Source organism: Notothenia rossii, assembly GCF_949606895.1.
Source record: "Notothenia rossii genome assembly, chromosome: 6".
In the NCBI taxonomy this organism is placed as follows: domain Eukaryota; kingdom Metazoa; phylum Chordata; class Actinopteri; order Perciformes; family Nototheniidae; genus Notothenia; species Notothenia rossii.
In genome coordinates this window covers 77,787,970-77,931,843 of record NC_136909.1, presented here as the reverse complement: position 1 = coordinate 77,931,843, position 143,874 = coordinate 77,787,970, and the positions used below count along the sequence as shown (strand labels likewise).

At 40.7% G+C, this 143,874-nt stretch overlaps 7 protein-coding genes across 12 annotated transcripts in view; 3 read left to right on the top strand and 4 right to left on the bottom strand.

Moving 5' to 3' along the window:
- rgs7a (regulator of G protein signaling 7a) overlaps nucleotides 1-21,218 on the bottom strand; it is a 45,387-nt gene extending 24,169 nt beyond the window's left edge. The window contains exons 1-2 of the mRNA XM_079688773.1: nucleotides 21,004-21,218; nucleotides 19,977-20,095 (exon numbers count right to left, since the gene is read on the bottom strand). Coding sequence (XP_079544899.1) covers nucleotides 19,977-20,054 — 78 coding nt within the window. The 5' untranslated portion in view covers nucleotides 20,055-20,095; nucleotides 21,004-21,218. The remainder of the gene's footprint in view (nucleotides 1-19,976; nucleotides 20,096-21,003) is intronic.
- Nucleotides 21,219-25,107: 3,889 nt separating this feature from the next.
- On the top strand, nucleotides 25,108-28,098 carry LOC307042462 (ubiquitin-conjugating enzyme E2 D4-like). The gene is made up of 7 exons (XM_079686338.1): nucleotides 25,108-25,272; nucleotides 26,077-26,140; nucleotides 26,254-26,285; nucleotides 26,611-26,688; nucleotides 26,818-26,923; nucleotides 27,509-27,602; nucleotides 27,696-28,098. The coding sequence occupies exons 1-7, from the start codon at nucleotides 25,249-25,251 to the stop codon at nucleotides 27,739-27,741; spliced, it is 444 nt and encodes a 147-aa protein (XP_079542464.1). The 5' UTR covers nucleotides 25,108-25,248; the 3' UTR covers nucleotides 27,742-28,098.
- A 1,394-nt stretch (nucleotides 28,099-29,492) lies between these two features.
- bicc1a (BicC family RNA binding protein 1a) lies at nucleotides 29,493-86,775 on the top strand. Of its 2 annotated transcripts, none has more exons than XM_079691079.1 (21): nucleotides 29,493-29,991; nucleotides 45,282-45,328; nucleotides 53,768-53,837; nucleotides 57,362-57,441; nucleotides 58,566-58,724; nucleotides 60,181-60,234; nucleotides 64,370-64,552; nucleotides 66,220-66,471; nucleotides 67,975-68,106; nucleotides 70,525-70,723; nucleotides 72,503-72,661; nucleotides 72,953-73,137; nucleotides 73,258-73,399; nucleotides 75,606-75,759; nucleotides 76,429-76,588; nucleotides 76,677-76,716; nucleotides 77,863-78,017; nucleotides 78,183-78,345; nucleotides 81,340-81,512; nucleotides 81,962-82,061; nucleotides 83,828-86,775. In XM_079691079.1, the coding sequence occupies exons 1-21, from the start codon at nucleotides 29,799-29,801 to the stop codon at nucleotides 83,953-83,955; spliced, it is 2,928 nt and encodes a 975-aa protein (XP_079547205.1). In that variant the 5' UTR covers nucleotides 29,493-29,798; the 3' UTR covers nucleotides 83,956-86,775. The 2 variants fall into 2 exon arrangements, with proteins under 2 accessions (XP_079547205.1, XP_079547206.1); XM_079691080.1 differs by lacking the exon at nucleotides 29,493-29,991 and adding an exon at nucleotides 30,338-30,358.
- Nucleotides 86,776-93,173: 6,398 nt separating this feature from the next.
- On the top strand, nucleotides 93,174-110,460 carry phyhiplb (phytanoyl-CoA 2-hydroxylase interacting protein-like b). Its single transcript, XM_079690375.1, has 5 exons — nucleotides 93,174-93,801; nucleotides 102,196-102,383; nucleotides 104,196-104,370; nucleotides 105,463-105,580; nucleotides 107,840-110,460. The coding sequence occupies exons 1-5, from the start codon at nucleotides 93,702-93,704 to the stop codon at nucleotides 108,375-108,377; spliced, it is 1,119 nt and encodes a 372-aa protein (XP_079546501.1). The 5' UTR covers nucleotides 93,174-93,701; the 3' UTR covers nucleotides 108,378-110,460.
- On the bottom strand, nucleotides 109,199-129,674 carry LOC307044923 (protein FAM13A-like). Of its 2 annotated transcripts, none has more exons than XM_079690369.1 (20): nucleotides 129,042-129,674; nucleotides 127,547-127,748; nucleotides 127,221-127,430; nucleotides 126,437-126,617; nucleotides 124,608-124,782; nucleotides 123,800-123,921; nucleotides 119,728-119,928; nucleotides 119,472-119,532; nucleotides 119,101-119,192; nucleotides 117,482-117,536; nucleotides 114,930-115,131; nucleotides 113,913-114,162; nucleotides 113,605-113,737; nucleotides 112,661-112,742; nucleotides 112,035-112,267; nucleotides 111,843-111,926; nucleotides 111,631-111,735; nucleotides 110,971-111,185; nucleotides 110,608-110,709; nucleotides 109,199-110,087 (listed from the first exon to the last, which is right to left on the bottom strand). In XM_079690369.1, exons 1-20 carry the CDS (start codon nucleotides 129,069-129,071, stop codon nucleotides 109,964-109,966), a joined length of 2,859 nt encoding a protein of 952 aa, XP_079546495.1. In that variant the 5' UTR covers nucleotides 129,072-129,674; the 3' UTR covers nucleotides 109,199-109,963. The 2 variants fall into 2 exon arrangements, with proteins under 2 accessions (XP_079546495.1, XP_079546496.1); XM_079690370.1 differs by having other exon boundaries at nucleotides 129,275-129,674.
- Nucleotides 129,675-129,813: 139 nt separating this feature from the next.
- On the bottom strand, nucleotides 129,814-138,882 carry LOC307044924 (monocarboxylate transporter 9-like). 4 transcript variants are annotated; one of them, XM_079690374.1, is made up of 6 exons: nucleotides 138,778-138,882; nucleotides 137,296-137,553; nucleotides 134,990-135,133; nucleotides 133,321-133,416; nucleotides 131,688-132,566; nucleotides 129,814-131,424 (listed from the first exon to the last, which is right to left on the bottom strand). In XM_079690374.1, the coding sequence occupies exons 2-6, from the start codon at nucleotides 137,492-137,494 to the stop codon at nucleotides 131,231-131,233; spliced, it is 1,512 nt and encodes a 503-aa protein (XP_079546500.1). In that variant the 5' UTR covers nucleotides 137,495-137,553; nucleotides 138,778-138,882; the 3' UTR covers nucleotides 129,814-131,230. The 4 variants fall into 4 exon arrangements, with proteins under 4 accessions (XP_079546500.1, XP_079546498.1, XP_079546499.1 ...); XM_079690372.1 differs by lacking the exon at nucleotides 138,778-138,882 and adding an exon at nucleotides 138,318-138,657; XM_079690373.1 differs by lacking the exon at nucleotides 138,778-138,882 and adding an exon at nucleotides 137,645-137,881.
- Nucleotides 138,883-142,347: 3,465 nt separating this feature from the next.
- The window catches only part of LOC307044485 (coiled-coil domain-containing protein 6-like), a 19,685-nt gene continuing 18,158 nt past the window's right edge, over nucleotides 142,348-143,874 (bottom strand). The window contains exon 9 of the mRNA XM_079689770.1: nucleotides 142,348-143,560. Coding sequence (XP_079545896.1) covers nucleotides 143,366-143,560 — 195 coding nt within the window. The 3' untranslated portion in view covers nucleotides 142,348-143,365. The remainder of the gene's footprint in view (nucleotides 143,561-143,874) is intronic.

The following is a 143,874-nucleotide window of genomic DNA, read 5'->3' as shown; positions in this document are numbered from 1 at the left end:
AGGATACATTTTTAATGAAGGAAAACATGACATGATGCCCACTAAGGAAATTAAACTCGGAAGCATGCACCTGTTTAGGTTACATGCTGTAAAGTCTGACATCTCTATTAGTTTTTATTTTTTATTTAATTGTTAACTCATATAGAGGTAATTTCAGTTGCTGCCTATGCAAATGTCAACTTCTCGAACTCAGCCGCTAAGAAAATTAAAAGCTGCTTCTTCTTCTTCCTCACTGCCTCCTGTCTGGGCTGTAATCCGTGAATGTTATGGGGGGTATTACCTTTAGAGTGTTATCTGAGGACAATCGTGTCTACTTGTTCGAAAAAATACATTCCTCCCAAATGTGCGTCACACAAATCAACACTCACAGAAGAGCACTTGCATCCAAATACACAGACATCATGACCAAATAGAACATAAAGGTATTATCAGTCACATTGCAAGCAGAGCACATATTCTGACAGAATTCAGAGATGCACGCACAAGGACGCATTATGAAAGCTTATGAACCCAGAAGTTGGGGATTATTATATTTTGAAAAGCGAAGCATCAAACTAGGTGAGCAACCCAGCTCGAGTCTGGCTGCCTTTAGGCTGTTTGAGAGCAGCTCCGATAGAACCTGTGGCTATATAGCATGACAGCTCGACTAGATAAAACAGGCTTTGCAGCAGATTCATCTCATTTTCCTCTGAACCGTAGTGCTTGGATGCGGAAGAAGCTGTGGTGGAGGCTGACCGATGGTATTCCATATTTAGCTTGCCTCAAAAACCAGCAGTGGTTTACCTAAAGGCACAACATGCAAACCTATTTCAAGGTCAATAACTCGATCAATGTTATGATAACAAAGCCAATTCGATTTTGCACATATACGAGTCAAACATGAGGCTGGTGCATTTGCAGATGGAGCAAATCTGTAAACTCCGGAATCAGGTTTATTGTAAGGTTTACACACAAGGAACAAGGAATTTACTTTGGCGTTTAATTGTGCAAAGATAACTAGAGTAATATAATTCCCTATATAAAAACTATTATCATTAATATATAAATGAATCTCTTAATTGAATTGAAAAGTGAAAGAGCTGTGTTGTTTAGAAGCGGTAGTATAGTGAAAAATGTGCAAAAAGCATTTTTATTTGCAAAATAATGTTTTATAAGGTTCACTTAATGTCTACCTCTTATCTATTTCATCTTAATTGACACACTTATTCAAGTGTTGCTGTTCCTCTCCAGTCGTGGGCTAAATTTAGCTAAGGAGGAGAAATCTCAAGACTTCTTAACACAATCTCAAACACCTTTTTCAAAAAGCCTTGATTAGATTACAGCTTCGTTAAAAACTCAAACTTGGCATTTCTACAGGTTAGAAAATATACAAAAGGAGACAAATAGGCAACCATTCTGAGAAACAGAATAATAATTGCATTATTAAGGATGTCATAGTAAAGAAAGGCTTTCAGCAGATGTCATTATATTAGTATCTCTGAAGAAGGAACAACGTTTATCCCTTGCTTTCCTTTTCTACTCATGGAGAGCTATTAAAAAAACAAAGCTGACCTCAGGAAAAAAAGTCATCAGCGTATTTACTAAACACGCAGGCAATATGCTGACCAAAGGTATTGGTACTGTAATGGCCTTTGTTAGACAAGAGCACTTTGCACGGGCATGTTAAAGCTTTTATACTCACTATAAACCTTTTTTTAAATCAATCACTTAAAGTACAGCAGTAACAAACATCTCCAGCGATGTGAGGCAGCCTTTGGATAACAAAACACAAAGTTAAAACACTCACATCTATTATTAAAGTGAAATATATCCATATCACTGTCGAGTCTGAGACAAATCAATCGGATATATTGCTGAAGTGTAACATTTTAATAACCGTAATTGTACATGAATGACTTTGTTTACTGAAGCTATTAAGCTCTGTACGATATTGAGAACAAAATAAATGATCAATAAAACAATATTACCACAGTGTATATATATATTTATAAAACGGACAAGTCAAATCAAGCAATCTGATTGATTCTTAGCCGTGATATACTAAGCGGGTAGAATTTACTTTTCACAACAAGTCAGTATCCCTCCGCGTCTGAAAAAAAACTGTATACAGTTGGACTGAAACATTTTTTTCGCGTCGGGCCGAACCACGCCCCTTAGCTGTGATATAATGAACATATACCACGGCCTGTCGTGGATTACAGTGTACTGCATGATATTTAGTCTTCACATAAATGACACAAAAATATATACAATGAGATATTAGCTATTTTTTGTGTCAGCATGTCAGCATACACACATGCACGCACGCGCACGCACGCACACACATACGTCACACGCTCACACAGAAAAACTGCAAGCTCTGTTAAAGAATCTATACAACACAAGACTACTGCAATTGTGTGTGTGACCAGGAAGTGTCAGATAATACCTTAAACATATGAGTTAATGTAACAAAAAAACAAAAAATCGTTAAATTGCTAGCTAAATAAAAACATAGTGAGTGGGACACTTCAAGCTGCACCTGCGTAGCACTGTACCACTCGGCCAGTCCAAATAAAATGACCCTGCAGAAAGGTGGGGGAAGTTATTGAGCTCATGCTGACAAGGTTGTTGAATAGATGCCATGAATCCTAAGTCTCCGAGTTACCACAGCAACACCGTCTGCGACCACTATCAGAAGGACATCTTTGGCAGCTCGCCACTGCTCATTCATAAGAGAGAAAGAAAGGAGGTGGTAGTGGGGGTCGCATGAGGGGGACAGAGGGTGTACAGGAGGGAGAGCAGGAGAAAGACAGATACTGTTTGTGGAGGACAAGAAAAAGAGGAATGGCTATTTCATTTCCTTTTCCTTTTGTTCCCTTACCATCATTTCATTTATATACTTTATGGCGATTTATGCTGTGTAACGAAACTGCATTCCCTTTTTGTGATACAGCACAGTCATATATTTGGTATCATAAACAATATAGCTCTAGCAGAGTTTATTTTGGTCTTTATTAATCCAGCTTTTTTTATTATTGCTTACAAAAATATTTATATTGTTGTAGATATTTATGTTGCTCGATTATGCCTCCTTTTTTGTCCTATTTTCTTATGGCAAATCCTACAATTACGCATAGGAATATGGTAGTTGTAAGGCTAAGGAAATATATAGCCAAAGTAAGGGCTTTCTAAAAGCAATGTACAGTAAAGAGGTGGAAATATTCTGCATTTAAAGTTATATAGATTTCTTAGACGGCAAAAAAGTGCTTTGATTCTGCCCCAGTCCACAGCAGCACATTACTTTGCTTCTTTGTCCATATTTGTGTCCGCTTATCCAAACTGGGCGCGTGCCAAACTATCCCTTTAAATATCAAATAGTCAGGGTTATACAGTGGACTCTGAGCAAGGTGCTAAAAAAAGACAAACTTCCCTGAGCCTTGGCAACAGATGGTCACGCTCTGTTTGCTCACCTTCAAATTAAATATCTTTGCTTATCATCCATCCTATTACGCCTCCTCTAGAAGTCCTCACTTTATACTTATAGCTGCCTGATTTTCATTTTCAAAGTCTCCTTTTTGCTCTTTTTTGTCCTTAATTATCCAACCTGTCTCTTCTCATAGGTGAGCTCAGGGATGGAGAACAAGAAGAGACAGTCACAGCAGACGGGGATCGCACGACATGAGGAGCAGATGCCCAGGGGACAACACTGTCCAGAGTGAAGGGAATTACTCTATCCAAACTGTTTGTCTCAATACGCTGTAAGGAAGACCTGCTAATTAGGGATTAGCCATTTAACAATATCTGCAGCTGAGTGCTTGATAAGCCTTGCTTTCGGCTGTATGTATCAATACACTTCTGTCTCTGTGTACACAATCAAGCTCCATTTATCCATCAGTCAAAAAGAGCATCTGTTTGTTGGGCTGTCATTTCACACTTCAGGATGTTTTTCTATTCGCGGCTTCGTATTTATTCTAAAACATTTGTTATTTGTAATACCATTGCATCCAAGGTACAAAGAAACCTGAAGATGTTTCCCTGCTATTTGCATCTCACAGCATTATCTCTCAAGCAAACAGCAAAGATCAATGCATTTTTCAGATGATAATCATTCCTCCACTATGCCTCTTCTCTCCTCTCCCACCTAATATCATTACTGCATTTTATAATTTAGCATTCGGTGGTGTACCGCTTTGTCCATTACTTCCATAATGGAGGACTGTAAAAAGAGAACCCGATGCCACTGTTAAACACTTGTGCTCGCATCAACAGCAGAAGTATTAACATGAACACGCTCAGATGGGCAGTGCAGGCCCAGATGGCTTTCTTACCGCAGACTTTGGTTTATTTGGATGATTACAAATGAATTTTGTCAACCACGATGCCTCAGCTTTGAAATGCTCCTTGAAGTGTGACTGAGAGCCTTTTTATGGCTTGATCTGATTTTGTCTGATTTGCTAATGGATGAAAGGGAGACTCTTGTTTGCAGGCAAGCAAGAAGATCTCAGATTCCCCATGTGGTGTTGTGACTTAAGGTTACCTGAGCGGCATGTTGAGTTGTTCCCTGTGTGCCTAGATATAGCAGCATCGTATTTAATCTAAGCTGAAAGGAATCAACTCTGAATAATACATTTAATTTGAAGTAATATAAGTCTACTTCAGTCAAACTAAAAACCATTTTTAAAGCCAAATTTGCCCTGTGTTACTCACTAAAACACGCTGTTTGTTCTTGTTGTCTAACACAGTGATTTATGACAGTAAAAGTGGGTTATGTGGCACCCTGCCAAAAGTCTGCCAGAAGCTTTTCAGATACATTAATTGAGATTCATTCATTGAAATCACCATGATGTTTATTTTTTTACATAAAGGCTTCATGGCTTCTCAAATATAGTTTTAGGTTTCAAACATAGTTCATAGATCTATGAAAATGTATTACTCACAATCTTTTTAATACAAAAAATACAAATATCCTTTTTCAAACACATTTCTCTTGTGTTGTTCTTTTACATAAGTAAGACTTTTGAAGTTCAATTAATAGTCTTCTTCATTAGTTTCAAGGACCAGTTATATTGTCTGCCTTGTAAAAATAATCATAGAACCCTCTGGTCTTACAAGTATGTTACATGATGTATCTTCCTCATAAATGGTTAGCAAGTAGATTTTTTAAAAGTACTTTGACCCAGCATTGTTTCCATCTATATTGACTTGCGTATGTGAAACCATTATTTGGACTGTGCGTCACGTTACTGAAACCAACGATCCCAAAAGCAGGCTGACTTCACGCAGTGATTTCCAGGTGTGAGGAGGTGAGAAAGTAGGCAGTTTTTTTCTTCATTGGTTTTTGACACCATTACTTTCGTCACCTTTTGGGAGTACAACCAAGCGCAAGATCATAAACGCGGTAAGAATGTCAGAAAGTGTGCATGGTTATCCCAATATGATTCATTGCATGTCACCCCTCCAGCTGACAGTCAGTGTTCCACCCGGCGGTTCCAAAAAGCTATTAACACTTTAGTCTTCAGACGTAGTTAGACGACACCTTTAGTCTCATAACTCATCCCTCCTGTCCTGCTGTTATCCTGCTGAAGCAATACAGACTCTTTTTTTAAGAGGAAACGGATAAATACAATATACTGTAACAGAAATGACATCCCTCTAAAGTCAGACTACAGACAGCATGTCTTGTGCTCAGTTTTTGCTACAAGATTTCAGCAAAGATAGATATTATCCAGAATTAACAGCCAACATTATAATATATATTTAAATGTGTTGCTAAATGCTTCAACTACACAATGTACTACTTTTTCATTTATTCAGAAACTATTTCAGTATAAGTCTGCATATTTTCACATTGTAAGTCAGAAGTAAAGAAGAATCACAGCCCTGTGAGTGCCGTCTTTGTCTCAGAAGGTTCATTTCTGAGTGAAAAATATCACCTTTTTGATGTCAAGCAAGCTAATTCACCGTCAGACCACATTAAGCAAAGTAAAAATTAGTATGACTATTGGCAGGCTGATAATTAGTAGCATTTGCATTTTTGATTCCACTCACTTTCAACATTATTTCTCCTGGAAGCTGAAGAAATGTTCTGTATAATAATCCATCTCCCTCTACACCTCTAACAGCATTTTAAAAAGCCTCTCATAATATACAACCTGCTTGCTAGCCCATAATCTTCTCCATCATTTCCTTGCTGAAAGTCTAATAATCAAAAGTCATTCCTGTGCACAACACCAGCAGCAGCAGCAGAAGCATCATGCCTCGTCGGGTTTGATGGACAGATGGTATTATTACTATTTCATTTAGAACGCTTTCCAGATGGCTGCCAACAGCTACTTGCATAAACAATTCCCTTCTTCACAGGATTTTCATCAACTCCTCCAGCTTTTTAGAACACATGGCCTTCTTCCTCCTCACGTCCCCCGAGGACCCTCCTCCCTGGCGTATGGCTGCAGAAGGATGTTCAATATTTCCCCTGACTCCTCACCCTCGCCCTCCCAGAGGGACAACCCCATACTAGAGAGAAAAAGACGAGCATTGAATCATGGATGAGAGGTAGTCAGCCATGCCGAACTCTGGCGAAAAGAAACCCTGGCATTTATCCTCATTTGACATCGCTGCGGTTAATGCACGTCTTGTTCCAAATTTGCCAGCCATGTGTTTCTGCCATCCCATGCTTTAAGCAACCAAAGCACATTTTACAGTATCATACAATTCCCAAAGGATATAGTCTTATGCTCCAATGCAAATTAAAGCTCTATGTGAGGACTTTCTCCCATCGTAAAATATTAACTTTTCATTTTTATAGTCATCAGAGTTCACTCAGGAACGTAACGGCAGACCCTTGAGAACACTGAATGGTACACTGGCACTATAATGCAGCTCTGAACAGGAAGTTCTGTTCCTTCTTTTATTCGTTTAACAAGTAGTAAAACAATGTTGGTGCTGTGAACTGCATGCAGCAGCCTTGAGTCAAACAGAAGAAACCAGACTGCAGTTTGAATCTCCAACTTTCTGTCCAGGGTGGTGCTATTGTGCCAATCATTTTAATGCAGATTTTATACTGAAAGCTTCATAATAAATCAAATATTTCTGACAAGTAAAGTAAATAAACATACATTTATAACCAGTAAATCAATATTAATCAGTGACTAGCTAGTGAGTATCGAGCAGCAGTAATACATGTCCTTAGTATAAATAAATGCTAACGTTGCTTCGTTATAGTGGTGGCCAAATAAACCTGCACAATACTGCTTTAAAGAAATACATCTGTCCTCCTTTGATATATTTATTTAATCTCTGTCTTGTGTGTGTGTGATTTTCTGACTACATGTACAGTAGTGGTTTGTATTCTGAAACCATTTATACAGGCAGTTGCAGTAACATAAGTCGTAGTATATCGACAGCAGCAGCAGCAGCAGGTCATGCAGCAGTAGGTTGTAATATTATAGCAAGTAGTTGTGCTTTTATTGGCAGGCAGCAGTAACAATGGGGACAGTAAGTGGTGACACTCTGATTATGTGTGGGAAAAGATCTGATCTAAATTGTTACTTTTACTGCTGAGTAATAAATGTAATAGTGGGCTTTCTCTGATGCAGGTGACCCCAGGCGCATTGTCCCACGCTCACACACACTACACTCACTTTGTACTGCACTACTGTTTTCAATGTGTTCTTTTTATTAGTACCGTCGTTATCACATATCACCTTCTGGTTAATGTTGGTTTATCGCTAGGTCTGTATCTTCTTCTCTCTTCTGTCTCTGCATTAGGCTGACTCTGTTTTCTAGACACTGATTTCTAAATCCACCAGGATCTGGTGTTCCTGGCTGCTGCTGGTGGGATAGTGTTCCTAGGGCAAGGCCTCGCTCTCTCTTTCTCTCACTCTCTCTCACTCTCATCTTCTTGGTGGGCGGGCAGTGGGCGAGATGACTAAGCCAAGGTTGGCCATGTGCTAGAACATAATCCACTGAAAGCCAATATCCCTTCTGCCCACCTACCGTGAATTCATCACTCAAACAGCATGCAATCATAAATTAGTTGATAAGGGAAGAAGTAAGCTGCGTGACTTTCAGATATATTTGCAACCAAAAAATAGTTTATCTAATTACTAATGGCTGCTAAAAGAGTATTTACACACGCATAACATAGCATGCTATCATCCATTGGTCAACCGTGCACAAACAATTACACATTTATAATTGAATAAAAGATCATACTGTTGTTTTAGCACTTAATCTTGATTTGATTGGAGACTTGTTCTTAGGAGCTTTTAATAATCATGCTTTTATTGTTTGAGCTTAAACAGTGCCGTCTGGCCATGGGAATACTGTAGCGCTAAATTAAATAACCCCCATAGTTAATCCTTCATCAAGGTGAGTCTGTTAGCACTGTCCAAACTGTCTGGCATCGCACTTGAGGACTCTTGAGGACTCTTGAGGACTCTTGAGGACACTCTCCGGTGTCCAGCAGTAGGCTGGACACCGGAGAGCACGACCAATCAGAGAGACAAGGAGGAAGAGGATGAGAGGAAGATCCAGAGAGGGATGCTGGTGTATGGAAACAAACGAACTGAGAATAGAAAAAAAAAGGGAGGATGCTGTCTATTTTTAGTTTCAGACAACATGAGAGGGAGGGGGCCTCTCGCCAACCCTTCATTTCCCACATTCCTCCTTGGCACGTGCAACAGACGCTCAGGACGGCGCCGTGTGCCCCGAATACCAATAAGAGCGAAGCAGCTGGATGCTGGCATGCTGACATTCTTCTGCCTTCTCCAGTCTGCAGAGCTGAGACGAAGAGTGGGTATCTGACAGCACACACACTCACACACTTCGGAGGAAGGACACAACACGCAGGATAGACAATAAACCGATAAGGGCAGACTGTTTGACGCAAATGACACTTGAAATACTCGGCGATGAAGATGATGGACGATAGGCTTTGTTGAACGACCGTCATTTGTCGAGTTATTCATACCGTCCTCAGGTAGAAAAATAATAAGACGGTTCTTTAGGTTCTTCATTAAAAAGGAGGTCAAATTAAATATTTATAGCTGCCATGGTTGGATGGTAAACTTTAGAGGATAGGGATGTTGCAAATGAGGCCACTGAAAAAAAAAAATTGACTCAATTTATAAATTCATGCAGTACAGCTTCATTACTAGCAAATCTTGTTAAATTCTGGTGATTCAAATCATGTGCATCCATCTTCTCCTGTCTCACTTCCAATACCGGCTCTTCCATTTACACAGGGCTCTGCTGACAGGCTATGGAGGCTAATATCAACAAATCAAATTCACTGTTGCAAGGAATAGAGTGAGCCTTCCCACCATATCCTAATGCATCGTTGTAAACGTGACCTTGTCTTTTTTACTCAGCTCAGATAACATATGTATCTTTTGTCCAGTACAGGCACCAAGAAAGAGGAGACAATGCTGCCAATGCACACGTCCAAGAGATCAGTGGCGCGGCATAGGGAGATGAGAAACACTGTTAACATTGTCCAGCCCCTGATTAACAGAAAGGCAGAGAGGAGATGGAGAACCTGATATTTCTAATTAAAATGTTTCTAAAGTGTCTTGTTTAAAAAGGAGTAGAAAGGGCTCATGTATTTATAAGTGGAGGATTTTGGTAAAATATGCACAAGCTTAGTCACTTCCCTGCAGGCAGTGATGGAAGAAAGAATCAATACTACAATGTCAAACATACAATGTAAAAAGAAAAATCCCTGCATTCAAATCCAAATTAAATAAAAATACAAAAGTCTTAGCATGGAAATATACTGCTGCCAGAAGGAATAACATCATGTGTCTTTCCAGAACAACTCTAACCTCAATGGAAAACATCATGAGGTCAAGGAAACACGTAGAGGTGAATTCATTACGTCACGGAAAAATACAACCTGGGTGCTAAGACTCATAATGAGACACCTGTTATGGCCATACCTGGTTTTAAATAAAGCTGCTTTGTACTTTTTTGAATGCCTAATGTGACGAAAAAAAGGATGCATTGAAGGACAGTTATGATTGCTGCCAATTAGATACTTCTGAGTTATCCCACTTAGGAACCTTTATAGAGGCTAAACAGCTCTGATGCATTCATGATTTCATCACTATAATATTGCAGTTGGTAAAGATGAGGCTGATTTTATTTTAGAATCATATTAGTTGATTTATATTTGTATCAATAATCTGCAAAGTAGCTACAGACTAAATGCACAACACAAATGTAGTGTTGTTTAAAGCACGCCATTTTATTTGAAGTACAGCTTAGCCAATATTGGAAACACTCGAGTAGAGAACAAGTATCTCAGGAACATACTTAAGTAGCCTGTAGTGTTTCTTTGTTACTTTACACCAATGGCTGCAGGTCTTCATGGACTGAGCAACACAGTTACAGTGTGTGAATGTTTGCAAAGAAAAACAGTAACACAAACTCATGTTCTGTCACTTCGATGGCTAAAAGTGTGCTGGACACATTGTTGAAGTGTTTGAGATAATAACATTTGACAGACTGCTGGTGTGGTTGTCATGGGGATTCCAACAGAGCAGCCACCACAGCAGAAACAAATCGCACGGCAGGAGAAAGCACAACCATTAGACAGATTTGTCCACAGGACCCTCTCGATTATCTGACGAGACACTGTAAACAGGAGAGTCTGGGGACCAAGATGAATAAGATACTACAAACAAAGATAAGAAACTCAAATAAAAGTAGTGGGAGAGTGGATTAGTTTGAGCCCAACATGCCTAAAAAGAGCATGCATTGCATTATCTAAAAAATAAAATGTAAAATGACAAGGGCTTTGTCCGATGTCACTCGCTGTTTTCTATGTTGTGTAATACAGTTACTGTTTGCAATTTAATTTGAGTGTCTACTATACATGTATATTGCCTTTGAAAGTACCAATATGTAACAAAGAGAATCCATGACATATAGCATGTATCGTTAACCATCATAGTTACGGAAGTTAGCATTCTATAATTTGGGTATGAGCATAACATACAAAGTTGATACAATGTCAATAGTTTTGCAGACATTAAAACTTAAAGCAAGTATTGACCTCATTCAAGTTGTTTACATGAGCTTAATTTTAAAGAGGGAAGTCAGGGAGATCATCACTGGGATTTTATTTCATCGTCTGTGGAACTTGACTGTCATGGAAATCCACTCGGTATTTTAGTCATGATTGACGGCTAAAAACAGCTCTTATCATAAATACATATTTTCAAAGACATTTTATAATATTATGGATTTAAATTGGCAACTGGCAATAGGCTATACCAGGATAGCTGTGATGAATCATCCTGTTAATATAGCTGCCTGTAAAAAGAAAGACAGAATTTGAATTAGTTTAATGAGGCCAATATTCCTCCACACAGATTCTAATTGACTTCCTCATGTTTTACAGCTGACATAATTCTTTCAAGTGCCCCTCTAAATATTGAAATATATGGTAATAATATAGGCTGCTTTGCATTTGCTTCAAAAAACATCACCAGCAAGCTGATTAAACCCCACATTTCTATCAAACATTATCCCTGTACGTCAATATCACATAACACGCTCAACCATTGGTATTCTTCACAGCATGCATGACTTCAAATACATTATGAGGGAAGTTTTCTGAACAAAGATATTTAAAGAATCTTACATATGAAGCCAAGTTTAAGAACTCACAGCCAAGCTGCATACATTTTTGTTTGACGGTGGAAATCATTATTTTCTCTCACATTCTTAGAGAAAAGACGAAAAAAAGGAGCCGCCAGTTTTGACAAGATGGCGCCGATGTTTATGGACTAGGCTCTGCTGAATATGGCTGTGCTTACTAAGCTGAACTAATGGTGTGAAGCTGTGAGCCTCAGTAGGCTGCAGGTGGAAGCTGCTCAACACGCTGCAACCTGCAAGTTAAGAGTGTGTGTGTGTGTGTGTGTGTGTGTGTGTGTGCGTGCGTGCGTGCGTGCGTGCGTGCGTGCGTGCGTGCGTGTGTGTGTTTGTCTGCCGATGATTCGGAGAAGTGCACAGTTTGAGACAAAGGTGTGTCTTTGTTTGTTTGGCATATAAAGATGAGTGTCTCCAACGTGTGAATATGTCCCCTTTGGAACAATTGAGGTTTTAGTTTCATAATTCCGCTAGTATTGGATTTGCGCGATGGCACTCCGTCATGGCAGGCTAATCACTGAGATATGATTGCTTTTTGGAGAATGACTCCTCATTGTTGAGAAAGGCACCGAGCTGCAGGGGGACAATCAAGCGAGCACTCTCGGTTACAGTTACAGTCAATTTGGATGAAAAATGCCACATCCAATGGTTGTTTGCTTAGAGAGAGTTCCCAATAAAGCTATGAGTCACAAGTGAATCATTTCACACAGGAGGAGAGATGACTGTGCTCCGGCAGGGTGTAAATACAGTCCTCCCTTTTTCTCTGAGTGAGGATGAAAGCTGACTGGAGTGGCATGGGCTCTGAATATGGCTCTGATGACTTCAAAGAGAGGCGAGAGAGGAGGAGACAGAGAGACAGAGGTGGATGGATGTTTCACTGGTAAGGCCCTACACATTAGAGGGGGGAGGGGGGGGGGGGTAGAAAAAGAGTTAGAGTGCACATGTGAGTCAGGATGAGAGAGACAAAGAGGCAAAGTTAGTGTGATATTGCTGCTATATGAAAGACATCAAAGACTTGAAACAGTACAAAAGAGGACATGAGCGTGGGTGGGGGTGAGTGAGGGTGGCGGGGGGGCTGGATTGTAGAAAAAAGAGATCGACATGGAAAGAGCAAAGGGCGAACACCCGGGCGAGACACAGACAGTGAGGGAACAAAGATGAGAAAGTATTGGGGCTGAGGGATGTTTTCACAGGTCTAGACCGAGAGACAGGGAGGGAGGGAGGGAGGGAAAAAGTCAAAAGGATGGTTTAAAGAAAGACTACATTCTGCCAAGCTGCCGAAATACACTGCAGAGAAGAGAGGTGTCGCATGAAATACTTTCTGTTTACTTTTTGAGGGCTCTTGACATGCAACTAGGATTTAAGATGTGGCAATGATAAACTGGCTGTTTTGGAAAACGGCATTCCTCCAGTATCAGTTTTTCTTTGGTTGAACGCTTCTGTAAATATAATTATAGGTTTGAGAAGCAATGAGATATTCAGGGGAAAAAACTGTTAATTCTCGCAATTAGGAGATGTCGACGTGGTGTTCATGCTTTACATAATGGATCTGATATCTGACCTGCGATGGAGTCACTTGTTATAGGCTGAATGTAAATGGCTGTAAACATATTGGTAAGGGACGCAAGTGCATAATGAGATGCAAAAAGGATATCAACTTTCTATAATAAACAGAGACACAATGTCAAGACATAGAGATGAGCAAGCGAGTGGAAATGCGTCCTAGACAGAGTGGAAGGAACAAAGCGTCACCGGAAACAACAAGGGAGTGCGTTAGAAGAAGAAACTGCATGGACACAGTTTAGATTCAGATGGTGTACGTAGAGATGGAGGGTCAGGAGACGGGGGACGGAGCAATAACAAGGAGAGAACAAGGACATATATATATGTACGCACAGACACACGCCCAGTGTGTGGTGAATACAGAGAAAACACAGCAAATAAACTATTACTCTGTCTCTCTCCTCTACATTTAATCCTACTCATTTTTTTCTTTTTGTCTTTATTCCTAATGGAGCATCTCTGTCCTCATTAAGCCCATCACACCAGAGATGAATTCATTCACAACCCTGGCCGGGGTTCTCCTCTAATCTACTGCTAAATACTGAGCTGGAATTAAATGACCAGACAGAGACGAGGCGAGGCCTGAGTCAGCCTTTATCTCAATGCCCAGGCTTCCTCAGACCCTTATATAACCCTAACAGACAGGCCTAAAGACTCCAGCTGTGGCACACATACAGAGGAGAGAGCTTAGAGCCAGACAGGCCTTGGTATCTTTTCCCTGTCTTCAAGGAACAGCGCGAGTGAAGTCCATTATTACATCTGGAAACTGCCACCATACTGAAAAGCCCAGTGGTACCATGTCAGAATTGTTGATTTGATGCACCACGTTTTGTTTGTTGCAATTCTCCTCATATGCATCCAACATGATTTATGCTCATTCACAGCATTTTGTGAAAATGCAGGAAGTAATGTGCCATTTTCACTTTTATGGTTAAATTGAATGTTTTTTTTTTAAACAAATGTTGAATTTCGTTTTGTTTTTGTCAATTCAGTGCAATTCTTGAAAATCATACGCACAAATGTGAATAAATAAACATATACACTTTCTTGCCAAGAGTTACACGAGAAGATTAATTCAACTCTCATCGCTCTCAGAGCATAAAAGCTGCTGTCATCTCTCTAAAGCTTCCTAATTAACACGTTTTATTTAATGTATTAATTCCGTACAAACACATATAAAGTGTTGATTAGCCAGTAATAGATGATGTTATGCTGAGCAGAAAGATGAGAGTCATCCTCTTTTCTTACTCTCTCAAAGAAACGGAATATACATAGTTCTAACCCTAACCCTAAAAGTTGAAGTGATTTAATTTCCTCCTAAAACTATATTGCTATTGCAATTATAAGATAGTTGCATATTTTATGATAGTGGCTCAGGCATCCAGCCCAAGTTAGCTTATTGATCCAACCAAACCATGCTAAATGTCAACAACCACTAGTACTGAATAATTACTAAGATATCAAAGTAATTATGATTACTCATAAAATTGAAGGTGCTGTGAGTGCCTGTTATGAATTTGCCACCTACGGTATCTTCACTGTGTGCGCCTTTCTTTCTTTTGTCATTTTATATTATCTCTTTCAAGACCAATTTGTGTGAAATGTATCAATTATGCGTACCAGGACTACACCACAATCGACTGTTGCATGTGTCACTAATAATGCAGGCTTCTCTAATTGCCGTTTGACGTCAGCAAATACACTCAAAATGGATTAGTTTGAAACACACAAAGCCGTAAATGCCAATTTCCCATCCGACGGCGTCTGCCAAACACCCTCACTTTCCCTCAAGAGTGTATGCAAAAAAGAACATGCGTGTTTTCACACACAGGAAGATAAACCGCCTGGCTGGCAAGCTGACATACAAAGAGCCCTACTTCACACACAAAGATCTGTCTGATCTGGCAATTATAGATCATCCCACCTCATCCCCTCCTCTCTCCCTCTTTCTCTCGGTCTTCCTGATCTTCTGATTGCAGATTGAGGGAGACAGGCAGTACAAGAACCCTTCAATCTGGCTCTCAACTGAGAAAAAGCTGGAAAAGTATTCAGTTCCCTCCGCTTTATGACTCACGAACAATGTAGGATGGTTGGGAAATCTATTGAAAACAGGGCATCGTTATATAGGGTTTGTTTAACAAATGCAGATTAGCCCTAGAAGGAGAAATGCTTTCTATAAGGAAATCTCTGCTGAATATTAAGTAGTAAAGTTAGATTCTGTGTATTAATATTGGCTGCAGTTCTGCATCATTTAACAAAACTACATTACCACCATATGGCACTGATGCAGTCTGAGTAGAGGGAAAGTCTTGTTCCTGCAAAATCGTCTCTTGTTCAGAACCACTTAATCAATTCACAAATCAATAGAACGCACTAATACCTTGGCCCTGTTTGTAATTTCTGTTTGTTAATTACTTCATTACTGAGTCGCACTAAGAGGATAAAGTTCAAAGGTCACCTTGCGGCATCAACACCCTTTTCAGAAGTGTGAAGGACAGACACTTAGATGTATTGTTTATGTGCTTGTCTGTCAAGTAAAAGACCAGTCCACACGGGCATTTAAAATACGATACAGGCTAAGTTTCATACTGACGTAAAATCAATTCACAGATTTGATAATGAAACCCTGAGGCAAGGATTGTCAGAGGAGAGATGTGATGCTTTTGGACCACTGACCGTATTCTCTTTGACCTAATCATTCATTTTAAGACAGAAATGCTTAGTGAGATGAATGGTAGTTGACATGCAGGACAAGACTATTCGGTTTAATTACATAAAATTAATTGCATGAGTATGTTGAATGAGGATTTGAAGAATATTCATGGATAGTTATTGTTTTACTAATGTATAAAAAGGGAACCACAGTGGGACGAAACACATCTGTATTCCATGTCAACACCACAATTATCTGACATTGTTTGGCCTTCATACTAGTTTTCGACATACTGTAAAGCGGTGAAATGTGCAACAACAATAAGCACTGCAGAGTTCTTTCTGCATCATTGTCATCCGCAGAGAAGACCCAGTTTCACCGGGGACCAATTACTTTGAGGATGCACAATATTGACATTTATGTAAGCTCCATAATTTAAAACAGTACTCTTCTTTAAGGACTGAAAATAACAATATGAACGTGAGGCAACAGTGCATGTGCTCATTAGGGAAAAAACTGAATAGAAAAAAATAAACACGTACATTTAAAATGAATGGCTTTACCTAGAGACCGAAGCCAAACTGGCTGCTGGAAGAACAATTATTGGATGCCTATTGGCAGCTCCGATGTAAATAAGAGTGGGCTGGTGCCTCAGCCTTCAGATACCACACCACAGAGAGAGAGAGCTCCAGGAGCTGCGGTGTACTGCTTCAAATGTTATCTCCATTAATTTGTTTTAGTCCTCAAATTCCTATTTTTCTATCAACTTCTGGGACATTAGGAATGCTGTGGCTGGATTGTTCAATTATTCAATTTCAAATCAAATAACTGGCAGAGATGTACGCCTTTGTTGCAGTGTTTGAAAAGCTCTGTCAACTGTATTGGGTGGGAGAAACATCAAAACATTTTCAATCAGGAAATAACTCACATTTTCTCTTGTGCAACAGAAATCTTGCAATGGAACAATCCAAAATATTGTGCCGTATTTGAGGGAAAATGTGTCAAGGATGTGAAAATACATGATATTGTAAAAGTGGATGTTAACTCTCTTCAGCCTCAAGATTTCCTCTAGGAAGATCAAGCAAATGCAGAAACACCATCAACATGTTACTATATTTATTTATACTCTATGCTAAATCTACTCATTTAAATATATAGATACTTGTATATCATTATATATTAATATCATTATCACACACGTATGCAGACCCACAGAGTGACTAACACACACGAAGCGCTGGCTGTTCTCTCCTCGCGCTGAGTGGCGATGAAGTTCACCAGAGCTGTCTTAGGATCGCATAAAAAATGCAGGACTCTCTCAGTAACATTCGCCCTACATACAGCGTACACACATGCTCACACATGCATCACAGCATTATTCATAGTGCACACATGTGAGCAGGCATGCAAAAAACACACACACACACGTACTGTACACGCTGGTGCTCTTAATGATATAAAGTGAGCCTGACGTGTTTAATGTGAGAGCAGCAAGACATCACAAAGGCTTTTATATGAAAAGTAATGATCTGGACCCTCAGACATGCTGTGCATAGCCCATGGAACACTCCATTAAACATCTTATTGACATTTACTGATAAACAGGAGTATTTCTGGCGTATTGGCCTACTTGTAGGATCACCTGTGACTGTTGTCGATAAATCACAAAGCAAGCTATTAGTGTATCTGTGTCTGTAAATAATATTTAAATAGTGTGTGCATCTTCATTTGTGATACAAAAAAAGAGCTAAGGCAAGGTGTTTTTGTATATGTGTCCTCAAAGAAAACAGACAGCTCTGCACACATCTCCACGGCATGCTGGTCAGCACCTCAGCTCGACCATCCATTTTCATTAAGACGGTAATGACAGGAGTGGAGGGGTGGACAGGCGAGAGAAGGAAAGATTGAGAGAGTTAGAGGATGTAGTTATGCTCCCATTGGATATAGTATCAAACCACTATCTGCTGTCCTCAGCAATAAACCTCCCTCCGCTCAAATTACATAATCCTTCCACTACTAAACACTAGCAAATTGACTATCCAGTAGTTGGCTTGATATTAACATTTTGTATAACGTGTCCACTGTGTATCCATCAAGTTCCTGCACAGGATGTCTGAGCAGCAGAACGGATTATAAAAGTGTTTTGCCCACTCGAGTTTTCAGTTCAATATGGGTTGAAACACCTTTGCCAAGTCAACTTTATGAAAAGGATTTGGGGCATCTGTTCACCCTGGCGGTATACGCACGTCTACAGAGAGTACTCTTGTGATGGTAGTTTTCAATTAAACCCACTCCGGAAACACAATTTCATCCTTGCTGCCTTCACCATGTTCTTTCATTCTGCAGTGTATCTGGGTCAGCCAGTGTGCGGAGCCAAGTTGTGGCCATGTGTGGTCAAGTGTTGAGAAGTGAAGAATTGGATGATGTAGGAAAGCTACACAACTAAGATATTACTTATCCAACCAAACATTTGAAACACACAGCTCCTAAAGTCTAAAGTTGCTTTCTAATGCCTCATGAAAAACTGTCAGAAATCAAATATATTTTCTGAAGGTAAAAGCTGCATAGAAAAACACTTGCATACTTGGTACTACAGATCCTTCATGGCACTATCGAAAAAAAAACGTTCAGATCAATAGCAGGAAAAGGGAAGAGACATCGCATGTAATTGAATAGCTAGGAATGCCCTCAAGTTAATATTTAATATACAAGTGGTTTTCATGCCTTAATTAATCACAGTTTAATATTAACATGAAATGTACTGTAATAGAAGTTCAGAAATGATTTAGCGACATATATCTAGCTCCATTATCTTTATTATTTAGCCTCGCTTTGGGAAGATACCAAAAATAGTTAGTTCAAAAATCAAAAGCAACCTTTCTGCTACTAGCATAGCGGCACATCCAGCAAATCTGGTCCCACACTGGCAGTAATATTGCTTAACACGCTGTGAGTGCTATAAAAGACTGTCGATCTATGATATCATGCTAAGCGTATCCTCTTCCTGTTGTGCAGATGCTGTCGCAGATGGGATGGGAGCATTCGCTAATGAGTGAAGAGAATGAAATGAAGAAATTCACGTAACGCTTGAGTCATCAAGGAATGAAATAAAAAGACAATGATCACTCCATTGGTGAATCTGAAGGTGAAGAAAAACGTTGCATTGCCCTATAGGAAATGTCCAGGTAAATACAGCTACACTTGAAGACAGCACCACCAGGGAGAAGATGACTGCAAAAGCAATTTTCAGAAGGTTTTATATTTAGGTTGATTTTTAATGTAGCTGTTTTTGTCAAGGGAGACAAAAAAATAAAAACGAAACAAGTTCACATATTGCACTGCAGGTGTTAAGGTTTCTAAAATAAATTATAATCGGACTTCAAGGCTCAAAGTAAACAAACGTTATCTTCCCTGCAGATTATTATATTAATAATTCGTTTGATGTTTGAAGCAGGATGCATTAAAGGTGTCTCAGCGGTCTGTACACTCCCCTCCCTTTCTCTACTGTAATTCTCTAATGTAGTAACAGATTTAAAAGTGAAGAAAAACACCAGTAGCAGTGTAATGACTTGTTTCCAAAGCCTGTGGCTACATTTTGGTTTTATTAATGAGAGTCGGTTAAAAACCCATCCTCCGACACGTTAGTAATAAAAGCTGATGGTACTGTGCAACTGGAAAATGTGTGCATGAGTGTCAGGGTCTCAAAGTGAGTTTGTGTGTGTGTGTGTGTGTGTGTGTGTGTGTGTGTGTGTGTGTGTGTGTGTGTGTGTGTGTGTGTGTGTGTGTGTGTGTGTGTGTGTGTGTGTGTGTGTGTGTGTGTGTGTGTGTGTGTGTGTGTGTGTGTGTGTGTGTGTGTGTGTGTGTGTGTGTATGTCTGTAGGCATAATTAGAATCTATTTACATGTTGTGAGAGAAAAATTGCATGTTCTCTCCATGCTTTCATCAAACTGATGTAGCATTACAACCCTAAATCAACCATGGCACAAGAACAGTGTCTTGCCATTAGTAATAGCAATTTCCATTGCACAGCTCATCGTCAAGTAAATTGATGCAAGAGAGCCACACTCACACTCGTTAACACACACACATATACACGTGCAGACTAAAAATAGCAGCTGCTTACCTTTCTGTACACTATCATGTTGGGGGACTCATCCGCTACCCCGTTGGTCCCCTGCCCACCGCTGTTGGTCTGTGCCATGATCCAGTAGGTAAATCTGCCACAGGAAACGTCAGGTGCTCCTGTTGGGAACCGAAAGGATATTTTGTTCCATCAGAAGAACAATGGAGCTTGAATGTGACTTGCCCTCACCTTGTCAAGAGGAAAACCATTTACATAACCTGTGGACTGCATCACCTTTTAACGTATTTGACATTTCCACATGGAACAGATGTGCACAGCTCCAATTCTGCTACACGTGTTCACATTTCACAAGGTCTTGACAAGGACATTCTTTTTATGATAGGCAGCTGATTTTGCACACCATTTGGTTTCTGCTGGTTCAATATGAATTCCAAGTGAATGAGGCAAAAGTTCAACTAGATAGGCAATTAATGGTACCATGAAGAACTACTTTTCCCATTGAGCACAAAATCCATTTATAATGTTGTACTGTTTGTTGGCATCGGATAATTCAGCAGCAAGCCTTAATTCCTACATGGCACCTTGTCTGCATCTTAGATTGTACTTGCAAGATAAGGTGAGGTGAAGACCCGTACCCTGACAACAGTAAATGCAGTAAAGAAGAAAAAAAAAAAAACTCCCAATGCAGCTTAGATACATCCACTCTGGTAGAGCATTCATAATCAAACGTGCAAGACTGTGTACATGTAACGGATATCGTTTGCAGGTTACAGCTCCATTATCCTTTCTTCCCCATACGACATCCACACGACATCTTTGGGAGGTTAAGTCTGCAACAATAAATAGCCTATAGCATGCAAACAGCGAAGTCATGAAACCTGTGCTTTACATGACGCCGTCAGAGATACTATTTTGTGTTTGTTAAACCCCTGCACGTATCAGCACCTTGGACAGCTGCTGCGAAACGCCCGAGCCCGTTAGCGTCCCCTTTTCTTAATCACGAATAGCTCGTAAATACAGCGACAACACAGCGACAACGGTGACCGGAGGAGAAGGGGGGGCTTACCTGAAAAAACGCGCAACCCGCTTTAGGAGTCCTGAATCCTTGCAGAGTTGGAAGCCTGGTCCTTCGCGTTCAGTATGTCAACTGGCAGACATAGGAATGCGAGGATTTTTCATTGGCAGCGTGAAGAAGCAGACATTCGGCGGACACTTGGTGTGGTTCAGCTCTGTGTCTCTCCTCTCCTCTTCTCCAAACGATGCTGCTCAGAAGCACGGGCGCGCCACCGCCGCGAACGCGCATCGATCCATGACCAATGGCGTGTAAGGAATAAATTACAACCAGTTTTGGAGACATACAGCTATTTCTCCAGCTCAAAATGTACTGCTATGCACTGCAGTGATATGCTAGTCCTTAAAGACAGGTCGGCACATGCTGTCTAATAATATTTTAGCAATTGCAGTTTTTATTTATGGTGAAATTGTGGAAAAATATAGCATACCATCCAGAGTAACTTTCACTTAATTTGAGTATTTCATGTTTTTACTAATAAATATCTTCACTCCAATGCATATTCGGAAGAAAAAAAACTACAACAAGCAAATGAAAAACATTGCACTTATGCAGTAAATGTAATCACCCCAAAGCGTAGACAGTTAGATTTAGCTCCACCGCTGCCTGTAAACATTAAAGTGCTGCTTAGGATAATGCATCAGTAAGCTCTTATCCAATCATATAATGCTAACAGAGCTCGTTTTCATGCATAGTGATACTTTAATGCGTATACTTTAAGTACATTTTTGCTGATAATACAAACATGTTTTAATGCAGGTTGAGCAGTTGATTGAGCATTCTTTAAACTGATTTTATTAAAGGTATGCACATTCTGATACAAGGAGGGGCTGTGTACATCATTTACTGCTGTCCCTATATAATTAATGTTATATATAATGTGAAAACTCAGTGATGTGATCATGTGCAAACCTCTGTAGACAAATTAGTAACGCCTTAGACATAATTACTTTCGCCTTTGTTGATTCAATAGAGCTTTGTGTTTTCACAGTAGACAAGGTATTTTTACTTAGACAACAATATTTCAGTTTTAGCTTAAAATATCAGAACTTAAAATTGAACACAGAAACTGAGCCACTGTTGTTGCGCCTTATTAAGTATATTTAACAATATTGTTGACCCTGGTAGAATGGGGTATTTTACTCCCTTTATTGTATATGTGAGGGTCTATGTATGTATGCTTACTGTGTTTGACAATGTCACAAATAAATAATATATACAAAAATTAAAAAGTATATTTAACAATGAATTGTCTTCATTAAAAGACAGTTCATGTGTTAAAAGACATACAAATCAAAGGTTAGTGCAGAGGAGTTGAACAATTTTAACTTTCACTTGTATTTCACACACATTGTAATGTACCTCCCAGGCAATAATCCAATGTTAAATATTAGCTATGAGTTTCTGTGATTCAATGCTGCAGATATGAATGGATAGATACATAAATAGAAAATCTCTTATTTTGCTGCAATCTGTGGCTTTGAGTATATGCAGCAGTCCAGGCGTGAAAGATGGCAGATGTGCCTCTCGCCCTTATGTCCTGTAATGTATGTATCTGTGTGTCTGTCTGTCTTTCCTTTTGCTCTCTCTCGAGACTCAAGCTCTCTGCAAGATGGAACTAAACATTGGGATGTACAACCACCATGGATGGGCTGATAACAGCTTTCAATGATTAAAGGTAACTTATTCAAACAGCATTGCAATACATCCTTGGGATATATATATGAAAAGTATATCGTATCGTATCGTATATACAAAGTCATCAGATGTTCATATTCCATTCCATCTTTGCATTATTTTTCTTTTTCATTTCCATCTGTTATTATAATCACCTTTTTCTGCATTAGCCATGTTTTGTAAGCAGGTGTGTTGAAACGGGGTCATTTATATCAGGCAAGTTTCCAAACTCATTTAATTCATCCTTAAAGACATGAAACCAAGAGGCGGTTTTCATAATAAATAGACCCATCTCAAATCTTGCACTAGTAGGAAATTATTTAGAAAGTTCCTTTTAGGCAAATTAACAACATCCTTAATGGAAATTGAGTTTTTGACCACTTTAATTCTGGCTTTACACGCTGAAGAGAGTACTGATTAGGTACTAAATCACTTTATTTTTATTCAGAATATAGAAAGCATCAAGGCTATGTTCAAGGAAATGAATGCACCTTTTGATAGACCGGAAGGCATGGGGCCATGTTGTTGACGTATGTTATCCTGAATCACAGCAGATCACGATGACATGCAGATTTTTCCAGAGCTCAGTTCATAGGCCTCTCCTTTAAACCCACTGTATGAAGACCATGGACTACTAGACCAAACCGCAGAGTTGGAAATGTTAGTGTTATAATGGAATAAGATTTGAGCTTCTTTGCAGCAACATCAGGGATATAATTTAATCAGTCCATAAAAGATTTAGTGAAACTTGTTCATGCCTTCATCTCAGCAGGGTAGACTCAAATAACAGACCCTTGTTTGGTTTCCTAACAGATCCCTGCAACCCCCTCCAGGATGCTGCTGCAACAACTTTTCTCACACCCTCACAATGGCCTCCTTACAGAACTGATTTTTCAGTGATGGTTTAGTTTATAAATCCTTTTACAGCTTAGGGCAAAATGGCATCACTGATATGCTTGTATAATATAAACCCACCATGCAGACCCCTTAGATCTTTCAGAAGTCAGCTTGATATGCCTCGAGTCAAAACCATAGACTGTATATATAAAGGTAAAAACCCAACAATATGTTGGATTTAGCCACTATGCTGCAGACCAAAGAAACCAGCTTCCTTATTACCCTCTATGCACCCCAATTTGAACCTCTTTCAAATCTAAATTACATTTTACGTTATTCTCCTTTGATTGATTATATTCTCTATTGCACTTATATTTTCATTATAACATTTGGGGACATTTATTACTGCTCTGAATTAGTACTGTACTTATTACTCATGATGGTTCGAATATCTGTTAAGCTCGAACCGTAAGTGAATCGCTGCAAAGTCTGCAGAAACCTCTAGTATCAGTTTGGAATATTTGACGCCCTGAACACCTTTTTAACGATTAAGACGGGTTGAGCGTAGTCGCCCTGCATTATTTTTGTTTTAATAATGAATTGTTTGTGTACTTTTTTGATTTAAATTCATACTATTTCAAAATATTTGCATTCATTTCAATGTAGTTATTATTTTTATTTATTTATGCTGACGATAATATCAGCCGTTCATCTTCCCCTCTCATTAGTGAAGCTTACATCATAGTCAGGTCTGGCATTTCACATACCGTATGTTCCTTAAAGGTCAGACATCACCAGTGATAACAGTGATGTTAGGGCACCTCATACAGAATGCCACTGTCTCTAATGCTATAAATGCAATGAATATATGGCAATAGACACATCCATGCAGGAACTACAGATGGAAATTAGAAAGAGTTTTTTATATTAATATATGTTTGTACATGGCCCCTGATATAAGAAATGTATTAATAAAAGAAAACAATCTAGCAGGGTTGTACACTATAGACGTGCAGTGAGTAGCCTAGACCCAAGCTTTGTTTTAAATAAAGGGTGTCTTTATTAACTAATGTCACTTTAATAGTCCAAATGTTTTTTCAAATGTCAATAAACTGTAATACAAATATTTTCCTCTGGATTCAGGATTCATAATCAACCTAGTTTTGTGTGGTATTTTAAGATGTTGTTCTTAACTTTACTGGGTTTACTATATATATTTATTTATACATGTATTTACATTTATATATATTCACACATATATATATATATTTATAAATGTAGATATGTATTTATTTAAATGTATATATAAATGCAGATAAATGTATTCATTTATATATATATATATATATATATATATATATATATATATATATATATATATATATATATATGTATATATACATACATTTATATAATACATGTATTTACATTTATATATGTATAAATATATATATGTTTATATATATATATAGAAAAGTAATTCATACATATAAATGTATATATATATATGTTTGAATTACTTTTCTGTGAACGCCTTAACTGAAAACTCAAATTCCCATAATGCACCGGTCCATTCTTGGTCGACGAACAAAAACGCGGAAACAAAAGAAATAATCAGTTTGTCAAAACAAATAACAACGAGTCGGCATAAAGTGAGCGTAGCGGTAGCTGTCAGCTCTTAAACTTAACACCACAGCTTCGTTTAACCGATCTGAAAGACTTCCCATGGCTCTGAAAAGAATACAGAAGGTAAGAATTCGTCCTCTTTTATTTAATTTACAGAAAAGGTTAGGGCGATGCGGAAACGTCGTTATAGCGTTAGCCAGTCATCCGTCTAGCTTGATAGCATCTGTTTGCTAACCTAAGGCGGTAGATTATTGTAACGTAACTACGGGTTTTTGCAAATTTTTAACGATAGATTTAGCTAATTAATTCACACGGCAGTTTTTTTACGACAGAGAATCTGATATTTATTCCATTGGTGATGTATTTAACGCTACACCGAACCCAGTTAGCGATAGCTTACGTTGAGCAGTTATACTAAAATGAGCTAACTTCAAGCTAAGTGGAAGCTAAATCTGGCCTAGCAAACGAACATGGTGAACGCCCTGTACGTTTGTGTTTCTGGCTACATTTTAATATGATTGAATTTCCTCAAGTTTTAGCTACTCGTCCGCTAACATTGGTGTACAGTTAAACATACTATATTCTCGCTTTTAGGCAGCACATTTAACGTTACAATGCGAGCATATATTTCAAACTCATAACATTTTTGTTTATTCCACTCAATTATTATACAAAAAAACATGTGCACTTTACGCAGTTTTCGTAGCCCGTGATGAGAAGAACATCGTATTTTACCTGCCCCTTATTCATAAAAATGAAACCGAAATCAAAAGTCAACCCAACAATCTACCATCAGCAAAACCGGTTAACTGACATCTTCATACTGCCTAATTATTCTTTCTTTATATGTTTTCTTAAACCTAAAGATGTTCATACAGCATACAAAATGTACCCAAAAATGATTACTTACTATTACTATTTGTATAGGAGTTGCAAGACTTGGGAAAGGACCCCCCTGCCTCATGTTCAGCTGGACCTGTAGGGGATGACTGTAAGTGTGAGAATACGTAACATTTTTTAATGTTTAATATACCAAGGTCATTCTTGTTATCGATATTGTAACAATGTTCTCACGGATTATGTTGTCCTCTTTGTTTCTTTTAGTGTTTCACTGGCAGGCTACCATCACAGGACCGGTGAGAGTTTTTCTGGATTAATTTCCTGGATTCTTTTTAAACCAAGTTTCTTCTGGATCTCTAGAGACAATAGTGTTTTATGTTGACTTTACAACCCTTTCTTTTCTGTATGGAGAGCACAGACTGGCACACTCTATCCCAGTGTTAGTCTCTAAAGCCAATGGCATTACTTAGACAATAGGAAGGGGAAATACCATAATGCCATTTATGTTGGCAAAGAAAAATCAAAAAAACTATGTTTTGAATCTCAATACATATAATACAGTATTTTATTGCATACATGACAAGGCATTATTTAACAATCCTTTTCCTCATTATTTTCTAGAATGACAGCCCTTATCATGGAGGAGTGTTCTTCCTTTCTGTCCATTTTCCCACTGACTACCCCTTTAAGCCACCAAAGGTAAGATTGTTTTCTTACAGATTAATTTTAGGTAAAAGACCTCATTTTTCACTGTTTTCTAGAACAAACAATTAGTCAATACAAGATTAAAAGGTTATGTGATCTAATAATGCTTTCTTGTTTTCATAGCTTGCCTTTACAACGAAGATCTACCACCCAAACATCAACAGCAATGGCAGCATCTGCCTTGACATCTTGCGGTCGCAGTGGTCCCCTGCGCTCACAGTATCAAAAGGTAACTACTCTCCATTTCAATTTCACCTGTACGTTAAAGTGTAATACATTTCTACAGCACTGTGAAGAAATCTGTTTTTTTATGTCAGCTTAACTTTGAAATCACAAAGGAATGTATTTTTTTTAATAATATGATTTCACACGCTTATGGGTAAATTAGGAGCTTGAGCTCAAACAGAACATGGAAAGGGAATGCCAAAGACGGTTAGGTGAATTGGAATAAATATAGCCAGGAAGGGAAGCCCTCACCATGCTCTCAACAAAATTGGATTCTTCCAAATGAAGGATTTTCCGTCTATGGACACGCCTAACAGGATTTTCAGGGTTGATTATCCAAGAATAAAACTAAAGCTGTGTGCTTTTGACATTTAGAAAATTGTGAAATTGCAGGCTTTGTACTGTATAATTGGAGAGGGCAAACGGGGGATGTTCAAAAGTTTTAGAACCTAAGCTTTTGGGATTTGGCTTTAAAGTGGCATTAAATGAAAGCTTGTTCATTTGTGTTTAAATTGGAGAACAAGTTAAAAAGTTGTTCAAATGAATTTATACCTATTTGCATAACATTTCTTTTATTTTTTCCTTCCAGTTTTATTATCTATTTGCTCCTTGCTATGTGACCCAAATCCCGATGATCCGTTAGTCCCAGACATTGCGCACATCTACAAATCAGACAGACAAAGGTGAGTACAAATGACCCAAAATGTGGAATGTGGACACACTTGAATCCATCATCTATTTTGGAAATACTCATCCTGGTTTTCATATCTCCTTAGGTACAACAAAGTAGCCAGGGAATGGACCCAGAGGTATGCAATGTGAGGGACCCAAGTTTCAGCAACAAAGATGCATCCCTGAACGGCTAAGAATATGACAGTACTGTTTCAACTGCTCATTCACACTGGTTCTAGTTGAGGTGTTTTATTCGCTTGAAGCACGTTCTCTACTTGGACTTTACTTGACTTTCCTGTTTTTACTGTTTTATTTTCCCCTTAAATTGGCGTCATTATTATTATTATTATTATTGGTTGTGGTGAGATGGCCTGATTTCTTTTAAGAGATATATATTGTACAAGACCATACTGAATTTATTTTTCATTATTTTTCATTAAAGACATTAACCAAGTGAATTGCAAATTGTTTCTTGGCAACATGCATAAAAACCGAAATTATGAACCATTTTGCATTAAGTGTTTCATTCTGTGAACAGTACATTTCTATTACCAGCAAATTAGTTGCCCTTACTTCTACTATCCACATGGCCACTAGATGGTAGCCTTTACTTTTTACAGCTCAAACCTGGGCAGTCAAATATTCTTGTTTGTCTTACTCACTTGCTCTTAAAGCCCATTTAATGAGTAGTTATTCATGTGGATAACTTTTATAATGTTGTGGTTTAGCAATTAAATTCAAATTAGAACAAATGTTCAGTCCATTGAAATGAGACCATTCATTATATTCACCTTTACTGGTTTTACACGCAGTAATTAAGCAGCTCATGTATTCTTGATGTGTCTACATTACAATGCAAATATGCTGATATTAATTTAATGACTGGCATGAACACATTTAATCTACATTGCTATGTTGATGTGACCTCACAAAACTACTGAGGGCATGTATTGTCCTGATAGTATAAGGTTGGCCCTCAAATGTTTAACTCTGATAACCTGCAAGAGGTTATCAAAGTTAAACCCTTGGAGATTTGACTTTTTCATACATTTTAAATAATAGATGACTCTTAACCATTTTGGGTTTAGATTAAGATATCAAATGCCAAATATATCCTACAATTAGAGAAACATGGAGAATGATTTTCACAAGACTAAAATCAAGTTGATGAAGTGTACCTTCAGAAAACCGGGTCCTGTAGCAACAAGGTGATTTTGCTTTAAAATTAAAGCACCAGTTTTCAAACTAAGGTTAATATCAGGCCATATATTGAAACTGTCAATCATTTCCTGAACACAGCCTGAGTATAATCCTGGAATTGTACAGGAACTTGGACATCTTTTATTGCATACATCACTGGCCTCTAGGTTTTGTATAACTTTATATGGCATTAGCACATAAACAATATCTTTGGATTGTATCCCAAATGCTGCTATGATGCTGTTTCACATAATGTATGATTGCTCCACATTTGTTTTTGTTTCTCTTTCCTGTATTGCTTCCCTTCACCCACTCAGGATGTGTAGTGTTTCCTCTAAAACCAATAAACTGGTTGCATGGGGTGTTATTACAAAGTGCTGGCTAAGTGGGGGGGGAAAGGCATAGAAATATTAATTTATACTCGGGCCATGCCTCTCTTTATGCTACATGGTTTATTTTCATATCTTGTGGTGTAAAATTAACTTGTAATATAATCACCATAGCTCATAATAACTGTGCTTTTGTTTGCTACAATTGGCTATAATAGCTGAACAGTTTCCCATAAATGAGATATAAAAGTTGTCTCCTAGACAGAAAAAAACAGTGACATTTGGAGACTAACCAGGAGAGGGAAGATGTTTTAAAAAAATATATTTTCTGGGAGGAGCCCCACTTTTCTTGCAGGGTGACACGTGAAACTTTCTCGAAGAGTTGGTTTCTATGTTTGCAGTGTGCATTAGGAAACTCTGTTAACTCCACACACGACCTATATCGAGAGGAAGAGTGTGCTGCTGCCTATTTTTTAGGAAAGTCTGCCTGTAATGGGGGAAGACGAAGGGGCTTAAAGAAAGTGCATAGGAAGGTCTCAATCGCGCTGCAATGAGCCCGCACAACACCGCGAAGTGACGGAATAAAAAAAGTGTACAGAAGTTTACCCGCTTTGCTTCAACTCGACTTAACTTTGTTTTAAAACGCAGTGGCCACTGGAGAAGTTGCTGAGCAGCGCAATGGCTGCCCAGTGCGACACTTTAAGCGGATACTTGCAGCAGTCGGACCAGGGCTCCAACAGCGAGCGCAGCGCCGACTCTCCCCTCCCGGGATCAGAGGAGGACATGAGCGGGCTCCATCCGCTGCCAGACCCGGAGTGGACCGAGGAGAGGTTCCGGGTGGACCGCAAGAAGTTGGAAGCCATGTTACTAGGTATAATAAACTTAGTAACTAAATAGAAACATATCTGTAGACTATACTGAAGTATTTTTCTTGAGTATTGCGTTTAATCTTTTTTTGCAACCCTCTGACGGCTCTTTGTTTATGTTATACTCGTAAAATGAAATGTACTATCCATAATTAGTACTTTTTGTGACCTAAACATAGCAGGGTTCCATTTTAGCATTTTCAGAAAAGTTGACCATGTAATGGTCGGGCGGCTGTGGCTCAGTGGATAGAGTGCTGGACTTCGAATCAGGGTACCAAGTTCGAGTCCCACTTCAGTCAGCAAGTCGTTGTGTCCCTGGGCAAGACACTTCACCCCAAATTGCTCCTGTGGGGATTGTCCACAGTACTGGATGTATGTAAGTCGCTTTGGATAATAGCGTATAACAAATTACATTTAATGGGTTTGACAAACCAATTAGCTCTTGGCTTTTCAATTAGTGATAACTTGTCAAAAGTAAGTTGTTTGTTTGTTTGTACTTAAGTTGCTTAATTTACAGTCATATTTGCGTACATTATTTTGAAAATAAAAGTTTTATGGAAGGTTAAAAGGGGCAAAGACAATAACCATAACTTCTCTGCTAATGGAAGTAGTAGCATGCCCCGACCACATGCTGTCGCTGCACAAACTGCATGGTGTGCATTTGTTTATAGAAACTGACCTAAACATGCAGTCTGCTTACTTTTCAGTAAACTTGGAAAGAGTCTGTAAACAAATATTTAACAAGGGACATTTTTAGGGTAGCCATTGATTCCGTCCGCGTCTAAACTAATCTCAGATTGCTTAAAAAAGGAAAATCTAATTGTTAAACATCATTGTTTTACTGTATTTTTTGTTTTTGTGATGCATTTGATTCCCAAAGACATTTATTCAAATGTGTACAAAAACTGATGACAGGCTCATTAAGACAGGTCAGTCTCTGTTGAGAGGCCCCTATACTCACAGATTGAGGTCATTTATCACATATTTCAACAGAAAAACGTGGAACATAAGAGCCTTTGGGTAAATGGGCTAGATTATTTGTCATTTCCACGAATGCAGAGAAGCAGCCAAAACATTCTTAGGAGGAACATCAGCCCTAATCATTCAGTAATTATAACAAGCCTGATTAATCGTGCTGATGAGTAAAGCTTTGAATTTCATTGGCGTAGTTTGTGGAAAAGCTGTTTTTTTGTTAGGTTAAAGTTGTGATTTAAATGAGTGACTATCATTTGGAGTAATCCTCAGCGAGCGTCAAGTCTTGAAGTTTATCCTTTATCCTATACACACAGAGACACACGTAGTTCCCCTTGAGAATGTCCTGGTTGCTGCTCCGCTGCTCTGTGCATTCCTCAAAGCTCCATGTCATCCCTAACTCTTCCAGGAAAACAACTTAACCAGAGGCCGGCCCTAAATCTTAGTGTCCCGGACAAACCGTGCGCTATGTCCTATAAGAGTCTATGTGCATCTGTATGTATAATCTATCCATTCTACCTGGTCTTTAATATTCTGTTAGTTTTGTATCGTATTGCTGCAAACATCTTGTTTTACAATTTTTGCATCATGACGTCATGGGTGACATTGCTCATGTTGACATTGCAGCTAGGTTTGTGGCTGCTGTCTCCTGGCCTTCTGGTCAGTCATTGGTTCAGGTCTAAATACCATGCTATCTCAACTGTGAAACGGCTTTGACCTTTGGCATCTGGCTGTCAGGAAGAATCCAGGATGTCTGGTCGCATTGTATGTAGCTACACAGTCACATATGTTGAGTTTTGCACATGATCCTCCGATGAGTTCCATAAACTACAGACATATTGTAGATTTGTTTCACTCACTAGATCAGGTACTGTACTAAAGGTGTAAATTAAAATCTGATGAATATCTCTTTTATACAGTTCCACTTGGGTCAGAGCTCTGTAACATCTGGCTCTGTTTTGATTGGATGATCTTGTGACTTTGACGGGTTACATCATGTTCTGAAGGCCACAATCTGGATTCTCGTGAAATAATTTAATAGGTACTCCAGTGTATTTTTGCTCAGTGTTTTATTGTCTGTGACTGTATCCCTGGCTTCTCTTTTCTGGAAAATTAAGAGCGCTTCACCCTCGGCAAAGAGCCACGGTTCAACTCATGTTGCGATCACTTCCCAAGCTTCAAAAGCTTAGCACCTTGACTCTTTACCGAGTTATGTTTGTGCGCTAGTATGTAAAGAAACGAGACCAGATTCAAATTAGCCTGCATCTAGTTATTAATTATTTCACATTCAATCTGCCAGTTGTTTGTTTGATTTATCAATTGAATAATTGACCACAAAGCTCATCAAGAATTCCCAAAACCAGAGTTGACGTCTCTAAATGTCTTGTTTTGTCTGACGAGCAGTCAAGAGCGCAAAAGATATTCAGTTCATAAATAAAATATTGGATAAACCAATGGAGATTTCGCATCTTTGCTGAGTATATGGCTTATAATTATTGACACTATTAAGTAGTTTATCATCATGTATAGTCTTTAATTAATATCCTGTTGATTGTCTTGTCATTTATGGAATGATTGTTGCAGCTGAAATAAAAAACAGTTGCTACAGCATTTATATTTTTGTTATTAAACACAATCTTGATGCATGGATTACATTTGATTGATGCAGTTCGATTTAATTTACTTCCAGTATATGATAATCCAGTTTATTGATCAAGTCCCTTAATGTGGTGTCCACTGTACCGAACTCCTGATTGGCTGATCAATGCATTAAATCAATTACCTTTGCTGTCTCAGTGTTGACATTGTTTAGATAAGAAGATGGCTAATTTCTATGATTAGGGTTTATTTTGTGACGCAAATAAATGGACAAATAAACCTGAAACGTGTTATTGCCAGATTATAGCTTTGCTCATGCACCTCTTGGCCGAGAGTTAGGCTAATTTTAAGTTTTACAATACATAACAAAGGCAACCTTTTAGTGAAGGGCAATCAAATTGCTCCACTGATGACGGACGCTCCCTGATTTTATGTGGTCTTTCATCTCATAGAAGATCTGTGATGTTGCTGTGAAATCTCTTTAATCCCATTTTATTTATGTCACCCTCAGCATTTTCATTATTTGGTTTATTTTGATATGGCCTGGGATATCTGATTCCCTCTAAGTGCCATAATGGCAATTATATTGGCTTTTAGTCTAATGATAAAGCTGGCTGTACTCAGAAAAGGGTCAGTGTGTTACATCACAGCGATAAAGAGCCGTATAGTCAGGGTACATTTTGGAGAATAAAAAACCCAGAAGCACTCTGTCTGTACGCATTCAAATATTTTAGCAACTCAACAGCATCTCTCCAAACTGAAGTAAAATCCCAGTGTACATACTAAAACTACTCTTTTAGTTTGGATCTGCCATGTTTCATGCCCCTGTTCTGGCTCTATTTTCATCAGGACAAAATGGTAATAGTTAACTTAGCAATTACAAATGTACGGTCTCTCTCATTGGCAGGGACGCAGGTTCCTGGGCTTAAATCAGCAAATAGAGTGTAAACTGACAACAAAATCTCACCCTGACAGCCATCTGAGTTTAACTGTTGTACTGTTGGCACCCGAGGATACAACTCTCACATTAATGGCTTGGATACCTCGACACAGGCATGAAAGCTTGAGCGATCGCTTTATGTGTTCTGGGAACCCTGTAAGAGAACTTTTGTGCCTTTCTTTCGCTTTCATTATGGAGATAATAGATCAGGAGCAAGTGTGGGAAAGAGGTAACATTTTCTACAACTACAGTGATAGTGTCTAAATGTGCATTGAGGTGTTTGTTTTAAGCATACAGGCCAAGTGTTTTCAACTGTAGGTCAGTTTGCTGAACCTGGCTGTGGGTTTCCTTGCAAAGACTAGCAATGATGAGTTGTGTGGTGTTTGTGAGGGTGTTTGGGCCTGCTGCAGGGCCAGTGTGTACACACATCGTAACAACATGTTTGCTGAGTAACTGCAACAGCAACCTACAATTAGGTTAAGTGAATCATTTTCTTCATTGAACTCATTTGTTTTCCCGCTCCTTAACCACAGACTATTATTAGGTAGCTGTGTCTCAGACTGGGAAATATTGTTACATAAGGTATTGAAAAAGTACAAGGTGTTCACAGGTATTCTCAGTTAGAAGTGATAATGTTGTGAGTGATGGAATATTATATCAAATGGGCCGCTTCTTCACCTCATGTAGTATGTGTAGGGGAATATGATCCTAGTTGTTTAGGATACACTTCACACACAACTTTATTTGCTAGAAACACAAATTACAAATGCATTTATCTGGAGGCCAGTGAAACTCTTCCTCCGGGAAGTAAAAATTGCCCTCTGGTAAAAAAGTAATTATAACTATTTTCCTCCTTTTTATTATTTAGAGGATTATTTTTCTGGCTACCATACCCACATAATGAGGGGAGTACGTGTGAGGGCCTCATCCTCCTCTTCCTCCCGGGTGCTGAGTAAGACTCACAGACAGGAAGTGAGTCTTGTGGGGAATGTGCTGCAGGCTTTCTCTTCTCTCTTTCGTTCTCCCCCTCTATTGCTCCCTCTCGAGCATTCAAACACTGCTCTGTTGTTCCAGCTTCCATCAGATCGTCTCTGGAGCTGTTGGACTTTCCCTGATCTTTATCCTGCCACTACAACACAATCCTCACCCCTTAACCTTAACAAACCCAGCCACAATCTGTATTGAATACACTGAGTTCTGTATCTCAACCAAATGCTTTTATATGAATCCAAAGGGAAATGAAAGATGGAGAAGAAGGGAACTTTGAGAGAAACCTTACACAAATCACCTTTTGGAAAAATGCTGTGAAAAGTGGAAAACAATAGACGGTGCCAGCACTTGAGAGGAAAATCCTGTCTGATGTGTAAATGGTACATTCCCTCAGATGAGGATGACATCTGTCATTTTGAGAAATTGTAATGTTTAAACCAGATCCTGATTTCTGGATTCTTTACAAAATGTATGTGTAGGTTGTTAATGTGCCAAAGCAGCAAATGTTCTTATTTCGTAGTTGTCGACCACAAGAAGAGGAGCAAGTACTTCCCATTCCTTTTTTCCAGTCACGTTAAATGGCTGAGTGGGACGGGTCCTGCATGGCGTACATTAAAAGGAATGCAAAACATATAAAGGAAAAATAAGCGTTGGATTGTAGAGGTATATCATTTTCTACTTCAGCAATACTAACGTTAGCTTGCTACCCTTGCTAGGGCCAGAAGTTCATGTTTAAATGTGTGTGTCATATTATTTAGAAAACTCTTTCCCTTTTTGTTTCTCACATTTTGAGAATGACTGCTGTAGCGGTCCAATGGAAACCATTGTTCTGCAAACGGTCAACTTGAACTTGAACAACTTGAAACTTGAACAACTCAAAACGTCACTTCTATGCCGGTGAATATATTACATGAATAAAAGATTGAATCTGCTTAAGGTTATGCAGAATTATATTCACCTGCACACTGCCGGCAATACAAATCTTTATGGATAGCAGGCGTATACCAGAACATTCAAAGAGTAAATGGTTGGTTGGTTGAACTTCATGTATTTGGCCAGCCACTGGGCTTTGCTCAGTACCCTCTGGCCACTTTCCCCCTCTCTCCCCTTTCCTCTTTCTTTCTTCAGACTTTACTGAAACATGCTGATACAATTATACAATTCTATCGGATTTTGCTTACACGTTGAATTCCTTCATCCTGGGCATGATGAAGCTTTCAGGAGCTGTAATATAATTGAGCTTCAGTCGGCGGAAAAACCTGTAATTCATTACTCAAGAAAATAAAACCAGGAGTCCTATTTCAGCCGTCCGAATGGAGCGGGAGTGCTGTGACCCATTTCTCTGCTCCTGTAACTGTGAAAGGGCTGAAATGAATACCTGTTTTTCTACGTCCCTCAAAGCTCTTTTTCTACAACCCTTTTCAAAGTGCAGATTTACATTCTGTCTGGTTTGCGGTTGCTATTTTAGAACCTTTTCTTGGGGAGGGCACCCTTGACTTATCCCGCACGCGTGCGCACTCACACACTCAATAAATGTAGAAAGACACACACATACATTACACACACACACTCACACACACACACCACCCAGCCCTTGACCACTCCCCCCAAGAGCTTTCAATGTTTATCTTTGGAGAACCTCGGGTTTTGGTTTGTTGTTCTCTCTCCTCATTCAACATCCAGTACAATCTGCCTTCTCTCCACTTGCCTTTATTGTAGAAAAAGCATTTTTATAAGAGTACCTTCTTGATCGAGCACCGGCTGTTGCCAGAATATTCTTTACTTGAACAAAAGAGAAAGGATGAAAAAAAGGAGTTTGTCCAAGGGCAGGGGTTCATAAAACACTATAACTGCATTATGTTCATTTCCCTGAAACTGTTCTGTTATGGATGATTCTATTGGACATATCAGGGGGAGATTACTCAGACGTAGTATTAAAAATGCGGTAATCAAGGAAAGAATTCCCAACACTAAAATCCTCCATAGATTCCTAATGTCTCTTCAAAGGAGATAAGTATGACTCCATGATTGAAATGAATGTGAAATGTCAATGATTTCCCAATAGCACAATGTAATGTTTACATTGCAACTCTCCCCTGTTAAGTGAGAGTGACTCCCTACGCTCCATGGGGGATCTTACACAGTAGATACCAGGCACCAGGAATGCACAGCGTTGTGTAATCACTTTCAGCGTTCTCACAAGGGAGATAAAGGAGGAGATGATAACCCAAACATATTACTAACAACAGCTTGATGTATTATTTCCTGGACTGAAAGATCCTGCTGTAAATATGCTCCTCTGTAAATAAAATGTGCTGTTGTTGTGAAGACATAATGAACTGTGTACGTCATAATGTAAAAACCATTAAGGATGTACAACTTAATAACTATTTCTAATCACGTTAGACCTTCTCATTCATGTAACCTGGGGTTGGTGAGTCTGGTTTCTCTAGCAGGCTGTCATCATCTGCCAGAAAGTAACATTTGGCACTAAGTGCATTTATTTGATGAAACAGTTGCTTGGCAACCCTTAAGGAGTTGAGAGAGGATAGAGAAGCTGTTTCGAGTACAGAGGGAGATCTCTGCGCAAAATGGAAATGTCGTTCTCTTCGGTTACCAAAACTAGAGATGTGAAGTGGTTTAAAAGCATTAAGTTTCAACGTGTGATTTAATACCTGGCGGGAAGCAACCTTTTTTTTTCAGATGCCTGCTAACCAGCTTTGTGAATTATTTTGTCAAAAACTGAACTGTAGGAACTGTAGACAGCCCTCAGTATCTCAGCTGACATTACCTATTTAATCATTCAAGACATTCATTTAATGGTGAAAAATCATTTGTTGATATTACTTGTTTAAAAAAAACATGAAATTGTTTTTTAAGAAATTATATTTATTGTTAATCTTTTATACACTGGGCATCAAAATATAATTTTTCAAGAAACCAGCTATGGTCCAAAGATAAAATATGTTTTACTGAGCCGCAGACCTATTTATTTCTCCCAGACTGCTTTACAAGTGTCCATAGTGAGTATGAAGTAAATCCTAAGAAGCAACTATTAGCTTAACAAGTGATCTCACAGGACAGATAAATGGCATACCAGTGTAATCTCAAACAATTTGTAGAAGAAGTTCTACTTGTCTGTCACAGAAATATTAAAAGCCTCCCATTTCTCCTTTAACATAGATAAAGAAGTGTTGAAAGTCCAAGAAGCTTCTCTGGCAGTGTTCACATGAGAGATCACGTTAAGAAAACAGCCGGTTCAGCTGTAACTGTAAACCTCACCAATCCTGACTTGTTGATTAGATCCCACTGTAGTCTTGGAGAAGCAGTTAAAGATGTTCTCAGGCATTGAAGGCTTTTGTTTAGGGGCCAACTTGTTTAGGTGCCAACTTGCGTAAAGTATGCCAAAGCAGTTCTCAGGGACACTTAAGTGTTGGCTTTTGTCTATTTTTATTTAGACGTGAGCCCTATTGCTCCCAACTGCGTGTCAGCTGCAAGGTGAAACATCCCGTCTTTGAAGTGAGGCGTTTAGGCTTGATTGATACAACAGTCCCCCCACGTCACTGCATGACAACCTGACTGAATGCTAATGAATGCACTGTTTCCTTTAAAGGGTAAATGCTTACCTTTCAAACCACCTTTTTCCTTTAAATGGCCGTGTGTCAATGTGTGTGTGAGCGCTATCGAAGTGGATAATATTAATATGAATACTGTGAGACATTATAAATTCATCAATCCTGAGCGACTTTGCTCGACTATTTTTACAGAAATAACAGTATTTCTGGTTCTATCAGACTTGTTGCAGTGAATTATCTTGTATGTATTGTATGTTTAGCCCTTGATAAGCAATTATAATTCACTCAGAACTTCCATGAAATATGCTATATCAATATCGCAATGTAAAAATACACACATTCAAGTTTCATCCAATTGACCAAGAGTGAATGAGTAATATTATTAATTGATACTGATTAAGCTGTTGATAATAAGTCAGTAGGTCTTTATTTATTTTACATTAAACAGTAATGACATTATGAAGGTTAAGTTTTGACTGCAACATCTGTTGTTAATCACTAATTGTTGTTGATTGCATATCGTTTATAGTATTCAGACATTTTGTCTAAAGATCTGGATTTAGGATAAAAAAAAGTCCTGTGTTAATCACGCCTGAAAACACCCTTTCTGCTAATAAAAATAGAAAAGTGAACATTAATGAGCACGGGTGCACTGCTTACCCAATGAGTTTCCTGCATTGCGTGCGTGTTCGTGTTTTGCTACGTCTCGGAGGCCCTCTTCCTAATATCATGTTGAAACAGCTGAGCGCTGCTGCGTGCAGGGAGGGAAGGGCATTGGAGAGCTAGTGTGAAAACATCATGTTCTCCGTCTCTATATGGTAAATGTAGTTCTTCCATGTTATGGTAAATGTAGTTCTTCCACACCAGCCGCTGTGATCACCGCCAAGAGGCTCTTAAGTCTTACAGCCATCTCACTTTAGTAAAGGCATGTGAGCATGAGGTGGACCGAGACGTCAAACCTTTCATGGATTAGAGTTGTCATATGTTATGAAATGATATCCTAGGGAAAAAGGAGTTGTATAACTTTTCTAATTGAAATGCCTGCGTGTACCTTTCTCTGAATGTCCTTAGTTTCACCTTAAGTCCTCTTGTGGTTATTGCCAGTGCAGAGCATTGTGTCTAAGCAGCTCTGTAAATGTAGAGATTTAGCCGGTGCCTTTGTGGGGGCTCTTTTAGCTTTTGGTACTCTAAAAAAGCTCCTGTCGTCATAGAAATCCTTTGACGTGCTTGATAATTATCGCAGAGCACAAATGTTGGGTTAACTAGGTGTATAAACTCCCCTTTATTATATGACGGTTATTGAATGAGTCACTGATAGAGCTTGTTGAAGATAAATGGATATTGGCTTACATCTGAGCTATGAGGTATTTGCCCTATTGTTATTGGAAAGTCTTCGTGGATTTGTCCACCGTTCCATTAAACCTGGATAATGTACTGAAGCTAATAGTGAAAATATTCATTTCAAGATGTCTCATTTGTTTTTTTACAATCTGTCTGTATTGTTTGCTTTAATGTTGCATGTGTGGATTAAAGCCATGACCGTAGGAAACAACGCTGTTTACATTCCTGCAGTGTCAAAACAGCGGAATCTCCCTAAAAGTAAATCTGTCCACAAAATAATGGACACCAGACCCTGCTCCATCTGCCATCATCGAGTCCTTTATGCTTTTACACCTACAACTTCTTAATTTAATCCTCACAGTGGCAGTAATTAGATACATTAAATAATTACATGGAAAGAATTAGAGGGTGTGAATCAGATTAACCGTAACCATCATGCTTTGTCGAAATTATTAGACAATTGAAATGACTGCCTCAAATTAGTGCCACATTATTTGCTCCATATCTTTGAAAGAAAAGCAGAGAGAGAATTGATTTCTGACATGTGATGTGTGCTCAGGGGTCTTGTGTCGTTTTTCAGCTGTGATGTCTTTACAGTCTGCTGTGCTGGAAGGGTGGAGTGCTGCATTGTCCTCGTATAACCTGGGCCATTCTAGCACTTCAGAAACAAATGAAACAAAGCATTTTTGATAAAAATCCAAGCTACTAAAGGCTGAAAAATATATGTTATAGTAGGGATATTTTTCTCAACACTAAGTCTTAAGGGAGGCTATCATTGAAATGTGGTTTCTCGGTTGACAGACAAAATAATAGGCTGTTTGGTTATCTAAGTAATGAGGCAAGAGCTATGCAATTTTGTGGTAAAATGTCTGTCAATTATTTGAGAAAATGAGCGAAACGAATTTAAAGAGTCTTAGAAGAATACAATGTGAATTTGAGAGCCACCATTTTTTTTGATGTTGTGGTTTCAGCATTGAAAAGGGTTGCAAGTCAGCAGCTGACATTCAAATGGGATATGTTGATCTTGAATGCAACAAAAAATCTGTCAGCATGGATCACACAATATTGGCAATGTCAGTGAACTCAAACATGCAAAACCATCATGGCAGTTTTTAAATGATATCAGATTTAACTGCAGTCATATATTCATGTACAAGTAACATGACACGTAACATGTAATGTAATGTAAACAGTTTTCTGGTTGGCAGGAGAATTGCTTTTTCTCTGTGATTCACAAAACCTGAAGTCTACATTACCCAGAATGCAGTTCAATCCCCAACAGTTCAGTCATAGATTTGTTTGTGTTGTGTGAGTTGTGGTCCTGAGCTGATGGCCTCAAGCAGAGACGAGGAGCAGGCTTCAGAGGAAGAGCTCAATAACCCAGATCTGTTTCATTTTCAAATTTTTCATTTCAATGTTTTTAAACTTTCATGTTAATCAAAGAATAGTCAAGAGTTTTGTTTTCTGTAACTCCTCTTACCTGTGTAGTTGGATGATCACATTTATTCTGCCACCATTTTTATGGTACTTTCAAAATATGATCACTTACCTGTTCTTAATCCCAACCAACAAAGCTCTCATTTGTTTAGTTTTCAAGCAGGGAAACATTAGATGTGTTGAACCAGGCTTGTGCTTGTGGTAATGAAGGAGACCTGTCTGCCCTCGAGATAGCTACAGTACAAGAGCTTCAAGTAGCTCTTGCCTCATAGCAAATTCAAATCTTAAATCAAAAATGTCGTCATTAATTTTAAGAAAGCTAAACTCCTCTGTACCTTTTGTAACCTGTGGTACAGTGCACATTTAGAACAATTGGTTCTTACGATGGGACTGTCAGTTCCCATATCGTTGAATATCCCAGATCTCAGAGCAGACACCCTGCTTTCTCTGCTCTCCCAAAGCCGGCTTACACACCACACATGTGCCAACAGGATGTTTTGCTCTCAGCACATGCTTCATGTTTTCACTCATGTTCCATATCGGATTCTTTTCGGCTTACTGAGCTCACATGCCAAACATTTTTTTGCAGTTGTGTGTGTGACTCTTTGGTTTACAACACATGGTATTACTCAATCGTGTCCTGAATCATGCAATTAAGCCTAATTTAACCTTATTATTTAACCTTAGCGTTATGACTTCTAATCTAATAGTACTTACATAGTAAAACAGCAAACACGTGTTATAGTCTGTGTGTTGTTTTAATAATCAGTTGGCTTCATAGTCTGATTGGAGGAGAAGATTAGATATTTGCTCGTGTTTATGACTGCATCTCCCAGTGGAGGCAAATTAAAAGGAGAAGTCCTCATGTACAGTAGTGCATGTATGCATGTTTAATGAGAAGAAGCGATTGCATGTCTACAATGTAGTGTATGTGGATAGATCCTGTCAAAGTATAATGGCATTAGGAACGCTTTGAATGCAGATGAAATAGACATTTGAATTCCCTCTGGCAGTGTTTTTGAACTACCGTAGTATTAAAATATAGTTATCGTGCCAATGCTACCTGCACCTGCCTGCCCTGTTGATGGTGTGTGATGTTCAGTTAGTGGCACTAATTGTTGTTCTGTGTTTGCTGAGCGTTATAGATGCAGGTTTGCTCAGTCACATCGTTCCCTCTGCCTGACTGCATCCTCAAAACGGGAGGCAAACAAACAGCAGAAGTTTTTTTTCTTAATCCTTTTCAGTAACTGTTTTCTCTGTGAATAATAACAGACCTCTGTTACATATCCAGTATTCAAATTAACGACAGTTCAAGTGGAGCGTATAATTCAATATACTGTAGAAAAAACAAAGTTTTAAATCATTACTTAGGAGGGCATTATGACCTGTTTGTTAGTGGCTTTTAACCTAGCACACCAGGTTTTATATGTCTTTTTAATTGGCGAATGAAAGAGGATTTACTTTAGGGATTTGCTTTGATACTTGATAAAAGAATAACACGGACGGAAAGGCCCAGTGAAATACTTACAGTCTGTTGGCTGTTGTTACATTTTCTTTGTTTGTCTTAATTCTCGCAGGAAACGCCAACTCTTTTATAAACTTGGATAACTTCAGGCCACCTAAGAACAGAGACGTTCAGTCAGAGCTGGTCTTAGTCATCCTACGTCAAAGCAGAAAGTCATAAAGTCCTAAATATTGGATGTAAACACTTACTACTACTTAGGATCATTAGATTAACAGAATATATTAGATTGTCCGCCCACATTGATTTACTATGAGCTAGTGCTGTCACTAAGAATAACTCCTAACTGTCGGTTACTTTTCAACCCTTTTTTATCCTTTAATTAAGTGTCTGTCTATTTCCCACAGCTTCATACTCTTAATATTTCAAATGAAATATGTTGATGGTTATCATATGAGAAAAATTTACTAACACAAACAATAAATTATCGTTGTAGTTTCATTTTATCTTTAACAACAAACAAAGAATCTTTTCACCTCTAGCCCTAACAATCTTTTTTTTTTTAATGTGTGATAAACTCAGTCCACATCAGTGTTTACGGCTCGCTGCATTCCTTTTCCATTTACTCCACCATCTCTGCACAGCATCTGGCCGTGAGCCGAGTGAATCACTGTGTGCATCGGCCACTCTGTAAAATGACTGTAATTGAAACAAAAATCGGAGGCCCTTGAAGCAGCTAAACAGGAATACAACATTGCTTTAGCAACTTTGTTATTTTCCCTTCTGTGACATTTTCCATCTGTTATTGTAACTCTTCCATGGAGTCCCAACAGTTGGCATTTTCTTTGGTCAAATGTGTTTCCAAAGCAAGCAATGCGTTTAAAAAAGATTGGTATAATTTGATGTGTCGTAGCTCAATGGGTTGGCAATATGTATCTTTACTTTGTGGGTAATGTTTTGAATGAGATATTGTCTTATTTAAAATGTAGGCTATGCTGGTAATTTATATAAAGTGCTAGTTGTTGGTGGGCGTATTCCTTACGTCTTTATAAATAGACACTGAAATGCTGTTAAAGGGTTTTTTCACCCTACATATCAGTTTCTAATATAGATTATTCATACATTTCCCTTCTGTTGATATTATTCTGTTGTTGAGCGATGAGCCAAAGAGTAGCCAGCATCTGTTGTCAGTGTGAAATTGACTTACCCTTTGAGCCGCGGCAGAACTGTATCTTTGTCTTCATTAACTGTGGCCTGCGCTTGTTTACTGGACCGTGTGCATAAGTACAAGCATGTGTTAAACGCTCCTGATGTATCGCCATAGGCCGTAATGTCGGGTCTGGTGGAAAATGAAACCGTGTTCAGTGAGGGTTTTCATTCTCTGTGTTGAGGCTGTTGAAATGTGAAATTGATAGGTAAAGTCATTCTGTAACAATGCCTCCACATCAAGGATTCACATCATAGAGTAGTGTGCACTGCGGTCATTATATTATTTGTAAGGAAAACAGATTGTAGGTATAAAGATTAGGTGAACTATGTATACAGTATATACATTTATCTACAGCTGAAATATGTGCTTTCTGTCTCTGTTCCAAAAGAAATCCCCTTTTCCCTGCCTAGCTAATGTTTGCCTATATATGTTCACCGTGCAAAAATATATACTTTTTAGTTTTATAATTCCCCCTGTGGTTGCAATTGTGATGTTTTGAAAATGATAGGGCTGCAAAACACAACTACCGGTACTCACTTCACAATTGATCAATTTGGTAACTAAAACAAAAAATGAGGACAAAGGGTCATCATCATTTCCAAAAGAACAAGGAGACCACTTCAAACAGCTTGTTTTTACCCACCAAAACTCCAAAACATTATTGAATTAAATATTGAGTTTCCTATCATATAAGACAAACAGAATCAGCCCATAGTTACAATTGTGAAGGGGTAAGTAGATACGCCTTAGCCTTTTTGCATGAGAAACAACTTAAACAGTTAATCCGTTGTAAAAATAGTTGCTGATTTATTTTCCGTCTCAATTCATTGGGTAATCTTGCTCGGCCAACGCTAATTTAAATGTATACAGTTCAACGGTTCATTGGATATAAAAGCATTGTCTTCATAGCATGACTTTTGTTTTTCTTATAATCATAACATCATTCTCGAGACAAGCCTTTATGCCTGAACTGTGCAACCCACAAGAGATATACTGCAGCTCCTGACCCAGATTCGCTCAGACAGCAACAGATCCACCTCGAGAACGCTGACTGCAACGCATCATTAAACCTCCCTGTTCTCCCGAAAGGCCGAGGAACATGAGAGTTCTCCTTGGAGAGCAGATATGTATTTTGCATCAACAGAGCGGCCACAGTTGAAAGGACTTGCAGATGTGTTGGAGCAACGACTACAGGCCTCATTGGTTTTGGTCGTTGGCGCTCTTGTTTCTATCCAGCTTACCGTATCAGCTGAATCTCTTGGCTATTTCACGTGAGAATGTACTTTTCCTAAGTGCTTATTTTGTTTACAGGTGCTTTTGAGCTTTTCAGATACTGTAACCCCCAATAGCCGAAGTGTACAGTATGCTGACAGATACATTACAAAAGTGTTAAAGCCTTTTAAAGAAGTGTGAAGGGAACACCAGTTGAGCTTAGTATGGTATGAAATACTTCATTATCTCTCTCCCTCCAAAGTATTTTCACTGTATCCATCAATTTGTTACACGGAAGCCGTTTCCCATCTCAAGGATTATAGAAAATGACTGTGTGCATTCCTACCTATGAGCAGTATCAGGATCCGTGCCAAACACAATATCCAAAGAAATGGAGATCCACCATAAACACTGCTCTGAGTGAGGATAGCGTAACATTGAGGTGACTGGATAATCGGTCTGTGATTTGGCTGTTAAGGTTAGACTGCGTATAAAAACTGAGTTGCCTCTGTGTGGTTTGAGGGATTTATTTGTTCTCTTTCTCTGTCTCATTCTAGCTGCCTCTGAGGGGAGAGTGAACGGCGGAGAGGATTTCTTTCAGGAGGTGAGTGTGTAGTCTGCACTTGGACGGTGTTTACTTTGTCTATGTGTTGCGTTCAAGCCTGCCGAGCATCACTTCTCTCTTGGTGAAGGGAGCAGATGTCAGGTGCTCCTCCAGTCACTCGCAATTACAAATCAAACCAAACAAAAACAACAGAACGATGCTGACGTTGAATCACTGCAGGGCTCTGATCCTATAACACAGCTGACACAACACAGTGAGCCTTTCCCCCTCAAATAATACACCATATTACGCCAGATCATTTCTTCAGTATTGCATGAGAGAGAAGTAGAACAAAGGCCTGCTCCGGCCAGCTCTGCCTTTTCTTTGTCACTGATTTAATTAGTTAATTCTCTAAAGCCTCATTACATCCAATAAAACTAGGATCTGCCTCGGTGAACTTGAATAGTCTTGAGATGGTTTCTCCCATCACAACTTGATCCCATTGTGTCATTGCTGCTCCATGATCACTCAAGTGTGTTTAAATATTCACTGTAGATGTTGTATAGTCACTTTTATGAATCAATTATCTTTTACAAAAGCTACAACTACAAGGATTCGTTTTTAGTACTTTCTATTAAAGCCTCAATTTCTCCAACAATTAACTTTGAAATGAATCTACATTGAATAAACTTTTCCCCAATTAAGAAATTATAAACGTATGCTGTCAATAAGATACATTGCTTGACAGCACACTAACAACCAATCACATAACAGCATTAATCTGTTTTCTAACAATTATATGGCAGACCTTTTCAAACATTTCACAAGAGAATATTTTTGGCTTATTTTATTAATAATGTATCTATTTAAATAGATTATGTCTAAGATGAAACAGTCCTTGTTTTTTTTACAGGTTATACATAAATTGAAGGGAAATTAAAAGATTCTTTAGAATAGTGAATGTAATTAGGATGAGAAACACTTTTGCCATATTGCTCAACCCTAACACTGACACAGTTCATTTGCAGTTATCATTAAGAACATCCCCTTTGGTTTCTTTCTTGTTTCAAATCCAGCTTCCTGTATACGTTAAATTCCCTCCATAGTATGTTAATGGCCTGTAATGAAATAAATGATGGACAGCGGTTTGTTTTAGCATTCCCCTTTTGTCTATTTTCCGTGTTTGGTTTTGGAGGTTAGAAAGCTGAGTTTAATGTCAAAGAAGGAGGCAATTTAGCTGTCTCTGAAGCAGTTTTCTAAAAACCAAGTAATGCAAACCAGGCGCCTCGAAATTCTCTTCCTTTTGGAACAAAGACTCAACAAAGACCCTTGATATACTGTAGCTCTGTCTCCACCTTTTTGGGTCTGGATATAACTGTAAGGTTTTAGATATCCAGTGTAGGTGTCTACCTCCTGACACAAAGATATTCTGACAAACTAAGGCTGTTCGTGTATTGACTTTCAAAGTCACATATTTTAAAGTCTCTGGCTCGAAAGACTCTCACAGCTTGTTCAAAGAAACTGAGGTTATTAGAGGATAAATTGTAAATTAGTGCGCAGCTGTTTGGGTTTGCATGCTGGCAGTGCTAAAGTCATGTTTTTATTGTAGAATTTCCATTTGGATAACTCTGTATAGTTTCCCTCTGATAGCGTGATCACTGTACATGCCCAATTAAAGTCAGGAAAATAAACACTCAGTGCGCCTGTGGAACGGTATTGTTGAAAGAAAATGGATGAGGTGTGTGAAATACCTTGGAGTTGCTGAAAATGGAAACTCTTAGTTTGGCTGCTTCCTTGCCCGTCCAACACACCCATGTACTTCACACACTCAGAGAGACTCATAAAGCACAGCCATAGCAACTCTCTCACTAGAGTAAGGTAATTTTTGACGCACAGGCTTTTAAATATTAGCTCTGGGAATGAGATTTAGAGTTCATTCTCCAATGAGCAACATAATGGTCCACCCCCACATTTTCTCTACAGGCGGTGGTTGATGAAACCCTCTTACTCACTGTCTGTTGGACTTCCTTTGAGTCCTGAGCAAAGCTTGTATAATGGAGCACAAACAGTCCTTCCTCTTCATGTTGTTGATGAGAACGTTGAGAGGAAAGCAGAAAGAGTGGGACCACAGGAGGGTGCCACAGCTGGGAAATAAGCATTGTGCAAGTCACTCCAGCTCACATGGGGAATCTGGCCAGCTTCATGTCGCTCTTTCTGTACACTCTTGTTTTTGTCTCCTAACTCTTCCTCCTGCTCTTCCCTAGATCCTCCTCCCCCTCCTGCTGTTATTTGATAATTGCATTTCATTAGACCGATGCCTGATGTGTCATTGTTATCAGTCTGGTATAACGAGGGGATTTCTCTGCAGATTAATTGCTTCAAGTGAGCAGCTCATCGCACAGTTGTGCTTTGCAATTTTTGGATGGAGGACTGTTGGAGTGTAAAATCATGGCATAGACCACTAAGCTGTTTGGAGAGCTGTGCAGAAGTTGAGCCGCGGGACAGCTGAGTGCCGAGAAGCTCGGCTGGTGAAGACGATAACTGAACCACAGAAGAGCTTGGAGTGGATTTGAGTTGTGAGATGCCTTTGAACCTCTTGCAACTTTGTCTCTGATCCCCCTTCCATCACTCTTTCCCAGGAGCTGTGGCTCTGTAAATAATGCCAGGCGGGATGTATAAGTGCCAGTTCACTCAGATCTCAGGCCAGGCATAATTCATTTGCTCTATAGCACTGAAGCTTCTTGTATTTTGCTCCTCTTGGAAAAATAGGAAAACAGTACCATCGAAACATAATGACAAATGTTTGTGTAGTTCATAGAGGTTCAATTAGTTTATATTGCTTTATAGTGTCGTTTTAGCTGTAGGTGTAGTGTTTCTCTTTCATAACGATGCATATGTTAGTAGTAGCCCGAGGTGTTAGGGGCTTTAGCTGCGAGTTAGCACTTAGGTTGTTAACATGAACTCAGTTATGGCTGTGGAGTCTCGTGGGGATGTTTCAGTGCATGCTGTTCCCTCAGTCGGTCTCCTAACTCTGCCCTCTTTACACCCCTCTGCAGACCTCTGTGTCCCCCTCCCACACACACACACACACACACACACACACACACACACACACACACACACACACACACACACACACACACACACACACACACACACACACACACACACACACACACACACACACACACACACACACACACACACACACACACACAATCCAGCTGAATCAACAGCTGCACCATTGCAATGCAGACCAGGAAACATGCCTCTGCCATGTTGATTGCTGCTGAGCTATAGTAGCACACACCTCCAGAGGTACACACACAGTCACGTGTGTTGAACACATGTGCTGTCTTTCAGGAGCTTGCCTGTTTGATTTCACGTGCAGCCCTGCACGGCTGCAGCTGGAAACCTATCATCGTGCCATGAAACTGATCAGAACCTTAGTCATTTATGTATTTATTCATCTCAGAAAGGGCGGGGTGGTTGAGAAGAAAGGGTGAAACCCTAAATATATAGGTAACTTAATTTGAGCAAATATCTTGACCCATTTGAGAGGTATTTGCAAGCCCCTCCATAAAAATAAACTCCACCCTTCCACCCTTTAAAATGGTGTGTGGTCTGTCAGAAATCAGTCCCATCTGCACGTTGCTGCCAAGAACAGCAATGCTGGACAGGAAACAGGTCTCTCTGAACAAAACTCTTTTAGAGAAAAAGTTGATGAGGCATAGCCACTAAAGATTGATCATTTCGGGAAAGTATAATTGGAGTTACTTCAGACGTGTTGCTTTTGTCATTTTTATCAGAAGCTTTTACTTTACTGGGTTTTCTAAACTGCGTAGCTGCTAAAAAGAGATTGAAAAGCACATTTCCATTGTAGCTTATCACTTTTTAATGACATGTGGAACTCTGCAACACTCGTCTGCCATTCGCCCCCACGTTGCCACTGTAATTCCAACAGCCTCTAAGGCGGTGTCGTTTCTCTAACGTGTGGATTCTTTCAAGGAGGCGTTCAATTTAAAACCAGAATCAAGTGTCATTGTCGCAGGAGAAGAAGTCAACAAGGGACATTTGGAGGCAAAAGAAAAGGAGTTACTTCTTATCACTGGGAACATAATGTCCTTTTAATGTTGTTATGATACATCCAGCTGTTGGTGTGAGCACGTGACTTCAGTTTATAGAGAAAAAAGTTAGCATTTAGCTACAGGGTTTTTTGGATTTATTATGCTTTTAGCAGATGACGGTGGGAGGGTGTCATGTTGTACATTAGAGTAGATTGTGCCTCAAGGTAGTAGGAAACCTAGTAACACAGAACTCATCAATTTTGGTTTCAGGCCTACATTTAAGTGCGTGTGAAACCAATCTGAGTGAATAGACTGATAATCTTATGTTGGCACTGTGACTATATTGCAGATAGGAGGGAAGGTTTCCAGTTGGAGCACATCAGTGGGGGTCATTAGCATGCTGGATGATAAAACTGTAACTCTTTTCAGCTTAGTCATATTAAATGATACCACAAAAGAATCCTTAACAAAAATAGTTGAGCGAGCTCATCTGAAAAGTATTCTCCTTTTATTTCATAATTGTACAAAATGATACTAAAATTCCTTTTGTTTTTGTGGTTCACTCAACAGAGACTGTGAGTAAATGCAGAGCCACAAGCAGGATAGAATGACTGATAGTGTGTTTCTCTGCTGCTAGAACATAATGATAATACTCAAAGATATCCAACTTGAGCTTAAGAGAGTGAATGAACAATGCAACAAAATATTAACTGTTGTCCAAATGTGTTTTGCAATGATTTTGTTGGCTTAAACAGATCTGTTTTATGAGCGTGGCAGAATCTTGTTTTTCTAAAGAGCAAAGAAACTGCCTTTTTGAAGGAAGAATTGTATGTCCTAAAAACAATGAACATCTTGCTTTAATGAATCAAATGGTGCTTATTAGAAGTTTAAACTAATTACGTTTAAGCTTGCTCTTCTAGTGGCAGGGTAATGGCCTTAGCAGCTCATTCTGTTGCTCGCCTAGGCTGTCCATTTGTGTATGTGATTATAGGACGTTTTAGGAAATCAGTGAGGCTTGAAAGGGCTTCCACTCAACCATCATGGACTCTGAGTATATAGCTGCAAAGTAAAGAAAGGCACGCATCAGAACTTTCCAAGCTGTCTCTCTGTTTTACAGGTACGTGAGACTGGCAGTGGGTAAACTGTCCGAATGTGTTGCAAAAGATGCCAAACAGACCAAGCTGCTTCCAGGAGAGCATATGGAGGAATTTAAGCACTTCCCTTTTGGATTTGTGCACCACATCCCATAGGAGTACAGGCTGTATTTTGTTATTATTTGGCAAGAAAAAGTAGCAGATATATTTGTAAAAAAAGATATATTGAAGGCTATTGATTGCTGTGCTATATAACGTCCTATCTTCTCCGGCAGTGCTGATGGCTGTTAATCCACTTTCTCTTTCATTCGGGGCTCATTGCTTAATGTACTGAGCCACCAAGGAAGATGGAGTGCCGCTCATCATGTAATGGGTGGAAGTCGTCCTCGGGTGAACGATCACATGGTCGAAGCTTAGAGAAATTCAAGAAATTCATATCTTCACCCTAAAAAACACAAACGCCTGGAAAGTATTAAAACAAACAAAAAGCCCGCAGGAACTTTTTGAAAAAACAAGACTTGTGGAAATCCAGAGCATAACGTTAGGAGAGATCATTTCAGGTCCTAATTTTTTGGAAGGTTTGACAGTTTTTCCTACTTATTCTTTTTTCCACTCGCATCAACCACTCGTGATGGCGGGCATTTCTCACGGGGCTTGTTTGTGGATCTGTAGCCAGGAAACCAAGCAAGGTGAGCTTCCTGGTGTTTATGAAGAGGAGCAGGAGGGTGGGGAATAGATTTCCTCTGATTGAAACGCTGACAGCGTCTTGACCAGCTCCTTGCTGTTTTTATTTTGTGCTGCCAGCAGTTTTCTTTTTTCTCATCCTTGCATGTGCTTGTGGTTACGATGACGAGACTTGTCAAAGAGCTCTTACATAGATTGTTGTTGGCATTTTGTACATGCACCAAAGCCAAGTGTAATGTTTTTTGTTTTTGTTTTTTTGGGTGGTGTAAGGGTGGGAGGATTTGGTAGTTGAGCAGAAACAAAGAAATGTCTAGAAACATCATATTGGCTTATATCATCAGACATCCACAGCTACTATTGACTTCTCTGGGTTTCATTGCTTTTACTTTGACCATTCTAACATGCTCCATTTTACACCATAATTCATTTTGACTTGTTTTATATGTTTATTGACAAAAGGGTAGTGTTGGTCTAATGCAGGCCTATTCAACTGGCGGCCCGCGGGCCGGATGCGGCCCAGAACCAACTCCCGAGTGGCCCAGCCTCCCGTAGCCAAATTCCTACACTAGTACAGACCATGAACGCAACACTCCGCGTTGCATAGAAACCACCAAACCACAACGCAGCACGTTTTTTGTAAGTGCATCTAGTGGTGCTAGTAACGGTGGTCCTATGATAGCAACTCTAAAACATGTCCCTCTCAACTCTGAAGCGTAAACAGAGACAAAACGGTAATTGATCTTGTGGAGCAGATCCAAGTCAAGCTGGACCTTTTCGCTACCGACTTGAGCACGGGTCGGATGCTGCATTTTCCGACGCTCCCCAAACACATCACATCTCCGGCACAAATCACGGATGTGATGACAGATTTCATTGCGAGGTTGAAAGAGAACTTTGCCGGTCGATTGGATGGACTTGCTCTGCCCACAGACGTGATGATGGGCTTTGCCAGAGACCCCTTCACTGTTGCAATAGAGGGGGACGTATCAACCAGAGCAAAGGAAGCGGTCCCCTGCATCGACAAGGGGAAATATACCCTGGAACTTATTGACATGCAGCGCACTAACGGGCCAGCGAAGTTTTGGAGTGATGTCAAAAAACAGCAGTTCCCTAACGTTCAGAAAGTAGCGATCTGTGTGCTCAGTATGGTTGGATCAACATACACATGTGAATCAAGCTTTTCACACATGAACTCAATCAAAAGTAGCACTCGCTGCTCCCTGACTGACAGCACTGTTCACCAATGTCTTAGGATTGCATTGACATCCTATGAGCCAAAAATCACTGCTCTTGTTCAAAACAAAAAATGTCCCTTCTCCCATTGAGAAAGTGAGCGATGACAAATCACAAATGAGGTGATAGTAAGGACCTAGTTTACTATAGAAGACGTGTTGTGTAGTATTCATTCATATAGTTACCCGTATCCCTTGTTATGGGTTTGTGCACTGAAGGGTTTGACAGTTCTTTCTGTATTCATTTAAGTGCACTTTGTAATGTGTCTGGGTCAAATGTGACCAAAACGTATGATTTTTTTTGTTATTACTTGAAAGGTGAAAAAATAGTATTGCTACAGTAGCTACCTCTTTGTGTTGCATTTGAGCTCTTTTAGCTGTTTTTTTTTGTATGTGAGCGCATTTATTAAGACTGCTATTATTGTATTCAGTAAATGCACTTTGTGATGTGCCTGGTTCAAAAAAAATAACCTGAATATTTGACTTCTAAAGCAAACAAATGTAATGCTACAACTGTACACTTTTTTTTCAGATTCTGTTAAATTAATGCTAATTTGTTGTGTTTTTATGCACTTTTTGACGTACCTTTGTTAGATGAACAATGAATAAAAATTGCATGTTTTTCATCGCAGTAATATGTGTTGGTTTAAAATGTGTCACTACCCGCTTTTTACAGACCGCTGAATGTCTGGCCCAGTAGTTATAAAATCTGGCCCAACTGAATGTGTAGTTGAATAGCCCTGGTCTAATGGATAGTGAGGTGGGCTGAAGATCGGAAGGTTGTGAGTTCAAATCCCGCCTGGAACACCACCACTAGTGTGCCCTTGAGTAAGGCACTTAGCCCTTAGTTACTCCAGGGAGAATGTCCCCTGGTCATTGTAAGTCGCTTTGGAGAAAGCGTCAGCTAAAATGAAATGTAAATGAATATTTTTCAGTTCAGGAGAAGCAGTAGTGAACAGTTGTCCACAATGTAAGCCAAGCCAAAGCCACATTATCAATCAATCAATCAATGTTTATTTATATAGCCCAATATCACAAATGTTTGTCTCAGTGGTCTTCACAGTTTGTACAGAATATCAGTATGACAATACAACACCCTCTTTCCTTAGACCCTCACATCGAAAAAATTCCAGAGAAAACCCCACAGTTTAAAGGGGAACATGGGAGAAACCTGAGGGAGAGCAACTGAGGAGGGTTCCCTCTCCCAGGACGGACAGACGTGCAATAAAAGATAATACATTTACAACATAGGTAGTCCAAATGTTTGGAAATACGACATAGACGTAGACACGTTAAGACAGAGTAAAGGACCTTGATTATCCTGACTAGAGCCTAATGAAATGTGTGTATTTGTCTGTCAACACACTGCCAGTATTGATGATTGTGATAAGCTAATGTCAGCCCTCCTTTCCTCTGTTCCAGATCATGGATGAGACCCAAACGCAGATAGCCTGGCCGTCCAAACTGAAAATCGGAGCCAAGTCCAAAAAAGGTGACTAGTTTTTCTTTATATCCCTTTGTAACCCTTTAAGATTATATTCCTACAGGATCCACGTACTCCTAAACACTGTTTCCCTCATTCAACCATACATAATGTGTGAATCGGTTTTAACCTGCCACAGGTCCACAAACTCAGGCAAACGTTTTTATGACTTCCTTTAACACATTCTTGAAATACTGTTGCCTACTGTGTATCCAACAGAAATGCAAAGTTCGCAAATCATTTTAAAGATGTGTAACTACAAAAGAGCCAAACTAAACCTGATGTGTGAGGTGACAACATAGCTGTGTTAACTCTCCACCAAACATAGGTTAATGACTATTTGTCAGTGTTGCTTTAACCAGAAATATGTTCTAAGGAAAGTAATTGGTCTCAGATGGACAATAAGGAAGTGTTTCAAGGTTGCACTGTCATTCATTATTAAAAAGTTGAATTGAGTCTGAAAACATGAAAGCCAGTAACTTTATCTGTGCTAAGGAATTTGTATGTTTTAGCTGTGGAGGAAGAGGAGGGTGGGAGCTGTATTGAAACCCGCTCGTTTATTGGCCGAGTTGTTCTTCTTGCACTCTGTTACCAATAAAACATTATCACGGTTATTTAAAGTTTTTCCGGGAGGGGGTGAGACGGAGTTTGAGGAGTAGGTGTAGCTGTGCCCATTTTGTTGTCCTCAGGAGAATTGCCGGTGTGCGTCTTCAAGCCAGATGTGGAATCCAATGACATTATGTAACTTCCTCACTCGCTCTGTATAGAAAATAGTTGACGGGGTTACATCAGAATCTGCAACATATTTTCCTCTAGATACTTAATCCACTGTAAACCCTGGCAAGCCACTCACACACAACCATCCATTCATCCGGTTCATTCATTCATTCATTCACAAAACCTGCCTCCAACACCACCTGGAAATGATGTTCTATCGACAATATTTAAAATTCTGAACCATGACTTGTAGCCTGATGGATTTCTCCCTGTGTTGCGTAAACTGAGAGCAGCAGAGGGGGAGAATGTTGGCTAATCACTTACAGTTATCTTACGAGCGAATGATTTTGTGGGAGAAGAGACATGTAGATCTGACCATCTGTTTTCACAACCTGGACTCCTGAGAGGGAAGGAGAGAGTGCGCGATGGCTAAAAAAAGAATATTTGACTCCTTACAGGGTCAAACCAACTTTCTCTGCCCCTAAAATAGCTGATGAAGTGCTATAGTTGGTTCAGATTACTTTGAGTTAGCCTAATCCAAAACTCATAGGGTGTTAGTTTTCCCCGTTTTCCTGGAATTCTGCATGAGTGCTGTATTTTATGTTACGTCTGGAATTGGTTACACCCTGCAGGATACCAGCAGATGTGGGGGATTTGTATGTTTGTGTCCTCTCCTCATGCAGGGCCAAAATCGACGACATGTATCACCTGCAGCTAGCTGTCCCTGCCACCTGTGAGTGTAAGTGTGATAAGGCTAGTTGTTAGCCTCTGGGTCGAGCCATCATCAGCACTCTGTTACTGATTCAACACAGAGAGGAGCTAAATCACTCACGCATGACAGGTCCATGTTGCTCTGAGTGACAGAATGGCCGATACTTTGAGTCGTGTTTTTAATGTATCAAGCATGTTTTTATCTCTGTTTTTTGTCTTTCTACTTCTTCTACTTGCCAGTTGTCCGATTCAAACTTCCCGCAGATGTTCTGAATGAGAAAGGCCAAGCCAAATGGACTTAATTCCCTTCATTTGTGTGGTATTTTCGAATGTAGTCCTCAGCTGGAAAAATGCTTTAGCTTTGCCAGCACGGAGCTCTGGGTCAAAAGGTTTCTTCTCCGTCAAGTGGAACTGAAATGTGTGTGACTGAAAACATTCAAGTTTTGCAGCTGCAAGTTTACTCTTGTTTTTGTTTGCTTTTCCAGCTGTTGTGTGCGCCAAATTAAGACTTAAGGTGTTCATTTTTTATTCCACAATCAATCATCGAAAAGGAGCATACACCACACTCCATTTGAAAAAATGCGGGGGTGTTTTACATCACGACTGCAACACTCGTTTAGGCTGGCTAATGTTTGCCAGATGTGCAGTGCAGGTCAGTCACTGGAAGGACCATACTCCCTCTAATGGTCACAGTGGGTGCCACAGGAGGAAGTAGAGACATTTCTATTGTTCACAGCAACAGCTGTATGATGGGAAATGTTCCTGGAACTAGCTCTGAGACTGCGATTGGTCTCTAACCACTTTTGCTCTTTTTTCTGTTTCCTTTGTTTTGTTTTTGTCTCAGACTGCAGCTTTAGTTCCTGCCCTTCAGGCCTTCAAAGAGCTGTTGTTCCTCTCCCATGAGATCCAGCATCTCTTGTAGTGCGCGCTGACATTTCCTGACCCCTGTGACACTGCTGGCCCTCTATGGTCCCCGTAGACTCCATTAAATATAGAGCTGAACCCCCTTCACATACCTCTAAAAACTGAATTTCATTTGATCCATCCCATGTTCTTTTACGTTCTACAGGAGACTGAGATCATGTGTTCTCATTGTATTTTGGGGCTCCATAGAGAGCTTCTTGGTTTGGCTTTTGTGAGATATTCATCATATAAAACATTCTGGTAATCAGAAACTTCCCATGTCATCACAAACATATGTCCTGGCCATTGTTTTTTAAGGGTTCTTATTTTTGTTCTGATCTTTGCTCTTTGAAACTCAGAACATGCTTCCATGGGGTTTGCAGAGTTCCCAACGGCTAAGAGTAAATCTGCCTCAGTGAGTCCTGACTGGAGACCATACTGTAAATCTCAGATGCTTTAAGTGTGTGTATGGGGAGGGCTATTCCTGGAAGGCGGCTTAGTTGACTTCCTGCTGCTCAGTACAGTTAACACAGAGGCGATGGACCATGAGTGTGTGGGTACATGCGTGTGCACAATTACATTTGTGTGCATTTCCACATTTGCGTTCTCCAGGGGTCCGGCATGCGCGGAGCCAGATGTTAGCTTACCCAACGCTACACAAGCATTAGCTCTGAATGCTTTTGGTATGCAGTGTTTGGTTATTTTATCTGAAGTATTAAGAGGCTGGCAAGGCTTCTGGGAGCACAGGTTACTCAAGCTATTGGGACCTTTACTTCTGTTGTGTGACCACTGAGAGCATTTCAACAAGAATTCTAGGAAGTTGACTTTTTTTCTGCAGCGGGGTGCTAAGAGGCGAGCACACAAAGTGTTCTGATAGATTTCCTGAATATACTTCCACAGAGCCCTCCTCCTCCTCCTCCCATGGTGTGGTTGCTCTTCGACTTAAATGAGACTCGGCAGATATCAAAGCAGCAATTACTGCTGCAGAGGTATTCTCTGACCCGCTCTAATTTGTTGACACATCCAGACTGCTTTGTCATGTTTGGTTAAATGGATTTAAATTGTGTCCCACACCCTCACGTTGTATCTCTTCCCTTTTTTATCAGCACGGACACTCTCACACATAAAAACATCCACAAGTTGAACATGCCTCTCTCTTTAATGTCTGCATGTCTCTTTTCTCCCACTGTTATCCCCTGCAGATCCACACATCAAGGTGTGCGGGAAGAGGGACAATGTGAGGGAAGCCAAAGACAGAATTATGTCTGTCCTCGACACAAAGGTACGGTACACATCTTTATCGAGGTAAAGATAAGACTGTGTGTCATTCCCCTTTTTCTCTTTTTCACTCTCTTTGATTCCCTTTTCTCGCTGGTGTTCAGTTCTCATTAATGTATTTCACCTCGGCTCTCCCACTGGTCAGTGACAGATTGCACACAGCAGTGTGGTTTAAACTTGGCACTTATCTGGCCAGATAGTCTCATCCCAAGCCTTGTCAGGGATTGTGGTGTGTGTGTGTGTGTGTGTGTGTGCAGGTTTCCGTTGCCATGGAAACACAAGAAAAATTGTACCTGGGCGATTGAGCTGTAGCACCCCCTGGGGGCTTGCAATCATCTGTGCACTTTGGCCAGCCCGACACAAAAGAGCGACACATTATTGGCTTAGTTTATACCGTCTTGTATGTCTTTGTCACGAAAAGGCCATTTATTTTAGTCTGGCAGACAAAGATATTTATTAATGCGACTCATTTATTTTAATGTACTGCATACTTTGTTGCTTTCAGTAAAGCAGCATTTATAATAAGAGGAAACCAATGAACATGCACCGAAAGCCTCTTTCTCTGCCAATTTCTTTTCTCTGACCTGCCAATCTGAAAAGGGTTTCTTTATTGAAAAATGGACTATGTGGTTTCAAGCCTCTCAAATATGAAGGTTTCTTGCTTTTCTCTCTTGTACTGTATATCATAATAATGTTCAGCTGACAATACACACATTTAAATACATCACCTTGGATTGTGAGGACGACAGTAGGATGTGCATTTCTCTAACTGTTCTGACATTGTATCGACCAAACAATTAATTATTAATTAAAAAAACAGCATCAGATTAATCGATAATGGAAAAAACGTCGGTTGCAGCCCAACTGGTGGCTGATCGAGCGGTGCATCTGTAGGGAGCGGAGAGCATAATTTATCCTGGTCCTTCTTTTGTGTATACTCTTTAAAATGTCACAGTGATGAAGGTTATGTATTGAGTTTAATACGCTTATGTTGCAACTTGAATGTATTGCATTACACTTTCTAACAAACATATACAAAGATGCATCTTTCTCTGAGTACCAAGCTGCTCACTCTGAGCATTATAAATCAAAGTTTCATCACACGGCCCTCTCTTCTCTGCTCATTAGAGTAACAGGGTAACTCTGAAGATGGACGTCTCCCACACAGAGCACTCCCACGTTATCGGCAAAGGTGGCAACAACATCAAGAGGGTGATGGAGGAGACGGGTTGCCACATCCATTTCCCAGACTCTAACAGGAACAACCAGGCAGAGAAAAGCAACCAGGTATGTGATCTACAACATGGATTTACTCAGAGGCGTCTCAATGAGGCATCAGAGGTAGATGGACGGAGCGCGTGAGCCGTTTTCTGCCAGCTGATCAAAGACTCCTCCTCATCGAATATGTCCTTTAATCTCTTGAACCACAATCTTACACGATTGATGTTTTGAGTGTAAGTGTTTTGAATTCTTCCACCTTAAGTGTTTACTACCATCAGCCCTTCACAATTCACTTTCTTCAGTCGTAGCTCAAGTTGTTCTAAAGAGTTGTTTTGATCTTTGCATGCAGCCCTCTAGCCAATTCATTACCTGTCGAAGCATCCCGGGCCGGACATTTCAGAGAGGGTTGGTCCAGCTGGCTGTTTTGATTGGCCAGCCCAGAGGAAGCCGGTGTGTTTTGGCTGGACCGGCTGTAGAGGAGCAGTCGGATCCTGCTGTAATTACCCTTGAAGTGTAGTATGAGGAGTTCAGCAGTGCACTCTACCAGGCACGGCATTAGATCTCTATCTTGGCCAGGTGCTCTGAAGTGCACACTGACAATCCATTCCGTTTTAAAGGTCACTGATTTCAACCCTATCACTGTGGATTTTGCATAATAAGATATGCCTGAAGTCAGTATTCTGTATCCCATACACTGTCCGACCCCTCCAGTCTTACTCTGATGATGCAAGTCCGGGCTGATAAGTAGCAAGAGACTCTTTCTTTAGGGCTAAGACCACTTAGGTTGTTCCAGAAGCTTTCTGACTGCAGCAGAGCCTGGGAGATACAGTGCAGATACAGAGCATATTAAAGTGCAGTGCTGTTATATAAGCATATATAGATGACCCTGAAAATCAATGAAGTGGCTACTTACCTTTCCTTTTTACTGCAGCTACTAGGATTCCGGTTATTCATTATTATTACAAGCACTCTTCATGTTTCCTAGAATGAAGCACAAAGGGTTTTCACTGTGTATACTGTATACTGTATGCATAGTATGTGTCTGGTTTATTCATTTGGCAGAAACGGGCCAGAGATTAACCAGACTGCCGATATTTATATTTGCTTGATCATTTCATTTGAATAAAAGCTCCCAAGAACAAGTTTTTCTTTGCTCCACTATTCATCACTTTTTAAAATGTCTTAGCAGTTAATCTGGCCTCCTCTCTTGGTGGTTGTGTTAAAAAAAATACTTCAATTGTCGAGGCCGTTTTTATACTGCTGTGTTAGTTTGTCGTTACTGTAATTGTGTGGTTCAAGAATATAAAACATTGCATTAACTGGAAATATGTCACAATGGGGATTAGGTTACAGTGCAAGAGGAAGCCCTTAAACCTCTCCAGCTTTCATTATATTTGTTCTAGAGTTTTTCTTTCGACTTTTAAATGAAGTGCAACTGTATGCAGCGATCCAAGCCACTATTTGTCTTGGATTGGTTTTGAACTGGCTAACTGATTTACATGTACCTTTTTATTGTGAACAGGTGTCCATCGCAGGGCAGCCAGGAGGGGTGGAGGCCGCTCGAGTCAAAATAAGGGTAGGTTGGAACCCAGCCGATATATTTTAAAGGGATACTGCACGCAACGTTTTACTGTAAGTGTGTTAAACGAATATTCCCTGCAGGCTTGTAAGTATTTCATTTTTGACCTTTTTGAGGCATGACAAGCGTGGTCCTCTATAATTTTTGACAATTGCAATTGATTGTATTATCGACCAATTTAATCATGTTTTTGCCAAATACATTGCTGCCTCACTTTGCACACGGCACTGTGCTGAAGATTGAAGCATGAAATCGCCAGGCTCCACTTTGCTGCTTCGTGAGAGGAGGCAGGATTGATCTATCAGGAAATATTGATTGTTTATACTTTTCTATTATAACTGCACAGCAAAAATAATACTAGCAGCAGAGAAAAAGGGATGCTGCTTGACTGCAGGGTGACAGAGATTGATCACAGGAAAATCAAATGAAAAAAGTCCTGCTGTTGTAGCTTTCTAACCTGCTAGCTCCTGAAGTTCATGTTTACAACTCCACCCACGCTATTTCCTGTTCCCCCCCTTTGGCAACACTCGCCTGGCCAATTGTGGACCGCAGCTAAACAGTGCTTGTCTCCTGCTCTTACAAAAAACAACTCACAATCCTTGCCTTCTCATTAGCGATCCTGACTAACCCTTTCCAACTCATTTGTAACCCTGAAAGGCTGTAGTAGTTTAGTCGTCCAAAGTGCATCACTCATTACAGTTACTTCATCCATAAACAAAAAATTGCATTTACAGTAAGACAACCTACTTCTCTTCCTAATCCAGCTGATGTGAGAGCTCCAGGGTTACAGTAGGTAATTGTGCGCTTCAGGCAAAGTTTCAGCGCTTCCTCTTAGCCGCAAGCACCATTCCTCCTAAGCTACTCCCAGACCACTTCTACCAAAACAATTGTAAAAGACAAGCTCGAGCCTCGGCCCCTTTGCCATCTCCAGCCAATTTCTAGCCTCTTGCCTGTCTTCAGTTTCAGTCTGACTGGAAGCCCAACCTCCAGCCTCAGCTCTGTTGGCAGACGACCCCTCTGCTCGTGTGAAGTGTTAAATCCCTGAACTTTTGCTGTATTTCAACACCGCAGCAGAATGCTACAGCGAACACGTTCCTCCACTGTGGACTGACCAAAACTAACAACGCTTGTGAGAATGACTGAGTGAGTGGAGTGTGTGTGATGGAGAGCGAGACAGAAGGTCATGCTGGATATTTTTGCAGTGTGATTTGGCAAATGTCTGCATGTACGCATACCCCCACCTCTCCGAGCTCATTGCTTATTTTCATAAGCAGCACGCCGCAACCCAGGCCATCAAATCTTTTAGCTATGGGTGAAGAAAAGGATAATCAAACCAAACTAGCAGTGTTGTACAAAGAGGTTTATAATATAAGCTGTAGAGAACCGCAAAGATTGTTCCGGCCTCCAAAAAACACACAGTCAGCGGATGACGAGGGCGGATCAAAGCACAGGTTTCCCTCTCTGTCAACTTGGCTCCTTCTGAAGCAGACCTTGATACTCACCTCATCCCATGATTCCCAAATACCTTGTGTGCTGGTCCATAAAACGCTCAAGTGTCACGACTAGACAGTCCTTCCACACATAGCCTTTATTATGTACGCGCTTCATCACTTCATTTGGAGCCAATTTCCCTTAACTGCGGTGAAGGAAAGTAGCCCATAGGAAATATATATTTTCTAATAATTATTGAACTTTTTACTTTATCAGCACCGGCAGCTCACTACTTACACACCATCAAATGTATTTTCACTCAAATAAAATATCCGGACAATAATTGGCAGTGATAAATCTGGCTAAGTAAATGTTATCAAGTACTGTACGTTTTGAAGTACTTGTGCTTTAGTTAAGTGTTTGCATTTTCTGCTACTTAATACTTTTACTCGACTATATTTAATTGACATAATTAAATTGTTTCTGCAGTTTCAGATTCAGTACAGAATATTAATCTAATATAATTATAAAACCAATAATATATGATGTTAATACTTGTGTATATTAGTTAAGCATGAACATTGATAATTGCAATGAAGGACCTTAACTTGAAAGAGTATTACTTTTACGTTAAATATACCTCTCCTCCTGGTGGAATACTTGCATACTACCTTATCCAGAGTGTCTTTAAATTTAAAGTTTCTTTGTAAATGTTAGCAGTCTGGCTGTTAGCGAGTTCTGCTATTATTTTTAAATTGGAAGTATTTTATTTTTGCACAAATTTGAAATAATTTAAATAAATAAAAAAACGTTTACTATTAAGTGTTGCTGAAAGTAAGATAAGATAGAGGCTAACGATATTGTCATCCAACTCTTACAAATAGATTTAAAATATTTCCCAAAATATCCAACCACTGCTATGAAATCAGTTTGGAAAAAGGAATGAGGGGATTTTTGGAGTTTGTATTGTTTCAAAATCAAAGCACCACATCATAAAAAGCAGAAAGAGTTCACTCCAGTTTGTTGACCCCCTACGGTTGAGGTCTCCAGTGAATAACAATATACAGTGTTAGTTTGGTTCTGGGTGGCCTTAAGACCACATCCTCCCCCATCTCTCCTGAACCCAGAAGTCAGGGCTGGTCTCCCTGAGGTGGATCAGCGATGAATGTAATGTCCCTTTAACATTCAGAAATACTACAGTGGCCTTGTAAGGTCTAATGTATTTCAGAGGCCCTCTTGGGTGGAGATGTGTTTGATTCTGAAACAAGTCGGTTGTTGAGGTGGTGGATTCTTGGGGGGGGGGGGGGGGGGGGGGGTTCTTTGAGCTTTCAGAGGTGGCGCTGACAGGCAGGCGATGAAAGGTCTGGCTGGTTGCTTTACCTCGAAATATATTTTTCTTCATCTCTCACCCTTATGCCGGGAGAACTGAGGCTTTCTAACAGCGCTTTCAGATTGAGTTCATGTGAAACTCATATGTGCCAGGTAGACTTTTTGAGAAGAAAAAAAGCTGAGGTCAGCTCCACCATATAAAAATCAGTCCATTCTTCATTCAGCACCCGACTCCTGCTGCTCTGCTTGTCTTCTCTTGCATTTCCATCAGTTCTGACCTACATTTCTCAAGCCCTGAGAGAGCGAGTTCTGAAACGTGATATAAATGTAAGGCCAGGCGCATATGGGACTGATCAGGGATGCATTTCTTTGGTCAGAGCAATTCATGCTGCTTGCCCTTCACTGGCAGCCAAAACCATAGTGGCACTCTGCCCAAGAGCCAGTGTTTGGATAACATTGTGTGCGTGTCTATTCATTCCCTTCTTTGTGTGTGTGTGTGTGTGTGTGTGTGTGTGTGTGTGTGTGTGTGTGTGTGTGTGTGTGTGTGTGTGTGTGTGTGTGTGTGTGTGTGTGTGTGTGTGTGTGTGTGTGTGTGTGTGTGTGTGTGTGTGTGTGTGTGTGTGTGTGTGTGTGTGTGTGTGTGTGTGTGTGTGTGTGTGTGTGTGTGTGTGTGTGTGTGTGTGTGTGTGTGTGTGTGTGTGTGTGTGTTTTCTCTTCCATGCATAAGTATGTACTGTATGCTCGAAGCGAGGACCTTTCTGTCTGCCTTTATTTTGTTTGAATGGCTGCTGTGATACAAATGACAAAGGCTGATGTATGAAGCTGCTCCTGTGGTTAAATTAAAAGACTTGAAATTAATGTATGCGTGTGCCAAAGAAGATGCTGATTTTTTTGCCAAACTTTTAAATACGTGTTTGAATAATGTTCAAATCTGTAGCAAACTCCATGTAACAAAGGATATCTGTAATGCTGACACTGCTGACCTCGTTTTAAATTAACTTCTCTCGATTTATTTGAGCGGACAGATTTGCATTCCAAGTTGTGCCACCTTCTGCTAAAGGAACTGTTGTTATGTCTGTATGTCAATTCACATCTGTCTCTACACTATGTAAAGAAATCACCCATTTTCTTTCGTGTTTTTACTTGGTGCCATATGGTCTTAATCATTCTGAGTGACAGCTCAATGTGATAAAACAGTGCCTGTTTGTGATTTTTGTTAAAGAAATCTAACATTAAATGTTTTACTTCCTGGCAGAGGACATGGCAGCATAAGCTATCATAACTGCAGTATTTCAGCATGGTTTACAGTTTTTTTCCCCCAAGTAATTTCACTTTCTTTTCCCTCCTCTCCTTAAATCCCTTCATGTTGTAGGAGCTGCTCCCTGTTGTACTGTCCTTCGAGCTTCCTGCCATCATGCAGTCGGACCCCAGCTCCCCCACCGTGCAGCACATCTCGCAGACATACAACCTCACCGTTTCCTTCAAGCCTTCGACCCGCCTCTACAGGGCTACCGGCGTGGTCCGCGGCTCGCAGAACAACACCAATGCTGTCAAGGTGAGGAGGGTCTCCAAAATGTGGTGTCATTACTGGATAGTTGAGTGAATAAGCAGTAGCCAAAACCCCAACATATTCAAATTTAAAAATCCATAAAAAAAGAAAAGCATCAAATATTGCTTGAATAACTAACTGAGCCCTGACCTGTCATTTCATCGTAACAATATTTGAATTAATACCCTCATTCTTCCCCAAACGTTTACATGGCGAGCCACAGACCAAAAAAAGGTTTCCAGAGCTGCCGCATGTCGAGGCCCACCAACACTGTCAGTGTTCCTCACTTTTCTTGCTTTAAGTGCCTCATTACTTTCAGCACCACAGGGGCAAAAGAGTGCTGAGAGATGTTTGGTCGCTTAAACTGGACAGCTGCTGGTTCAGCTCTTGAAACACCACCAAGTCCAGAAGTCTCTCCTGAATTATTATTTTTTAGATTGTGATATATCTTACTGTCTTTCCCATCTGCATATTGTTAATGCATAAACCTAATGTATTTTGTATGTATTGCATATACACACAGATGCGCTTCCTTAACATCTTAGTTGCGGCTAGTTAAAGCCTTCCAAAGATTATTTTAATAAAGTCGTGCCAAGTGTCCATTATAGAGCCTCTGTTAACAAAGTGGCATCCAGTTCTGTGCCAGCGAATGCATACATGCATCCCTGCATTTAACTATTCATGTACGCTACTGCAATTACATTTGGATTTGCACACTAGTGTACATTTAGGCACATTTTCTGTGTTCTGTGCACATGCATAAACTAAATAGCACGGCCCCTGAGTGTGTGGTAGGTCGGAGGGGTCAGTCGGGATCGGGAAGCATGCCAGATGAAGGCGTGTGTATTAGAGGAATATGTGCAATATGTCATGTGGTGGTGTGAGACCCTTGGATTGCCAAAACCGCTGTGGATTGTTGTGTTATGCTGGCCACAGTGTGGATTCCCTTTGCACTCTGGAAATGACTTGGTTTACTGGGCCAAGTGATGTCGTGCAGAGGCTTAGCAGAGACAGCGAGGAATGAGAGTGTTCAGCAGGCCAGCAGATGCAGTGGAAAATATAATAGTTTCCATGGGTTGTATAGAAAGCACTGATGTGATGGGCTATATGCCCTGCTGCTCATCACGGTAACTGAAAGTTTATGTGGTCTGGAAATTGCCCTAGATGTGATATTGTTCCAGCTTTTTAATGTGATTTCCTTTCTACTTTTATTGTCTTTTGACGAGTCAGTAAATTGACCACAATTTATTCTTTGTTTTATTGTTGGCAGTTTTAATTATAACGTCCGCTGGACGTTTCCCACTATACTGTAAGCATGCACCCAAAATGATATAGAAAACTCACTTTTATATTGTATACTCCTCATACTAGATGAAAAATTGTTATAATCTGAATACATGATGGCATGGATGTTATAGTTTTCATGTAAAGTAGGATTGAATACACATTTACTTCTAATCATATTATGATTTTGAAGCCAAAATGATGTTTGTTTTTATCCAGAGTTTTTGTGAAGACATTAATAGTCCTGAGACAATGTAAGATACTGATATAGGTGAGGTTAGCATCTGGCTCAAAGCACCCTGTACCTATGCGTAGTTTCACAGACTGCTAGAAGGAATGTATAATGTATTTTTCAACTGTTACATTGCCTTGTTCCCTTGCTTCCCCAGAGGGGCACGGCTCTGCTGCTGGAGCACTTGGCGGGCAGCCTGGCGAGCACCATCTCAGTCACCAGCCACCTGGACATCGCTCCCCAGCACCACCTCTTCATGAAGGGCCGCAATGGCAGCAACATCAAGCACATCACTCAGAGAACCGGAGCCCAGATCCACTTCCCCGACCCCAACTGCCCCCAGAAGAAATCCACAGTCTACATCCAGGGCACCATTGAATCAGTCTGCCTGGCACGGCAGTACCTCATGGTGTGTGTGCTTTCCTTCTTGACATCCACTGGTTGTAAATAATGACTTTAAATTGCTAAGCTTTGTTTTTTTCGGGGTTAAGGGATTGCATTGGTTTCTTTACATACACAGATTCCACATGTTGTGTGGTAGCTATAATGGTGGCATTGTCTCACTAACATCATCATGGTATGTGTGAATGATGCGTGGGTGTTGAGATGGCTTTTAGGAAGTAGACCATGATTGCCTTTGCGGCTTCTGTATAGCCTTGGCGAGATTTTCTTGGCTCTGCTCGTGCTGCTGAAAGGTCCAGTTGTACAACCATCTGTAGCTGGCACACTATGCATGATTCTTAGCCACATACCTGCATGTGAAATGGACACACACATTTGCGTCAGCTTGGTTTAGGTTCTTAATGTCTTTGCTGTGTACAGATTATCCTTCTCGGTGTTGATGGTAATGGTTTGGCTTGCATGTATAGTATATTTTGGGGGATTTAAATTACGCTGCCTGTAATTCAGAGGTTAGCACATTGGAGTTTTTTGGACCAGTAGAAAGCGTATCACAATTACATTTCTCTGTGTTAAAAATGCACTGTGGTCATTCTTGTCTTGTTGCCGGTAACCACTGAGGCTACCCTTATCTGAATTACCGATTATAATCGGATGTCTGTTTAAAAACTGTGCAACAGTGATGGCCGTTTAATCACCACTGGCTAAAAAACTTCTGCTGAGCTGTGGCATATAAGTGGTAAACAACTTTGTCTTTCTGTGTGGAGATCCATAATGTGGAGCGGTAATTCAGTAACAGAGGCCTTCTCTTTGTCTGCGGTCTCCCATTTGGCCCCAAGGACATTTTAGCAAATGCCAAAGTTGTTGTAGTGGCTAAACATGACTTTCTCTTGGTGTGGACACACAAGAGGGAGACTCTCACTCTCTGTCTGAGTGAGGCTGTACAAAAACTGATTTATTTGAGTAGAGTTAGAGGGGGGAGGAGAAGCATAGAAAGCAGGGGATGGGAGATGAAGTTGAGAAATGGAGGGGAAAAGCAGTAGGGGAGTAGCTGTGAATACACTAGAGAGGAGTCCTGCTCTCAGTTGTGTGATTTGGCCTCTTCCAGCCAGACTGTAGATTACAGCTTCAATCTCAGGCCCTGTCAGAGCCAGCCTGGCCTCTATACTCGGTTGCTAATTACACCCACTCACAATAGGAACGTCGGCCAGCACTCGGCCCAAAATATAGATGTCTGTGGTGCTTGTGGTGGTGATCATGCAAAACAGATTGCTCTTTGCGGAATTTCCCAAAAGCTGTGTGGGATGAACTCAGCAGTGGATCTTGTATTTATTGGTATGCCTAACATATAGGTCTACAAATGGTATAATATAATAAGGAAATGTACTGTACCACTGTTATGAGAAATAGCTTGCATTACAGGGTCAGGCCCGGAAAGATATAACTCTGCTGCTGACATGAGAAAATAATGGTTTTGTTGCTCATGTACTTTAATTTTGTGTTTCCTCCGCAGGGCTGCTTGCCTCTGGTGTTAATGTTTGACATTAAAGAGGACATTGAGGTGGAGCCCCAGTGTATCACAGCGCTAATGGAGCAGCTAGATGTTTTCATCAGTATCAAACCAAAGCCAAAACAGCCCAGCAAGGTATGACTCCAGGCCTATGCTCAAACTGCTCGGAGGGTTTAGGGGGATTTTCCACTAAGGGTTTATCTGTAGAGATGTTGATTTCAGTCAATCACTCAGAGTGAAATATCTGAACAACTATTAGATGGATTGCTTTGCACAGACATTAATCATGCCCTGAGGATGCGTTCTAATAACATTGGGGATTCTCTTTACATTCCATGTTGAGTCTTCCTCAGATGTAATTTTAAATGCGTCATATATACGTTTATTTTAAGTTTTTTCTATAGAAACAAGAATATAGCACCGACCTTGGCATATCGCTGCATTTAAAGCCTAAGCTAGTTTGCCATGCCACTGTTTAGATGGGTTTTTAATAACAACAACAAAAATTCAGCTAGCTAGCATGGCTGCAAACTCTTTTTTAAATTAAAATTGGCCTTAAATATACGTTTGTTTCTCTGTACAGTGTAATACTTACTAAGCATTTTCAGTTGGATTAAAAAGCATATTTGATGAGCGAGAAAAGTGTGATGAATTGCCAGTTTCCATTGTTGCGCTGAAATAAAACAGAGGTTAGTAGCTTATAATGGGGAAGATATTTGAAATGTTATAATCCTGTTGAAACTAACCTTACATTTTAGAAGTAAACATATCCTCGCTCTACACCCTGAGAAAAACCTAGCTGCTGTCTTGCTTGTCCAAAAGCTGGCAGAGAAAGAGGAAAAAAGTCTGCCAACGAACAACTAAGCATCTGTTCTAGTGGAGATTTACTCTACTGCAAATGTCACAGCATGACATTGAAATAAATTAAAGATCACCCTGTCATATTTCAACGCTATTTAATGAAATTTAAAAAGGAAAAAACTGAACCTTATACCAAAGGAAATCCTGCCATACCAACCCTGAGAAGAGTTTTGGCAAACCTACACTTGCCACAGTGGGAATCCCAGGCTGCGGTGCATGTTTCTGGGAACACTAAATCTTTCTGTTACACCTTGGATATTCCCACTGAAGAATAAGCGTCTTGTTTTGCATGTTTTCCTCTTAATTAAGTGGTGAATTGGCGGTACACGCATTCACATTGCATTAAATAAAACTGAATTAGTTCAATACTTTTATCATTTCCATATTGTAATAAAGCAGAAACTGTGGTGCACCTGTGTTCAATTTAAAGCCACCCTCTGATGGTCTAATGTTGTTCAATACATATTATACCTAATCATATTTCATAACTTGGTCTATAGTGTCTTTTTGAGGTGCCCACGTCCCATCCTGAGCCAGAGCCCAGTGCCCAAACCAGACAGGCCTGTAGGGACTGACGTGGAGGTGCCAGAGTAAACACCGACCCAGCCCAGATCCTCTTAAGAACCCTTCACTTAAACATTTTAACGAGGTGACAGCAGTAATCCAAAAGGCTGTCCAAATGCGAGCCAGAGTCTCCGTGCTCCCGGCACTTTGGCAGTCCTGTGTGTGTGTGTGTGTGTGTGTGTGTGTGTGTGTGTGTGTGTGTGTGTGTGTGTGTGTGTGTGTGTGTGTGTGTGTGTGTGTGTGTGTGTGTGTGTGTGTGTGTGTGTGTGTGTGTGTGTGTGTGTGTGTGTGTGTGTGTGTGTGTGTGTGTGTGTGTGTGTGTGTGTGTGTGTGTGTGTGTGTGTGTGTGTGTGTGTGTGTGTGTGTGTGTGTGTGTGTGTCAAAACAAAAACAGGGCATGATTTGTGCTCACCTTTATTCGTATTTTATGTTTATTAAGGGTGGGGTTTCTACTCCTGTGGAAAATGTAGAAGTCATTTATTTTAAACTTTCTTTTTCGTATTTTATTCAGTTTTTTCGAATGGTTTACAGATCATACTGCCGCACACTGACAAAACAAAAATGCTCAATAAATTAAGCGATAACAACTTAAACAGAAATCTAACAATAAAGCTTAAACCGCTTAAATAAAAACAATAAATTAAAGAGATTAAAATAGTCGTTTTAACCACAACACACTCTGTGGTGAGAATTGAGAAACCATGCATACAATGATTCAGTAATTTCTCTCACTGATTCAAAATCCTTCCTGTTTATAATTATTCAATACTGATTAAATGCCGCCTTGTATAATAGTCATTGATTATCTCTCATATTCTCTTCACTGGTATCAATTAGCGGAATATAATTTGTTATGCTATTAATTAAGGAACACTTTAGCTCCCATGTCTCCTTCTCTCCCACACTGCCTCGATGTTTATCCTTTCAATCTACCCTAATTCCCTCTTCCTTCCTCCCCTTAATGTTTGACTCCCCAACAACCTCCGTTTTTCTCCCTATCTCTTTTGCCAACATTCCCCGCCATATCAATCTCTGCCTCCTCGCTCCATCCTATTCTCCTCTTTACTTCCTTGTCCACTCCACCTGTCTTTTATTCTTTATTCATCATCTCTTTCTTCTCCCTCTCAGTCGGTGATAGTCAAGAGCGTGGAGAGGAATGCGGTGAACATGTACGAAGCCCGAAAATTCCTCCTGGGTCTGGAGAACAACGGGGTGATGTCCTCCTCTCCCTCTGTGGCGTTGAATCCCGCCACCAACCTCCCGTCCCTCATCTGTCCCGTCGGCCTGGACATCCTGGCCTCAGCTGGCCTGGGGCTGAGCAATCTGGGTAATGACACTTCCTAACTTGTTAATAAATTGCTACTTGAGTTTCTCCTACTTTTTCCACGATGGACGGAAAAGATAAACTAGCGAGGAAAGATAAGAAGTGGCCCCATTTTGTTGTCCTTGCAAGTAATGCATTAAAGATGAACTGCCTTTGTATGGGAAGTACTGTCCTCATACATCATTGTCGTTCGCAGGTGTACCAGCAACACACACACACATCCATTTTAGAAATCTGTGAGACAGATTTCCTCAAAGCCTGTTATCGCCTGGTTAACACAAGTCATTTTTAAAATGGAAGATTAAAAGATCCTCTCAACATGTACATAAATCACAACCGATGGGGTTTAGCATTATCATCTGTATGTGCTTTACAGTAGGAGATGTATGCAGGACTGAGCTCACTATGATGGTATGAATTTTATTCCAAGAAATGAGTACCACCACGTGTGCAAATCTTTGATCAGCCAACCATCTCAAAATAACCTTGATACAAATGTAGTTGCATCCGCTGTGAATGAATGGCAAAGCCATGAATCATAGGATGACGAACGGTTATAATTCACGTAGGAGTTTGTTTGTCTGCAGCGCTGACCTCAACATGAAGACGCAGAGTTCAGCTGGGAACTGCATTTTTTTGTAATTTCATTTCAGTATAAGTAGTAATGTATAAGTTATCTGCTTTCAGTTTTCATATGATGCGTGTTTAGTTGGCCAGACTTTCAAAACATGGAAATGAGGACTTGATGAATTATGCATCAAAGAGGAGGAATAAGCTGACAGGAAGTAGCTCATGGCACATGCCAGCAATAAATCCATCACTTTTTATCTGTTTTGAAGATAAATTGTTTGTTTTGTATATCTTTACCATCAAATGCTAGCCAGAGCAGCTCTACATTATGTGACTTAGGAATTTCCTTTCGATGTTTGAGAGAATATGATATATATATATGTTTAATATTGTCAATATTATCTTTGTTTCTTTTTATTAATGTAATGTCTGCAGCCATGAGTTTATACGTATGTAGGGCATATGAGGTGAGTCGGCACTGATATTAGATCTCTAATCGTGTTGAGGGTTTTCTTGAAATCAACAATTTTTTACAGCAGTTTGGCACGTTTTGTCAGATTTTATGACCTTGCGTGCTGGTATTTTATGATATTGTTCAAATAACCTTTATTTTATGTCCTTCAAATCCCCATTTACTGTGGTAGGAAAATTAAATAGATATACAATTGGCAACAAAAACAACAATGTGCCATGAATTCCCAGTACATTAGGTTTCTCGCCATCTCGTTTAAACCCAGGGGCCCGGGGAGAAGCTGTGGACGACCACATCCTTGCCTTTAGTAATTGCTACATGCTTCTTTTCCTCAGATTACAGGCGAGAAAGCCAGAAGAAGCCCTGGCCTTATTCCTGGAGCCAAACTAGCCCTTTGTTAAAGCCACAGACCTGCTTCTTTCTGTTTTCTTACACTGTGTTTGGGTCGAGACACCGAGTACCACATTGTTGGTGCTCTCAATAACATGGGTTTTTTGGGCACGAGGACACGCAAGATATATACTTTCGCATCCTTGTAGAAATCTAAGAAATTCCTTCCCTCGTTTGCTGTCTGCTTGATGACAGTTTGATGGAATTGCTGTTAAATAGCTGGGAAACCGCGATTATTTTTTCGAAGGACGTATTGTAACATGTGATTAGCTTGAAAAATGGCTCTGCGCTTTGACAGGACCCACCACTGATTTATTCATCTCCCCTTTCTTGCTTTCTGTTCTCCTCAGGTTTCCTTGGTGCGGCGGCCCACTCCCTGGCCAACTCCGGTGCACCAAACGCCCTCCTCAACAGCCTGAACTCCTCCATGAGCCCCCTGCAGCCCCCGAGCCCCAGCACCCCCACACACTCCCCCTCTCTCTGGCCCAGCTCGCTCACCAGCACCCAAGGTTTGTATAAGATTTGTATAAATCTACATGGATTTTTCCCATTTGCCCAACTGTTCACTGTGAGTCAGTCTTTGTCCATTTGTTTGAATTACTCTTATATTAAGGTGGAAATATTCAAATCACAAATATAACTTCAATAATTTATATTGTTTTATTTTATTTCATATTGTTTGATAGATAGTCAATAGGCAATCATGTACAGGTATCAATGATTATCACACACATATCCCTTGTACACATCTTAACGTTTTAATGGTTAATGTAACATTCTGCACCGCTTATGTTTGTCAGGCTTCTCCTCTCAGCTGATGCTGCACCCTGCGGCCCAGGCCACGCTGAACAGCATCCTGCTGTCAGGCGTTCAGGGTTACACACAGAATACACCTTCCCCCCCGCCTGGCCTCGCCCCCATAGACAAACAGTCCAACGGGGTCCCTGACTGCAAGGGCTCCTGCACGCTTAATGGACATGTCAAGGTTGGCTCCTTTGTTCCCTGTATGCGGCAATATTATTTTTCACTTTTTGTTTATAAATCTCATTTATGGTGTATGTATTTTGCTCTGTATGTTTATGTCCATGTGTGCATTCGTGTATAGCATGCTAGCTCAGTCTATGGGAGGATAGCAACCGCGTCAATTGCAGAAACCGTTTTGAGTCCGGCGCCATGTGACTCCGTCCAGGAGGCCAGCGGACACAATCCCTCAGAACCGCGGTCCAGCAAGTCCAGCCCAGATGAAGGTATTCCTCTTAAGCAACTCTGAACCAACCTGCAACTAATAATATAAGATGAGATGTGCTGAATTTTTTTATTGCAATTTCCCAAATAATAATATGTGGTTGTTGCATTTTTTTACGGCCCAACTAAAGTATTTGCTCTTATTTTATATAAAAAATGATATTCTTTTATATCAGAATATTTTCAGAAAACTAAAGTAGGTGTGATATTGTTTGTGCTAAAATAACTAAAGGTTTTGAGTCACCCGCCCCTGTTGCCAAAGCCCCCGTGCAGCCCTGTGCACGCTGTTCAAACCACAAAACATGTGTAAAACATTTGAGTGCATGGACACACATTAGTCTGCGTCCGTTGTGAGTATATTTAAAGATTAAATTTAGACCTTAAGAATGCAGAAGTTAGTGAAAGCACATGTAGTTCCTATCTTATCTGATAATCACCTCTATCCAAAATATGAAACCTTTCCTGTTCTTATGCAGGCAGAGTAACCACATGCCTATCACCTGTAAATGTCTTAATAACTAAGTGACCGCCAGTACATTTAAACACTTCAAATATATTTTAATATAAGATTAATTGGATTTTAACTATTTTCTGTGGCAATTATTTTCTGAGGTTCTAACTTTCAACTCTCTTAAGAAGTTATTTGTAAAATTCTACTTATAGAAGGAGTCTTGCCCACTGCTTGGTCAGTTAGGTTAAAGATAAATTTAAAATCTTGTGATTTATGTGTGAGTTTAACCTTGGGCTGACAACATTTTTGAGCTGTCAACATTTTATACTCTGCTCGATCGTGCAGACTTTACATAAATGTCCAATCTACGCTTTTCCACTTGAGATTTATGTAACCCTTAAACCCACTAAGAAAGAAATTCCTTGAGTTAACTTATTTCAATTTCTCTGTGCCGTTCTCCTAACCTCATTCTCCCTCCGACTACATTCATTGAGTTGGAACGGAGACGGATGAGCTGCTGGTCTCCTAGTGGTTCAGAAAAGTCCTCATTTCCTCCGTGTCTTACACTCGTGGTTTTCCCCTCAAACTTTCCCTCTCACGCGTCTCGTTTTTCCACGCTGTTTTCTGAGCTGGTCCTCCCCCAATGCGGTGTGTCCCGGTAAGGTTTCCTCCCCCTCCCTTTCCTCCCCCTGTGTCCCAGAATGTGTTTGGACTGGCTCGCCCAGTCCGACTCCACTCCGCTCTGTGGAATGAGGGAGTGCAGGGGAACCGTTAAAACATTAAACCCCAGAGAGCCTTGTTGGATTGACTGACATCATATTATTTTACGCTGTACAGCACATCATGCACATTCAGCATACACTCACATCCTGTTACACAGAGTCAATTGGTGGGGGAGGGGTTTGGGACCACTGTAATTACAGCTGCTGTGTTTTTAATTAATCCAGGATCCAACTGGGACCTGTGACACTTAAACACATGAAGACGTACATATGCCCACCAAGCTACACACACACCTTTGAATCACTCACCACTCAGAACAGACTCACACTGTATCGAATGATGTTTTTCTTATTTTACATTAGAAGTTTCACATTATGACTTCCCTTATAAGAATAAATACTCAATTGGAATACAGTATTTCATCGGATTCAATTAGTATTTTTTTATTAAATCAACTATTACAAATATTTTTACAAATATCTTGCCTCGCTTCTGTGGGGGAGCAAACATTAATTTGATAGTAGTGAAAACCTTTTTAGATAAAACCTTGTGAGCTTTGGAAATAATTACATCTTGGTTTTTTCAGTACATTTGAATTTTAGACACTGCAACACCCTGGAGTTATTGGAAACAATCACACAATGTTCAAGCATACTATCCGGTCACTACTGGAATGTAATTCATTTAATACAGTACTAATGATTTTATTAAAGCCTGATTGTAACACTAGCACTGAGTTAAGTAATGAACACAGAAATATTTAAATCAATCAGTTCCACTCAGACTTCTCTACTGTAAGTAACCGTGGGCTACATGATCTTTAGATGCAACTGTGTAGAAATACTGGGTTTAAATAGAAGGAAAAATGCTGCGCAGCATTTAAATGTTGATTTAGGATTTTTTTGTCAACGGTGGCAAAAGCGCTTGGCAAACTTTTTTTTTAAATAGATGAAAAAAGTATTAAGCTATAGTTGCCATAGGACTTTGTATTTTAAATTCATTCTTTAAATTAAAGTATGTTTTGTTTCCTTCAGGCTCTGACACATTTGTGGAAGTGGGCATGCCCAGAAGCCCCTCCCACTCAGCCAATGGGAATGAACTGAAACAGATGCTGGCTTCCTGTAAGACGTCATCGGGGAAGAGACAGGCGGTGGAGCTACTGCAGGGCACCAAGAACTCCCATCTACAGTATGTCTGAATATAGAGAGCATTTACAGATTGGAGTGTTGCTTTTCAGCCTCTTCTCTAGGAAATTGCACTTATTAGAAATCAAAACAAGCATACATACTTTGTATTTTAGTCTCACAAAACCAGGACCACATGCACCCTGAAATGAATCAACTTGCAGACTGCTCCAACCCGGAAACATGTGTAAAACATTTCAGTGAATTGAGACTTCAAATGTAGCATAGACACACATTAGTCTGCATCTGTTGTGAGTATGTTCAAAGATTATATTCAGCCCCTAAGAATGCAGAAGCTAGTGAAAGCAAATGTAGCTCCTAGCTTATCTGCTGATCACCTCCTATCCAAAAATATCAAGGCTATCATGTTCTTATGAAAGTGGAACACCCACATGCCTATCATAAAAAACTAGAAGATGAGACAAAGTGACAGAAGAGATTATTTATTTCTTCTTTATAGAGATTTTGAAGTGTGGGCTGTTATATTGGTTACACACACTCACCCCGGATAGGATAGGATAATCAACTGTATCCCAATAATGAAAACTAGTACGCTCTAAAACCTGATGACCCGGGAGCTTTAATAGCCTTAGTGGTAATGTGAGGAGATGATGACATGAAGGACTAGATTTTCCTCATTCTCTGATGCAATAATCCTGTGCAATCCCCCCAGCTCTGACTGTCTGCTCTCGGACGCTGAGTCCAGCTCGTCGGACAGCCCTGTGGCCGATAAGAGAGCGCCGGGCAGCGAGCGGGCGGCCGAGAGGGCGGCGCAGCAGAACGAGAGAGAGAGAATCAGACTGGGACCACAGACATCCTTCCCCAACATGCAGGTATACACACATCAAACACACACAGCAGAAATAAAGAGTAATGGGGTAAAAAGTAATCAAGGAATAAAACGTTCTGCTCTCTTTTCAGGAATTTGACTATGAACAGAAAAAGCTCTTGGCAACTAAAGGTAAGTTGACATTTGTGTCAAATACTACAGTGTGATTAGTAATGACTGGATGGGCCTTGTGTGAAGACAGACTGACAAAATCCAAATCGTCACAACTGCCATCAATAGTAATAAGTTCCTAGAAAGTACCTTTGAAAGAGGACTACATTTTCCCGTTTGCAGACGTTTAGCCGTATGTGGTTTAGTATTATTATAATATGTAATTGTTTACTCTTCAGATTCAGAATCAGAATACCTTTATTAGTCCCACAGAGGGTACATTTACATTGTTACAGCAGAAAAGAGCCAAAGACAGCTTTATGTTACCTACAGTAAAGCATGCATACAAAAGTTTTAAAGATAAAAAAGAAGTTACACATTTTACAAAATGCACACCCTGTAACAGTTCTGAGGATTTAGCTGCCAGGTATATATTGCACAGTTTTGAACGGGATATATTGCACATATTGCACATAGTTTGTATTTAACAACAAGAGGTGTTATAGCTAAGTAAATGGTAGTGGTTCTATTATTTAAACACACAAAACCAAAATAAGTTATCATTCCTAGGCTTCCAAAGATGCTCTGTGAATTATGTATAAGTTTGTAAAAAACAGTTTCCTGGAAAAGACACAAACGGCTGAAACCTGTAGCTTTCCCCCTGCAGCTCTCCCCTGTCTCTTAACTTCTTTGAGATGCTTTGCAGTGTAGGCAGTTGTTGCTAATGCTGGAAAATAAACTTTTTTCTGCAGTTTTTTCTGGCATTTCCCATCTGGGACTTGCTTGTGCATTTGTTGCCAATAGGAACACCCTCTCTCTGTAATGACCAAATGTCAGAGTCATGGGCTACATTCATTTTCTTAAGACAAAAAACAGAGCTCATCGGAGGTGCAGAAGTTTAGTTTTTCTCAGACCACTTTAATTACAGTATGCTGAAAGGGTATTATGGAATGTTTTGTCCAATGACGCCAGAAAGACTTCCTACCTAGTATTTGTATTGATAAAAAAAGTGTAAGCAAGATATACAACTGTAAAACTGTGCAACATGGACAACATTGAAATGCTTAAAAGCATACAGTGAATTCAGGATAGATTTACAAAAGATATTATTTTGTGTTGTATCTTTTTATTGTATGTGTTCATCACAATATGTCTGTTTTCACACAGCTATGTTAAAGAAGCCCGTGGTGACCGAGGTGCGGACCCCCACCAACACCTGGAGTGGTCTGGGCTTCTCAAAGTCCATGCCAGCCGAGACCATCAAGGAGCTCCGGAGAGCCAATCACGTTTCTTACAAGCCCAGCATGAGCACCACCTTTGAGGTGAGACTCACAGACAGGCAGTGTTTACTATTCTCTTCATCTCGTAGATTTTATTTGCCTTACCTTATACAATTTAGGTATATGTTGTTGTGCCCCTTAATGAGATGCATTGTAGTCACTCGGAGCTCTTGGTTTGAATTGTCTTGCTTTTATTCTCTCTCTTAGGATTCCCCGCTGTCCTTGTCTCGATCCAACAGCCGGGAAGGCCTCGGGAACGGCAGCGACTCTGAGAACTGGCGAGACAGGATTGGGGGCTTGAGCGGCCTGCCGGGTCACCCCGAGTTCCCCCTCGCTGTCAGCAGCCCCAAGAGGAAGCAGAACAAATCTGGTCAGTACTTTTTGTGTTCATGCTAATATGCCAAACGTACACATCAGGCATTGCAAACCGTAAGCATCCTCTGCTTAGAGCAGACATGTCAAAGTCAAAGCCCACGGGCCACTTCCGGCCCGCGGTACAATTATATCCGGCCCGCGAGATAATATATCTAATGTCATAATCATCATATAACAACTGGCCCACCGGCGCGCAAACCGCTGATACTGACGTCACAGGCGCGGGAGATTCACCTTCTCTTTCTATTGTACTCATCACAGGTCAGAAGTAATCTACGCTCGTCACTTCTAGTTACATTTGTATTAGCCTGTCAAATGAAATGGCCAAACGAAAAGTGGACTCTGAAAACAGGGGCTTTCAAGACAGGTGGGAGTCAGAGTATATGTTTACCAGTATAAGCGGTAAACCAGTTTGTCTGGTTTGTGGATCTGGCGTGGCCGTTATTAAAGAATACAACATCAGACGAAACACCAGGACAAGTACAGGCGAGTGGACAAACAGCAGAAGGTGGAGGAGTTCAAAAAGACTCTGGCATCACAGCAGACTTTGTTCAAAAAAGCCAAATCAAAAAGTGAGGCTGCCGTGAAAGCAAGTTTCATTGTGGCCGAAGAAATAGCTAAATCAGCCCGGCCGTTTACAGAGGGAGAGTTTGTAAAGCTGTGCATGTTAAAAGCGTGCGGAGTCATGTGTCCAGACAAAAAGCAAGCATTTTTAAGTGTAAGCTTGAGCAGAAATACTGTTGCTGATCGTGTGTGTGAGCTGACCAACCATTTAAAAACACAGTTAACGAACAAGGGGAAAGACTTTGTTGCCTATTCCCTTGCCGTGGATGAGAGCGCTGATGTGACAGATACTGCGCAGCTGTCAATCTTCATCCGTGGGGTAGACTCCAGTTTAGGTGTTACAGAGGAACTTTTGGGGATCAAATCTATGCATGGCACAACCAGGGGGGAAAGACATCTTTGAGGAAGTTTCCAAATGTGTCAATGAACTGAAACTGCCCTGGGACAAACTGACGGGACTGATGACAGATGGAGCGCCTGCGATGCGCGGTGAAAGGAACGGATTGGTGGGGAGGCTGCGAGAGAAGATGCCGGTGATCTGACAGTGTATCATTGCATAATACACCAGAAAGCGCTGTGTGGTAAAGCTCTTGATATGGATCATGTCATAAGCACCGTAACACAGAGTGTAAACTTGATCAGAGCCAGAGGCTTCAATCACCGATAGTTTCAGTCTTTCCTAGAGGAAATGCATTGCGAACATGGCGGCATTCCGTATCACACAGAGGTGCGATGGCTAAGTCGAGGAATAGTTCTGAATAGATTTTTCGAGCTACGTGAGGAAATCTGCACATTTCTTGAAAGCAAAGAGAAAGACACCACAGATCTCCGGGGCGAAAAGTGGCGATATGAGCTGTCTTTTCTGTGTGACACAACAAAGCATCTCAATGCGCTAAACCTCCAGCTTCAGGGCCGTGTCATTACGGACATGTATGACGCAGTGAGAGCATTCCAAACAAAGCTGCGCCTATGGGAGACTCAGATGCAGCAAGGAAACTTTGGACACTTTCCGTGTTGCCAAGCACTGTCGTCCATCGCTGTTCTCCCGACTGCGCACTTTGCTGCTAAACTGAGCGCACTTGGCGCGGAGTTCAAACAGAGATTTGCTGACTTTGCAGCTCAGAGATGTAAATTTGAACTGCTCAGCAACCTGTTTGCAGTTGACGTGGACAGTGCACCTGTGAACATCCAAATGGAGCTGATTGACCACCAGTGTTATGACACACTCAAGGCAAAGTATCACTCTGTGGGCGCTGCACAGTTTCCAAGCTTCCTCCCTGAAACCTCAACTCCGCCTTCATGCCGCTCAAATGCTCTGCGTGTTTGGAAGCACATACTGTACCTGTGTGAGCAGCTTTTCTCTGTAATGAAGATGAACAAAAGCCCCCACAGGAGTCGTCTCTCAGATGCATACCTTCACTCCATCCTGAGGGTTTCCACAGCACAGACCCTAGCCCCAGACATTAACGAACTGGCAGCCAAGAAAAGATTCCAAATATCTGGCTCATGTGCATAAACTTTGGCATTTACATGTACCACCTGCTTTTGTATAGTGCACCTTTACTCTAATCTACAACTGTTACTGGTAAAACGAATACAGCACTGTGCTGTCCTCTTCTTATTATTCTTTGTTCTATCTTGAGAAAAAACAGCAACCTACTATATTTTATGCCTTTTGAGAATTTCCTTTATGTTCAATCTGAAAATAAAAAGTGTTTTTGTATAGTAGCTTGCTGTTTAGTTTGTTTAGTCATGAAAATGTACAGTTTTCAGTAATTAATTTAGGTTCAATCTATTTGTACAGTCATTTTTTACAGTGTACCTTAATATGTATTTGATAAATATGCACTTTATCCAATACCCTTTTCAATAAATGTTCACCCTGTTTGGCCCTCGACGTACTCCCAGTTTTTAATGTTGGCCCTCTCTGTGATTGAGTTTGACACCCCTGGCTTAGAGCAACAGAATATGTTATTGCAGTTTTGGCATTGATGGGAAAAATTGTTTCACAGAGAGACTCCAAAGATTCAGATGAAAAGGTCAGGTTTTTCCTTTTATTTTGAGTTTGATAACTGAACTATTCAGTTTGAGCACCCTCATGGTTTGACTGATTCCTGTACCTCTGCAGTCACTCCTTTGTTGTACTATTTGTTAAGTTTAGGTTTTGCTAATCTTCCTTAAATCTTACGTTTTACCAACCTAGGATAACAGGAGATGTATTAGTCTCATCAATCTAAAGTTGCAGCATATTAAATATTGTTTGTAGACTTATACATAGGTCTACGTTTTTGCTAAGCTTTCTTCGTTTCATTGTGTGACTCAAAATGCGATTGCTGAGCTGTTCATAAATCATTTCTTCTTCTCTGCTAACTTCAATATTATCGTTGGGTTTTTCTCATGTTTCCCTGAATCCCCTGATGGACAGCTGCAGAGCATTACCTCAGCAGCAGCAGCAGCAGCAGCTACATGGACTGCATCTCCTCTGTGACCGGCAGCAACGGCTGCAGCCTGAACTCCTCTGTGAAGGGCTCCGACCTGCCGGAGCTGTTCAGCAAACTGGGCCTGGGGAAGTACACGGACATCTTCCAGCAACAGGAGGTACTGTAGAACGAACACCCCCTTTTTACAGTGATTTTAACCAATGCCATCTTCCCAAGAAGCAAAGATATTATATATAGCCACTCTAGCAGCTAGGGGTCTCAGTCCACAATTAGATAGAGTGCTATGAAATTTGCTACAGCAGAATTTCCCATTACATTTGCACATTTTATTGGAAAGGTTACCCTTCCTCCTGCTTCTAGAGTGTATTGCCCTCTTGAACTCTTAATCTCACTCAGTGCAGAAAGTTGCATTATACTGTAATGTTTAAATATCATACTGTAAATCTTATAGAAATGAATGATTAGAAAGAAATGTGATAGAATGGGTTTGCCATAATTGATGCTGTAATAAAATGAGTCATCATGGTATTTTTAGGGTTGCAAAACAACATGAATTTGCCGAATTTGGGAAATAGTCGTTTTAAATGCACTTATTGCTGCTTCCAGATCGACCTCCAGACGTTCCTGACTCTAACGGACCAGGACCTGAAGGAACTGGGCATCACCACCTTCGGAGCCCGCAGGAAAATGCTGCTCGCCATCTCAGGTACCCACAATCGCACAAAATACACTAAGTGTAAACACATGTACAAAACACAATCGTGTATACAATATGACTAAAAGGGCACATGCAGAACCGGCATGCTTATATATGACTATCCTAACATTCTTATTAATTTAAGCTAGCCAGAACATTGTTATTTTAGAAAATTCTAAATAATATTAATAATCAATTGTTTTGAGTGCCACAAAATAGCTTCATAATCCCTTTTTATTCAAACCAAAAGCAAATTACACAGCGTTTAGATTATGTTAACATTATTTTAGCCTATTCTATGGTTGAAAATACACACATCTATACAGTCTTGCAGTGACTTTGTTTTAGGTCTGACAATTATTCGCCTTTTTTTAATATACTGAACTTATTTATTTTATAGTCAAAGATGTAAAAATAGTGTGTGTTCTTATCCTGCATATCGCCCCTTTTGCCTGTTTTTCTCTGTTATCAACTGTCTGGCACAACCAAAATTGAAAGGAAAATACAGTGCAGAGAGGCCTGCATGAGACCAGCTCTGTGGGGAAAACGTTTCCCTTTTTGGTTGCTGATAAGCACTGATAGCAGCTGGAGTCACATCCTACCGGCTCCTGCTGGAGGCACTTCACACAAATTGGCTTATGTGTTTCATTAATGGTCCTATTTTGTCTGTCGCTGCAACGAGCGGGAGTGGAGCCCAGCTGTGAGGAAGGCTCCAACTGACAGAGGTCATCAATACTGCCAAGCACTAGATCTGAAAGCTAGAGGTGGCCTTTGTTATTGGCAGACTAGTAGAGAAATACAATGTGGTAATGTTGTAGCTCATTTATCTGTGACGATACAAGAGAACCAATGCAGTCATTTACACCGGCAGGAATAAATGGGATTAGGGCTCATTCTTCTCAGATGAGTGTGTTGGTGTTCCTCCAGTTGCTCCAGCTGCCTCCCTGATGTAGACTCTGTCCTGTTGTTCCGGATCTAATGGGAATGTTGTGGGTGTCACACGTCATTACTGATGTCATTTGGACTTTGTAATAGCTGACGTTGTTAAGCTGTGTAAGTTAATCATACTCATCTTGGGATCATGAGCTTCCTGTCGTGGATATTCAGTAAAAGTTCAGAAACTCCAGACCAGAGCCAGAGTTGACAGTAAGGGCAACAGGGGGAAACAACGAGGCCGGTCCTGTAATTATTAACAATGCGTACGAGCCAAGGCCAGAGTTGGTTTTGCTGCCTGACGCCTCGGCCAAGTGCAGCTCAACTTTCATCTCACTGACGGACTCTGGGGCTCCAAACCAGGAACATGCATGCCTCGGTCTGTCTCCCATACTGTGTTGCCTCTTATTATAAAGAGATAAAATACCAGTCAATTCAATCCAGGTTTTAACTTCCTGCGGGCCTGCCAGTAAAAAGAGCTGCTGGGGCGAGCTGCCTGTCTCCAGCAATCAGACTGAAGGTTTATGCTGGCAGCAACAGAGCGCAGGTATCATGTGAATAACTCAGAGATTCCATGACGAGACATTTTTATGAAAGCATTTTGTCTGCTGAGTAAAACCCAGATTTACTTTTGTTTATCTGAGCAGTCCTGTAGTGATTTGAATCCAATTTTCTTGTCATTGTTGATTAATGGAAATGTTAACATACTCTTTCATTGTGTTCAATATTTCTTTACTTTGATTTGCTACAGCTCCCTGCAACAGTAGGAGAGGTTGGTAAAACTTGTTTGTATAACGTTTGCTACTGCTGATGATTTCTGGTGCTCTTTTCTTATCACACAGAACTAAATAAAAACGGGAGGAAGCTATTTGAGCCACCCATCAGGTCCTCCTTCCTGGAAGGGGGAGCGAGCGGCCGCCTCTCCCGCCAGTTTCACGCAGACATGGCCAGCATCAGCGGGCGATGGTAGAGCCTCCAGGCCGTCCCAGAACCGTCCATCATGGAGACCGACCTCCAGTGATTTCTGTGCCTCAGAGCCCAGGTTCCAGTGGCTGTCTTCCCTCCTTCAGCTTCAGCTGAAATAAGACTGTTCAAAATGTTATCGTTGCCATATAGTTATATATTAAAAAAAAGCCATAGTTTTACCTTAAGTGCCAACAAAAAGGGATTTCTCAGATACATGAGGTCCAGTGTTCACTCCCTATAGAGCCATTGAGTCTGTTTGGAGCATTTTTATATGAAGGTTTGTTGATGAAGGGTACTGTCCAGTATTTCTGTCTACTTGTGGTTTAAGGGAACAGGCAGAATGATTAGTACAATCATTTTACACATTGATACTACCTGCATTTGTATTATGCTGTAGTATCAGTGACATGCACTTTAATAATACTAGAATTTTGCCTGTGAGAGCCTGATTCCTTAGATTGAAATAATAAGTATGCATTTTTTATTGACTAAAAGCACAGTTGCATTTTGTACCAAAACCAAATGTCAGCACTTACCAGTGAGTTTAGGGCACCACAAAAATAAAAGTGCAAAGTATGTCAGCATGCCAAAGTGTTGAAAAAAATCTACTTCGACAAAATATACCAAAGGAAAGTATAATTGTGGCCTTTGACCTTAGGCTGCCTTAAATGTTGTGATTGGTGGACATTCCTCCGAGGTCAGTGTTAGTGTCCCACCGCTGTCTGTTTATGTATTTTTAGACAAAAAAATCTAATATTTTTTACTCATTATACACTATGATTTTATTTGTTTTGTATTATCATGTTTAAGTTTAATCAGTTTACATTTGTATTTTATATACTTTCATGAATGGGTTTTTATGATTTTGCTATTAGATTGTTTGTTACTTTTAGTTTTCCCCCTGCCTTTTAGTCTTTGGAGCCGTAGTGTGGCTGTGCCATTACACAGCAGCAGAGGCATGAGGCAGTTTGGCTCAGCTTTGAAGGCCTCTCTCTGATTGTGTCAACAGGCATCGTTCTGTGGTCTCCTCCTCTGTTTGTTTATAGTACATGTTCTTTTGTCTCATCCGTTATTTGTCAGTTGGCCTCCCTGTGGCCCCTTCTGTGGACCGATAATCTCACAAAGCATCCTCCATGTATCCGGGACATGAGATGCTAAGCTAATACTCTGTGTCTTTCTCTTCACTCACTGTTTAATTCAGAACCAGAAAATACCTTACAGATCAAGCCTTTTGTAGCGGAAAGTGCCAATATACATAACACGTTTTTACAGCGGGAGATATTTTGTTAAGAACACTAATATTTTGGTCTGTCTGTGCTCTCCGAGAGGAGGTGCGTCGCACAAAAGAATCTGTATATTCACAGCCAAATTGTTCTCACATGAGGGACACAAACAACGAACCAAAGTCGTCAGAAGGACTGTGAGATTTAAGATGAAAATAAATAAATCTGGAATTGTTCTAGTATCAGACTGCAATCTAATATCCAGGAAACCTGGGTAAGCAGTGTTTAATGAAGGGACAGGATTAAACATGCAGCATCAATGTTTATCACCAAAGCCTTTGTTTGTTCTGGGCTCCTGTATTATGTTCGCTCAAAGGAAAACATCCTTTTCAAACCGTTCCTTAACTTTGGATGACTCAAGTGTTATTCTGTGATGTTCTTAAGATTGATCTAAGGGTTTAGCCAACAACCCCATCCATCTTGCAAGGTCTTGAGCACTTAGTTGGGAAAATGTTTTCATATTTGCAGTATAAAACTAAGAATGAAGAATGTCTTATTTTGGTTTAAATGACAGTACAGTGTATTACACTTATTTGGTATGTAAAGGACACCTCTGAGATATTATGACTTCACATCCTGAACATTTACTTTTACAGAAAGTAATACAAAGTCCTACGTAAAGAGGTCGACCTTTTTTCACCCATCTTCGATTCACAATGATTCCCTTTTAGGGTGATTTGTTGTTTATCATTTCCACTTTAACCACTTTCCACACTCCCTCAAATCTGATTTGAGCCATTCTTAATGTGGTTGTCAAGTAAATAACACTAGAAAAATAATGACAAGGTTGCCAATGCCACCCAGGTAATTGCCTTTGCTTCCCTTGATCTTGAGAAAAGAGATGAAGAGGGAGGAAGCTGTTTTAGAAAGAGATTCTTTATTCTCAGAGGAAACCTGGGGTCTTTTCGCCCCCACTCATCATGGTACTATGTTGAAGCTGTTGAGCACTGATTCTCCCAGTGCTGTGACTCGTGTTCCTGCCTAGCAGACATTTGTTTTCATCCTCCACTTGTTTCGAATGTGTATGCTCGGAGGGCAGTTGAGGTTCTTGTTTTATCAAGTGAATGTTGTTAACATTTGGAAAAGTGAAGGGACTCAAGTCAAAAGTTTACCGCCAGTTTGTCTAGTCTTTACCCTCGACAGACCAGTTTTCTATTATGTCTTTGATTTGTTTTATTAGTCATATTGTTGTTCCCAAAGGGATCTTTTGAAGGAGTCTTTGTACTGCAAGCAAATGGTACATTTATAATAAATGTAAACCACTAAGGAAATGATGTAATACATAACTTTTGTACAACTTTTTTCATTTTATGCAGCCATTGTTTTTGTGTCAGACGTACACAAAGTTCCAGAAAATAATTTGTGTATAAACATTGCCATGTGGCCAAAGCTCTGTTCACTTTGGCATCTGTTGATGCTATTGTTATCCTAACTGTATTGTAGTACATACACAGAAACAGGACCTTTTGAGAATCTGTCAAGCAGGCAAAAAAATGTTTGTTCAAACATTCAAATATTATGAAGGTAATAAATGTATGCAAGAAAAACCCTTTTGTTTTTGGTGTCTGTATTTCACACTTACAAAACATCAGTCCATTACTGTCTTCTTTGTAAGCTCAGAATGAAAGGAAATGAATAAAAGCTCTAAGCTATCAGGAAACCGACTTCCAGTGAGTGTTAGATGAAGTAACCTTTCCCTGAATGATCACAACCAGCAGATCAGCAGCACACAGAATCGGTTACTGCAAACTGGCAAAAAGATATTATAAAAGAACTACTGCAACAGCCACTTGTTTTAATGTCATTTAATTAATCATCCTATTCTTAAAGGCTGCATAAACACACTGACAAAGTAGCCATAAAGAATGAGGATTATAAATATTAAGCCACACACTTTAACTCTTTATCTCCTGTTGAAATCCTCACAGCTAGTCATAATGAGAAACGGTTACATACTCGACACCCAGTTTCCTGCCGTGCTTACCATGCCGTTCATCCCGGCATGAGTTCTAATCCGTATCGTCTGGATCTGCTTAATCCAACTGAATGAATCTGCTGCACCGGATGAGGATTCTTGCAGGGAAAATATATACTGTGATGCAGTGAACAAATTCATTTTAAACTCAGTCTCGAGTCTGGGGCGCTGAAATGATGGCCCATCTGTCCAGGCTACAGGACCATCAAAGAAATTGAATTGATATTGTAAAGGGGTTTTCTCTTTTTTCCATTTATTTTCAGGCATCATCTGGGTCATTTAATCTAGTTCCTCTGAGATAAATAGTTTAGATTTGAAAATTATCTGATTGAATGATGTCACAATGTCACACTGTGTCACTTGGCTTATTTACATTTACAGTAAGCCATGGCAATGTACCTTATTTAATATGACCAGCTCAGTCAAATGAGAGAATAAGACCATATGTAAAGAATACACAGCCACTTGGCCTAATGCATTGTGTTCCTGCTAAATCCTGTGCTCAGGCAGTATTATTGAAAACCTCAAGAGGGCAGTGTTGCCACTTTAAATGAATCACCTCTCTCTAGAAAACCATGGACAATGGTTACTCAGCAACAGATTAATTCTATAAAATTACAAAAATACTGGTTGTTCATTTATGGGATTTAACATCCATGCTTAAGAAAAAATGCAATGTAAATGCCATTTACTTTTGAGACAACAGTATTTGTGTCATCTTTATTTGTTTTAACATCAGAAATCAGTTTTGGGCATGTAGAGACATGTATTTAAGGGTGTGTCTGTATGTGTGCGTGTGTGTCTGTAACTGCATGATTTTTAACAATATACAAAGCTCTTTCCATGCAGTTTTTTTACCTGAGGTAAGACAGTTGATTATTTTTTCGATTTCATTTGTAATATGATTTACTCTAAATCTAATACACAGACCTCTTGGTTCGAGGCAGAAAATGGCAGAAGGGAGAGCCTCTCATCCAATGTAAATGAGTCAAACTGAAAAAGGTGTTGCCTGAAGTTCAACGTGACTCATTCACTCATCCTCTGTCATTATTTTCCACAAGGAAAACAGAACGCCTTCATGTTAACATCACAACACTGAATAGGATGTAAATACTGGTGTGTTGAGATGCATGGGGGGTGATGTGTAGGAAGGATGTTAAGAAAACATTCATTATAGGACCTGCTGCCAATTTCTTAAATGATAGATATCAGAGCTGAAATGAAATATATTTTCCTTTTTCCTTATGTTTGATCTTTAAGAATATCTAGCTTCCACGGGAAAATATAGTCTTACATTCTCACAATCTCACGTGTTTCAAACATAATTGCTCTGGAGAAAAGCTATTAAATCACAAATCAAAGTCTCTCGTCGCCTCAGTCAGGGCGATTATGTGTACGGCACAGCTGGCAATCATGCCCAGCAGGACTAATTTGAATTTCATGTTCTATTGTGAGAGACGGACAGAGTGATCGACGGCTAAATTGCAGAGAAACAAAGTGACAGGCTTTTTATGACTAACCAACCATGCTTAGATTCTGCATCCTGGCAGCCTTTTTTCACTTGGAGACCAGCAGAGTCCACAGCATCACATATTGTTCCCATGAGCAGCTTGCCTTTGCAGGAAAGGTGTAAATGAGAGGAGCTGTGAATCTACCTCACCATACCTGGCTCTTATCCAATGAACAATATGCTCACAGTTTCTGATAAGTCTGGGTCATTACGTCTGTAGACCAGTTTTTCTTTCCTTTGTCATACACAAATCTGATGCATTTATGTAGCTCTTCATGCATTCATTTGCATGATTTCAGTGAAAGCATGTGCCCGTACCATGCAGTAGTGTATGCTCGCCTATATTTTATTTTTGATAGCCCACACAATTTTATTTTTATTTCAGCCTTTTTCCAAATAGAGGTCAATCAGGAATCATACTTTTCGTTATAATGGGCCTAATCAAATGTGCTTTCATTTTTTCTCCGTTTCCAACTCAATCAACTGGCTGAGGGTATCCTACTTAAACCAGATTTAACCTATCCCATAATACTCTGGACTAATAAAACGTCTGTGTTGTTGATATATTATTAATCATTATTATAGCATTATTGTTTGGGTAAGAATATCAGCCTCAGCATAGGGATTCAGGCTTCGCCGTTGTAGAGTAAAAAAAAACGAACTGGATGTGGGGAAGGTGCTGTTTCGGTTGTCATCGCTAGTTAAACTCCTGGTCAAGCCAAGCAAGTTGCGTGCCTTTTTGTTTTAATTCAAGAAAGAGACAGTCCTCACAGTCCTTCCCTTTGAATACAACTGACGAGCATTTGAGATGAAGGTGGGTTTTATCCATAGGAAGAGACAGGAAGTGGAACTTTTAGTGAGTAAAGGCAATAGGCCTCAACGTACAGTTTGCAATTTATACCCAAACGTGGAATAATGCTAATAGCAACGTTAATGCTAGCAGAATAAACAGGCTAACGTTTTTAACATTTTTTTTTTTACAAAGACCCAGGGACTCTAAATCAATACCAGATAGGCCTACTTTGATTAACTATCATTTGTATTGGGTTTTTGTGCTTTTTTTTTTAAGTGTCTTTCATTTTCAATAGCTTCCATGTCATGTGACCCAGTTACTCAAAAATCATTGCGATATGTACCACTGGACGAAAGGTCAAAACAATTTCCATCTCATATTAATCCTCCTTTTTCACATGAATATTTTTGATGCAAATTCAGCATTATTCTTTTAAAAATACATGATTTTTTCTCAGTATCCTCCATGTTATGTGGCCTTGTGACTCAAAATCAATGCAGCATTGTTTTAATACATTTAATATGTTGGAAATGTATTTTTTACTGGATATTAGTCACCTTTTTAATATGAATAAATCATTAAATCAGCAGTTTTTCAAATGTAAACTCTTGGATTTTTTTCAAATGCTTTTTTTTCCTAGTTTGGCATCTGTCAAATGCAGTTGTTGCAACACCATTTTTTCACCCAAATATCCCTTCTGCTAGTGTTCCTATACCAATTTGATTGTGTCTTTACGGTAACCAATTGAGTTGATGCTGTCAGAATATGAAACCTAACCTCTTTGGCCTTCTGTCAGCTGTCATTTCAGTATTTGACAGATGTGACCAACCTCCACCTCCGGTTTTCATTTGAGCCAGCCCCAGAGAGTGTCGCAGCTTTGAGTCCATCTATAAGACCCCTCATTCATCCAGATCTGTCAAGACTCCATCCGAAGGTATTATACACCGTGTGACAACAAATAACAATATCATGATGAGGAATAGTGGAATAGTTCAACATTTAGGAAATGGTCTTATTCACCTTGTTGCCACGAGATGGATGTGAAGATTGATACCCCTTTTATGTCTGTATTCTTAATATGAAAGAGACCCAGAAGTGCAATTTAATAATTTCAGAAAATGCCACGCTAAGGTTAAGCTTTTCCTTTTTTATTTACTCTCCTCCTAGTATCTCTAAATTAATAACATCCCTGCTTTTAATCAGTCTCTTCTAATTACAATTGTGGGATTTTTTTGTTGCATGTAGGCTAACATTGAATTTCATTATTCATCATATTTAATTGTAACAACCAGCATGAAGGGGGATTATGCTTAATTCTTAAAAAGCTCATATAAACTGGGAATTCATTTGGAGACCTGAGAAACTCATGGCTGTTATCAATGAACCTGCAGCTATGAGCTACAGCCAGCACTCACACTGTAAATCAATGACACGCTTCGTTTGCTTTCCTCAGACAAATGTGTTTGTGGTGAGCTGTGGCACATCCACACATATTGAGCCCTGGAGACTTGGTATTGCTTTCTGCTAATGTAAAATGTGTTGCTGCATATACTGCCTCACCACTGACCTCTTGGATGAGAAGTGATTTGTTGTGACCGCAGGGTGTGTGAGATAGAGCAAGATGTCATTAGTATACTAGAGCAAATACAGTAAGAGTGATATTGTACTTTTTCTATATCCTTCACATTTTCAAACCCATAACGCCTGTTTTCTAAGTCCCTCACTACACCTCTCTTCCTGCTATTACCCCATCTGTCAGTGTGTGTCCACGTGGCTTCTAAGCACAGCGGAGTGAACAAATCTGAGTGGACTGCCAATACGGGGCACACCATGACATCCAGTGTACACAAGCACAAATGCACCCTGAGTAATATGCACCTCATGGATTTAACAGCAGAGAGAATGTAGGAAAAGTGACGGAACGGAAAGGGGATAAGGGGCGAGATTGTGAAGTGTAAAAGAGGTAATAGCATTGGAAAGGAAGGATGGAGGTGAAGATGAAGAAGGGGGAGGGGATGTACTGGGTGTGTGTTACGTGGGACACAGTCACTCTCCCTCGTCCTCCTGCAGCTCTGGAAACACTAACGCATGATGACTGCTGGAGGGGATACGGGTGGGTGGAGGGAGGGATGGCAAAGAGGAGGATGGATAGTAAGAACGCTCCAGAATCGGTCGGCCTCATCCTCCTCATCCTCATCCTCCTCCTCCTCCTCCTAGCCAGTACCAGATACGCGCAGCAGGCAGAGCGGGGAAATGAGGAAAGGGAGGGAAGACGGGGCGAAAAAAGAGACGGATGATGCTGTACATAATGATGAGCTTTTTTTAAAATAATTTGGAGTACCATTTGCTGAGCTCTAGTTATTTTTGTTTATGTTTTTTAAGAGTGCCCGTGGACCTTTAATGAGCTTACTCACTGGTTAATGCAATTACATAGTGGATCCAGTCATTTAAACAGATGCTGTGTTCATCTGTGGATATCACTGCAAAGCTCTTTAGTAATCAAGCCATCTTAGACAGCAGGGGGGCAGTTGGACAGATGCATTTATCAACTTGTAAAAGCAAAATGCTATATATAACTTTCCTACACAAATAACTGGTTTCAAACTGCTGATACTGTATCGAGCAGCATCTTCTCCTCAGACACAGATGCTTCTGTGTTTTTAGGGATTGATCTGCATGCTGACCTTGGCTTTTAATGAGGTGTATTTCTCAGGCAGGGAATTTGATGCAGCGTTGCCCTCACGAAATCTGAACTGGAATAAATGCATGCAATTCATTGGTGCGTCCTTTACTGTATGTTTCCAGCTGAGTCTGAATGCCACAGCGATTATGAGCTTACTAGGATTTTAATTCCCATGCCTGCTTTTAAATCCTCATGAAGAAACTCGGCAACCAGTTTTCTGTCTCTAAAAATGAATATTAAAATGCTCACATTGCTCTTTGCTATTGTGTAATCCTCTGTCTCTCTCTGTGTAACTTCAGAGGTGATGATAATGCTGTGTCAGTGTGCCTCACAGGGCGCTGAGTTAGGGTGACTTCCCTCCTATGATTGCAGTTTAGCCTACAGTGCAGCAGTTTCAAACAGCATGACTCAGGGGTCCCATGGGCGCAGCTACAGAATTCGTGGTCTGCTAAATAGATAAAGACTCAAGTCTCTTTGGGGCATCTTGCGTAACACTGAGACTGACAAACAGAAAGTGACGTTGGCTCCTTTTGATGCTCCCCTTTGGAGAAACAACACCGCTGTAGAAAGTGTAAGAAACATGAATCTATGATTATCAGAAATTACTTTGTCATTCATTGCCCAATGGCGTCTGCAGTGTGTTTTAGCCACAGTGTGCACTTGACCTTTTATGCCTTGGCAATCCTGTTCCTGTGAGCCGCTGATAAAAAGGGTGTAGTAGGGGAGATAATTATAAACAAACACACCCCACACAGCCAATTAAGCATGGTTTCTGGCTATGAACTCACGGGGTCCTGCATTTTATGATGCTGATTAAATTGAAGAGGGGTCGTTTATTTGATGGAAAGCCATTGTTGAGGCGGCTCGTTCATTCATTATGTCGCGCAATATGTCTGAGTCCCCCAGCTCATTATGGTGTGGACCATTTGCACCTGCGCTCATGCGATAGGGCTACACTTCACCAAATAAGGACACGTGAGAGACCCTTGTTGGGATGACGTGAAATAGGAAGGAACGGGAAGGTTTTAGATCAAACTGGAGGGGGAACACTGAGTTAATCTGGTTACATAAGAAGCTGTTGAATGTGCGGAAGGTCTCTGCGCTAATCCTGTGAAGTATTCATGTTTAACTGTCCCGCGGCGGAGTGACACGCAGGGCACACTTGTGGCTCCCAGGGCACAGATTCCCTGCATACATGCTGTGGGTTTTAAACAAGATAAATGCACAGGCTGATATCTTAGTGCTTCGTACATTTAAACGCATCTCTGAAGGAGCTTCTATGCCAACGTTGCAAACCCGAACTGGAAGCTTGTGCTGATCGCGCCCGTGACGATTCCGCTGACGCGCCACTAGCCGCACCACCCAGGAGACGAGAGGAGAGCAGAGAGCGACGAGAACCGGTCTCTCTTTCTTTTCTCCTTCCTCGACGAGCGTTGACTGCAGCTGTGCAAGTCCCGTGGACGATATTAAACCAGCGTTAATCCCAGCATCACCCAGGCTGCAGAGATGGAGGTACCAGGTTTGGCGCACAACATCACCAGTCCATTAAGTCCCTGCGCGGGGGTGATCAAGGATATGAGCGCATTACAGTTATGCGAGAGAGATGGTAAGGAGAGGGCTTTTCACTTGGGTGTTTGCAAATAATATCAGTGCATTAGCCTATATTTTACATTTGCAGACGTTGCATGCATGCAGTCTGCTTGCTCATTGGTTTTAGCTGCATGTTGCCTTATTGTGTGTTTAAAGGGAGCATGGGGCCGGTCGCTCCGCTGGTTCTGCTTGGAGCGATGGTGCGTGTGTGGAATAGCTGAGTGTCTTTACAGTGGCAACCAGGTTTGTTCGGTTGACCGGGGAGTTCGCTCAAAACTAAACATGCAATATTATTTCAGCACCACTGGCATGGACAGAGATCGGCAGCCACCCCGCCTATAACGGCTGCTTCTTGTCTTTATCTCAGGGAGTTGCCATAATCAATGATCTGCACATGACATCCTGCTTATTTTATGATTGAAAATACGTTTTTGGTCTTATATTTCATCCCCAATTTACGAGAAACTGTCTCTGCGTTTATGCATTTATCATTTATCATCCAGCTGCATCCATGCTGGATAGTCTGTGGTTGACTTCATGAATTTGAAAGTTTTTGGGATAAAAAGCATCAAACAAAGAGTTGATTAAAATTTTTCACTGATTTGAAGGAAAATATAAGCTATTTTTATAATGTTATAACAGATGAGCAGTTTGAGCAGGCTGAATCCTGGTGGAAGTTAATGGTGGGGAGGGAAAAAAGCAAGTCATCATCAGGAGAGAATGAGAGCTGAACATGGCTGCACCCACGTGTGCACAGGCGGTGCAGATCCACACACCCATCAGTGCAATTACACACAACTGATTCCCCATCTGATCCATCGTCAGAGACCCCTCTTTAATTAAGATTGTAGATTAAGTCAAATTTAATGAGATCACACCTTGTCACAGCTGAATGGAGTTGATTGGGATTTTTTTTTGCTTCCCTATTTGGTTCTTATCTGTTGATGGATTGGCCAGTTGTGCACTGGTGGAATCAATGGGGTGTCTTCATTAAGCTGGCAAAAGACCCCCAGCATCCAACCACAGTGCAGTCATTGGATCACACCGCCTCATTTTCTCATCTGCCAGGGCTGCACCTCATAATGTAATACAGCAGCACACCGTTTATATCCTCTTAGTGCTTTGCTGGCTTAATTCTGAAGCTGTAATTTTAATAATGGTATGGGGCTGGACTTTTCTAAGGGATATTCCGACAGGGTTGTGCTGCAGGTTGTCTGGTTTTTGCTCTGCCACTTTCCTATTTATCAAATGGTTACCCAGTGTAAATAGTGTCTCTGTGTCCTTGAGACACCCACATGCTCTGTTGATGGAGCAACACAGCCACATTGTCCACCTTCTGTGCAGATTCTGCAGGACAATTGGTGTTTGTGGTATAACAGAGTACTTTCTAGAATTGTTGGTTCAGATCATTCATGTACCGTAGATGGTGTGCTTGAAACATATTATCATTTGTGCAGTTTTAGTAGGCATAATGTCATTACAAAATTCAATGCTAGAGCCATTATAATTTTCCCACTCATAACTGTGGACAACATACTTGAGCTTTATGACGAGGCAAGATAAATTATTTTTGAAGGATACGCACCTTGCAATGCACTAGATCCCCTTTATTCAGTAAGTGAAGTGCTGTGTAGTGATATTAAGAGTAGTGTTCCTTTCATTTTGACAAACCACTCAATGTTGATGTGGCCGTTTCTGACATTAAACGACTTCCAGTAATAGCAGTTAACAATTCCCTACCACACCCTATATTGATAACTGCATATTCCACTTTTAGCTTTCTTGGAACCACTTGGTCAATACCTAAGTTTCCCAAGGACAGTATTCATTTCGGATCCACATCTTTCTAAATTTAGCTCCGAAATCCATTAATATTTAATTGAGGCTTTGCTTTGCTGACCTAGCAAATGGGATGCAAAGAGCTTCAGAAGAACTACTATCTCTGTGGGAAAAAGCTCTCTCACACACACAAAGGCACACACACAAACACATACACACTGAGGACTGTGTGAGCGTTTCAATGGTCCAAAGAAATAGAGGGATACAAGTTGTTCCTCTGTGTGCCCTGCGTTAGAGGGGGTGTTACAGCCTTAATGCTAGTGCCGGGGGTGTGACATGAATAAGTGTAGGGTAGGGAATGTTTTGCTTAGAGTGATGAGTAGTGGGACATTTACAGACACTGTTGCTGGTGGGCCGACGCCTGGGGACACACAGAAGTGCCTCCATGATGTTTTACTGGTTTAAATATTGCCACCAACCTTTGCAAGGCTGACTCATACCTCCATTTTGATTTGATATCCACTGTAAATGCGTAGTTACAGGGGGTAATGAAATACTCACTACATGGCTTGCATGGCCTTTGTGCCGCGGACGATGACATAATTAAGTTGTCATGACGGATGGCTACCATTTGTGCAACCAAGTACTGTGTCTGCACTGTCGGAACTCTCTCTGCCTGAGACACTGCTGCTGTTGCTGCGACCCCCCCCCCCTCAGTCTGGCAGTGTGTTCCCATGTTAGCCAGACAGACACATGGACAGATAGATGGTAAACAATCAATGTTACCTCAGCTCAACCAGTGACTGTCAAGTTGAAGAAAAGCCCCCTCAGTGCTGTCGATTACTACTTGACAGTGGCATTGTTTCTTCGAATGCAGTGCCGCATCACTTGAACAAAGACATTTACTTTTCAGCCCTGTGACAAGAGATTTTGCAAGATTACACAGGCAGTGGGCTAAACTATTGTCGGGAAGTGTGCTGCGTCTCTGATATCAGCCATGCGGATCTGTGGATGGCATTTTTTGTCTGTTGGTCAGTCTACTACTGAAATGTCTCAGACTGAAATACCACAGGCATTAAGTGGATTGCTTTGAGATTTTTTATAGAAATACATAGACTCAAAGGATAAAGGCTACTGATGTTGGTAATCTCCTGTCGTTTCCTCAGCACCACCAAGAGGTAGACATTGTTGCAGAGAGGTTTATGAAATATCCTAGCTGTATTAGGATGGGTCGCTTTTACCTTTTGTACATACATCCATGTTCAACTTTGTGGATCCATTTACTTTTCATCTATTTCTATTACCTAATGATGTTACCATTAGCTTTGCTTTGCTACCAGTTATCATACACTATTATGCTCTCATGCAAAACTAAGAAGTGAAATACCATGTTAGCATGCTGATGTTAGCTTAAAGTATCACTATGTCTGAGCACGGTCTCACAGAGCTGCATGGCTGTAGACCCGAGTATTGTACAGAATGGTTCACTTCTGCAGCGCTTAACCAATATGGTGCATCATGATACAACAGCAGGCCTGACTAACGATGTTCTGCATCGTATGAGTATTTCAGCTTGGCGAGTATTCAGTAGGAGCTGTTGTGTACCATGACTGTTCTGGCAAGAGTTACAGGTACATAATTCATGCAGCCACCCTTTGGCAGCGTAACATATTTTCTTGCAATTGACTTTGCTTCATTTCGTACTTCTGAACATTCTTAAGAGGGATTGCAGAGAAGTCTGAGCATCAAAATCTGCAGTCGAAGGATTAAACATGCAAATGAGAAGTGATGATTCTGGTCATGGACGAGTTTCGAAAAACTGATCGGTACTTCCTGAAGGTCACCTGTGTTGATTAATTTGTATGAATATTGATGGGTCGATTGTTTAACTAAAAGTTCATTTGATCTGTATAGGTTGTGTTATTTAAGTGTCTTAAATAGGTTGTATTGGTGTGTGCAAGGCTTAAGTCTGATAAACAGAGCATTGTGTCATCTGCCAACAATACTCTGCAGATTCATTTTTCAACATTAACCTTGACTGAAATGAAGAAGTGTCGACCTTCAGACGGCGCACCATAGACTCACTCAGTGGTCACCTTCCATCATCAGCCACCACAGTCAGAGTACATGATGCAGGCGGCCTGAAGTGAAATCAATTCCCTCTCCTCTCACTGGTAAACAGAGTAATCAAGTCGGGTTTGACTGGAAAAAATCCTACCACAAAGAGCCATTAGGATCGCCCTACGTATGCATGTTAACAGGATTTGTATCGATTCTCTTGCATCTATTGCTATTCCACACTGGCATTTCACTGCATGCAGAACAACAGGCCATTACCCTATAAGGTTCATTTGATAGATCTTAGCAGAGCGTCTTTCCATCCATTCTTTATGATGAGATAGTTTTGCGATCGGGAAGATATTTCTATGTCCTTCGTATTGGTGCTCAAGCATGCATGACGCTGCTCTGTCATCATCTTGAACCCCCTGTCCATGTTTGCACAGCATGAGTAATCTGCACTTCTAAGTAAGGCCTCACAAAACTCACACTCATTTTGCTCTATGATGACGATGAGGCAAAATCCCCCACCGCCTCTGTCTCATGCACAGCATTTTAATACTGTGCTGTAAATAATACGACACATTAATTACGGTGTAATGGCTTTCGAGATAGACTCATGACTCAGCAAAATTAATATCAGCTAAAGTTGCACCCCTAGTTCAAGCTGAGGTGCATAATGAGGGTTTAGACCTCCCGTGTGAGATTGTAAAAGGTTTGCCTGGCTCCCTTACCGCCTGACCTTCATCTTGCTTTTCTCTTACTCCTCCATCTTTCATCCTGAGCTCTCAGAGTCCCTGAGAAGTCGGAGCGCATGCAAAGGCCCTTTATTTACCTGCAGGCAACGCACAGTAACTCATGAGTCTATTCAGATTCACCAAAAGAGCCAGCCAGTTGTAAAATGTTAGTTTGTATTCTCTGTTCATGCCACTTGTGTTTTATATTGGATTGTTAACAGTTAATAGTTGCATGTTTCCCTCTACCTCGTGCATTTTTTAGATTTGTGCTCAGTGAACTTGTTTTCCCCGATAACATCACTTTTAGCTTGACCGCGTAGCCGTTAGAGTATTATGTAAGCAACATATCTGGCTGCATGTGTAATGCTCCACTGTGTCTGGGTGATGCCTCCATTTGCAGGTTGATTAGGAGAGTGAACAGGCGCTAAATCAGCCCAGTGCTGTCACAGGGAGCTGGGAGGACAAAGACCTGCATGGGGTCTCCTTTCAGGGTTTTCATGGGACACATCAGTGTTGACATTAACATTTAACAACAAGGAAGTTACTATGCTTCATTTGCAACACAGCAACAGAGATAACAGGTTTTTCCTCTATGGTGTTTATGTTTTTAAACCTAGGATGTTTTATCTAATGATGGATGCTTGGGATGAATAGACACAAAAGGTTATCTTATTCTCCAGCATAAAAACATTAATGTGACATCTTGGGATAAAACGTCCCATAAGAATTGCGGTAATGTCCACATTTGTAATACACTTGTCTATTACTCTTTTTTTTCTTTTTTAATAATAATAATAATAACTTATATTTATATAGCGTGTTCAAGGGACCCAAGATCGCTGTACATGGTGGACAAACAAAACAAACAGACAATCAAAGGGCAAACAAAAAATAAAGGAAGCCGGGGGAGCAAGAAAAGGGCCCGCGGAGACTGCATATGCTTGTCATAACACATTTTTAAATGAAAACTTCACTTCAAGAAATCCAAGGCTATAGTTTACTTCTTAAGAGTATGTTTCCTCTTCTCTTCAAGCAGGTGTCGGAGAATGAAGGCAAGCCAAGTCTGTTTCTTGTTTTTGTGATAGGTCAGCAACAGAAAGTCTCAGGTGGGCTGTTACAGTGCTGACATCACTATCTGCTCCGTGCCGAAGCATTTTCTGAGCGAGGTCTGCTCCGTCGGGGCTGCATTGAACCTTTCAGTCTGAGCCACACTTATCAGCTCAGTGGGCTTTAAGTATAATGAGATGGGCTTTAAATGCGGACCGGCAGGATTTGATCTGTTCGAAACGCAAAGCATAGAGGTGTAGGAGGGCCTGCATTAAGTCTGTAAGACAATCATGGTGCAGTTAGGCTTAGGATGTAATTGCTGGCCTTTTTAAGTATTCCACATATTTAGGAAACCCCTAAATGCCACTAAAATGTCATTTACACTATATGCACGAAGTCCAGATAATACATTCCGAGATAGGGTGAGATAGGGTATAAAGATATAATCAAAAAACAATCCCAAATATTTGTCATCACTGAAAAGTCACCTTTACGATCTAGATGTAAAAGTGCACAATAAATATACATGGTATGTGTTAGGGAATAATTCTCCTAGATACCACCTTTAGCCCTTTGACGTTTATGACCAACCCTCACGTCTGTTATCTCCCTTAAGGAAATGGGCTGCTTCAGCTATATGTTGTTGTTACCAGTTTATGACCGGGCAACTCTCGGTCACAAATGGTTTATTGTTGTGGGAACGCTGGAACGCTTCCTTCTTGGTGCTTGTGGACTCCAAGGTGTGAAATCTTCGAGGCCATAAGTGTCAGACGCAAGTAATTCAGTGTTCCCAGCTGAACACATCTCCTCAAATATGTTGATTACGGTACTCTCTGTGAACCATGCAGTTAAAAGGTCAAGCGACAGAGAGGCTCTTCAGAATTGACGTGGCAACTCTACCGTGCAGTCAGAACCTCTGACTCCAGATTTGTTTTGTGAAGTCTCCGGCCGAAGCTCCTAAATAAACCATCAGTGTTTGACATTAAAGCTCCAGCTCTCCCCGTGTCTCCTTCCTGAGTCGGTGACTCCCACTGAATTGCTACACAGAAGTTTCTCCCACTGTATGATTTAAGCACTTAACAATAGGAGGTCTTTCTTTCTAGGTTAAAGATGATTATCTTTGGTAATCAGCTAGTATGATAGGACCTAGGGATTAAAGTAAGCGGGGGGTCCGGTCTGGTGGTGAAGAGCATGCATTGGTCTTTTATGGATGTGATTTTAAGAGAGTCATAAGTGATGTCTTGTAAGAAAGCTAGGATAAAAAAGCGAGGTTTGGCGTTACATTGGGCGTAGGAGTTAACTTCTAGTTTCCTAAAATGAATCAACCTACAAACGGTTCACTGTTGGAGTGTTGTGTGGAGGCGAGACAGGAGAGTCCTCACAGTCCAATTATGGGATAACTCTTTTATACCGCCCTCTCGCAGCTGATGAGCGGAGATGGATGTTCCATGCTCCGCTGCTTCTTCTGCCATTGTTTCTCTCTGAAGAGTCCAGTCGTTTGTATGCGTTACTCCCAAATTCTTGTATTTTACTCACTCTCGTGTTTGGACCCCAGAGGGTGCACAGAAAATGCATTGTTGCTCTGCCAAGTGGGCGTACCAGCGTGTGATGCAAAGCCTATATTCATCCTAATTCTACAAAGCTCTCATTCAACCCTGTTTTGACATTTCCATTGGCCTCAGTGTGCACTTTGGGTTGTAAGCCTCTTCTACGAGTTAAGATACTTGTACAGGAATGAGATTAATGAAACTCAATTGAACTTAAGATTTATCAATATTATTTATGGGAAACAATGGCCTTTCTATTTAGGCCAACTAGGCCAGATACAAAAGGAAGGGCTGAAGTGATACGACATTCAGGAGCATTATATTGTTATTCCAGAATCACCTGCATTGTGCTAGAGGAGGACTTGTACTGCTGATTATAAATGGATCCATCTCTTCGGAGAGTAAGGAGATTAAATAAGCAGCTTTTGAAATATGTAATGCTACGTATGTTCTGTGGAGCAGATGTGTGTGTGTGTGTGTGTGTGTGTGTGTGTGTGTGTGTGTGTGTGTGTGTGTGTGTGTGTGTGTGTGTGTGTGTGTGTGTGTGTGTGTTCAGGGGCTGATGTGTTTCCATGGCAACATATAAGGCAGTAAGCGATGCAGGCAGTGCTGAGGAAGGCTGTAGTATGTGGGGTTTATGGACCATAAGACAGAGAAGAGAAACAAACCATATTTATACGGTCTGAATAAAAGCTGTGCAGAGATGCAGCATTTCCAGCTGTATAATGATTTAATGCGTTTCTCAGATAATAAAAAATCTGATTTATGATCACTCGTAGATATCTCATAAAACTGAAGTTATTACAATCCCGGAATCAAAACGGATTTGTAAAATGACAGACCAGAAAATGACGTTTGAGTTTTTTTTACAATAATCCTACTGTAAATATGAAACATATAGTTTGTAGTAATAGTGACGCTGCTTGACTTTGGATAGATTGTGTGACTGTGATAGCAACCGTTTAAGATGCAGATATTAAACTCCACACGTGTAGTTAGTTGTCAAGTGTTATTATGGGCGTGGTCCCAAAAAAAGGTATTTTTGTGTCTGTGGAGAGATTTTATTACCAGCCATGCAAGATGCAGTCATGAGGCCGGCTACCCACTTAACCTTTGTGTCTAATTGGTTGTTTGTGGTTTGTGTCATCCCATCGCAAAGTGCTTTAGTAGTTTGGCATATATTGTTATACTTTTTGACATTGATCATACCAAACTTACTCAATGTTTTTTCCGATTACACAGGAAGTCAATCCCAGGATGGCAACATGGAGGCGCTCCCTGTTCCTCAGAACATCAAGATCAGCAACATCACCTGCGACTCCTTCAAGATCTGCTGGGACATGGAGCCGAGCAGCAAGGAGCACATCACACACTACTTCATCGACCTGAACAAGAAGGAGAACAAAAACTCTAACAAGTTCAAACACAAGGTAACGCTTGAATCAGCACTAATAAACTGAATTTAGAAGATAGCGAGAGAAGGCTAAACAAAAGGCCTGTTGTCTCAATGAATACATTTTCTATGTGTCATCAAAAGGAAAAAAACATTTCAAGGTTTTGTGTTTATGTGATTCAATGTGTGAGAAACTCATGCTCAGCCTTGAGAGCACAAACTAGGCGACGTGCCAAAAGAATTCAAGAAAATAATTATATTTATTTGGGAAAGCTTTTTTTTCTCTCCTTTATTGAACAAAGTAAAAGTCTCCTTGGAAATTAAAATCTCTTTTTCAGCAGGTACCTGGCCTCTTAAGCAAAACCTATTTCTAGAACATTGAATAAAACCTGCTGCAAAGTAAAGACCAACTAGAAACCAAACGCAAAATCTTTCTTAAAACTGTCAGCTGTGTAAAATTGTAAGTATGAACCCATTTGATTCTCATGTGATCATTTTACAAATATATGAACAGAACAACAGACCATACAGTACAGTTTTAAAGAAAATAGAGTAATGTACATTTATAAATTATGCAATTCTAAAGATAATTCTGTTTTAGCGTTCAATCTGATATTCCCCATGTCTCCACTTTGTTGGCACCGTACATCGCTGTGTCTGGGCGGACTTACAGTGCATGATATTTGTCCCCTCCATACTTGAACTCTCCAGCATTATCATAACGTGATTGCTAAAACATCTGGAAGAATGATGAACCCTGATGATCGAAACCTAAGCGATGGATTTGACGCTGAAGTGTGAGACACATGTTCTCCATGTTTTAACCAAAGATAACCTTTAGTTTCCTGCTTGAGGCAAAAAGACTCCCTTGAAGGTGGATCTGTTCAAAGACTCTGAGCTTTAATAGGCTAATATCACTAACGCTGACCTTTCGGTCGGAGAGTAATTCCTCCAGCAGGGCGACGGCAGCTCCTTCAGTGCTCCGTCAGTCATCACTTGTTTCCTCCTTCCTCTCCTCCTGCAGCCACTTCCTGTGTGTCTCCTCTCCCTAGTAGCGAGCAACCCCATGTTAGTATTTTGATTTTGGTGAGCAGCAGCAGTGTTGGTCGATATGCTGAATCTGTTGCTAGGCAGGGGCTACCGGTCCAATCAATAGGCTGCTAAGGCCCATCGATGCTTAAGGGGGGTGAGGAGGAGAGCACAGAACAGTGTGCATACATAAAGAAAACAGTCCAGGTATAAAGTGCAGTCTGCCTCTTACATAACATGTTCAAAGGCATGTAATCCTTGCTTGTGGCTTTAAATGTGTCCTATTATGCAAAATGCACTTTTTCATGTCTTTTATACAGAAATATGTGTTCCCTCTGTGGAAAGAGATTCTGAAAGTTTCAGGAAAAAAGATTCTCTCTCTTTTTGTCATGATCCATTTCTATAAAAACCTGTCTGAAAATGAGCTGATCAGATTTTGGCCACTTTATGATGTCATAAGGATTTGTTGTCTTGTGTAACCATTAGCCAATCACCAACCAAGGTACCCCCTATATCACCTGAATCTCCTCCTAGAGCACCATTGTGTTCTTTTTAACCAAATATCTCTCAGAGGGGCGTGGGGAGGGGCTCCTTATTTTCATCTGAAGTAACAGACACAGAATCAGCACTTTTGAAACAGGCCTGAAACAGAGGGGATTGTGGGATGCTACAATGATCTGTTTGATATTTGGAGCCAAACACTTCAGAGAGATGTGTTGTATATAACTGAGACCTATATATTAATGAAAAACAGTATGATAGGGGACCTTTAAGGAAACCATAACTGGAGTTTCCTCCTGTTTTCCATTCCTCCCTCCAGGATGTTCCCACCAAGCTGGTAGCCAAAGCCGTCCCCCTGCCCATGACGGTGCGGGGCCACTGGTTCCTGAGCCCCCGCACAGAATACACCGTGGCCGTCCAGACCGCGTCCAAACAGACCGACGGGGACTACGCCATCTCCGATTGGAGCGAGATCGTGGAGTTCTGCACCGGCGGTGAGTAACGCGCAGCTTACTGTACCACGAATACTCGCTTCTCAACATGTGTGACATCTGAGCAGCCTTTGATGTTGTTTGAGCTGAAGTACAGAGCAGAATAGGATAGGGCACAATATGAGGGAGAATATTAAATGGAGGCTAATCTTTACTGAGTGGGGGGGAAGATGGATGGAGGGGTGGAGGAAGGGAAGGGGAGGGCGAGTGGAAAAGAAGGATTAAAGGATGGAGGGGAGCTGTGCTGTATATCTTCTGATGCAGAGGTCAACAAGTTCAACATCGCTGGCTGCCGGCTTTGGGTGGGGGAGGGGAGAAGGGGGAGGAGATGATGGTATGGGGGGCGGGGTAGCTGCGAAAGGGATGAGGAGCATTCAGGACCGTCCCTCCCTCCAGGCCAATCATGCAGACTGCGTGGGGCCTCACTTTGGAGGGGGCCTCACCTTGGAGGGGGCCTCAACCGTGCACGGTTGCTCCACTAGCCCCCCCCCCGTCGACGCTCGCGGAACAGAGGGCCTCATCATATAACTTTGCGTGGGGCCTCATGTTGGCCAGGGACGGCCCTGGGAGCATTAGAAGCTTGGGTAGTAGGGATAGTGATGCGAGGCTTGACTAAAGAAAAAGGGAGGTCTAAAAATATGTCTGAATACTTTTCAGCGATCTGCTCTTTGTAATCCTCTGAAGAGCCTTCTATCATTTTGTTCAAGGTTCTGTAGCGTTTCATGAAAGTGGGGAATTTGATCGTTTTCTTGTTGGTGTGTTTAAGTGCTTGTTGGAAAATCAGAACAGGGGAAAAAATCTTTATTACAATGAAACTTATTATATACTTTGGAATAAATCCACACCCATTTGGCAATCCTTCTTTCATGCTGGAGCGTATAAGGACACCACAGGACTAACATGCTGAGTCATTCCGAGCTATAAAGATGAAGAAGCGCAGTTCATGTTCCATCCTATCCGGTGCACACAGTCACTCTTGTTCCTTATAATTAAATAATTACATTTCAACTCATTTCCGACTAGCACTGGTTTTCCAATCCTCCTGATGACAGCTTATTCAGTTTAACTCTGATCTGTGATGCGTCTGTTTTCCAGATTATTCCACAGTGCACCTGAACCAGCTGCTGGTGAAAGCAGAGGTCATCGCCGGCCGGATGCTGCCTCTGTCTGTCTTCTACAGGAACCAGAATAAAGAGTACTTCGAACATGCCAAGTAAGCCGCTGTATTTGCATTTTCATAAATAATGTTGTAGTTCCAATATAGTTTAGAGTCTGTTATTAAAGAAATCCTGAAAACGGTGTTAACACATTGTATGTGCGGCTAGCCCTCCTTCCTTTCCTTCCTCTTTTAGTTTGTTGCATTATGGTAATTTACACTATTATACAACACTTAGCCTTTCAACTTATTCTTGCTATTTTTATGCTATTTTTGACGATAGATACTGTATATCCTATTCTGATATGCTTCCAGTAACTTGAACATCTTGAACATCACATGAAATTCACAGCTTTAGCATCTGGTGGCTTTATAGACCTATAGAGACTTGAGATGTTATGTGATGCTAAAATGACCTTTAAGCTAAGGCTGCAGGGCATCTAGTGTGAACATACTGTGTGATAAGACTTGTGTGATGGTAATAAAAGAAGATTGATGATGAGAACATTATAATGCATCCATCCTAGCACTCAGTACTACAGCTTAGATCACCTGTATCTCTGCACACAGCAGATCCCCACACTATTTTAGGCTAATGTGTAAAGACAATGTGACAATTAAGGCCATTGAAAAGTACAGGTTTGTGGTTTAACTTTAACAAGGTGTAACTTTCTTTGTATATAATATGTGATACAAACTATAATTTGATGACTTTTTTTGTAACATTGTATTTTCATTTTCTTTTTAAGGCATACTATACTATTAGTTTTGTTATCATATACTATACATTTCAATGTTATGAGATACTATACTATTACTATTTTAAAATACTATATGTCAATACTTGTTTTTCTTATGCTATTTACACAATGACATACTATCCTATGATATTCTTTGTGACATGCTGCACTGAGACCTGTGTATGACGTGTTTGCTGGGGCTTTACAACATGACGTCATCTGGAAAGCCCTCTCTTTTGTTGCCTCTGATCAGTGCACTTAACATGCGTCTGGTAAACTGCGCCACCATGTGGGCGGCAGCAGTACTGTCGCTACCCCTTGATTAGGCTTCTGCTCCAGTGACCCGGGGTGGGAGATGACTAATTCCATAATACCCTGAACAAAGCATTAATTATGGATGTAATTGCAGCCTCTGAAGTGATAGCACTGTAATTACAATTCATAATAGGCGCACAGATTTACTCGAAGACATGCAGCTACAACACAAGCCCTCATCAATCTTGAATGTTTATTTGTTGTTTGTTTCTGAAAGATGCTTTTGTTTCCTGGCAGTTTTTGAGTTGAGCATACTTTTCAAATTCATAGGTTTTATTGTCCTATGCACATAAGCTACAGTGTAGAAATGGCAATGAAATTCTTATGATCCGAGCTCCTCCAACAATGCAACATATGTATTAAAATAAAAAAACACACCGAAGTGTAAGCAAACACTGAAATATAACGAAGAAAATGCAAAGTTGGAAAGGAGCTAGAGACACGGCAGCCATCTTTCTTCTGGTCACTTTGTTTCTATCTGACAGACTGGGCTAAGATCATTACAGATCCAGAGATATTAAAACTACAGATCCTCCGGCTGCATCTGACACATTTAATCAGCTCAGATCAAAACAATGTGCTGCTCTTTACTAGGGATGTCCCGATCACCTTTTTTTGCTCCCGATCCGATTCCGATCATTTGATTTTGACAATTTGCCGATACCGATTTTTCCCGATCCGATCTTTATGCAATGCATTAAGAGAAAAAAAAGAAAAAAAGCATTCAAGTTGTCCCTTAAGGTTATTTGTTTTATTTAAATTGGATATTCTATCCAACATGGATATAGCTTCTTTTTTTCACAGCAGCATTGGATCAGTTCAGTTGTGCAGCATTGGATCAAATCAAAATAAAGCTTATCAGTACTCGTTAGCTTACTGCTACAATTAGACACTGCGCCCTGCCCACTCTGTTGCCAGATTGGAGAGAAATAAGCAACCAGGTCTATGAAAACAAGCCCCAAAGAAGCAACACATACATGATGTTGTGTCATTTGAAACCAAAACTAAGGCCTCAGGATGACTTTAAGACTTGAACATGGTCATTTTTGTTTTGTAACATTGAATACAAGATTTAAAAAAAAGTATTTAAAAAAAAAAGAAAAAAAATCCCGATCCCCAATTTTTTTCTCCTGAATCCGATCTTTTGAAAATCACGTGATCGGCTCCGATCCCCGATCACGTGATCGGATCGGGACATCTCTACTCTTTACCATTCACATGTTTTTGTTCACAACCAATTTCCTTTTTCTCTACCCTCCAGGGAGGATCAGGGGAACATGATGCTGCAGGCGGTGAAAGACAACAGCGGCAGCCACGGCTCCCCCATCAGCGGCAAACTGGAGGGGGTTTTCTTCAGCTGCAACACAGAGTTCAACACGGGCAAGCCCCCGCAGGACTCCCCCTATGGCCGCCAGCGCTTCGAGGTGAAGGCCGACTCGCTCTTCAACCTCGACACCAACCTGTACTTTGGAGACTTCTACTGCATGTACACGGCGTACCACTTCGTCATCCTGGTCCTGGCGCCAAAGGGCTCCGCGGGGGACGACTTCTGTAAGGGGAGGCTTCCTGCGCTGGACCTCTCCAATAACAGTTTCCTCACCTGCAAGCAGGAAGAAGACGGGAGTCTGGTGTTCCATCACGCCCAGGACGTGATCCTGGAGGTGATCTACACGGAGCCCGTCGACCTGGCGATAGGCTCGGTGGCGGAGATCAACGGGCACCAGCTGATGAGCATGTCCACGGTGAACGCCAAGAAGGACCCCAGCTGCAAGACCTGCAACATCAGTGTGGGACGCTAAGGATGTAGAGGAGGAAGGACTGACCTGGAAACACACAGGAAGACCACATGTACTGACCAAGCAGACCAACACATGCATGAAGCAGCAGATTTAGTAGGCTCCCAGACATGCAGCATATCTGACACCGCTCTGTACTCTGAAAAGAACATCATCCCAAAGAGTGGACGATACAAAAAAAGAGGAAGGTACACACTGACACCTACACTGCCGTCTCCTCATCTGAAAAGGGTTACCCTAAATGTTGAAAACCTAAGCTAAGATACCACGCATACCTGAGTCATAGAAACCTGGGACACCAACACAGCTCATCCATCCTGCAAGTCAACACTGAAACCCTTTAACTGTACTAACAACGGTCTGCTCCTATTCCATTTGCTGTGTTTACTTTATAATCTTATTTTGTTAATGCCTTGTTGTATTGTTATCCTGAGGGTCCACTGTCTGTGTGGACGAGCATTTAGTCGTTTCCTTTGACTGTTCTTTGATTCAGAAATGTTTTCTTCTCATTCTTCAGTAGAGCATTTCAGACTATTCTTTTTTACCTTCTACTAGTGGCAAAGACTGGAACCACAATTTTCTAGGGCTGCAGCATCGATAGTCATCTTTCTTTATACCAAAGGTATTAAAACCCAGACGTGAAACTGCTGTGGAATTTTAACGGAACTAATGCAACAGCCTCTAAAATGAGAAAAAAGCATGATGCAGCTCTCTGCAGCATGTCAGTACCTCTACCATAGCAACCAGCTCTGCTACAGCCGCTTTGATTTAAATGTAGTCTGTGAAAAGAAAGAAAGTAGAACCATAAACTGTGTTGAGCAGAATAAATGTGAAAAAATATTTATTTTTATTGATACATTCATATATAGAAAATTATATAAACCAGAAGTGCACAATGTCGAAGGCTCTGATCATTGTCAACAACTGCATTTAGAGGGAACTTCATACAAGCAAAGTGGGGGGGGGGGGGTAAACACCAATCTGACAGCAGAGAGAAGTTGCACTACAATGCCAAGCTTCACCAACGTTCACATGTTTTCCAAAGTGAACATCAATTCAATGGTCACAATTATAAAAATATCAATGCATATCATAGCACAATGTAGGATTGAAGAACTGACATGTACAAACACGACAGGATTGTCTCATTGATTGCATTTAAGCTTACACATTGTTTGCCAAGAAAGCACTTTTTTTTAAGAAAATGCAGTTTCCGCTTTGGGCAAAGCTGTCCTGAAGGAGTGTTTGTGCAAGAAGGAAAGCAAGTTACAAAGTGGCATAATGTGCGTGAATAAAATAACTTGCATGTAACAAACACCAAGTCGTTACAGCAGTCACCCCTGACATAAATTAGTGCTACATTAAATACACTTGCTACATCAGGTTTATATTAAGATGTGTCATAATGACAAAGGATCTTTTGGGACAAAAAAAAAAACGCAGTCATGCTGCATTTCATTAAGTTGGTCACCAATTCCCTCATGTAAAGTGCGTCAACAGAATATGACATAAAACAAGACCAGAACCACAAGATTCAGAACCTGATTTTCATAAAGGATTGAGTCCGATAAAGTCCCACTGTGAGTCACTCAGCTGCTCTTGGTTGAGTCCCGTTTACTGAGCAGGGCCTCCAGGAGGCGGAGCTTAGCTTTGAGGCTCTTATACTGGCAGTACTCCTCCACCATTGGCCCCCGGTCCTCCTTCTGACAGAACCTGTTAGCGAAACACAAAGAAAAAAAGATGCAAACACAAGGCAAAACTTCAGTAGTTTCCAACAAACTGCAGTAGCTTCCATAACTGGTTGATAGTCCCTATGTTGCCTTACTCAGATAGCTTTGTACAGTGTGTATTGTAATCTTACTGTATTTACTTTGGAGGACTAACATGTACAGTACAAAGGACGTTAACAGAGCAAACGTCCGTCTCTTTCCCGAGCTCTCTGTGCGGTATTAACGTGCGTGCATTACACTGTCGTACCATAAGATGGGATTTCTTTTGTGGATGTTTTTCTTTGTTTTTCACAAGGCATTGTTGAAAACCAAATGTTTCAAGTTTATTAAAAGAGAAAATAAAATTCAAAAGCCAAGTAGTGTGTGGTGTGTATGTATGAATGTATGTATGTATGTATGTATGTATGTATGTATGTATGTATGTATGTATGTATGTATGTATGTATGTATGTATGTATGTATGTATGTATGTATGTGTGTGTGTGTGTGTGTGTGTCCTTTACCTGCCAGTCTGTGTGTGGAAGTTCTCCTCAAACTCTCGGAGCGCTCGGTGAAGTCGGTGTCTCTCTGACCGAGCCGTCCTGAGGTGATCCAGTAATTCTGGTCTGTGAGAGAGCAGAAAATAATGTCTTCATTATTTTAGATCATCTAGAAATCTGTGCATTTAAAGTTAAGATGATAACTCATGGTTTCAAGCAAGAAGCAAGCTCTTCTTTGAAAACAAACTTCCTGTTAAAAAATCCTGCAATAAGGCATGGGACGACATTACAATCTAAGATGATTATCCTGGTCACGATAGATAGGATATAGATCAATCAATATATGCCTAAACCTATTTAAATGGTATTAAAGACACACACAAGTACCTGGACGCTTCATGTAGTGTTGCCATGGTGACGATCTGTGGCTGGAAACACTTCACCTCCTCCAGCGGAGACACGAGAGGCGTTTCAGACGTTTCCAAAGAAGGAAGGTGCAGCGAGTCGTCTGAAGACACACAGCTGGGGGGCTTCAGTCGGAGGGGCTGCAGCCTCGGGCTACGCTGTTTGGGATGATCTTCATCAGAGCCCTCCTCTTCCTCCTACGTGAACAAAGAGGAATCAATATTCTGTCGTTGTGAACACACGTTGTAACGTACTCTGTTTAGTGTTTTGGGAGCTAGTCCGGAAATAGCTTTTTAATATTTAATTGAATACTACTTAGTCGTAAACTGCAAGATTTCAGCTGTATCCATCTGGCCTTTATTGTCTTTAACTAAAACCGAGGTCTAACAACAGTTTGGTGCAGTTCTCACATGTGTCCACTAGAGAGCAGCAGAGAGACACTTCTGTGTGCCAGGGTCAGATTTATTTATATATATATATATATTAACATTTATTTAGCTGATGCTTTTATCCGAAGGGACTAAAATACACTTCAATAGCGTAGTAGACATAAGTGACATAAAGTGGGTTTGGGTTATTTCCGTTGTGTATCAGACTCCATCATTCTTTCTTTTTTGTATTCAGTATTCGTTGTATACTCACAATGGTTGGTATGACTGTGGCAGCAGCAGCAGAGAGCAGCAGCTGCTTCAGGAGACGGTACCGGTCGTAGAAAGGTTTCATCAGAGTCCGCTCCTGTCTGGTGCTCTGGAGGAGAATGATACAGAAACCGATTATTCAATGAGAAGAAGTGAGATACAGTACCAAAGTGGAGCCAGCTAATTAAAAGACATAAGCATGAAGGGAAGTCTCACCGGCCGTCCGTGCAGACCCTCAAAATGCAGCAAACACTTCTGCAGGCTGGTCTTCTCCATAGCCATCTGGAAATGGGACATCTCCTGCAAAAACAGCCACAGATAAATACATGTATGCATGGTCAGAAACACTGACCATGAGATCACCAAACCTATATTATAATTGATGTGTTTGAAAGTGTTTCTGCTAACCTTGGCGCTGTCGGGCAGGCCCAGCTCTCTGCGTCTCTCCTTCAGTCGGTTGGATATAGTATTGACCGTTTCCTCCACGTTAGCTTTGATGTTGCTGTTGTTGTTTAGCTGCTGCAGCTCAGTGCCTGTCGGTGCTGCCTCCCTCTGGTCTGAGTTGGTTCTGCGTGTTTCAGATGGCGGGTTAAAGTCTCCCTGACCTTTCACCCCCCCTTCTGATTGTCTCAGCTTCAGCTCTGGAAGAGGACGAGAGTTCAGAACATTTTGAAATAAAAAATAGAAACAATTTGAGACGTTGGTTGTCTGGTAGACATATTTTTGAAATGGTGAAATTATTCTGTTGTGGATAGCAATCTTGTGCATTTATTCAAGTACAGTCATCATTAAAATGTTGTAAACTTCTTTGTACTCAACCAGACATATTTGACTTTTTTAAATAAGCTTACAAAATTACATTGCGAAACAAGTGCATGCAAACCTTTTTTATTTTGAGACCAAATACAAAAAACAAGTGTTGAGATATTTGAATGTAATGGAATATGTATTATGTTGTTTTACTGGCTCTGAATCAATGTCCTTCATCATTAATTCATGTGTGTGAGTGTGTCTTTATGGTTATGAAAACTGACCTTTAAGCTGCTTGCGACTCTTGATGAGCTCCTTCATCAGTCGGGCCACCTCCGGATGAGCAGTCTTGTCGTTGTGGGCAGGCTAAAAGAAAAAGAAGAAAGAAATACAAACTCAGAGACAGAACAGGGTCTCCTGCATCACTTACCAAGAACTCTTTACTCTACTTTATCCCCTGGTCTGGGCGAATTATAATTGAGCACCAACATGCAGCAGCAACCAGTGAAAGGTGGGGTAGGTCATTTTGGAGGAACCAGCTCAAGTGCGCTAGAATTAGAAAATACACAACCGGAAAAAAATCTGCCACTTCCTTACAGAGCCCCTCCTCCAACACACGAACGCGCACATGACCAATGAGGGCACGAGATAAGTTAGTGCACAGGTGGAAGGCTGACAGGCAGGTAGGCCATCCAGTTACTTTAGCCGGGCCGGCTCAAATGATTGGTCGGGCTTTTTACTACGGCTTCCACAGATGACATTTTTGTATGTATTTTTTGTCAAAGCACTTCAGATATTCATTGCTATCGGGATGTTAAGAGCATTCCATGGAATATAACAAAAAGTGTATCTCGAGCCGGTTTCTCAAACGTACCTACCCCACCTTTAATAAAGACTCTTTGTGTAAAATATTTACATTTTTTACAATTTTACAATGTACCAGCAGAGGGAAATATTCTCCCTTTAATAATGTTTGTTATAAGAAGCCACAGTATCATTTGAGAACTTAAAATAACTAATTTACACACGGTAATACACACATAATAATAATAATAATAATAATAATAATAATAATAATAATAACAACAACAATATCCTCCCCATGGCTCTAGCTCGTTATTGGCTTAGGAAAAAAACACTGAGCCTCACACTCTGAGGAAATAAACTCCAATCGGATGATGACACAGAAGAATCTCGCTGACGAAGCATTTCCTGTTCCTCCCCTCACCTTATAGTGCTTCTCCTGTTCAAAGCACTCCTCAAAGCGCCTGATCCTCTTCTTCAGAGTGTGAATGTGTCTGTTGAGCGCTGAGACGGAGACAGAGCCCTCGCGTGGCTCCGAGTGGACACTGCTGCGAGTCCTGAAGACAGCAAGACGCATTCAGTTCCATGATAACATAACTCACAACATGCATGTTACCCTTTCATCTCAAATGAAAGGCATTGAAGAAGCAGAGCAAAGAAATACAATGTCCCACTCTCCTGTCTGTGAGCCATTATTACTAAATAACATTTTGGAGGAAACAGTTGACTCACATGCGTATGTGCTGCGAGCAAGGTGGGGAAGGGGCCGTATCGGGGTCCAGGTTGTAGCGCAGGCTGTGGCTGAGGTTGGGCCAGCGTGGGGAGGGGACGGGGCAGTCGCTCAGCGCAAAGCGAGAGAGCAGCGGGCTGGTTTTAGGGCCCGGGAGGATGGGCAGGGGGTCGTTTCCTGAAGACCCCTCAGAGAGCAGGCTGGTGTACAGGACAGGACTGAACTCTGAGGAATCAGGGGAGGGGGAGTGCCCTGTAGGAAAGAAGAACATATAAATGTCTATAATAACTTTGACTATTTCTCATTTGAGTTTAAAAATGTAATTTATAATAACTTAATATAGGAGAATCGACGGGACAAAGGAGATCGATGTAAGGGAGGGAGAGACATGGTAGGTGAAGGAGATAGGAAGCAAACAAAAAGGCGTAAGGTATGGAGAGTAAAAGAGAGAAACATAAAGAATGAGAAAAAAGTATTTCAAACACCGTTTTTTCAACATCTTTGCTGGGGTATACACTTTTTTGGTTTTTCTGACAATAACAGTGAACACACATATCTGTTATAATCTCTATGGTAATAAAAACTACACTCAATTGTAATGTTTAGCCAGCACAGAGACATTATTATGCATTATTGAATAAATGTACAAATTCATCATGTCACGGGCGGCTGTGCGTTGACGCAACAGTAACAGCATCATACCTTGATATAGTCAACTCATCAAATAAAGACACACCCAGCTCTGAGATATGATGAAGCTCAAAGATCGCTGTCAAGATTTACAAGGCTTTATTCACTGTGAGCCAAAGGAGTAACAGCATCTAGGACAAGGCTTTAAATGAAAAGATGATGAATCAGACACTATAAATAATAGCACTGATACATTATGTACATACTGTATGTTGCACTATATACAGTGAGAGGGATATGGGTTTGGTTCTCTACAATGGGAGCTGAAAATACCTTGAGCGTTACCACTGTCAGTTCAGTGTCTCAGCACTTCATTGCTTTTGACTTACCAGACTGTGGAGGGTCTTCCCGGTCCTGAGCCGGTGTGCACGGCGGCGAGGGGAGAAGCAGCTTGTGGGTCAAAACCAGGCTCTGCTCCTCAGTAGAAAGAGGCTGTGTTTGAGCAGGGAGGTAATCCTGACCTTGGGGGTCTATAGGGGAAGACGGGGGTCCCGAGTCAGCCTCCAGGGCTTGCATCTTGAGAGAGGGACTCTGGAAACAGAAGCAGAACATGGCTTCAGCGACAGGAGAAGTCAGAGAGATGTGCCGTAGTCTGCGAGGAGGAAGTCGTTGGCAAGAGAGTGGCAGGAAGAGGTTAGACGAGTGGTTCCCTTGTCCTCGCGAAGAAAAGGAATGAGTCGGATTAAAGTGCATACATCTCTTTTAGCAGGCTGCTTTCAGGGGTGGCTGGAAGTGCAAGAGAAAAGGAAGGAGTAGGATCAAAGTTATTGAAAAGCAAAAGCCAATCTTTGATCCAGTCCGTTACAAATGGTCATCACAATCAGAACATTCCTCTTGTGACTAGCTGTCGGGCATCAGCATACAGCGTGGGATCCCTGACGATCATCACGCAGTAATCCCATTAGCAGTGTCGCCGTGATTCTCAGATCATGTTTGTGGGTCCGCCGGAGTATTGTCCTCACAGAGAATCCCTCACTTCCACATGGCGTTTCCTCCCGACCGGCTTTCTGCTGCTGAGCTGCCTCCACATGGATTATTCAACGTGCAGGAGAGGGGGGGGGGGGGGCGGTGGGAATACCGCTCATGTCGGTGCGTGTGGTGTGGGTGTGTGCGCAGGGGAGGAGAGAGGTACTGTATATGACGCGGCGTTTCCACGGCAACGTTGTCAGAAGGAGCAAGGGAGCCTATTTGATGGAGCTGCAGGGAGTCGCGTAGTGTCTGCCTCCCGTATGTGTGTACGTGTGATGCACAGAAAACTAAAAATAATGTTATTGAGCTGCAAAAGAAACCTTATGAGCGCAGGGGGGAGGTGTGAAAAGGATAAGGATTTCAATCAGAGTTTCTTTTGTTCATTTAGGTGCTGTGACATCATTCTCAGCATCAGCAGCAGCAGATAAGGGCTCGGCTTCGTCTTCCTCGCCCTCCTCGGCTGTTCATTCATAAAAAAAAAGCACTGCTTTGTGCGTCACCGAGAGGGGGAGGAAGGGAGGGGACGGAGTGAGGCTGCTATTTCTATAGCAAACACCCACAGGCAAGCAAGATCACACTTATACACACACACAGGTACCCACACACACACACACACACACACACACAGGTACACACACACACTATCGCTGGAGGTATCAGCAGTCCTGTTGTCATAGATACCCTCAGTCTAAAAGTGAGAACTTGTGAATATAAAAAGACCGTGGGGAAGGAGAACTTACGTCATGGCTGATGTTTCTGCCTCGGCAATCATCGTGTCTGTCAGGAGAACCAGGACCTGAACCATGACCTCCACCTCCTCCTCCTCCTCCTCCTCCTCCTCCTCCTCCTCCTCCTCCTCTCCCCTACAGTAACAGACAACATAATGGAGCCTCATTCCCAGAGGACACTTCCTGACACGACCAGCGTGGGCACACCCACAAGTACACGCACATATGTAGGTTACAATGACACATAAAGAGATATTATTTAGTGTGGGGGAAACTTCTGTAGCAATGGAGAGTCAGGACTCAGAGAGACACGAGGAGAGCTGGAGCTTTGATGGCAAACACTGACGGTTTATTTGGAGTTACGGCCGGAGAATTGACAAGACAGGCGGTGTGTCACGAGTCGACACAGCGGTTGCCAAACCAATTCTGAAGAACTCTTTCTGTAGCTCGAGGTTTTACTTAGTTCGGAGTGTAATAATCAACATTCTTCATCAGTGAGACTAAAGACCCTGAATCTAACTAGAGCTCTCGTCCATAAGAAAGAATGAGCGCCAGGGAACCTTCGTCCCTGAACAGTAAACTACCTCATGGCGGCTTGTGCTCCGTCATAGACTGGCAGCAACAATGAGCCCAAGCTGCTCCTCCTTAAGAGAGGTAGCAGCAATACCCATGGCCTTAGACCTATGCCATGGGAAAGGAGACAGTGAGAGGACAAAATGATGAACTGTGTCAAAGGTTGAATACCTAAGCAAATGATTCCCTAACATTTACTTTTAAAAGAGTCATTTGTAAAGGTGGGACAGCAATCTCTCTGTGACCCTCCAGGGTGTATTTGAATAAACTCCATTTATAATTTTATCAAGGGTTAATCTGGTAACCCTGATTTATGTAAGTCATACAACAATATATCATATCAAATATTCCCTTTTACACTGTCTGTGCTCAGATATTAACTAAGCATTCTTATCACTTTATTTGTTATCCAGTATCTTAAGAGAACTGACAAGACTAATGCTCTTTCTCAGTGAGTTTTTAAAAGAAAATTTAAATTAGTGGATTAGATCTTTCTGGCTTGCAAGCCCAAGGCTACAAGCTCTCAGACCGGGTCATTTTAAAAATGAATTCACTTAATGGGAGCCTGTGGAAATGTTCTCTGAGATGGCAGTTTCAAAAAGTCTGTTTACCTTCTTAGATTCAGCGGTTTGGGATCCTGCTTTGTGCTCTTCGCAGAACAGCATCCTGAAAAATAAAGAAGTGTCAGCAAATGATTGAAAAATTTAATTGTATTAATAACTAGTTTAAAAAGAGAATGTGAAAATAAACTCTGCTTCACAACCCATGTGATTTTATTGCCGATTACCTCTGTCAGTATTCATATACAATACTGCATGAAATGTGTTCCAAGGCTGCCCAGCGCTTTGTGTAGCTCTGAGGCAGACGGTCATCTGGCAGAGCCATTAAGGTTAGGCTTATTCATGTCTGACACTAATGAGGCATAATTAGGACCTGGCCTGTGGCACGGGGAGGCAGCACAACAAAAAGTCACCATGCCAGTTTTGGGTCGACCTAATCCGGCTACTTAGTCTGCTCCATGTGAGCCCCTGTGGCAAGGCAGCGTTATTTGGACTGGAAATATACTGAACAAAAATATAAATGCAACACTTTTGTTTTTGCTCCCATTTTTCATGAGATGAACTCAAAGATCTAAAACATTTTCTATATACACAAAATAACCATTTCTCTCAAATATTGTTTACAAATCTGAAAAACTCTGTGATAGTGAGCACTTCTCCTTTGACGAGAGAATCCATCCCACCTCACAGGTGTGGCATATCAAGATGCTGATTAGACAATAAAGCAAAACTGCATGTTTCAGAGTGGCTTTTATTGTGGCCAGCCTAAGGCACACCTGTGCAATAATCATGCTGTCTAATCAGCATCTTAATATGCCACACCTGTGAGGTGGGATGGATTATCTCGGCAAAGGAGAAGTGCTCACTATCACAGAGTTTTTCAGATTTGTGAACAATATTTGAGAGAAATGGTTATTTTGTGTATATAGAAAATGTTTTAGATCTTTGAGTTCATCTCATGAAAAATGGGAGCAAAAACAAAAGTGTTGCGTTTATATTTTTGTTCAGTGTATATCAAAACCATGACTGTGAGCAGCACTCGGCTCTGACAACATACTTCTCAACTGAACTGAGAGGAACCACGGAGCATCCACAGAAATCAGATAATACTCATTTAGATACATTTAAAACAGCTCCAAAGTACTATCATGGCCCCTTTTATTTAGATACTTTTCTTTGACTTGAGATTGTGTTTTCAGATTAAGTTTTAAAGGTAGGGTAGGTAAGAATGGAGAAACCAGCTCGAGTGCGCTAGAATTTTGAAAGTATACAACCGGAAACAATCTGCCTCTTCCTTCAGACTTCCTTACAGAGCCCCTCCTCCAACACACACGAACGCGCACATGACCAATGAGGGCACGAGATAAGTTTGTGCACAGATGGAAGGCTGACAGGCAGGTAGGCCATCCAGTTACTTTAACCGGGCCGGCTCAGATGATTGGTCGTGCTTTTTACAGAGCTACGGCTTCCACAGATGAAATGTTTTCATGTATTTATTGTCAAAGCACTTAATGTATTCATTGCTATCGGGATGTTAAGAGCATTCCGTGGAATATAAAAAAAAGTGTTTCTGAAGTGAATTACCTACCCCACCTTTAACTTGCTGATTTAAAAAGGGTTAAATGATGGATTCTTATTCCACAGTCTTCCTGCGTTAATGTTCCTCTCACCTCTGTGTGCGCTGAGTCGGTGTGATGCTCTGTGATTCAGAGGCTGTGCAGCGGTCTGAAATAGAAGATTTCTGCACCGTATCGGTGGGAGCCTGAAAAACAATTCAGTCCATGATAAAGAACCGTTCATGATGAGGTGAAATCGTGCTAAACACTGCATAAGATGTATTTTGCTGTACAAAAAAGGTGGACCAAATGTCTATGGTTATATAATACATTTGAAAAATAACCGTTATTGCTGAATTATATTTGGCTTTTGAGAGGGAAATGGGGAGAAAGTAGGAATTAAGAAATATTTGAAAGTAAAGAGAAGAAAAACAATCAGTGAGTGCTAAACTAAGATGAGGGGGAAATGTGCTTTCTTTCTCTACCTCTTCATCCTCCTCCCCCTCGCTCTCATTCCGTAGTGGCGCCGTGTACTGTGAAGAGGTCCTGTTGATAAAGAAACACTCAATAAACTAGAGGAGTCACACATTTCCTGTTCCAAAATGTTTGAGGACGAAGTAGGTCGGCAAATGCTTCTTATCTTCTTAAAACGTAGTAAACACTTGCATCACTTTGGTCCCCTTGTTACATCGTTACAAGGTGACCACATCACTTGTGTGTGACAAAAGAAAAAGAGCCTACCGTTGGGTGGTACACTTCTGGAGTCTTCTGGGTGGTCTGCTCTGGTGAGTATGTCGCTCTGGCCCGGGGTCAGAGGGGGGGGAGATCACCCAGCCCGCCTCTGTGCTGTCACTGCTCTCCTCCAGAGGCTGCTGGTTTGGAATCAGCTTCTGAAGGTCAGCGCTGACGTCAGAGCTGGTTTCACAAGCCTGTGTGTCAGGACTGAGGAGAGACAGAAATAGAGGGAGGTGTGCACAAACAGCAGGAGGTGAGGAGACAAGGAAGTATCGGATTCTAATGAGGCATGCTTAAGTTATATATATCATAACATATGAACAGTTCATAAATCACAAGGTCCTTTATAGATTGATCAGTGTCAAGAAAAATAATATGAATAAAATGTTGGTACAACCCGTTATAGGGGCCTCCGAATAATTTACACAACTTTATCAATTGACTTCAAGGCAAATGCAAATTGGAAATGTGTTGTGTATCAGTCTGCATATCTCAGGACTAACAGGAGTAGATGTCCAACAAATGAAACCCAGAATAAACTGCTGGCCTCCGCGCCAGGTAACATCCAGCAGGTCACGAGTCAGCAGCGTTTAATCTGAAGCTACACTATGACACATGAAGTTCGGTTGAGATGCTCCAAGCAATAACAAGCACGAGCGATTTGCTGCGACGTGAACCAAAAACAACCAGGTCACGTTCCTGCTCAAAGCGCTGTGTGACTCCAGATCTGTAACCTGCAGCACCACACGGGTCAGCAGCCCAATGCTGCCTTTAGGGCAAACAGCTGAATGCATTATGAACATAAATTACTTTTCTGCTGCAAGGCAAACTTCCTCAAACAAGCTCCATCCTAAAAAAGCTTAAATAAAAAGAAAGGTTTAAAAACAACTGCAGACGGTAAATCTAATGTTAACACTGTTGATATGCTAGATGCACACTTTAGCCTCTGCTTCTCAAACCGCAGATTTATTTGTGTGTAGATAACAGCATGCTAGGAATAGTTATATGCATTATTGACATTAAGCAGCTACATTGAGTCTCAGACGTGCTTTATCTCACTCACTTGTGGAGGGTTGCAGCCCTTTGGTTGTTATCACTGACGCAACAAGAAAACATCCTTCGCCAAAACATCTAAACTCACAGCGGTGTAGCATACAGATTCACACACGACAGTGGACAGCTCGCTGCCTTCAGAGGACAGATCATTCCAAAGGTAGAAAGAAAAGAAAGAAAAGAGGATGACTTCTTGATGGTCAACAACACACAAGTGTCACACACACCACCCCCCCCCCCCCCCCCCCCCCTTCAATTACCGGTGCACACACTCACTCATATGTCACAACTTCACACACATACACCATTACACACAGTTCCAACTTAAATGCTAACATACACATATGTACTCGGATAAAACAGCACTTAAATATATCACTACAATACAGCAGGGCTGATATTTACTGGCCCTTTGAGTATAATGTTAAAAAGTAATCACATTTTTTATTTTTGTTTTTGTGTTTGGGCCAGAGTGCCTTTATTCCAGAGAGGGTGTTACATTTAGAGATAGAGGGGAAGACATTGCCAGAAAACTTTGGCAGGCTCGGGTTTCGAACCCACCTACCAACCACTGCAGTGACAACTCCTGTCATTGATTGCATCTCTGAGTGAATGATTAGATCATTTCACCTACCGTACATTAAATCAGATTAAATGATGTTGATGGTTAAATTAGCTTCACATGTCGGCCTACTGAGTTCTGAACTTGCCATTTAGATATATAAAGGCCTTTGTTTTAATTAAACACAATATATGCACTCCACTATGCTGTTGTAGTATTTACTGCATCTGAAGCTCTTAATAGGATTGCTCATATTTCAAGCCATCTTTTTCCCGGCCCCTTGCTTTGGATCATTTTCATCAACCGGCCCCCATTCCAAAGTAATTTAATAGCCCTAATGTCACACTCAAACACATCAGTATAAATGCTGACTGATATTAGCATTATCTCCTGATGTCAACACTGGTTTAAAAAAACAATAATTACTCATTCAACCAACAGACCCCATTATGTAACACTTGACATTTGCTGTATATCACTATTGATGAAAAGTAGCTTACGAAAAACCCTCTGACCTTTTTCTCAGAACTAGATCTTGTGTGACTGGTAAGACACAGAAAACAGATACCTGTTTTGAAATCAAACCCCCTGTAGGTATAATTAGACTCGAATCAATATTGGCCTGTGACGTTAATGCCAGATGTCAGCATAGAGGTCTAGACTTGACCAGACCCAAAAGCTTGTGCCTTTTCGGGGAAAGACCAACATCCCAGTGACAAAACCCAATCCGACATGTGCAGAAGCAAATACCAGAAAAGGGCCAATTTGTATTTGTTAATGCCAAACTTAGTCAAAGGCTAACATTGTTAACAAAGGAACCATGAGGAATATGGCTACCTCGGTCTTTCGCTGCTGGTCTTGAATTTAAGGACATCATTTAATAATCAAATCATTCAATGTTTTATAGTTATTTAATCTTGCTCTGATTGTGAAAGTGACAAAGTTTTGTGTCTTAGATTTCAGACAATATATTCTCTATTATCTAGAAAGATAGACAGTTGGGAGGAGGCAGCATCTTCTGCCTGCTAACAGATGAGAGTGGGAAGCTGTTAAATGAAAAATGATTGATATTTGTTTGCTCTGTGAGTGTTAAAAAAACAAACACTTAGAAGCGATGAAAACAGGCATGGCAGAACCTTTCCTTGCAGCTTGACATGTGACTGATTTTAAAACGGAGAGAAACAACAGCCATTTGGCAGGTGGGCAGCTGGAGTGCATCAACATGAGCTGTGGAAAGAAATTGAAGTGTCCGTCTATTTTCTGTTATGCAAAACCTGGACGGCCAATAACCCTGCAGTCTGCGTCTGTCATGTGAGACACACACACACACACACACACACACACACACACACACACACACACACACACACACACACACACACACACAGACAGACAGACAGACAGACAGACAGACAGACAGACACATTGGAAATGTTATACAACCTTTTGAACCTGTGCTCTTTAAACTGGGACACGTGAGTATTTTTAAAATACAGCCTGATCAGTCTTAAATCTGGCTGCCGTGATGTGCCATATCTTCGTAAACCCTCATATCAAATGTTGCCGGTAGTTCACAAGGATTGTATTAGCAATTCCTCATGCTTGTTTGTTTTCACTTACTGTCTTAATTACTTGAATTCCACCGATGGCAGATCTGTTTCATAACAAATGTAACCAATACCACAGAGCATGTGGTGAAGCGTCTTTATCTCCGTTAGCTTCAGGCAGAATTCCCATCAACACATTAAGACACCAGACACACAACTGTACCCACATACATGGTAGACAGCCACACAATTAATCAGCAAGTGCAAGGCCATGTCACATGCTGTCTACGGGTGGACGAAAAAAGAAAATATATTAATGACATCTGATGTCTGCAACCTTGTGGCAACCCTTCAGCATTTAAAAATAGCACCGTGGCCTCCGAGTTCATTATGAGTTGGAAGCGTTCCCCAAAAGCAGATGTCAGCTAGTATGTAGATTAGCTGGGGAAGCAATTCTTCCACCCATCTATATCTTCAATTAAAAACAACGTGATGTTAGTTTTTACATGAATGAAAGGCAGCTTTACAGGCAACTGCACTTGTTTCTGTTGACTACAGATACTGGATGTGTTTCTGCCGTGGGTTTGTGACACAGCTGGACATCTTTTTTGACTTCCATGAGTGAAAGAAACCTCCAGAAGTTGGCCCTAATTCCCTGTGAGTGATGTTTAGTCTCAGTGATAGAACCATCGACCTGACAACTGGCTAAACGATGCTGGAGTGAAATGCTACAGGGGAAAAACTCCTAATTATTCTCGCAGTAGAATATATCTGAAGGGAGAGGATTGTTTATATTCACACCAAATGAATGTTCAGTGATACATTAACTGTGGCTAAGGCTCAGTTGCATGAACACTAGTAATTCATATCTGTATATCTATGCAGTTACAAAGTCACTGATGCTAAATGATGGTACCTGTTGAGTTGGAAACGCCTCTGTATCGTTTGGTTAACACCACTGGTCGCTGACAGTGAAGCGGTCTCTCCCTCCGGCCTCTGCACACTGCTCTTCTCTGAGTGACAGCTGCTGGATTGGAGCTACCAAGGATAAAAAGGGTCAATACTCACATCTCTATAGAGGCAACACAACCTCAAGGTCAGGGACTGCAATGTAATACAGCTTTCATGGTTATACTGGACTACGGCCAATCATTATTTATAAAGAGTATGAAATTACTGATATTCACACCATAGTTTGGCAGTGCTTACCTGCTGTATATCATTAACACCTAGTAGGGTAATAAATCATTGAGCATGACCTGGAATAAAATGAGCGGCTAAGCTCCATGGCTATCATGTTCAGCAGTATAAGTTTGCTGCAGGTCTGATGGTGCAGATTACATTAAAAAGGGCTAAACCACCAACAAATCTCTCCAAACTCACTTATTCACTCTCGCTTTCAAACTCTGATAAACATCCTATAAAACTCCCACGTGCTATTATTATTATTTTTACAAGCCCACTGTGTTATCTCCCGAAGGCCTGCAACCTTATATGAAAATATATCTATGAATAATCTTAGTTACGACAGGCAAAACAACAATTTTAAGACCTTTGTAAACGTCATAGACTGTGCACAGATGAGATAGTTATGTTGTTGATAAAGGCTGTGGGCTTGTTGATTAATTTTGCATTGAAATCACAAAGTGTAACAACACAGATGACAACAATTGATCAGTGGGAAACAATTTTCGATGATGGATAGAAAAAAACACATGGTTCACCTCAAAGTGTGAAAGGGCGGATAAGGTAGGAGGAGGGGGGGAGCAGGAGGAAATGGAGGAGGCCACTGTGTCCTCGGCTGGGATTGGAAATAGATCGTGGTGGTGCCTCAGGAGATGGTGCAACAGGGCATTACACACATTCTGATCGTCCAGCATCCTGGGTCCTGCAGGAACACTGCATACAGAAACACATCACAATGTCACACATGCAGTACTACTGTATGTAGTGCAAAACACACAATGGAAAGGGCTCCACCTAGTGGAAGGAGGCAGCAGTGAACTGAGATAAACTGCAGTATGAGGTAAATCAAAGTCTTACACTCGGGAAAGTCCATCACCGATCACCCACTAACCAAAATGAAAAAAGTCGATTGTATAATTTCACTGTGACAATGACAACTTCCACATTTCAGAGATATGTGCAGCTTCTGCTCATTATATTTACGATACAGAGATAAGCGCCACCTTAAATAGTCTCCACATGTTTACCTGGAAGCAGCTATTTATTTAGATAAACATGCTTTTGTTGACATCATCCACTTTATATTAAGGATGTTTATGATGTTTGCATGTTAGGTAAAGGTTAACATAGCATTCATCCAGGGAAGAGAATGTGAAACATGTGAGTATTAATAGATGTGTGTTTACGTGGCAGACGGGTCACAGGGATGAAAGGAGAAGTGTTCCACATTGATTACATAACGGGGAACAAGCTGTTGGGAGTCTTGGTTGACAAACATGCATGAGTTATTGGGTGGGGGCCAAAGAAGCTGTCACATATGCTGCATGGCACGAACATGTGCTACACTGTCTGTCACACCAAGTCATTTATGTGGGATTGATGGCAATATCATTTCAATCTTGGTAAAAGCAACAGAAAAATAAGTGGGTTACGTTAAAGTGGTGTTTACATTATTTTGCAGCATGTATCTGTCATTATTACCCCAATTTGTACTAAACCATTACACTATTATTCTCTTTCTATGTGAGATGTGAATGTAAATCCAGAAAGAAATGCAAAGGACAGTCTCCAACTCTCTGCTGCAAGACCCACCCCTAACTTTTTCCAAGCATCTAATGCCAACTCTTTCTTCCCCTTAACTATAATCAAATGACATTTTCCCTTCAAATGCAGAATTGTATGGTGTGACTAACACCACATTCCACTGACATGCTGTTCACTTCTGGAACAGAGCAGACATAGATAGACTGGGAGATCAAGGGATGGGGGCGGTTGAATGGGTGTTGACGACGTAGGATATGTCCTTTCCAACCATACAAATCTAATTGTTGAGTGTGTCTCCCTAGAGATTGTGCTTGTTTACAATGATGGCTATGTTCTGTAAACAGGAGGGGGAGAAGCTGGAGATAAAATCCTGATGACATCTTTTATAATCAGTCGGATTTTTGTGTGCCATCAAATGCATCCACACCCATTTCCTTTAGGGGCAAACGTGAATCCACCCAAACTTAGTGGTGCAGAAAAAATGTAATGGGACCAGAACTGGGTTGGTTGATTTCATGAGAAACTAACAAAGTGGGGTTTTTCTCTACATCTGTATTTTACTACGACAAACAACCATAACCATTGATTGTGCAGGAAACATCTGCACTCTCATTTGCTGACCTTTACATTGTTCTTGATTACACTTTTAGAGAAATCCAGCTGTATCTTTCTTCAAAACGGTGGGAAAAGCAATACTTTGAAAAGTCTAAAAACGGTTTTAAGCTTGATGTCAGAGTAAACACACAGTGCGTACTGATTTGATTAGAGGGACATCGTGTCCAAGTTCAGGTCTTAAAATGTGGCCGTAACAACAACAACTTACTGAAATATGCAAGGCCCGAAGATTGTTGCCAGATTTTCCACAGGCATGTGATTATATTCTCTGTGAGCGGCCACTCTGGACAGGAAGTGGATGAGGTAAGACAAAATAGTGAGGTTGTCATCAGGCAGGTGGCAAATGTTTTCTCTCAGAGACCGGTTCATCTCTGCCTCATTTGCATATCCTTAAAGATAGACAAACACATCACAACATTAATTAAACTGAATTCCGCATGTATGGATATACAGTTTATAACCAGACTCAGGAAGTTGGTATTTTAACACACCGGACATACATACTAGCACTTCTGGTCCAGATATGAACTTCTACTGAAGAATTTACCAGACGATTTAGACCTCTTAACTCTGCTGTTTACACTTCTACTTCTTTGCAAGGATTTGTTTTGAAGATGAAGTGTTGGAAACATGAAAACCTTCAAAGAAATACAGAGTCTGCCAAACATTGGATTAAGAACAACAACCATCCTACAAGTTCTCATTCTGGCTTTAAATATTTGATTTGTAATCTAGTGCTTCAAGACACAATCATCAGAGTTTAGACTATCTTCAAACCAGGAGATAAACTGTTTGTATAGCAATTATTTTACGGATTGGTTCACTTTATTCTGCTCATTTTGTTTGTTTGTTGCAGTCATTTACATTTTGTTTAATCATTTAAATGTATGTTGACTTTGTTAACTTCTCTTTTTTGTATCTTAAGTACTAGAGAAGCCCATTGTTTAAGGCTGTGCCTTTTTGACCTCTCCTAAATCAAATCAAATAAATACCTTTGAGGCTCAGAACCAGCTGTTTGCGCTGGGGTTCAGGAACTATGGCGATTGGCAGCTCCCTGAGGAAGAGTTTGAGGAGCGACGCCACGGTGGGGATGTCTCCCTCGTGCTCCATGTCCACCCTCTCCCCACAGTCTGAGCGCTGCCTCAGCTGCCTGGTCCGCACCGCAGACCCACACAGGCGGAACAGCCCTCTGTGGTGCAGTCCTGAGGTCAAAACCAAGTACACACACAGGTGATGTTTGAGTATTGTTTTCCTTGAGAGACCAAGATAATGATGAAGGATATGAAGGGAGAAGGGATGTGCTAAAAGCCTCAATTACCATTGTTATCCAGGAACTCCACCATGTCTCTTAGGACAACGGGTATTCCATCGACCATCTGCCCTTCCTCTCGCAGTGTTTCTAAGGCAACGGCAAACACACACCTTGCGGACAGTTCAGGCTTTGAGACCAGGGTGAGGGCAGGGGGCTCCGGGCTGACCTTAGCACTGGGCCTCAGGATGCTCACTGAGGACGTGTCGCTCTGCATGGAAAGAGGACATACATGCAACAGCTGATTCATATACAGAAACATTACTGAATAGACAGAGGTGTTAGAAAAGTAGTGAGTGAGTTTTTCGTCTTCAGCGTCTCTTACATTTTAAGGGGGTCATTCATATGTTCCCAGGGTCCTTATTGTAAGGAAGATATAGTGGGCTATGCATCTCAAGTTGCAAAATAACAAAGACAGAGGAATTTTTCAAATGCAGTTTGAATGGTTAAGCATGCATTCAGCTGCTGTGTAGATATGACTGTCTAAAGTCATGAAAACTGTCTTGCCTGTAGATTTGATTATGTAGGTTTTAAGGAGTACAACTTCAATAGGCTATAAGATATAGTGGATCATTTCAAGGGAAACATACATTGAATATATGACCTAGGAAAAAATGCAGAAGCATATCGGTCTGCTTTGTGTCATGTCATATTAAGAGGTTAAATTAGCTGGGGAACGGTGGAACAAAGTGTCCACTTCTATTACTTGACCAATGTCATAAATGTGAAAACGCTTGCTGGTTATCAATACAATAATACACTCAGTGAAGACACAATGGCATATGTATTGATATCGACATCTTGATATCTTTATTCTTGATATTGAAATCGTCAAATCCAAACATTTAAATATCAGATCATGTACTAAGTAGAAGTACCAGAGTGTAGTAATATTATGTTACAAAAGTCCTGCAATCAAAATGTTTCTCTAGTAAAAGTACAAAGAATGCAAAATGTCCTATTTCAGAACAATATATATTATATATTTTGATTATAATGATTGATACATTCATTTGTTTATCAAAGCTGGCCAGTTTTAATCACTTTGTAAACTGTAATGTAGTTTGTGAATTCAATTCAGCTGTAACTAAATCTACATTTAGTGTGGTTTATATTTCACATTAATAAAATCTGCAAAGTAACTAAAGGGACTTACTAAATGTAGTGGAGTAAAAGTACACGATTTACCTCTGAATTGTAGTAGGGTACAAAGTAGCAAAACATTGAAACACTTAAGGAAAGTACAAGTCTCTTAAAATGTAGCCCAAGTACAGTACTTGAGTAAACACCACTGAATAAAGTTACATCCATTAGATACATTTCACAACAACAGCTGTCTTTCTGTGTGGTATTTCATGAAAATGAAACTGCTAAGAAGGTAGTCTGCTCTTAATACTTATATTAACAAGTACAACTGCCCTACACAAGGTGTAATCAATTCGAAAATCAACTGGAAAAACACGGAGCCATGTTATAAGACAGCAGCTAGTGTTGCTAAACTTACACAGAGTGACACAGAAGCGCTTGCTCCCATTTTTCAGCTCACCGCACCGAGACTACTCTCCATATCTCAAATGTAGATGTATTTCTGCCTCTCCTGCGACATAATGCTCCACTCTCAGAAACTCCCGGGAAGTCCAGCCAACAACGACCCATCGTTCTCACATCCAAACGCTAGGCTTGCAATAAGTAATACATGCTGTTAGTAAAATGGTTGGGCTATAGCTTACTTCCTACCGTAATCTTAGCTCCCTTGGAAATTGTTTATGTTGCTAGTCACGTGACGAGTAACCATGGGGACCGGTGATAGGGTTGCCAGGAGAAGGAGAAGCAGCTCATGAGGATGAAAATGGTCGACTGACTTTTTATGAAAGCTGATTCCCCCGGGAGCAGTGTGTAGTTTTCCTGTTAGAGGAGGTAAAGTGGAAGCGGAAGGACGACATGTTTTTTTTATGTTTTCATGGGAGATTTGCCTGAAGTGTTCCCCTGCATAACAAGTGCGACATTTTAAAACAAATGCCTATAGCCTACACTTTTTTTGTGGTCTAAAAAACACAATATATGGAAACGGAAATGATAAAAAAGGAGTACTATAAAAAAGGTTATCATTTAAATATGAATACTAACTATAAATATATAATAATAATAATTTATTATGTTAATATTATAAAAAAGAAGTGAAAAAATTATTTTTAAAAAAGTGGAATGAATTAAGAATTTAACAAAGAAAAAAAATAGATTTCTTTTTAGATTAGGCAAACACCTGTGTCACACACTTGACAGTTTTAAATGCAAATATTTTATTGGCCAATTATTATTTTTTTAAATAAAACAATAATACACATCAATATTGTAATACTGGCATACAAAATAAGAATGGCTGGGTATCTCCTCTAGTTCAGTACTATTTCTAGCTTATCTGCACCTTGTAAATACTCTCTACATCACAAAAAGCTATCGTCCCAGATTTACCCTTGTGCCTGAAACTGGAACTATCAAAAATACATTTGTAGTGGTGTAGTAGCAACATTCAAGTGATTCTAAAAGCCTGTTGCAATGTCTTCATTACAATTATTACCACAATAATCATCTTCCAACGTTGAAATTCTTTTTACAGCTCTATGGCCTGTTTTGTGCATATATAAAATGCAATAGCACATAGGACTTTACAAACTATTGCTAATATAAAAGTTTATCAAACAATCCATAGCACACACATACAAACCTGTGCACGTATGCGATGCGTGTGCAGACAGGTAGACACACAATGCACACGTAAACATATAGCACTCACAACAATAATGGGAAATGGGAAAGGATCAGCCTGGTCAAAATGAATCGCCAGCAGATGTCATGATAATCATGCCACAAAGAGCAACATGCTGTTAAGGTTGGAAATACAGTAGGATCTCTTCATTGTCTTTACATGTTTTTGAATCAGCATAACTTTTTCAAAAAGTCTCTCATTCCTAGAAGCACGAGGTATGTGGAATTCAAAATAATATTTATAAAGCAAGGCTTTTGAATTGTTCCAACAGGCATTATGTGTTGACAGGCATTGACTATCATTGATGCTTTGCAAAGTTACATAGTGGTCTACTTAAGACATGAATTATATTAAAACCATAAAAATGTGTTGCTAAAATGATGATTATCAAAAAGCGCTCCCTCTCTCATCAATCCCTGTATATTTTCTGTTCCAGTGAGATTCCTGGGAGAATTCTGTGTGCAGTTTCAGAGTGGTTTGAAATGTTCTCATTGTGTTAAATTAAAAACCAACAATGTTTTTCTCCCAGGTAATATGAACAACAATATGTCTATTTTCAAGAGCTACAGCGAAGAGAAAATAAGTGTTTACGTAAACACAATGCAAAATTTGGGAGTTGAACAACATTGTTCAGTTCACCTCGTAAAATGAGGCAATAATTAAAGTCAACACAGGTATTACAGTCAAACCTATAAAAAGATCTGCACTATTGTTTGAACCTGAGAAATGCAGGCAACGTACAGAAGAAAGGCCTGTATTTCAAAACCTCTGGCAAGTATTTTGGTATATTAGAACCTGGCAGCAAAGGTAAGGAGGACACCTGCAAAGTCAACGAAATGAAGTCCTCCCAGAGAAGGTTTGGGTATCAGCGGAAAATAGCTTGGCAGTAGGTGTGAGATATGAGTCTTTATGAAAGGTGTTTAAACTCAGGCTACAGAGGCAACTTTGTCACAGTTGCTGGTGTACTGGACTTCTGGTCTGTCACTCTCAGAGGACTTGGCGGACTTCCTTTTCCAGCAGGGCAGGTTTAGCAGAAGGAGAATTACCGCTCCCAGTTCCACGCAGGCCCCACTGAAGTAGAACGCCAAGTCATATGACTGCGTCCAGTCAAAGAACCACCCTGGAAAGTGATGAGAAGAAACAGACATTGTGAGCAGAGTCAGCAGGAATTCTCAGCACATACAGCAGGCAGCTATATTAAGACAAGCTGGCTCTATTGAAGTCAACAAGCCCTTCTACTTGCTCTGCCTGTCTGATTCAACATTTGTTTTTTTTATTGTCTCTTAAAACATGGCACAATGTTAGTTTTTTTTTTAACAGAATAAAAATATCTACAGACCTCTATCCAACCAATACAATTGCAAATGTAGATAGCCTTCCTACCTACAACAGGGGGTCCCAACATGATCCCAAAGCCCCCGAAGAACATGAGGATGCCGTGGGCTTGAGTCAGTTTGTCCAAGCCAACGATCTTAGTGGTAATGTAGGAGGTGAGAGACCAGTTTCCAGAGAAGAAACCCAGGACGAAGGACAGGATCTGAAGTCCCAGATAACTCTTAGTGAGAGGGATAAGGAACAGTGCCAAACCTCCAGCAAACATGGTGAAGGCATACAGAAAGATGCCATTAATCCACTTGATGTCCACCAGCATACCCAGCAGTAGTTTACCAGCACAAGAGGCGATAGCCCCTATTGATACCAAAGGAATGACACTAACTTCTTCCATGAGTCCTTGGCTCATCGCCACATCCTCTATAAAGAGCACAGGAGGGAAAGCCCCCAGACTGAACAGGAAGATGCTAATGCAGAAGGACATCATCGATTGGTCCTGCATGATCTCATACATGGAGTGCATGTACTTGGAATAAGCCTGCTGCTTCTTCTTGATGACTTTAATGATGGCCAACCCAGCCAGGAAACTGCTTTTCTTTTTCTCTGTCTGAACGGCTGAGTCTTTGGTATCAATGGTGATAAGCATCTCCTTCACCATCAGAGATTTATCTGGAGTGGTTGAGGTTGAACCTGCTGTGATTGTCAGGTCATCCAGTGGGGGCTTCTCGAAAAGCTGCTCCTCTGTGTTGCATTCCAGGGCGGCCTTCTGTTTGAGGTAGTACCCTGGCATGTTGAGGGGCCTCATGAACCCAGCGCAGGCCATGAGGTTTAGTGCTACGGCTCCGATGATCAACAAGCAGCCATCCAGGCCGTACATCACGATGAGCTCGTTCTGAGCGGAGGCATATAAGAACGCTCCAACACTTGTGCCTGGTGAGAAGAGAAAGATAGAACATTTATATTTTTGTTAGAAAGAGACATATTAATCTGTAAAAAATGAAGCCACTATGTATAGAATCTTAAATGTCTTAATCTAACACATTTTAAACACAACGGCATACATATTTCTTTCTGTCTAAATATTTGACATCTTTATAACAAACTGGTACAAAAATTATACTTAAGCTTATTAATGTCTTCCCAGATTGTAACCTTTTTTTGACACAGCCACTTGGGCCGACATAATGAAAGTTAATAACATGAAAAAGTAACTGAACTACATAAGGATGAACAAAATGTCTGCCCAAAGCTTTCTAACAACTAGTCAAAATATAAAAGCAAGAAAACTGTAAAAATATTTAATTATTCTGTAATTATTCTTAAATTATTAATTATTATATCTTTAAGTAGAGGATATCTGTGTGATATCACAGTGTACTGACACACCCTTGAGTACACTGACACATCATATTAAGACTGTGAGATTGCTCAATAGTTCTGAAATAATAATGGACTGATCAAACTGTCCCATAGCTTCAAAGTATATGACAACCTTCCCAAACCATTAACATCCGAGTTTTGATTCCAAACCAATCCATATATAGGCACTGGTCACCAGTGCCTTTGCTGCATTACAGATGTTTACCTCAGCATCTCAAGGCTCCCAGCAGCTCATACATGAAAGAAGTGAGCATGGAGAAGTGGTGTGCACCCAGTGATCGCAGGGCAGGGGGGGCAGAAGTACCTGTGGTGACAATGCCGAGGGCAAGGCCGCGTCTCTTGTCGAAGTATTGACAGGTGATGGTCAGCGTGGCTGCGTACACCAGACCGCAACCCAGACCTATGTAGGACAAAACATAAAGACAGACAGAAAAATAATTTCCATTAGCTCAGGTTAAGGGGGGGCATTCAAGTAAAATGTGTTATTTAAATTCCAAAAAGTGTAAAGGATTACATTGTTGTTACATTGTGCTCTTTGTATTTCAGTGGATTCAGGAAATCAATGCAAAGGTGTATGCACAATGTACATGTATCCTTAAACTTGGGGAGCAATGTGCATGATTTCTTCTTCAGTGTGCAGTAAGTAGTTAAAGATTAAAAAAAGAATATGATGGAGCAGTAAACAAGCTTAGGTAAAGGACCCCAAGTGTTTAGATAGTTAACTTTAATCTAAGTTATCTCAGTGGGTCTCAAACGTTTTGATCACAATTTATGTAAACAAATATTTCCAAGGCACTCCTTTATAATTATTGGGATAAACAGGTTTGAAATCATTTCAATGTATACTATAGGACAGTAAACCAAAAAAATCGTTTACAACTGGAGATAAAAAAATATGCATAAATAAATAAAGTTAACTAGGTAAAATAAGATATGAATGAACAACAAAAATAAAATAGGCCTAAGTTAGGCCTTCATGTATTTGTTATTGGCTATGTTAGGTTATTGGTTATCTTCACATACTTATTTGATTATTAAAATGTAAACCGATCTTTTTCATATGGGTGTTTTAGAGTTGTACCCCCTAGATCTAGTCTCTAGTAATTGTGTGCTCAAAGTGCACCAGATTGAAGCATTTTACTTTAAAATGTTCAATAAAGATCTCCCCCCTAGAGGATGTGATAAACTCAGGAAATCAATGCAAAGGTGTATGCACAATGTACATGCATCTGTAAACTTGGGGGGCAATGTGCATGATTTCTTGTTCAGTGTACAGTAAGTAGTAAAAGATTAAAAAAAAGAATATGATGGAGCAGTAAACAAGCTGCAAGTGTATGTTCAGCCACAACTATCATCAAAGCGCATCTCTAAAAATAAATAACTGTCTTGAAATATGCATGGCCTCCCCTATCAGAGATGCCTCTGCGAAGAGGCAGTGCCGACAGTGAGGGGGTTCACAAGGCTTATCACGGCTGAGCTGTCTCTTAATGCGTGATAACAGGTGGTGTTGGGAAAACGCCGACACACTGGTAAGGCTGCCGAGGCTACAAAGGGTGACATGGGGATCAGGCTAAGCCATATCATTACTTTTCTGTCAACATGCCAAAAAATACAAACAGCAATGTCAAACAAAGAGGTGCAAAGTGCACACGTGTATCACGTCTCAGTGTGATTCTACATGCTGTAAGTGGAAATGGTATTCTCTTAAATGGTAATATAGGAGCTAGTCAACTTTTTAATGTTGCATAATAGTCAGAGTTGACATGTACCCTGCTTCTTTAAATTATTATACAATGTGCTTCAAGATTCTCATATGTAAGAGGGTTCAGAAGCTTAGTAACCTCCCATGACAAAACATCAAACTTATTATTTTTCTCATAATAAAAAGACCCAAGGCTCTACCTGAGTGTCTTTGTGAGAGTATTACAGTGTTTCCAGGGGTACTTGAGGATGACCATCAAGTGGTTCCTTACCAACCACGATCCCATAGGAAAAGATGAGGAACTGGACATTGGGAGCAAAGGCACTGAGCATCAGGCCGCCTGACACCATTACGCCACTGAAGATGGTCACGGGACGAGCCCCAAAATTGTCAACACAGGCACTGCAGATTGGACCTGGGAGAAGTTAAAAGGACAGGGGCAAAGAAAAGAGACGAAAGGGGGAGAGATACAAAGAGGGGATAAGAGAGTGACAATGGGAACAAAATCGTTTATAAAACAAAACATAATGATGATATCAGGCAGCTTTACTTGTTGTGTTCTGTACAAAGGCCTCCTAAAAAAACAAAGATGACTTGGCTCATTCGTCATGCGATATTTACTGTTTCCTTCCTTGCTAACCGGGGGAAGTGTAGCAGAAACTGCAGTGCTGCAGCTGTCAGACAGCTGGGACAGGCTTCCAACAATTGGCACGGACCAAAGCCGGATCTGTCCAGTCATGATTTTCACATAGACCCTTTGAGAAAGGCGATAGCAAGTAACCGGGGTAGGGGTGGGGGCTCTGACTTCAGTGGAAAGACAACTATTTATCACTGATCCTGTTTGCTCAACACAATCATCGAGCTTTGAAATAATCTAGACATTACGGAAGGGTTTGTTTGTTCACAGGCCAGATTTTACTTTGAATCCATATGTTCAGACTCTTCTCTTTTTCTTTATGTATTAAGTTTCATACACATAACATTACTTAACAAATACACTGTTTGTTAGCTCTCTGTGTTTTCTCTGCCAATCTGTCCCTCAATCTGTCTTTCTTTGCCTCCGTCTACGGTCAGATTAAGGGCAAAGTGATCCTCCCACATTCATAGGATGGATGACTCACACTAATTCTGCTCTCTGAGAATAACAATTACAGAAACTCTGCTCAGGGAGCCACAAAGTCCCCATCATTTACGTCATTGCCTTTTCTCTCTAGCCAAAATGATGTTATGCATTAACTCCCTGACACCTGTAGTCAATAAAGCTTTAGTAAACAACTTCCTTGGTATTTCACATGGATGTTATTGTTAAGACTTTGATCAAGCATCGTGTGTCAGTTATCATTGGTATCATGTGGCATTGAGATTGAGATGGAAAACAAGCCAGGTGTAAAGGTGAGTGTTTTCTGCTCTGCTAAGCAGATTTGGTATCTCTTCATAAATGAAACGTCAGCAGATATATTGCCCATAAGCAGGGCCGGTTTTGGGCATAGAGCGCCAGATCTGGGGGGGTGCTGCGCTGGTAACAACATTCATAATTAAGTAAATGTAACACCCTTTTCACCTCGGTTTCACGTTTCATTTGCCCTGTACGATGGGCGCTGTAAGTGATCAAAGTGGGGGATGTTGACTTATCAGGCGCCTGCAGCTCTTTAACACAGCCAAAGTGCGAGTGAGCGTAGGAGCGAGCGAGGGAGAGAGAGAGAGAGAGAGAGAGAGAGGGTGCACCGGTACCGGCGCTGTTGTTATTAGCATCTGGTGCTAGCTGCTCTAACGGATATAAAAAGAAGATGTTTCTACGACAACGGTGGAGGCTGAGAGGCTCAGTGAGGTAAAGGACCCTGTCAGTGTATAGACAGTGGGTCTCAAACGTTTTGATCACAATTTATGTAAACAAATATTTCCAAGGCACTTATAATTAATTATTGGGATAAACAGGTTTGAAATAATTTCAATGTATACTATAGGACAGTAAACCAAAAATGTCGTTTAAAACTGGAGAGATAAAAACATATGCATACATCATTAATGTTAACTAGGTAAAATAAGATGTGAATGAACAACAAAAATAAAATAGGCCTAAGTTAGGCCTAAATTGATTTGTTATTGGCTATGGTAGGTTATTGGTTATGATCACATACTTATTTGATTAATAAAATGTAAACCGATCTTTTTCATATGGGCATTTTAGAGTTGTACCACCTAGATCTAGTCTCTAGTAATTGTGTGCTCAAAGTGCACCAGATTGAAGCATTTTACTTCTAAAATTTCACCTAGGGCATCAAATTGGCTAGAACCGGCCCTGCCCATAAGTGTTAGTCATGCCAAAACACCAATTTACTGCTGAGCATGTAATTAGCAAATGCCAGAAACAATCATCAGAAGGAAAAATAGTGCTGAAAGATTTTTGCATTTTTTTCCCCATTTGGCTCTATCTCTGTGAAAGGACACTGTAACATGACTTCGCAGCTGTATCATTACTCTTGCTAATCTAATTAAACTGACGTTAGGTTGTGTCTCTTTAACCCTATGTTGGCCCATGGTGAGGATCATTGCATTATTACAAAGTTCACTACTCACTTGCTATTAGCCCCACTCCGGACACCAGGGAGCCCACCCAGGCCGTCATGCCTTTGCCCTCCTGGAAGGCATTCAGCCACTCTGGGTAAAGGACGCCCACGGACTGTGGTGATCCATAGGCCAGGAGCTGGGCCATGAAAGAGGCGCAAACAATTGCCCATCCCCAGCCTCCGTCCAGCACATCAGTAGAAGAAGCCATGACACTGATGTTTCTGCTGCCCCCTGGGGTCTGCTACAGCTCAGGCAGAGAAGGGGGTCCTGTGGATGACATAACAACAAACATTCCATTTGTAAAATTGACAGGAAAATTATTATTTTCAAATAATCAGCAACAGTGTTTAAACCGGACCTCAAAAATGTAAGCTTACGTGTAGCCCATAGACTTTAGCCTTGATGTAGTAAAGGCTGCTGCAGCAGTTAGCCTCTGCAAACAGGCTAGTCACCTGTGAGGTCCTGAACACTGACTGACTGCAAGTTACCCACAGACAACTGGCCCTTTTGTTCCTGTCTCTATAACCACACCTTGGAGGAGGAGAAAGTAAAGAAATCTGCACTGCTTCGAGCCCCCCTCCTGCACCTTTAACCTGCCTCCTCCATGAGTGAGTGTTGACCCTTAAAGAGAGACTCCACTGTGCTGACTGATGTTTTAGAGCTCTCTCATAAATAATTTGTAGCCCAGAGCAACTTCAGACATCACTGCAGCAACATCAACTCCTGTTGCTCACACTTTGTTTACAATGAGACTTCCTTATGTGGGGTTGGTGCAAAGCTCCTTTCAGATGTGTTTGCTCACACAGCAGGTTTACAGCATGTTGAGAGTAAACAGGTAAGTTTTCATTAAAGTTAAAAGACAACAATATCCTGATGAAAAGTATAGGTCTTCTTTAAATTCATATGACATCTTCTCTATTCCCTAACAACAATAACCGTAGTTTCTGACCATATGTTATCTTATTACTTCGATACAAACCCAGGCACACATTGCTTGTTATTCTTGTTATAAAAACACATGCGGCACTCACCTCAGCATCTACAATAACAGCAGCAGGACCCTGCAGAGCCGCGCGCTCTGCGGGAACTTTCCATGGGTAGGATGGTTTCGCCAATAAAATCCCTTCTTACAAAATAACTACAAAAGACATAACCAAGCACGCGGATGCTGCAGAGCTGGGATATTTGATAGCCGCGTGTCAAGTCAGAACTCTGCTTCAATAAGGCGCAGGGTTCATCCTTTCCTGTGCTTTGTAGAGGCGACAAAACCGGTTCAAAGCTGTTCTTGCTGGTCCTGCAGCCGCTCTAACGCAGCTCGAGGAGGAAAGGCGCTGCTTCCTCTTGCGCGCGATGAGCGCACCGCACAGCTGCATGTGTTTATGGCTCAGACTGAGGACTTGTTGTTTTCTCTAAACTACATCGGAAATGTTGCGTATCAGAATAAATGCACACGTACAGACACATGAATTAACAACCACAACAACTGTTTACCTGTAGGTTTCCGGACCAACTCAGATTCTTATAATAAAGCACTTCAAAAAGAAAAAGTTAAAATAAGAATTCAGTCTATAAATCATATAGGCTACACATCTTTAAAGTGGATGAACTCATCTTAACATACTTGTGTCAAGCTAAAGGCATTGGGTTCATGGGTACTGACGATGGGGGCTGGTTGGCCAATGGGATACTTCTCTCCAGGAACATCATTTTTACTGCCAGGAGTCCAGTCTGAACCGGTTGATGGATGTAATAACAGCTCCACAGTGCACCGGCAGCAGGGACACTGCCTGGAGTCTTCTTCCTGGTGAGCACTGATTTAAGAAAAAACGCACAAACTATTGAATGAAATCACAAAGCACTAAAACCTAACAAGAGGTTAATCAAGTCTTATTGAATATGAGAGTGGTCAAGAAATAGTAAGCAACATGTTGAGAGCTTAATAGGCTACTAAGATTAAAAAATAACCTGAGGGTATAAGAGAGGATGGATGACGAAAGGATATACTTAGGGTTCTGGGTTCGTTAGGAATTATGTCAATCACCTTTTAACAAAGAATGATCAAATTAAATAGATGTAGGCAAGGAAACAAACGGGAATGATAAACCTACACCCTGAGAGAATAGCTTTAATTGTATAACACATCTTGCATTCATACTGATTGGGTAAGAGCCGAAAGCGCCTTGGTCACATTGCTGCAGCAGCATAATAAAGTTATATCATCATGTGATTGCACCCATTCTCATAACCTCAGGTCAGAAACACAGTGGAACCAAGTCAGAAGGAAAAAAAAGAGGAACTCAAAGATGAAAGATGAAAAATGAAAGAAGAGGGGCAGAAAAAAAGAACAGGGGAGGGATGAAGAGAGCAGGTCAAACTGGTTTTAACACTCAATGCACCTTAAATTCTTCAGGAACTTTGATGCTTTTTCCCATAGTTGAGGTCTGCTGCCAGGAAGGGTCTTACAGAACAGATTTAGGCTTCATAATCCCCTCCTGCCGGAAAAATGATGTGGAAAAAGAACAAGGGAGGCACAGTTAATTGTACCCTACACTGGTATAGCATTGACATGTCACTCTAAACCAGTCTCAACCAGATGTAATACATGTGGGGGACAATGTGTTGGATGTGAGGGAGGGTTGGGAGTGAGAACAGGAATGACACGCTAGGAACACACTCAATGTTGGCGCTGAATTTCACATGCTTGCATAAGCTATTCGATACATTTATTGATATATGTACATTTTCACACTGGTGCCACACTATAATAATAAAAGTGATATGGCGGAAGCTTTGCAAAGCCACATTATTTCATCTTTTTTGTTACTGCCTTACATACAAAACCGATTCAGCATCTCAACACTGCAATGGAACCAAGTACAAGAATAACGTGCAAGTATAACGCTGGAGAAAAGGTTGATATTACACTAGTGCTTACACTGCAAGGGTGGAGAACACTGTCGAACTATATCATTATTGGCCTTTATCTAGGCTGTCTGTAATAACAGTCTTATCAGTTATTTCCTATCCTTGTCACTTCCTGGAGGGAAACACTGTCTTCCTATCAACTTAAGAACACAGAGGCAGTATCGGTCAAGTCAGACAAAATTGATTATTTCTATCTCAATCCTTTGACGTTTAAAGGGGCATGAGAAATGCAATTTGTTGCAATCAGATTTAATAAAAAAAACAGGAACCTTGTGATATCATGCGCCTAATCGAGAAGATCAAAAACAACGTAATTACTTATTCACTTTTTTCTAATATGGAAATTACAAAAACTATTACAAAAACGTGGCATATAAATTTGTTCAGTGGTACCAGCTGTTTGGTATTCATCATAATACTTGGTTTTCATTTTCTCTTTGTGCAATCTGAAGTTTCAAAATCTTATGTCACAATAACAATTTATTGAGCAAATGTGAAACATAATTTCTGTAAGAACATATCGCCCCAACACACATATATATTGCCTACATCGCTGCAGAGCTCACATTATTCCTTCGGTCCGACAGCTTTACATAAGCTGATGTGATAGTTTGCTACTTTAAAGTGTTTTCTCTGACACGGGAGGAGCAGCAGCCTGTTGTTCTTCTCGGTAAGAGGCTTGGCAGGCGTTAACATACAGACCCACCCTGCAGTCTGGATAAATGTCTCTTGGTTACGGCCGCTGAGCACCATAAAGCTGCAAAGGGTCAAAGGCCCCTTTAGCACCCAGCAGGGCCACCCTGAGTCTGCAGCCCAGATTCCTGTTTGGATTAGTTCAGGTTGCTGACTTCAGCAGCAAGAGAGCCCTGCGACGTGGGAGAAAATCACAGGGAACGCTCAGCAAGTCTTTGGACAAAGATATACTCATGTCATGATGGGGTGTATATTTGATTTCCTGTGAATGAGCTACAGTTACCTGCAGAGCCCTAATGGACGCCTAATGTGTTGCCCAGGCTGTCATCTTTACCACAGGTTATTGCCCCCACATTACAAACGTTTACCATGTTAAATGATCCTGGAATGATTGATATTATGGAAAACACTCCTCAGCCAGTTAGAACCGGTGTGAACCACGCCAACGAGGTACTGGAAGTTACATACTGGCACAGAAACAAGAGTCAATGGGGCAGCTTTTTTAAAGAGGCTTATAACATGATGCAGATGTGTTGCAATAGATGAAGAGAGCTGACTCTGCAGTGCATTGCTAACTTTATTAGTTCACCACTATGGTCTAGGCTGAAATATTTCAACACATACATTTCAACGTCATCTTTTTTACACTTGATCATTACATGTTTTTGTAAGCATACCCAGTGATTTACTATTTAATCTTAAAGATGACATAATGCTATTGTTAGATTCATATTTAGTGTGCCTCTACTCTGATGTTCACATGCTTTAATGTTCAATAAGTGCTTAATTTCTCTCATACTGCCTGTGCTGTAGCACCTCTTTTCACCCTCTGTCTGAAACCAGAGCCCAGTCTGCTATGATTGGTTAGCTGGCCGGCTCTGTTGTGATCAGTCAACCGCTTAGAGATGTGTAGGAAAAGTCTTGCGTCTTAATATGGCCAAAACATCGAAGGGGGAGTGGGGCAAGAGAATTCCCTTCAGGTAACGACTACTTTTACATTTCATTTGGCTCGTTTTTGCTGCAGCTTCAAGCTTGTGTCACTGACACATAATGATGATTAGGACATTTACAAAACAATGGTGGCTTTACTGAGGCCACACTCTTGCACAACAGGTTTGGACGCTAAAGACATTCAAAACAACAACTGCATAAATCATTCAGACAGTACATTGTCAAAAAACCTAGCAGTAAACTGAGTCATGATAATAATAAAACATTCAATCTTACCAGTGGTGAAGTGTAGAGAAGCCTGAGGCGTCTGTGTAATGTGAGAAACGCATAGTTCTCCCATTATGCCTGGGTGAGCTTTGATGGTGCAGATTTATTTTAAAAGGCACAAACATTTTCCCTTTGAATTACTGTTGGGGTTTGGCAGGATAAAGAATCATAAAGTGAATCTTAACCCGCACAATGCTATTAAAACAAATGACAACAAGACAGAGGTCATCATCTCCAGAGCTTTAATCATACATAGACATTTTGTTCAACAGTACCATTCATTTAGAATGTTGTAGCAGTATGTATATTTAGTGTAAAGAGCATTATGTTTTTTTTCCTTTTTCTGATGAGGAATATCCAGAAGGATGATCGAAGCTTTCAGAAACACACCAGAGAGAGAGAAAGAAAGAGATAGAATGAGTACATGACTATGTTGTAACACCTCAGACTACATTTTTAAACACCTTTGAAGGCGACATTTATCTGTGGTTGATGTACCAGTGTCCATTTTACTGTTTTTCTTTTCTTTTTTTAACTGAAGAGCAGCAGAGTCTTGAATGCTTTCAGAAACTAAAACAACATTGGTTTGATCAATGCCCAATAACGGAGAGACTCCAAGCATTCTTCTATGTCACCGTTAAACCTAATTAAAGCCATTCAGCTCGGGGCCGGGGTGAGGACACTGCTGCAGAGACAGAGGGGCTGGGGTGGGCTGGAGTGGAGTACATAACTGCAATCAAGTGTCATATTATAGGCATGAAAAGAATCGACCACATCCATCTATCAGTTTGTCCATTTCTCTTTCCATACATCCATTGATCCAAACATCCAACCTATCGGTAAACACAACCATGAAACTTACTTTATGTGCTGTTTGTGCTATCTTAGAAGCGCCACAACATCAATTCCAACCAGCTAAAGTCCCAAGCAAATGAAAAAAAACAAACATCATGTACAAGACATAAGGTGGAACAAATAATTGGCCTACAAATCCCAGAAGCGATTATTTTTCAGTCCATCCATTCCTTTTTAAGAGTAGTTAAGTGACGCCACGTGTGGATTTGGCAGGTGGCTAGCTTCACCGAGCGTGAGCCGCCATCTTGTTTCCCCTCTAAAACTTTTGAAGCTGCTTCTTTTATGGAGTTGGTAGAGAGTAAGAAACTTGACTTCCAGAGCTGGTAATGATGGAAGCTGCTTTTGCGGTAGCGTCGTGGCATTCAGTGGAAAGAAATCGTGTGTTGCATTAAGGCTGGGAGGGAGGCTGCTGTGCTGCGTGCTGCGACATAGCTGCCGGGGAGGACATGGACTGGACCATGGGCTGAGCCGGGGGGGGGAGCTGGGGCTGAGCCTGCTGGGCCCCCGAGTGCGTGTTGGGGGAGGGGGGGGGCGTCGGACGTTTGAATTTGTCGGGGCTGTTGCTTCTTCTTGGAGAGGGCCTCTGTTGGAGAGAGAACATGTTTGAATACATAAATGAATGTGCTTTATCTTGTATAATACATTTATAACATTACTACAATAAACAGTATACTATTTCACTGTACAGTGTTTCATTTAAAATTCGGTTCAGTTTTTCCTATTCTATGTACATTTATATAGACTTCTGCATCAACTTGCTCACTGACAACATTCTCTGCAACATTTAGCTTATTGTATCTTTTTTGACATGTATATATTACATTGTTTCTGCACTACCTGCACATTGGTCTTCAAACTAAATCTTACACTATATTATTTCTACTCCGTTTCTTCTTG

Bases quoted from the DNA above. Each gene is read 5' to 3' on its own strand.
- LOC307044923 (XM_079690369.1), bottom strand. From the start codon at position 129,071: ATGGGAGCAAGCGCTTCTGTGTCACTCTGT. The intron at 126,618-127,220 runs GTATTTATTTGA...TCTATCTTTAAG, and splicing joins GCTGGTTCTGAGCCTCAAAG to GATATGCAAATGAGGCAGAG. The intron at 113,738-113,912 runs GTGAGTCAACTG...TGCTGTCTTCAG, and splicing joins TGCTCGCAGCACATACGCAT to GACTCGCAGCAGTGTCCACT.
- bicc1a (XM_079691079.1), top strand. From the start codon at position 29,799: ATGGCTGCCCAGTGCGACACTTTAAGCGGATACTTGCAGCAGTCGGAC. The intron at 57,442-58,565 runs GTACGGTACACA...TCTGCTCATTAG, and splicing joins TGTCTGTCCTCGACACAAAG to AGTAACAGGGTAACTCTGAA. The intron at 82,062-83,827 runs GTACCCACAATC...CTTATCACACAG, and splicing joins AATGCTGCTCGCCATCTCAG to AACTAAATAAAAACGGGAGG.
- LOC307044924 (XM_079690374.1), bottom strand. From the start codon at position 137,494: ATGGCTTCTTCTACTGATGTGCTGGACGGAGGCTGGGGATGGGCAATT. The intron at 135,134-137,295 runs GTGAGTAGTGAA...AACTTCTCCCAG, and splicing joins CGGAGTGGGGCTAATAGCAA to GTCCAATCTGCAGTGCCTGT. The intron at 133,417-134,989 runs GTAAGGAACCAC...TGTCCTACATAG, and splicing joins TTCCTATGGGATCGTGGTTG to GTCTGGGTTGCGGTCTGGTG.
- LOC307042462 (XM_079686338.1), top strand. From the start codon at position 25,249: ATGGCTCTGAAAAGAATACAGAAG. The intron at 26,689-26,817 runs GTAAGATTGTTT...TTGTTTTCATAG, and splicing joins ACCCCTTTAAGCCACCAAAG to CTTGCCTTTACAACGAAGAT. The intron at 27,603-27,695 runs GTGAGTACAAAT...ATATCTCCTTAG, and splicing joins TACAAATCAGACAGACAAAG to GTACAACAAAGTAGCCAGGG.
- phyhiplb (XM_079690375.1), top strand. From the start codon at position 93,702: ATGGAGGTACCAGGTTTGGCGCACAACATCACCAGTCCATTAAGTCCC. The intron at 104,371-105,462 runs GTGAGTAACGCG...TCTGTTTTCCAG, and splicing joins CGTGGAGTTCTGCACCGGCG to ATTATTCCACAGTGCACCTG. The intron at 105,581-107,839 runs GTAAGCCGCTGT...TCTACCCTCCAG, and splicing joins GAGTACTTCGAACATGCCAA to GGAGGATCAGGGGAACATGA.